This window comes from Rhipicephalus microplus, chromosome 7 (genome assembly GCF_043290135.1).
Source record: "Rhipicephalus microplus isolate Deutch F79 chromosome 7, USDA_Rmic, whole genome shotgun sequence".
NCBI classification, from domain to species: domain Eukaryota; kingdom Metazoa; phylum Arthropoda; class Arachnida; order Ixodida; family Ixodidae; genus Rhipicephalus; species Rhipicephalus microplus.
The window spans coordinates 64366558-64510736 of record NC_134706.1 but is presented as its reverse complement, the minus strand read 5'-3'; the positions used below and the strand labels follow the sequence as shown (position 1 = coordinate 64510736).

The 144179-nt window shown below is 47.7% G+C and overlaps 1 protein-coding gene across 1 annotated transcript; it reads right to left on the bottom strand.

The window, feature by feature from the left end:
* Positions 1–49620: 49620 nt before the first annotated feature.
* LOC119179204 (uncharacterized) lies at positions 49621–90345 on the bottom strand. Its single transcript, XM_037430275.2, has 6 exons — positions 89734–90345; positions 74648–74866; positions 65745–65992; positions 56250–56417; positions 52726–52921; positions 49621–50263 (listed from the first exon to the last, which is right to left on the bottom strand). Exons 1-6 carry the CDS (start codon positions 90216–90218, stop codon positions 49816–49818), a joined length of 1764 nt encoding a protein of 587 aa, XP_037286172.2. The 5' UTR covers positions 90219–90345; the 3' UTR covers positions 49621–49815.
* Between the last annotated feature and the right edge of the window lie 53834 nt (positions 90346–144179).

The following is a 144179-nucleotide window of genomic DNA, read 5'->3' as shown; positions in this document are numbered from 1 at the left end:
TCTTTCAGTAACTGCGGGAAGCTGCAACCGTCACATGCATTCCGAAGGAAGTGTTTGATGAGAAAACCAGCTACATAATATGCAGCGGAGTCATCGATAATATGGGAGTGAATGTTGGTCGCAAGTTCAGAGAGATCGTCTAGAGCGGGAAAGTCGTCAGGCGTTGGCTGTGCACACTCCTCATTATCCACAAGAGACGCACTGGTGAGGGAGAATGGCGAGAGCTGCTCCTGGAGGAGGTCACATTCATCATCCCCGACATTTCCGTATTCTGACAGCTTGAAGAGTTTTCTTATGCAGATGTGCTTCAGGCCACAAATAAATTGTGCTACATTGGAGTTGGTGTTGCAACCCTGTTTTTGCCTAATGTGGCCAAATATGTTCTCCAGAGGATCCTGTTGAAGCCTGCGTGTTAACAGGTATTCAAAATTGTAATTTTTGGAGAGGTCATCCCATAGTTGACAAATTGACTGAATTGTAATTTGCCAACCTACGATGGTTTGTGGTTGACGTCTGCCAACAAACTGCCATGATGCAATCCAGGGAAGCTGGCCTCGGAGGAAGTCAATCAGCTCTGAATCATTTTTCATGATTGCATGCCGCAGCTTTTGCGAAGTTCTTATTTTACTCGAGCTGTTCAAGGCATCGAAAATCCTGTCCACATGATCACAAAATTGAGCAGCAGCGATGGCCGAGGCAGGCAGCACCTTCGCATTCACCATTGCCTTGATAGCAATCGAAATTGATGCGCTGAGGACCTGAGTTGCTCTGCTGATCTTCATATTAGAAAAAGATTTCTGATGAACGTGCCGTTCAGTCAACTTTGGAGCCAATCGCAACCGCAACTCAAGTGAGAATTGTTAAAGGCTTACAATGTGCGACCAGTTAACGATGTCATCCCCAATGTATAACTTGTGTGCTTGGACATTATTGCGCGTTGTTTTAATTAAATGCGGAACATCAAAAATGGAGTACACCCACTCACCATTAACTTCAAAAAAAAGCTTTGCTACAGTCACTCTTAGTTGGTTAGCGAGACTTAAATTCGAACTGCCCTGGTCACAAATGACTGCTTTCACTGCGATATTAATGCTCCTAAGCTCCAAAATGAGTGACACCAGCAAGTTATGCATAACAGATGATGGTGTTGATGTGTGCCCTATAGTAAAAGCAACCGGTGGAACCCACTTTCTCGAAACGCCAACAAGAACAAAAACGAGTGCTCAATCAGCGATGGTTGAAGTGCGATGAGTGCCATCATCTGTAAAACCCTGGACAACGTCTCTTGCAGCATCATAGTACAAATTATTTTTGAGTGCTATTTCGTCGAAAACTAGAGCGCACACTCGGTCCCGTTCATTCCAAGCTTGATTATTTGTTGCAATGGAAGAAAGGATTCCTGGAATTACGCCTGGAGTCATATTTACATTAGCTAGCCACCTCCTTAATGAACGCCGCGAGGGCAAAGAAAAATATGGAGCCAGAAATCGGTATGCTCGCAGACCTCGGAAGTTTAAGTGAAGAGCGAATTTCTGGAACCACACGGGAAACCGCTTGCCCTTGCGTTTGGGCCTCAAGCGAACATGTGCAGAAAGAAGTTTAAAAACCTCCTTGGTGACGTGCGGTCGGATAACTCCAAGGGCCTTTGAAGTCGATGACGGTGCTTGGTGAGGCTGTCTCCGCAGTCTTTTGATAGTTTTCCGCTGTGCTGCTCCTTTGGATTGCAGATGTGTAATGATTTGCTTGTACTTCATTGATGGAGACATTGTCGCTGGCACACAGGAACGCACTGCAATCAACAAAAAAATGGATGTAAAAGCGAAGAACAACTAATCCCATACGAGCACTTTCCTCGCTCTTTCAGACCCAAGGTGCACAACTTTCTGCGGTGCAAAGTTTTCGATTCCACTACCTAAAAACAAACCATTCACAATGTTGACAATGCACAAAAAATGAAAATCACTGAGAGCCCACCCTTACATTTTGTAAGTGCACACGTAGTGTCCTTTTGAGGATAGTTTCCTCAGAATGTCCTAAACATAAAATAGCACATTAAAAACAGCTGCAAAAAAGCATAGTCACCATTTTCTCTAGGGCACTCAGGCGTAGAGCTGTTGGCGGAGACGTCTTCTGGAGGGTCTTGTGAAGCTTGTTCAGTGCCTCGGACAGGGCTGTCGGAACAATCTTGCGAGCCGCCTGTGGAAGTCTCTATAGCAATCCACTCTGGTGTTGAAGTGAACATACAACTTACCGGTCACACAAGTTCCTTTTGTGACAGCTGAACGACTGGTTAAGGTTTTCTCCGGCAGACGAAGCCAGCAGAAGTTCTTTCACCAGCTACAAGGGAGCTGCCACCTGCAGAGGTTTGGTCAACAGTCAATTTGGGTAAAAAAAAAGAAATCGCGACACTGAACGCACCCTGCTCATCGGGGCACCTCAATGTGTAGGAGCCGCTTTTTGAAGCCTCTACCGCAGGTCCTGAAGAAATGAAATTACGACAATGTGTCAGTAAGAGGCTTAAAATAACACAAACTGAAGCTCATTCGCACCTTGCAGTGCAGCTTCTGCAGCCATGTCACAGTCACTACTTGAAGCGATGCTCAGAGAACCTGCATATATGTGCAGTTGGTACAAGTTACAAAGCTTGTAGCATGGGGAAACTTAAACAGCTCTTTCAAACGCATAAATTGGTCGAACGTGGAAGAAAAGAGAAGGCACCAACTTAGGAAACAAGTAATTTGTGATTTTTGGAATTATCAACAGTGCCAGCTTTCACTGATGAAAGGTATACGTACATGTGCGCTCAGGCTAGAAGATAACGTGAAATAGCCCTTTAAAGTCTTTTAAAAGAAGTTGCGCAGGTCAAGAGCATCAAAAAACGACAGAAATGTAAAGCTGCTGTTAGGAAGCTAATAGCCCACAATTCACAAAATTTAAGACTTTTCAAGTGTTACTTCTATAGTGAGGTTTCTCCATCGGCTACAAAGATCTTCGCGGTTAACTGTCGCCACTGATTCAATACAAGTGGCGGCTATTGCACATATTTGAGTTTCAGTCAATCACTTACATGGTGCAGCTGGTTGCACACTGGGAACAGCCATTCTTGTAAGCCTTGTGTGCCCAGGGTCCATGAAACTTTGAGCAGTAAAATGGTCGCTACAAACCCTGTACGTTGCGTAGAATAGGCTGGCCAGCTTACTAAGGAGATCATCGCGTCCAGCATACTGCATCCATGCTTTCATCCTGCATTGGCAATGAACTATCAGCTGAAAGGGGAAGTGCTTGAATAGTGATTTTTTATTGTTACCCTCACTGAGCAAGTACGAACAATAAGCCTAAAGACATGCAAACCATACAAAAGCTTTAACACACCTGCCGTCCCGTGGTATGCAGAAGAAACTCGTCCCAGGCTTCTTGTGGGTTCTACCATTGTTGAAGCACCACGATACACACAGGGAGCAGTGTTATCACCACTCTTTTTCAACATTGCTATGATGCGCCTTCCAAGCGAATTGGCCAGGGTGGAAGGCACACAACACGCAGTATATGCCGACGATATTACAATCTGGACCACTGAAGGGAGCCTTGGTGAAATGCAGGAACGCCTTCAGCAGGCCGCATCCATAGTCGAGGCGTATGCCAACGATTGTGGACTCCAATGTGCTCCAAACAAATCAGAGCTTCTGCACGTTAGAGCGAAGCCAAGAGATAAATCAGCCATACACATCTCCCTGTCTGGGGTTCCCATCAGAGAGGTGGAGGAGCTCCGGATTCTGGGCCTGTTCATTCACCACAGACTCAGACGGGACTCCACTATAGCGAAACTCAAGGCAATAGGCGAACAGGTAGGGCGCAATATCCACCGCGTTTCCAACAAGCGGGGTGGTCTGCGGGGCAGGGACGCGCTTCGGCTCGCGCATGCCTTCGTGACTAGCCGGATCCTCTACGCCGTCCCATACCTTCGCACTAACAAGCAAGAAGACGAAAGAATAGATGCCATCATTCGTAAGGCTACTAAACGAGCTCTGAATCTCCCGGTGGCCACTTCCAACGCCAAACTGAGGGCGTTAGGTGTGCTCAACTCCTACCAGGAGTTGCGGGAGGCCCACCTTATGAATCGATATACGCGGCTCGTGCAGACGGCTCCCGGGCGCCGCCTGCTGAACCACTTACATATACAGCACACTTGCACTGCAGAGGAGGTGGAGCGTATTTCGGAATTGTGGCGGCATATGCTCTCGGTCGCTCCACTCCCCAGTAACATGGATAAGCACACGCATGAAAGCAGAAGACAGGCGCGGGCTCGGACGCTTGAGAGGCAACACGGCTCCCGACCTGGTGTACTCTACGTAGATATAGCAGGGCCTTCGCCCACGGAATTTTACACGGCCTCTGTAGTTCACCGAGAAAAGCATGTCAATGGGCTCTCGTTCCGAGCACAAAATCCAGAGCGCGCTGAGGAAGTCGCGATAGCGCTTGCTGCTGCGGACCCCAACTCGAAAGTTATCATCACGGACTCCAGGAAAGCATGCACTCATTACTTGGTAGGAGAGATATCCCCCCTAGCCAGCCAAATTCTAAAATGGGCTCTCGCTGATGCAAGCCCGAAACGCATCGTATGGGCTCCTGGCCATCAGGGCTTACGAGGTAATGAGGCCGCTGACGCGGCCGCCCGAGCGCTTACCCACCGGGCTCCTCACCTTGGCTCTTATGACTCGGAGGCCAATACACCGCTGCTGCGGTTCAAAGAAATTCTGACCTATTATCGTGACACTCACCGCCTTTACCCGGCTCCTGCAAAGGGGCTGAGTAAGGCGGAAGAGCGAACTCTAAGGCGCCTGCAGACAGGTACTCTACTCTGTCCTGCAATCCTAAAGCATTTCGATGCGAACACAGATGGGTGGTGCCCACACTGTGGGGAGACGTGTGATATCTTCCACATGGTGTGCGCATGTCCAAAAAATCCCCACCTACCCCCTTCCCCTACCCTTTCCCGAGAGGCATGGGAGACTGCCCTCCTCAACTGCTCACCACTAGAGTCTCAACGGGCTCTGGTGACACGGGCGCGAGTAGGGGCCTCGTCATGCGGTGTCCTGGACTAAGGACGCCGACCATGTAGCAGGGTCATGCTTTGGCCCCGTACCTCTCTCTTTTATAATAAATGTTTTTCATCATCATCATCATCACAGCAGTAGCTGCCATAGCTTGGACCGCCGGATGGCATGGCATCAGCGCGGTCTGAAAATGTTAGTAAGTGGATGCTTCACTGTCAAATTACGAAAAAGATATGTGCACGTCATAAGTGTACCAGCAAACCCCTTTGAATGATTAGTTAATCGATGCACAATACAAAACCAGTGGTACATCTCTGACCCATAAAACTCTCACTTACAAAGATAGACGTCAAGACTACGTACAAAGATCTTCAGAAGTTTCGAGGCCTTGTAATGCAATGGTATCGCGGCCTGGGAACTTTAGAACACCTTCGTACGTACGCAGTATCAGCAGTAAATTGGGAAGAAAAATCGTACTTGAAATTTGTGTGGTAAAATTATATTGGAAACGTCAAAAAAATTTGTGGGCATCTTGCACTAGTGGCACAAGGCTAGCGAAGAAACGAAGACGATGGCCACTTGGCTAGTCCAGATTTGCCTCCGGCACACCAAGAATTATTCGTGTTCCGAGCCTTCGGGAAACGCGTCGTCAAGCATGCGAGGCCCAGCGAATGCTTCTCAGTATTTTGCACCGAGCCTATGACCTAGCTGCCCAGCTATGCTCAGCGCACAGACGCTCGCGTCCGTGGCAGACGCAGCCCGCGTCGCCTCGGCTTGACGCCGTGACGCCTTTGCTATACTGCATACGTTGCACAATGTTCCCGTCTAGCCGCCGCATAGAGCCGCCAACGTTCTTTTTAGCGAACCTCCACGTCCTTACAAGCTTCAGAAAAAGGTTACAACTGCGTGAATGAGACAACACGTAAGAAACAAACTCGCACACTCGAAGCGCAACGTGTGTGTGTGCATCTTTCTATGATTGTTGCATGGTGTCTTATTCTCTTATTCGCGCAGGTGTAACCATTTTCTGAAAAAATGACCCAACAAGCCCAACAACATGTCATTCAACAAGCTTCACTTGAAAACGTACCTCACCTGTTATCTCACGCATGAAAACGCCGACGCAGCCGACGTTGACGAAAGCGACGAAAGCTTGCTGCTGTCAGTCATGCATGGGCTTGTCGCTGGGTGGATGGTGTTTATGACAGTACGGCTGAAGAAAAATAATCGCGTAAGGTGTGTTGAATAAATTCTTTTTATGTATAAAAACATACCAAATTTAGGCGTATAATTATTATTTTGTAAAAACAATTTTGTCGCCTTGATTATAACTTTTTTTTGCGCTTGCGGCCTCTGACGTTTGGTGAGAGCACTAGTTCGTTACGTAGTCGTGACGCACTTCCTGAGGCCAGGTTTCGCGGAGTGTCCTCTCTTGTCTTTTCCTTTCTCTATGCCTGTACTCTAAATCGTTACTCCCTTTTTCTAATCCCCCCCCCCCCCCCCCGTCCTCACTTACTAAACGGGACGGCTTTAAGCTCTCCCATAGTAGAGTACTTGTAGCAATCTAAATCGTTACCCGCTTTTAGGAGCGAAGCTCCTTATGGCGTGGCTTATGCGTCCATCGTAGTACGTAACCACCAGTGGTACATACCCGAAATAGCGGTCCTTACGATTTTGACCTCCAAGGTGGTTCCGGTGAGAGGTTTCTTCCGTGCGTTGTTGAACAATAAAAGATAGTGCTCAATGCACATGTTAATGGCTGCTAAGGGGGAATGAGAAACAGGAGCATTCGGCCTTTAGGTAACGCGCACGCTGCGATCCCCATTAGCAGCTATTGGCATGTACATTGAGCACGATCTGACAAGAAAGGGTTGCTACGTTATACTCGCTGGGTGTAACCTCCTTGGTTTTAGAAAGGTTTAGCGAGCGTTGGGCCGCATAGCCATAAATACAGTGAACTAGTATATACCATGAATTCGAGGTGGTTAAAGGTGGGAAGTAAACCCGAAGCGCAAGCCGTAGGAAAGTGTGCGTGTGCGTAAGAAGGTGTGCGTGTTTAGTCCTTGGAATGTCCGCTGGATGGCGGTGCTTCTATATGGGGAATATACGATGAAAAGATGCGAGATGGTGGTACTTGGAGTGCTGAATAGATGGACGAACGGACACACAGACAGATGCATGGATGGACGCATGAACGGACACAGGCGCGGATGCATGGACGAACGCAGGGACGGACGCACGAACAGACGCACGCACGGACGGTGGATGGACGCATGGACGGTTACACAGACGTACGCAGGAACGGACGGAAGCAAGAACGAATGGACGGACGAATGCTTCGCCCCACTCCCCATCATTCACTCCGTGGATATGCTGCCATTTTTTTTTCTAATCACTTACTAAGTGACGGGACGGCATTATGCTCTCCCATACCGTGTACTCTAAATCGTTAACCACTTTTTCTAAACACACATTCCTCACTTGTTTCCTTTTGTTGCTCATTAGGTGTGAGGCCCATGGAACTTTCTAGTGGTTTCCCCTAGTAGAGTACCAAGTACTCGAAGTCGTTCACCACTTTTTTCGAAGCGGCCTTGTCTGTTATATGGTGTCCCATAGTATACGAAGTATTCTGAATCGTTTAACACTTTCTAACCCCCCTTCTTTTTTATCTGTGTGAAGACCACGGGACGGCTTTGTGCACTCCCATGTAGTAGTACCTAGTACTCTACATCGTTACTCACGTTTTTAAAAAAGAACAAGGTTTTTCGAAAAATTTTACGGGGCTTAAACTTGCGTCTGAACCTTTTTGAGTCATACGACTCCGCCGTAAAGGGGCCCAGCCACACGTTTTCAAGTAGTTTTAAAATGGATTTAATAAAAGAGTTTATTTCCTCACAAATTCAATGAAAAAAAGAAAATTTTAGAATCCATCAAGTACGAGCGGAGTTACAAAAATTTGACGCAACGTTGCGAATGCATTCTCTTTAAAGGAAGCTGGCCAGCACGATCCTTATTCCTAAGCCAGGAAAGCCCCTAACTTGGACAACATGAGGCCAATATCCTTGACATCATGTATCGGCAAGGTCGCAGAACATGCCATACTGCACAGGATAAACAAGTACTTGGAAGATAACGACATATATACACACAATATGGTTGGATTCAGGGCAGGGCTATCCACACAAGATGCATTGAAGCTTATCAAACACCAGGTCATTGACAATGAAACCAGAGACGTGAGAGCCATTCTGTGCCTGGATCTAGAAAAAGCGTTTGACAACATCCACCACTCATTCATACTCGAAGCAATTTCCAAGCTTGGTCTAGGGAAAGCCTTCTATGACTACGTATGGTCCTTTCTTACAGATCGGAAAGACGTGATGAAGATTGCAGATATCGAGACCGCAGCAATCGAACTAGAAGCAAGGAGCACGCCACAAGGGGCAGTGATTTCACCAATGCTGTTCAACATTGCCATGATTGGACTGTAAAAAAAAATGTCGAGCATTGAAGGATTGAAGCACAGCATCTACGCAGATGACATTACCATCTGGTGCACAGGTGGAAGTGAGGGGCAGATTGAGAGCACTCTGCAAGAGGCGATTGATACCGTAGAAGACTACCTTCGCCCTTCCGGGCTCAAGTGCTCCTCGAGTAAGTCCGAACTTTTGCTTTATCGGACTGCACGCCGGGGACCGAAGCCCAGGGGGTGGAAGCCGTTAAACCAGACAGACATCCATATCCGTACAAATCAAGGGGATGCCATCCAGAGGGTCGACTCCATCAAAGTCTTGGGAATGCTGATAGAGTCTACCGGCGCCAACAGCAAATCTATAGCCAAGTTAACTCGGAAAACAGACAGTGTGGTGCACCTCATACGCAGCGTGGCCAACAAAAGAAATGGGATCAAGGAAAACAACCTCATCAGGTTGATGCATGCGTTTGTTCTAAGTCACTTCACATACGAGGCAGCAATGCACAACTGGTCAAGAGCAGAGTCCGAGACACTGAATGTGCTCCTCAGGAAAGTTATCAAGAAGGTCCTGGGCCTACCCATACATACCAGCACCGAGCGTCTGCTTGAGCTTGGCATACACATTACGCTCGAAGAAATAGCAGAAGCCCAAGAGAGAGCACAGTTTGCAAGGTTATCTACTACAAGGTCGGGGAGAATGATCCTGCAGGAGCTGGGCCAACACCCAATAGCAATCAGACGCAATTACAATGATATCCCTGACAAGATCAGGGAGACTATCACGGTATCTCCTATACCGAGAAACATGCATCCAGAACACAACGTCAGAAGAAGAGTAGTGAGGGCCAGGACTATACTTCGTCAAGTCTGAAACGAGGAACGAGGGGTCGTATTTGTTGACGCGGCTTCCTACGCCAATGGGAAAGCGTTTGTGGCAGTGGTAGTCGATGGGGCTGGCCATGTCGTCAACTCAGCGACGGTCAGGACGAAAGACCCAATCATTGCGGAACAAGTGGCCATCGCCTTACCACTCAAGATGGATAACATTGAAGTCGTCTACAGTGATTCCATGGCAGCACTACGGGCGTTCGCCAAGGGGACGGTCTGTGAACAAACGCTGAAAATACTGCAAGGCAAGAACATAACACATCATCTTCTGAGTTGGTTCCCAGCTCACCTTGGACAAATCAACGATTCCCCTCCCAATCTCAACGAAGCAGCACACGAGGCGGCGCGAGAACTCTCGAACCGCGCCTCCCCGGGGATGCGTTCTACCGGTGAAGGGGATAACCGGGAAATTCTTACAACATATAACGAGCTCACTAAACATTTCTACCTGTCTAGAAGGATTTTCCCTCCACCTCACAAAAATCTAACCCGGCACCAAGCACTTACATTAAGGCTTTTGCAAACGCGGATGTACCCTACTTTGAAAATGTTACACATCATGTACCCTGACCTATACCCAAGTAATCTTTGTCCACATTGTGGGAAAATAGCTTCATTAGAACACATGCTCGGGCAGTGCACCAAATTCGGTCATTTATCGCACATCACCTCTGCCAGATGGGAGGCGGCAATCCGCAGCTCGTCCTTGGCAGATCAGCTCTGGGCTGTCCACCAAGAGAGAATAAACTCTATTGGGTTCCAGCATGCGGGATTCCCTCCGGCCGCGCAGGGCGTGGGGTTCACCCTATCTCACGTTACACTAGAAGTCCTAATGTCACGCGGGCCTAGACCTCAAGGCCTTCGTGCCCCGCGAGGCGGCTGAGGAGCTTGGCATCTCAGTCTCCCCGTGGGAGCTGCCCGCAACACAGTGATCTGTGTTTTGGAGGACAAAATAAAAGTTTATCCCATCCAATTTCTCGTTCCGATGAAAACACTGGAAGCTAAGCAGAGATGGATGGCACGGGGAAAGAAAATACGTCACATGCTTCTCGTAACCAACGTTACTCCAATCTAGCAACGCTGCTCGTAACCTTGAGCAGTTTTTCTCTTTTTTTTGTTTTCTTCAAATACGCGGTTTTTCAGTGCTACCGCGCGCGTAGACAAGTCGCGACCTCTCGCGGCGGCGTGAGTAACTACCAATGGCTCACACAATGGCTCTGACGAGTGATTTTTGAGCGCGTGTCGTCATTTGTCGAAAGAAAGGAAAGAAATTTCGAGCGGACTTTCAAAATTGGTTTTGCTTTCCAGGACTCACGCTGTGCGAAAACATTTGGCTTGTGTTTTTTTGGGAGCCTTGACTACCGATCGGTCGCGTTTTCTGACCACTCTGAGAAGGTGCTGCAGGGCCTCTTTAAAAGAGTCTCGAATTTTGTTGCCTGCTTAAGCAAGGAGGAGAAGGAAAGAAATAAACAGAAGGACATGGAGGTTAGCCAGTTCTTGGACTGGCTGGCTAACTTGTGCTGGGAAAGGGGGTAAGGGGACTACAAAAAGAGAAAAGAGATCAATTACGAAAAAAAAAGCAAGATGAAAAAGAAAATGAGCAGAATAATGCGTTAGACGACACTGCCTAAAGCCGGTCTACGAGGCTAGTTGTCCGTAGGAAACGCAACAACGCCTCTCGGAGCTTTCATTGCCGAGGACGGCTTCAGCCAATGTCCAAAGATATTTTCCTCCGACAATGGAAGATTTTCACGTCTGCCGAATACTTTTCACAGTTTTCTGCTCGGTGCCCCGAAGTGAGGGCACCCACACAGAAATTGGACGATTGTATCCCCCTCGTACATACGGTTATTATATGATGTGCTACTGGCCATTACTATTCGAAACGAGAAAGCATTTGTGAAGACGACCCCGAGACACAAGTGACACAGAAGCGTCTGCTCAGTTCTAGACGTCTCGGAAGAAAGACGGAGCTGTAGATTCAGGCGCAACTTGTGAATATGTACGTTAGTGATTTCCATCGCAGAGTTCCACTCTGAAAATGACATTTAGAACCCGGCGAATGGTGAAAGTCGGGTTTATTGCATGCAGCAGCAAATACTGAAAGGCAGAACATATCATAGGTGGTCATTTTTGAAATGGTTTGGTCAGATGAAGAAAAAAAACTGCAGTCCTATACGCAACACACATCACAGTCGTGGCGTTAGGCTGGAAGAGCAGTGTTTTAAAACCCGATCAAAAGATTTTACGATACCTACTGAAAGTGCGTAGCAAGCATAAATTATGGTGTGCATCTTGACGCATATCGAAATACTGTTAGGTGTACGTTGTGATCAGTAAAGTACCTTGCAGTTTGATGGCATGAACACATGGTTTGTAAGCACAAGACCTAACATGACAACAGAAAAGGTACGACGTAGAGAGACGTGGACGATGGAAGAAGCCACAAGGTGTAGCTTGGAACTGATACAACTGGTGCTTTATTTTTGAAGCTGCAATCTTATGTGGGCCTAACAAACCAATGGTACCACTCTAATGCAAAGCACAACAAACCAAAAAATGATGTTACAATATACCACTCCTCATTTCACACTCTGCTTATGGCTTGTAGCGTTAAAAAGTTCTCTTCCTTTCCGCAGCGCCACAAAAGAAGAGCTTGCTCACGCAATTGCCTCTCGGATGATTATTTCGTGAGCTTCTATAACTTATTGGGTCAGGTTATCCTTCTCCTTCCTGATCGCCGCTCACTGCGGAAAACGCGGTACAAAGGCACAGCTTGTACAGTGTAGCGAGTTGTTTCTTCGTTTCGTCTATGTGAGCTGTAACCTTTCTTGATGCTATACCAACAAGTCTACCAGGCCATCTGCGTCAAAGCATAATCAAGGCCGTCGTAAGACCACTGAAAAATTACGTGGTGCAGTTTGCGACGTCACCTTGGTTTCAGGGCGAAATTCTTAGATGCTTAGCGAAACACGCAAACTGACCATTGGCGGCAGCACAAAATGATAGCAAACATCACGACGTGGTGACGTAATCGTATGAAGTCGCTGCGTAGTCCCAGTTCACCATCACTAAACATATGACGTCACTGCTATGTCATCACAAGACCTGGTCGCTCAGTCAAAAGGTGGCCGACCTCGGAGGCAGGGCAAGCCCTTGATGTGCAAAAACCTGCCCCGTTTCCAAATTTGGAGGTGGTGGAAAGCTTTTAGTTTTCTATGCGTTACCGAAAACAGTAACCAAACGATTTACTCGTTACGCAGAACAAAACATTTGGCAGACCCCATGTACCATGGGAGTCCATGTTTTTTGCGAAGCATGCGGAGAGAAGTTGACTGCCCAAACATCACGAAATGACGCTAAATATATGTAAAAATTGTTTTCGCACATCAACAGTCGTGTATGTTTTATATAAACAGGTGTTTAGTGCTACATAACGATGTCAACAACAACATGGCTGTAACCAACACCGCAAGCGGTGACCCGCTATGTACACCGCTTGTGCTTGCGATGATGGTGGCCCTCGCTAGTGCTTCCTAGACCAACTTCAGTGAATGGCGCTTAAGTGTACAATACACGTTAACCAGGTGTGATGCATGTATAAGAGGAGCACATATATAATGTTTATAAAGTTATGTAGCCAGCGCTGCAACCACAAGTGACGTTTCACCAACATCACGCCTGCATAGGGTCTTTTTCCAAAGACCTGGCGTAGCTCTGTGGTGGAATACTTGATGCCCACGCAGTATGCTTGGTTTAGATTTCTGCTGGGAACCTGATATTTATTATAAGCGGTCGTGGGGGCAACGCTACCGATGTCAGTTTTTCAGAACTCGTCGCATTTGAAATAGCAATATCTGTTATCAGTCTTTCTGGTTAGATATAAACTCCCAATCTCTTAAAACGCCCATTAAGAACGTCATCTCGCCTGTCCCATACGCACCCTCTGATGACCATAAAATGCCGGACGGTGGCAATGAGCAGTTCATTTTCCCCCCATGCCATAACACTCTGGAATGCACCCCCAGATATTGTTTCTTGCAGGGACCGCTCTACGTTTCGCAAAAAACTAAATCTTTTCGAAAATCCAAATACGATGTCCGAACAGCACACTTACTCTTGCGTTTATAGTTGTTTTACTGTACTCCCAGAATTTATTTATCGCCTATCATATCTTTTTATGTTTTGGTATGCGTGTTATTTCCGCTTGTGTTCTTTATTTGCTTATTCATTGTAATCAGTGTGTACTCTCATATTGTTACATTGTTCAGGAACTTACAACCTGGATGTATGACCCCGTCCCCTCTTATGTAATGCCTTTGGGCCCTTAAGGTTGAATAAATGATACATGATAAATCTACTGTAGCACATACTCGCATACCGTGGTCCATGGAATAAACGGCTGCTGCCACACGTGTTTGCAGGAAAAGGTTTGACTACCTACACGAACGGCTTCTCATGCTATTCATGTCATGACCAGCTAAACACATTTGTCAGCACCGCCGCGGTGGGCTAGTGGCTAAGGTACTCGGCTGCTGACCCGTAGGTCGCGAGATCGAATCCCGGCTGAAGCAGCTGCGTTTCCGATAGAGGCGGAAATGTTGTAGGCCCGTGTGCTCGGATTTGGGTGCACTTTAAAGAACCCCAGGTGGTCGAAATTTCCGGAGCCCTCCACTACGGCGTCTCTCATAATCATATGGTCGTTTTGGGACGTTAAACCCCACACATCAGTTAAGCATATTCCTCAACCTCTCTTATTCTTTCACACTAATATTTGTCCACCCCAAGTTAAGGAGGCGACCACGAGAAAATCCAGACGTAGGTGGCTAGATTGAAAAATTAGATATGATACGCGGATACAAACAATCAAACTGCATGCAGTCTGATAAGAAATACTTTGTACTTAAAAGGGGCACAGCTTACTACCCTACGTGACCAACATAAAGAAGTTACGGTTTACCATCACCGAAAACAAGAGTTGCATATGTCACTTCTGCCGCTACTCAAAGGTCAGAAATGCTGAACAGTGTGCTCTCGCCGTGGAAACCAGAACAACAATTCAATGAACATCACTTTACATTTCAGCCTCAACCAAAAGAACGATCTTAGCTCAGTAACTGATATAACAAGATCTGCCGAACTGTGCCGAAATTTACCATAGCTTAGCAGTGTTAGAGTGACTTAATGTTCACTGTATAGTTGCATATGTTGGCTTATAAATTTGGGAAACATGATAATGCCACTCCTCACAGTGACATTAAGCATGTAAATCAGACTTCATCATCAATACTCGGTGAAAAAGACAGATTTACGGCAATTTTACGTCGCGATTGTATATAGGCACATCGTGTAGGAATAAAGATATACTCAGGTTGCGCATTCCAGAATAAAAGTATTTTCAGCACAAATCGTTATTGCCCCATTAATCTATACGATATTCGCGGAAAGTGGGAGTGTTTTCGCGCAGTGTCACTCGCTCAGGAGTTGAACAGAAACGTATACCCGAGATTAGAAGCAGATAGAAAAAAAAACATATTTTGAGAAAACAAAAAAAAAGGAAAGCTTACAGAATGCTTAAGCTTCGCCTTCAAGATAAGATCGTGATAGCGTAATCACGCCTTGTGTGCATCGTCTTGTGAGCTGCTGTAGCCTGCTTCGCTACCTGCAGCATGCGTAAACCGTACAGTCAGCAAACGAACGACCATGGGCGTAACATTGGCCGTTTCGAGGTATCATTCGATGCCAACAAAGGCCAATTGTCGAGTGCCCGTTACGCTATAATTATTTCTTTCGCGATTCAGCGAGGGGCCCACGACGTGTCCGTAGGGCTACAGGCGAACCTAGCTGTTCGCTTTGTTGATGCTTCTGCTGCCGCTGATGAGTAAATCTGTCTTGGTGCTTTGTGAAGACCGATCCGTAGCGCGATTCTCGTGTTTTGACGCCTGGCGTGATTCTACGCTTTCGCCACGCAATAATAGATGCGTTAAGAAGACTCATTTTACTACATAAAATACATATAGTGTTTTCCCAAACTACTTTCGACCTATATTGCAGGTCTGTGGTAAAAAAAAAAATGCTTCCCACTCAGACGACTTGTTTTCGTTTTTCACTAGGAGCTGAAGTTTTTTTAATTTTTACTTCTTATTTGTTTTTTTTTCTGAATTCACAGACACGACGAGAATTTTTTTTGTTCACAACCAATGACGCCGACGCCAGCACCGGAATTTCAGTGAAGCGAGCTCTTTAACGCTATCGCGTTTAAATAACTGATAGACAGCGCTGTAGTATTGCAGGGACGAGAACTACAACATGAAGAATGTAGCAACAATTTTATTTCAAGGGTGTCGTGTGATAGTTTGCCTCGCTTCTTGTTGAATACATCCGTGCCAGTGGTAAATCAGAGGGAGGGCGCGGGGATTGGACGGACGCATTACGACGTACTCCTATTGTCAACACTTAGAAGACCGATAACAGTCCACGACTGTAGGTAAAGTGTATAGCTGTGGGAGTGTGGCACATACAAGACGGAGGTGTTGTGCGTCAGAATTTCTTGAAGTAACGAATAACGAGACACTTCACGTTACCAAGAACTTTAAGGTAACTACTCTACCCTTTCTATTTACGAAAGGTTAATGGGTACGTGCCTTACAATGTTACCGAAAGAAGAAGAATGTTACCGCCAACATCGATTACCAAGTTAAGTGCAGACAGCTTTCGAGGAAGGGGCCTCGGATCAGTGCAATATAACGAGAAGACGACGATGGCTTTCGCTTTCGAGTGATTCTACACGAAGGTGTTGGGTGACTTTTTTCTTTTCAAGCAGATAGTAAGAAATGCGTTGCTCGTTACACTAGCCGGAAATCCGTTAGCGCTCTACGTTACTGACATACAAAGGTAACGTGTTACCGTTAGCCCCCAGCGCCCATAAAAAGGAGTACAGACGTTTTCTTTTGACCGTGTGAGCGTCGTTTTCAGAGCTTGCAAACAGTTTCAAATGTTTGTGTGCAATAATTTGCCACTTGAAAAAGTCTAAGCCATGAAGCTTCTATTAGACATTGTCGCTTTTTCCAAAGACCATTATTTTCCGACTGCAAATAACTTTTCGGCAACAATACTTTCCGACGGCCTCACAGAAACAGCAACGAAAGCGGTGTTCACTTCCAATACGGGAAAAACAGTAGTTTTGCTATCAAGCGACATGAACGACAATGTAGGAGTTTTCCCAATTGATTTTGTTGAAACAGTGCTTTACTATATGAAGGACAATAAAAGGGGTGCAGAAGATATGCATTGAACTCACTTCTAAAGTTTACTTGAAAAAAAAAGTGTCACCTCAACAACAACAACAACAACAACAACAACAACAACAACAACAAAAAAAAAAAAACGCCAGGTCTGCGTGGAAGGCGCAGCAAAGTCACAGCGAAAGCTCAAAGAGCGGCCTTTCAGAGGCTTTTGAACACAGTCATTGCGTAACTACTGCAAGCAGACTTGCCTGATACCCACTAGGGCATTAATAATGAACTGACATGCGCTATGCTATTTTTTGTCATTCTTCTGAGAAGCGTAGTATCCGCTAAACACTTGCAAGGAATTTCGTGACAATTGTTCATGCAGTGGCTGACGACGATGAGGAATCATGGCTGAAGTTGGTATATGCTCCACAGTCAATAGAGGAACAAGAACAAGCTTTTGTGATGGGTAGGAGCATAGGATGGCCCACTCGTTACGCTATTCGCATTGTGCGACGACTGGTTGTTCTTTCGCTGTTTTAAAATACTTTATAAGTCGTATTAACGCGATTGCTTTCCCGACATCAGGCCTGTCTAAGGCAATTAAGGTTGCCAAAAAGTCGCAAGCAGCAGCGTAGCTCAGTGGTAGAATACTGGGATTGCACCTAGCCGACCCGGGTTTGAGCACCACTGTGTCTTTGATGCAAGGTTTTTTACAACAACAACAACAACAACAACAACAACAACAACAACAACAACAACAACAACAACAACAACAACAACAACAACAACAACAACAACAACAACAACAACAACAACAACAACAACAACAACAACAACAACAACAACAACGACAACGGCAACAACAAAATATTGCACGCTCGCAGTCTGCGTGGTGAGTGGCGCTGACTAACACTCCCAGAGGCGCACATTGGTATCCGACCGAATAAAATTGGTCGAGGGAGTATCCTCCACTGTAGCTTAAACGGTGTGGCATTGCATGCATAATTAAAAGTTTTCAGGATTTAATCCCACTGATGGAAGTGGTTATTATTCGTTTCCTTTTATCCCTGTCAACTTAAGCGAGAATCATTGCATTGGAGATTAGAAACCACGAATAGTGTCCCCTATTGTTTGCTTGGTTTAATTATCTACTGGTTTCATTCGTTTCATATTTCTATGACAGTGACAAGTGGTAGGTGATGCAGAGTCAAATGAAAGAACCTAAGTTGATCATAACAACAAGTTAGGCTTAGATAGCTCTTTGAAACATTCTCAAGGGAACGTTGAGTAACGCCATCTTTATTTCTCCTTACTCTATGCAAAGATTCTACCACCTTGCGTGTTGTCTCATTCTTTATTGAAAATAAATATTCGCTAATTGCCCATGTTTCTTGACCAAACCTCTCTTGACTGTGTTGCTATTTTAACAGCCATAATTCATGAACACATCGAGTGCATGAAAAATATTTGTACGGACCCTATCCGCAATGATGCGCGGCTACGTGACGTTTTCTGAATTCCGCCCACAAATATATTTTTTGTGAGCTAGCAATCCTGCTGTATCCTGCTTATGATTGTTTCTGTGTTTTCTTTCTTTGCTCGGTTGTTTTTCTATTCGACATCTATTTAATGATGTTGGTATATCCGACTCTCGCGAAACCTAGGTTGCCACGCTTATGTAGTTAAATAAAGGAACCAATACCAAGCCTGCGCGTCACACGCCACACAGTCCTAATGGAAGCCGGAGAAGTGGCCTTTCAAGAACCCTTCGTAAACTTTCTTGAGGCAAATGCTGCAAGTGCGACTGTAGCACACCCACTACACCTTAAATCATAACTTTGTGAAGAAGGATAATACCAAGAAAGAGAGAGGAAAATTGGTCCCGTATCTCCATGTTTCACTGCAAATGTCGTCGAAAGGCGATATTCTTGCGTGTGGAAAGAGTGAACAGAACGTTAATGTGATGTTCTGCGCGAGAAAACCGGTGAATTGTATTCTGCCGGCGCTTCGTTAGAGAGTTTCGATCTGTGCAGCGAAGGCAAACGAGCGCATCGAGGCGCGTTTGACACAAGCGCTATCTGGCAGTTATCTTCGGAAACGAAGGAAGGCGTGCACGCCTGTGACGGGCAGGTGCCACCACCATGTCGTCTTAGCAAAGCGTTGGAAACACTTGCCTTTTTGAGCATCGCATTTCATTCTTCTTTCTCTGTCTTCATGTCTTTCTCGATCTCTCTTCTTTTTCGCTCTCATTGCTTATCTTTATCTTTCTGCCATTGTTATCTCTATCTCTATTTCTCTCTGTGTGTGTTTACTAGTTTTCTCGCCTTCCAGAGTTATTGCATCTCAAGCCGGACATATTAGCACCTGTTGTGGGATTGAAGCAGTAGACGAAAAAAAATGGCAGCATGTCCACAGAGTGAATAATGGAGAGTGGGGTGAAGCGTCCGTCCGTCTATTCGTTCTTGCTTCCGTCCGTCCATGTGTGAGTCTGTGTGGCCACCAGTGCGTCCATCCGCCCGTCCGTGTGTGCGTCTGTTCGTGCGTCCGCACGTCCATCAGTGCGTCCGTCCCTGCGTTCATCCATGCATCCGCTCCTGCGTCCGTCCATGCGTCCATCCGTCCGTACAGCCATCCGTGCGTCCGTCCATGCATCTGTCTGTGTGTCCGTTTATCCACCTATTCAACACTCCAAGTACCACCATTTCGCACCTTTCATCATATATTCCTCATATAGAAGCACCACCATTTAGCGGACATTCCAAGGACTGAACGAGAGGAGGCACACGCACACTTTCTTACGGCTTGCGCTTCGTGTCTACTCCCCACCTTTAACCACCCCGAGTTCATGGTACATAGTAGTTCACTGTATTCATGGCACTGCGGCCCAACGCTCGCTAAACTTTTCTAAAACCAAGGAGGTTATACCCAGCGAGTATAACGTAGCAACCCTTTCTTGTCATATAGTGCTCAATGTACATGCCAATGGTTGCTAAGGGGTAATAAGAGACAGGAGAATTCGGCGTTTAGTTAACGCGCACGCTGTGATTTTTTTTATTGTTCTACAACGCACAGAAAAAATCTCCCACCGGCACCGCCTTTGAGGTCAAAATCTAAGACTGGTTACACACTACGACTACTACTACTACTACGAGGGACGAACGGGTGCGCTTTAAGGAGCTTCGCCCCTAAAAGAGGATGGAGAGCAAGAGGAGGATAAAGTAGAGCGCACGTGTTTTCACGATAACGACAGTTTGCCGTTGGTTCTGTCGGACTAAACAAGTTCACTGGCAAAAGTTAGGAAATTAATCGCACGTTTGAAGAAGTAAGAGCAGCGCCCACGATGCCACGTGCATTTTATGAAGATGCACACGTGGCGTCACCTGTGCTACACCGAATCACAGGTTTTAAGGATATCGCTGAACCGAGATTGATCATGCGGTGTGCCCCAACGCGGTGGTCTAGTGGGTAAGCTACCCGGCTGCTGACCCGCGTACCTTCCACTGCATTTTCGATGAAGGGGAAAATGCTGTAGGCCCATGTGTTCAGATCTGGGTGCACGTTAAAAAACCCCAGGTGGTCGAAACTTCCGAAGTTTTCCAATATACGGCGTCTTTCACAGTCATATGATGGTTTTCGCACGCTTAATGCCACATATCGATCAATCAATCGACACGCGGTGTATCCGCTCGCTCTGTGCAAAGATCAAAATAAGTGTGATCTATAACGTCGTGACGGTTGTGAGTGATGCATTTTCGATGCATTTTCAAGTGCACGAAAGTCTACCAGGAAACGTGCGGAACCTCGATGATTGCATTACAACAACTTTCATCAAGTTTTCTAAAATGTTTTTTTTAATCAGCACGAGAACATGTATCAGATTGCAGCTTATCAGTGTGACTGTACGTCACACTTATTCTGTCCTCCCTTTGTTCCCTCTTCCTCTTTCATATCGTTTGCTTCAAAAGGGCTCGAAATAAACCGCCAGGGTCTCTTTTTTTGGGTGGCGCAGCTCTAGCCAACATGACAGCCTGCTTCTTTTAGAGACACAATACATGGTGTGTCCCACTGCATTTTCGATGAAGGGGAAAATGCTGTAGGCCCATGTGTTCAGATTTGGGTGCACGTTAAAGAATCCCAGGCGGTCGAAACTTCCGAAGCCTTCCAATATACGGCGTCTTTCACAGTCATATGATGGTTTTGGCACGCTTAATCCCACATATCGATCAATCAATCGTCACTCGGTGTATCCACTCGCTCTGTGCAAAGATCAAAATAAGTGTGATCTATAACGTCGGGACGGTTGTGAGTGATGCAGCGAAACATTTATATTCTTACTTGATCCTGTTTTACTTATCTCCTTTTTCGTAATTCGTTAGTGTTTTCTTCTTTTTATAACTTTCTGTTCCTGTTTTCATTTCCTGATTCGGATAACCCCTACTGAAGAGTTGGTAGGCGTTCTGGCCCTTCTGTAAATAGCAGTCGTCAAAGTTGCCTATATCCTTTTTGCCCTGGTATATGCGCATATGTTTGCGTATGCAAAAAAAAAAAAACAATATATAGGGTTGTTATCTTACACCAGCGTTTTGCAGAGCTACTACTGTGGTCGCGCCGCAGGAAAGTTTTTTACTTAGCAAGCGCATGTTTACTGAAAATAATATTGCTTCGAAAAATACCTGCCTTGCTTCGTAAAACAATTGAATATGTTGCTATCGCATCCTTTTCTTCAGCCTTTCGGCGAAGCTATGACTTTTTTGCTTACTTATTGATCACAGGAGCATCGCTAAGATGAACGTGAGAGTTGTGTACAAATTTTCTTATCTATTGTTTCCTCCATAGCTGCAACTAGGAAGAAAGGGGGAAACATGTAGGAGATAGTTTCAAGTGAATGCACTGAAGCCCAGTCGCAAAGAAAATACAAAAGAAGCCTTGGCTACTTGATAGGCAAGCGCTACTCTTGGACGGTTGGCTTTGATTGAGTCATATTGCGGCTGCTTCGGGGCCTAATCTTGACCAAGAGGCACCATGCCCTGCCCAGAAGGGGGGAGGGGGGTGTCAGAGGCGGTTGGGTTGCCGAGGTTAGCGGAATCATGTGATGCCCACTGTTAGTATTATCCTTCCTTTGTGGTTAGAGGAGTGCAACTTGACGTGGACTTAACAAATCAGAACACATTTCTATTTGCTAATTGCACCTAGTGTGTCTCGACGCGGTACACATCATCGTCCACTATGAATCATTGTGAACCAGTCATTGCACCGACCTTACAAATTGCGATGCGCGCATGGTAGCTAGACCACTGTGAATCAGTCGTTGCCCCAATCTTACCCCTTGCAATGCCCGTCATGATCGGCAGAGCGTCGTCAATTAGTCGTTGAGGAAACATTACTGATTGCCATACCCGCCATGGCAGTTAGAGCATCGTCTATGAGTCATCGTGTCATGATTACCCATTGCAGCAGCCGTCATGTTAGCTTCACCATTGTCAATGAGTCATTGTACCAAAACTACCAATGTTGCCCACTTTAATACTCGCCATGGTTGCTGGACCATTGACAATCAGTAATTGCGCCGATATTACCCATTACAATACCCGCCATCTGAACAACATCCGTCATTGCGCCGATATCACTCATTACAATAGCCACCATGGTAGCTATATTGCTATGACGAGTGGCATAGTGATCAACTCAACGTAGAGGAGGACGACAGCGCACAGACCGGTGCAAGCTTATTCGTTTTGGCAGCTCAGCTCAATCAACCAGCTGTAAATACATATATTAACTCAAGTCTGTGCCTGCTGGGTCTGTCTTCTTCGTAACACACTCGGTTTCTCGTAACATATTTTTTAGGGGCGAAGCTCCTTAGGGCGTGGGCTGTGCTTCCCCTGTAGCCTGTATGTAGCCACCTCTCGTTTAGTTCTTGCAGTGTCCACTAGATGGCGGTACCGTGTCCTGTATGTCGCCTCTTCTCGTTTAGTTCTTGCAGTGTTCTCTAGATGGCGGCTCCGTCTCCTGCATGTAGCCACCTCTCGTTTAGTTCTTTCAGTGCTCACTAGATGGCGGGACTTGTAGCTGATGATGAAAAGATGCAAGATGTTATAAACTAGACGGCGGTACTTGTAGTTGATGATGAAAGATGCGAGATGTTATAAAATAGGAATGATGTCACATATGGCACGTGTCAATGGTGGAAGGCAATCGTTCGATTTAGTGCGGCGACGTACGCTAGGGGGAGCATTGTAATAAAATCGAGTAGGCAAAATGTACGGAAGATTCATGGTTTACCAGGTTTTCCTCCAGAGCTTCGCCCACTCATCATCATTCACTTCGTGGATATGGCGGCACTTTTTTTGAAACTCTATTTCAAGTGATTACCTGGCACACACGCCAGTAAAAGCAGTCATTGCAACGGATACTTTCTAACGTGAGGAAAGGTGTGGAATTGACACTTTTTCTCCTATACTGTAGATTAGTATTTTTCCCTTCGCCTTCCGAATGGTGTGCCCACCTTTGTAGCAGAACTACTAGTGATCATTCCAGTGCTCCGAAAATTAACATCATCAAGTTCTCCAGTAATTCTGACAGATTCCTTATCGTTGTGTTCTTCTCTCTCAGGAAATGAGGAATCACATGTTCTGAGCACACTGAAATCCGTAATTCCGCCTCATATATATTTGCTTAGTTTAATTTGACTTCCAGTTCAGAAAGGCCTATTAATGAATAAAATGACTATGCGCTAGCAAAAGCATCTTTGAAGGGTGCTGTTACTCCTGTGTTGCCATCGTCCAAATTTATAATAAGCGCCTGAATAAGAAGAAAAATGGTAGAATAATGCTTCGCTCCATTATTAACGGCCACATTAGAATTTCAGCACCTCAGACACCGGTAGAACAGTAAAGTTTGCCAAACAACAGAACTGGAAGTTGCGATCGCTGGGCTACGTTGTCAGACTCCATATCCTAAATATTATTTACACAGAGGTGGTGTGGTGGCTTCTACTAACTGTTCGTTTTGCGGAGTACATGAGACAACAGAACAATATCAATTGTGTGTTTAGAAAAAGTGTTTAACGATTTAGAGTACATTGTACTCTACTATGGGAGAGCATTATAGCAATATTAATTTTCCTGCAAGAGATAATCCACGTTGCGCAATAATACTTTAGGTACCGTTTGGTTGTTGGAAATTGTTTGAACCTCCCGCGCGAATAGCGCGCGCACCAAGAGACGGAGAACGACGAGGAAGAGGAAGAGACCAGCCGAAATAGAACACGCTCTTTTACCATGGATGCTGGCGTTTGCGTCTCCTTCATTTGGTGCCTTTAAACTCCGAAGCGTGGTTTTCCCACATCGATTTTGGTGCCGAAACCCGGGAATCAAGCCTACAACGACCCGAGCCTTTCATTCCTGGTGTGGGTGAGCTGCGCTGCGAGCTAGACCGACATGGAGCGAGCGAAGAGCAAGCGGGCCTCGCGGCGATCGATGAACACGAGAATCATCAACGAGGTCAACCAGGTGCTCCAGTCCAATGAGTTCGAGCTTTCTGGACTTCGAATGCTGCACGGCCGCCTACGCGCCAGCAACGTGGAACTTAAAGCCTTGAACAACGAGGTTGAAACCCTGATCACTGACGACCTGGCGGCAGACGACTATGAGGTGGTCATGCAATACGATGACGCCGCTAACAGTACTCTGGCGTTGCTCGAGCACCACATTGAAGTTCTGAAGACTTCTGCTACGCCGGCGTCGTCTACAACTCCAGCCATGGGCGCAAGGACCTGTGAGGGTGCACCGAGCGAGCATGAACGACTTCCACAACGTGAGTTCGGCGCACGACTTCCCAAGCTGGAGCTTCTTCGTTTCGATGGAAACGTGATCAAGTGGCAACCCTTTTGGGATATGTTCCTGCACTCCGTGCACGAGAACCCAAGGCTGTCCAACACAGACCGGTTTCACTACTTGGCCTCACTTCTAGATGGACCTGCAGCTCAGGCCGTCGCCGGTATTCAGGTGACAGATTCTTGTTACGATGACGCGCTGGAAATTTTGAAACGTCGGTTTGGAAACAAGAAAGTCATTGAGCAGAAGTACTTAGGAAATTTGCGCACGCTCAAACCAGTGAAATTAGCGAGTGATGTCACTGCTCTGCGCAAGCTTTTCGACACAGTTCAACTAAACAGGAGGGGACTGCGTAGTCTTGGAATCACGGAGTCATCCTACGCGGCTATGCTGAATGAAGTTCTGCTCAAAGTCATACCAGCTGACATTGTCGTAGAATACTTCAAAAAAGAAAGTATGGAGAACACGACGGAAACGAGCCAGGCTTCATCTGATCAGGAACTTGAGCAGCTGATGAAATTTCTCCGCATCGAAGTTGAATGTCGAGAAAAGAGTTCTTTAGTGAACAATTTGCCAACGACATCGAACAACAGCGTACCTGTATTAAATAGATCATTCAAGAAGCAGTCCGCGACTCCTACAGCATCCGTTCTTCAAAACAAGACACTATCTTCCCCCTCGTCCTGTTTTTTCTGCGCTGCTACCGATCACAAGACAGAGGACTGCACGAGTGACATGACTCTGGCCGAGAAGCGCAACAAACTTGTAACAGACGGTCGATGCTTCCGGTGCACGTCAAAAGGACATCTGGTCCGCAATTGCCGGCGGAGAGTGCACTGCCAAGCATGCAAGCGCAGACACGCCTCCTCGATGTGCAATGCTAGTAGTTCTGAAACACCATCAGTGACTAATGCTCAGAAGAAACCGAATGCTACGGTGCAAGTTTCCACCCAGAGAGCTTCAGTTCCCCGACTCATCAATGATGTTCTTCTCCAGACTTTTCGAGCTTGGGTAACGACTTCATCTCATTGTTGCTATATACGCGGTGTTCTCGACAACGGAAGCCAGCGAACGTTCGTCACTGAGAGCGTCGCTTCCAAGCTAAGTCTACCTGCTGTTGCCGAGACCGAACTCGCCATCAGTGCGTTTGGTAGAGCGAGCGACCCAACCCGACGATTCAAAATGGTCAAGATCACGCTCCGCAGTCAGCACGACGACCTAACCATTGACATTGAGGCCATAGTGGTGCCCTTTATTTGCGAGGAGATGATTGAAGCACCAAGGCAGAGTCGTCTTCTTCAAGCCATCGCAGCGGAGGGGAAACATCTGGCTGACGCAGTCGTTTACCCGAGTGTAGATTGTGAGCCAGGTGTGAGTGTCCTCATTGGATCGGACCAGCTTTGGAAGTTGATGCCCAACACGAGTGAAGTGAGGTGGGATGAAGAAAACCCTGCCTTACTCGCCATTAACACAAAGATGGGCTGGACTCTCCAAGGCCCCTTATCTGGTGGTGGAAGCACGAGTAACAAAGCAAGCACCCAAGTATGTGTTCTTCGAACAGGTTCCCACGAAGACGACCAGATCGCCTTCCCATTACAAAGATTTTGGGACCTCGATGCTATCGGAATTGCCGACACGCCGACGTCTCAGTGCAACGCAGATATTTTGGAAGAATTCAACAACACTACCAGGCTTCGGAAAGGACGCTATGAAGTTGCGTTGCCATGGAAATCACCTCTCGTCGACATGGCCGACAATCGCAAAGTAGCCCTTTCGAGGCTCCATGGACTCGTCAAGCGGCTGTCACCAAACGACGAAGCCATGAGAGCCTACGATAAGGCTATCAGGCAGTATGAGGTGGACGGTCATGCTGAAAAAGTTGAAGATGCCCCTTATTGTACACAGCACCTATACTACATGCCGCATCGAGAGGTAATCCGCGAAACATCTACGACGACGAGACTTCGCGTAGTCTTCGACGCATCATCGCATGCATCAGGAGCTTGTTCTCTCAACGAACAACTCGAAAAAGGTCCTAATCTGAATGCTGACCTTTTCAAGGTTTTGATCCGGTTTCGCCTTTTCGCCATCGGAATTACAGCAGACGTGCAGAAGGCGTTTCTACAAATCAGCATTCGAGAAGAAGACAGAGATGCTCTTCGTTTCTTGTGGTTTGAAGGGCTACCAATGTCAGGCAGACCACTGCCAAAAATACAAGAAATGCGAATGACCAGAGTTCCATTCGGCACCTCCGCAAGCCCTTTCCTATTATCTGCAACGTTGAAATACCATTTCGATCACGTTGAACAAATTTACCAAGTAACGGCCGCAAAACTGAAGGCAAGCTTCTACGTCGATGACCTAGTTTTCGGAGCTTCAACGACAAAAGAAGCGCTACAACTCTACGAAGAGACGAAGGCCATAATGGAGCTGGCCGGAATGAAAATGCAGAAGTGGTCAACAAACTGCGACCTGTTAAGAGAGAAGCTCAAGCAAGCAGGAGAGACGTCAGCTGAGCAGGTCACACAATCTAAGGTTCTTGGGCTATCCTGGAACTACACCGACGACACCATTTCGGTGAAAATTGACTCTGTGACGAAAGTCTTAAAAGCGGGACTTTGTACCAAGCGAACTGTGCTTCAGGCTTCATCACGAATTTTCGACCCCTTGGGACTGCTAGCACCGTTCACCATTCGAGTTAAAATACTTTTTCAGAAGATATGGATGCAAGGACTCGATTGGGAAAGCGTTCTCCCCGAGACATTGAAGATCGAGTGGGACAAGTGGACTGTCGAACTTCAAGACCTCAAAGACTTTAGAACCAAGAGGTATCAACTAGACAACAGCAGCCCTGATAAAAGCACTCACCAGCTGCATATATTCACGGACGCTAGCCCGTGTGCCTACGGAGTAGTGGCATACATACGAGTGGAAGACAGTACCGGAGCGGTTCGACTCCAGCAGCTGCTCGCTAAGTCTCGGGTCGCTCCAATCAAGGGTCTCACTTTACCACGCCTGGAACTCGTCGCTGCGGTTCTTGGAGCTCGACTTCTTAAGCTACTTGTGGATACTTTGCCACACACAAATATAGAATACTTCTGCTGGACCGACTCCCAAGTTTGCTTGAGTTGGATCAAGTCTACAGCCACCAAGTGGAAGCCCTTCGTTTGTAACAGGGTAATTGAGATCCAAGGGCTCACAGACCCGAGTCGCTGGAGACATTGCTCTGGAAAGACAAACCCAGCCGACTTAGTTACAAGAGGGATATCAGCGCATCACCTTTGTACTAGCGATTTATGGTGGCATGGGCCTGACTGGCTATCTGGTACCCAAGAAACGTGGCCGGCAAGTGAAGCTGGTCCTCATGAGTCAACGGATGAACTATGTAGATCAAACGACGAAGACACAACAGTTTTGGCTTGTCAATGCTCGCAAGCAGAGCCACTTTTCGAGCTCGACAAGTACAGCAGCTGGATACGAGTTGTTAGAATCACAGCTTGGATTCGAAGATTTATTCACAATTGTCGAGTGCACACCAGTCGTCGTCTGATGGGCCCACTCACTGCCCCTGAGATAAAAGAAGGCGAGTTTACATGGATGAAGAATGCACAAGCGGAAGCCTTTAGTATAGAACTCGCCTCATTGTTAAAAAACCAACCATTAGCTAAGGCATCCCGAATTCGTAATCTGCATCCATTCCTGGACAATGATGGGATTTTAAGAATCAAGACCCGGCTTGACAACGTAAAAACATCAGAATACGTGAGGTGCCCGATTCTACTACCAGCTGACCACCGCTGCACATACCTCATCATCGACCGCACGCACCGGCGCCTGCTGCACAGTGGTGTAAACGATACCCTTTCAGAGCTACGCGAGTGTTTTTGGGTGATTAAGGGCCGCCAGTGTGTGAAAAAAGTGCTCTCTAGGTGCAAAGTGTGTGCTAGATTCAAGCTCCAACCTGCAACAGCCCCTACCGCACCACTGCCGACCGACAGGGTTAAGAGATCACACCCTTTTCAAGTTGTGGGTGTTGACTTTGCTGGTCCCGTTTTTGTGAAAGGAACCAGTCCCGTGAAGGCCTATATCGTTATTTTTACGTGTGCCGTCGTTCGGGCGATCCATTTGGAGTTGTGCTCCGATATGACGGCGGGGTCATTTTTAATGGCTTTCTGTCGGTTTGTGTCGCGACGCGGCTTGCCTAGTGTTATTTATTCCGACAATGCTCTAGCTTTTCATGCTGCCAGTCGCGACTTAAAAGTGATGTACAGAGCTTTGAGAGACTTCCAAGTACAGGACTTTTGCTCTAATAACCACATTACCTGGAAATTCATTGCAGAACGTAGTCCTTGGTGGGGTGGATTTTGGGAGAGGATGATTCGCACTGTTAAAAGCTGCCTACGGAAAATTCTAGGGAAAGGTTGCTTTGATTTCGAGCAGCTTGTGACCATTCTTGCCGAAGTAGAAAATGTAGTGAATTCTAGGCCATTAACGTACCTCTCCGCTGACGCTACCGATCCAGCTGTACTTACACCTTCGCACTTTCTAACCGGTAGGAAGTCTACTACACTGCCTAGTGCTAATACTGCTGAAACGTCGGGAACTCGCTCCGATACTTTAAAGCATTGGAAGTACAGGCAGCAAATAGTGGCTGATTTTTGGAAGCGTTGGTATAAAGACTACCTCTTGTGCTTGAGGAGTGCACACATTAGGCGAGTACAGCCTTGCAACCAGCTTAAGGTTAACGATGTAGTCGTCATTAAGGAAGACAAGGTGCCCATAACTTTTTGGAAAGTTGGTAGAGTTACTGACGTGTACTTATCAAGTGATAATCACGTTAGAGCCTGCAAGATTGTCTTGGCAGGAGGTACGGAAGTTACGAGGCCAGTACAACTTTTATGCCCGTTGGAGCTGGGCGATTGAACTTTCGGGCGCGGAGGATGTTGGAAATTGTTTGAACCTCCCGCGCGAATAGCGCGCGCACCAAGAGACGGAGAACGACGAGGAAGAGGAAGAGACCAGCCGAAATAGAACACGCTCTTTTACCATGGATGCTGGCGTTTGCGTCTCCTTCATTTGGTGCCTTTAAACTCCGAAGCGTGGTTTTCCCACATCGATGGCTCCTTAGACTAGATGTAAATGTACCAACTGTGATTTCGTTCGGGCGCTGTCCCTGAGCCACAGTGATGGGAAGGTTGCCGATGTCTTGGCGGAGTTTATTGATTGTTCTGAGAGACTTAGATCGTAGAGCTAATTCACTCTCCTGTTTTATAAATTGCGTTTAAATTCCTGCCTATTATTTCGTCAATTACGCAGCTGAGAGTTAGAGTATGTTGTACTCATCCATTGGTAGTATTTGCAATTTTGTTACTATCCTACTACTCTCATCTTTAGCTGGACGACATTTAATCAATTTATAAAGTACTTCTTCGGAAAACTGCCTGGTTCTTGACCAATCCCCCAGCGTGGGTGTGTCACACTGTGCAAAGTTCTCTATTACTACTACTACTACTACTACTACTACTACTACTACTACTACTACTACATTGACGGAGATTTGCGATCCCCGTCCTCACCACAGAGCTCCGTAGCGAACCCTCACTCACGGTTTTCAACCTGGCCTCTCAGGACTCCACTTCTTCTCAGGTCGTGAAGCCTTGCACTGAGTCAGGTCGTGAAAACATGCATGGAGTCCTACATCAGTTACATTCAGGCTGCCCTCGCACTATGCCGTCAAGCTGACAAAAACATGTCTGAGCGTGAGAAAGTTGCGCATATTCTAAAGAGTATCGCCGACGATGCATTTAACTTGTTGGTATTCAATAATGTGTCATGTGTTGATGCCATAATTCAAGAATGCCGCCGGCTCGAACATGTTAAAAGCAAGCGCATCTCACATCAATTCTAGCGCCTTCCGAACACAGCAGCAACGTCATCGTGCCTTGACCCATATCGTTTGTCCGACACCTATGACGGCTTAACTCGACGCGTCAGGCATGAAATCTAAGCGGCCGCCCCTGCTACAGTGCCAGCAACGTCGCTTCCCTTCGATCCTTATTCAAGCCGTTGTACGACAGTAAACCGCCAGCATGGATCTATGCTTCATGTCGACACCTTCCCGTATCGACTGCCGGCAACAATTCACGTCTACACGTCCATCATAGCCTGGCTCTCGATCGACGTTCCGCAATTCTTCCGCATGGCGAACAACTGATTACAAGCCCATATGCTTCTCTTATGACCGTATTGGGCCCATTTCTCGTCATAGCAGAAGTCGGTTGGGTGCTACTGCACAACCGTTCTAGCGCTCCTACAATGCTCTACTTGCTTATTGTCAGGAGACCAGCCCCAAACCATTTCGCCCACCAGAAAACTGTGACTGATGGCCGCTGCTCCACGCCCTAACGTCAGAAGACTCGTTCTCCCCAACCCCGCCGCTCCCCTTCCCCCACCTACTCTCGACATTCCCCGATAGAAAACTAAATGTTGCGGGCCCTGGATGTGGTGCTGCATCGATTGAACTGAATGAAAATCCTCTACTTACCATACACACAAAAAGGAACCTTATCGACGTGGAAATTAACAGTGTGCCTGTGATTGCTTTGGTGGACACTGGGGCTCAACTTTCTGTATTCACCACTTGTTTCCGCTGCAAGCTCAAAAAAGGTCTCACGCCTGTGACGACTCAGTTCGTTCATATTGCCGACATGCGGAACTGCATCTGTCATTGAGTGCGCTCATGTAAGCATCACTGATCGCGCCACAGTTGATCCGATCGCCAACCTCGAAAAGTGCCCGCACGACGACTTCCTGTCGGCGCATTCTTCCCTTATTGACTGTTTGGCCTGTGTGGTCGCCTTTGAGCTGCTGGATATGCTCGTCTTCCACCTAAAACACTGACATACGTCCAGTTTTCGCCCCACCGTGGTGGTCTAGTGGCTAAATGTACTCGGCTGCTGACCCGCAGGTCGCGGAATCAAATACCGGCTGCGGCGGCTGCATTTCTGATGGAGGTGGAAATGCAGACCCGTGTGCTCAGATTTGGGTGCACGTTAAAGAACCCCAGGTAGTCAAAATTTACGGAGCCTTCCACTACGACGTCCACTACTACGACGTCGGTTTCGGGACGTTAAACCCCACATATAATCAACATACGTCCATTTCGTCAAACCTGACGGTGACTATGTACTGACTCCTGTCGCCGATGTCCTCATCAGCCGTGGTATTACCTTGGCGCACACCATCCTGTCTGTGGCAGAAAACTTCACATGCCTCCCAGTTGTGAATTTCAATTGGACACCTCAGATGCTGCCGCAAGGTTCTGCTTTCCTCCTCAGAAGAAAACAGAGTGGATTTTTTCACCATGGCCGCTCCTTCCAACCCCTCTGCCAAGCCCCACACCACTCATCACCCCGACAGTGCAATTAGGTAGATGATTGCTCCAAATATAACAGCGCAGCATACTGAAGAGCTCCACCGTGTTCTGCTGTCTTACATCAGCATTTTCGACATCGGCGGCCGTCCACTGGCGAAATCTACTGGAGTGACCCACCGCATACACACTGGGGATGAGCTGCCTATTTATAGGCGTGCGTATTGCGTGTCGTTAATGGATCGTTAGATTATCCAAACTTAGGTCGAGAAAATGCTTGCCAGGCATATCATGAAACCATCCTGCAATCCTTGGGCACCCCTGCCGTGCTAGTCCACAAGAAAGACGGCACATGGCGCTTATGTGTCGATTATCGCCATTTAAATAAAGTTGCAAAAAAGACATGCACCCTCTGCCACGAACAAATGATGCTCTCGATTGCCTCTATGATGCCCGCTATTTCTCCTCCATAGACCTACGTTCCGGATACTGGCAGATTGAGGTATATGCCATGGATCGGGAAAAGACGGCATTTACCACACCCGACGGCCTACATCAATTCAAAGTCACGCCCTTCGGTCTCTGTAACGCGCCCCGCCCCGGTGGTCTAGTGGCTGAGGTACTCGGCTGCTGACCCGCACGTTGCGGGATCGAATCCCGGCGGCGGCGACTGCATTTCCGATGGAGGCGGAAATGTTGTAGGCTCGTGTACCCAGATTTGGGTGCACGTTGAAGAACTCCAGGTGGTCAAAATTTCCCGAGCCCTCCACTACGGCGTCTCTCATAATCAATTAGTGGTTTTGGGACGTTAAACCCCAAAAAATCAATTAATGTCGCGGCAGTAGAAGAACAGTCCTCTGTAGGACAATACGCAGCTGGCTCGGAGGATTGCAGACACTGGCAAAACCTATACATTACGGAAATGCGTTTGCGTGATCACGTGGTGATCGTTCTGAGGCGGTCATTCCGGAAGCTTACGAACACTGGAAGAAATGTAACCACCCTATGCCGATGTTAAAGAGTTATAGTACACCGGGCTTACCGGGTTACCGGGTGTACCGTGATACCGGAATCTAAGTGCGCATGCAAAGATACGTACGTCACCCGTGCCGCTTCCCGCACGTGCGGTATTTTTCAGATTTCACGCTACCGTGGTAGCGTAGGTGCACGTAGTGGACGTAAACATGGCGGCGCTCTCGGACGCCCGCTTCGAAGTGTTTTTGGCGTAGTTGTTGAAAGATTGACCTTGACCGCCACAAACGACTCTTCAAAGTGGCTTCACTTGCCTTCAGTTAGCTTCGATGACCGAGTATTACGAATAAGTCGGCGTAGTTCTTGAGATAGCTTCCCATTTCGAACGCGCCTAGGCCTAACTATTATATCGATGTAAATGAATCGGCAACGTAGATGTTTTCGCGTTTGGTGCGTGGTTCATATTTATTTATTTAATTGTCACAAAAATAAACTTCTAACAATGCTTCGCGCGGTGGCGTAGGCAAACATTCTCGTTTTCTTTTCATTTTCACTGCTTAGCTTATTACCTAACCATCAGATAGGTGGCGCCACCATCCAAGCTGGGGAACGTAAACCACCTAAACGCTATCCCGCTATACTAAAAGACGCTGCCCACAACGATCGTTTGCTGCACGGTAACGCCATTCCCTTAACCTACGCTATCACGCTAACGCTAAACTATAACTGTCTGTTATCTCGAAAACAGCTTCCTATACCCGACGACAGCTTTTCTCGGCATTGTAGCGAAGGCTACGGAGCCAATATGCGTGAATCATACCACCAGTGAATGTGGTTCCACAATAGCGCTTGTAATATCAGCGTGAAAAGTATGAATTCTTTCTTTATTTTCTACGTGGAGCTATTCGAGACAGGACGCACAGCTCACAGCATTAGGATATTCGTATTTAATTTAGTTGATTCTTAGTGACTTCGCGTTTGTTGAACGCGTGAGAAAATCTCGCATTTTCACGTGTACCTCAAATGCTAAGCGGCGTCTGCGTCTACATGAAACGCCGATAATACGTCCCCGTCACTTTTCACAGGCATTGCGCCGTGCTCCCTACCAGGCTGCAGAAATTAGGTGCTTTTTTTCTCTTCTAACCACTACCACCACCGCCACTTCCCACAGCGTTATATATACGAGGCGCGCGCCGAAACGGACTACTTCGCGTAGTGCTACATGTGCAGTAGCTCCGCCTCCGTAGCTTTTCCTTCAGGGCCAAGAAAAGTTGTCGCCGAGTATAGGGACTATTGCATCGTACAGTGCAATTCCACCCGCAGACCAATTCGCAAGTTTCATCGCCTATAGGGGGCGCATAGGGGGGTTCAATATGGCGCCCCCTGAGAGTATCGGTTAAGGTTGGAGTCGCTGAGCACATATGTGACCTGCACAGTTTTTTTCCCCTTTGCGATGGCTTTACCCTTTTTGCAGTCGCATATTATGCGCGACTTAGACGCTTCAGAAACTCAGATACGATGCCTCGAAGAGGTCTTAAGTTCTAAACACATCACTTGTTGTGGCGTGAAGGTCTGCAGCCGATATTTTTACGCAGTTTTGAAAAACTTCACAGCTTTGCTGCAAAGGCGGAGCCATGAACGCGATAGCAACAAATTGGAAGGTCAGTGCCGAATGGCAAGCAGATCAAAAAAATTGCCCGCAGCTTCCCTCGGGGGAACACTGAGGAGGATGCGGAGCGTAACTCACGCTAGCCGAGGGAACTCGACCGGCAATCAACGACTGCTTGCACGTAGCACACACGACGTAGTCGGCATAGTCGGTGCCCTTTCCAAACGTATCGCAAAGAACCGACAACGCTTTGGAGTTGTTCTGAATCCATAGTGGGCAGCGCACAAAAGGAAACACACAAGAGAAGGAAACAGGACAAGCGCTGGACCTGTTTCCTTCTCTTGTGTGTTTCCTTTTGTGCGCTGCCCACTATGGATAAGTTCCAACTCGCCCGCCTTTCGGTGTTCTGAATGTTGCCGATCCGAGTTAAGTTGTTATCGAATCAAAGACGATCACACACCTTGCAGGTGTGGCCGAAGCTTCGGTCGAGGAAGTCGCGCTTGAAGCGAGCGTTGGGCAGGGCATACTGCTTGGCGCGCCACGCCGCTACCTCGGCGCGCTTGCGCTCGCGGACAGCATCGGGATCGGCCTCTCGTCGCCGACGCTTGCACTCGGCTTCCCGTTTTCGAAAGCCCGGGTCCTCTTGTCGACGCTTACGTTTCAAAGCGGCCGAATCCGGTGCTGCTGCTCGACGCTGACGTCTCTCAGCGGCTTCACGTTCTCTAAGTTGAGCATCTTCCGCTCGACGCCGACGTTTACGTTCGGCGTCGCGATCTCTTTTCCGCGCTGCCTTGTCTTCGGACGACGACTTGGTTGCGGTTCCGCCAACACTTTGGCCGGCGCTGGTCGAAGGGACGTCGATCATTGCGACCTCGGACGTCGACGCGCCGTACAAACCAACCGACGAGCGGCAACTGAGCGAGCGAGCACCGACCTTGAGTATATATACAGCGCGACGGCGCATGCAATGTCAGCTGTCGAATGTTCGAGAAGGGGGAGAAGCGCAACGGCGCATGCGCGCGCGTCAGCTGCCGATGTTCTCGAAGCGCGACGGCGCATGCGCGCGCGTCAGCTGCCGGCACGCGGTGTGTAGAGGAGGAAGGTTTGCACAGATGGTGGAGGAGTGAAGCGCGCGCGGTGTGTAGAGGAGGAAGGGATGCACAGATGGTGGAAGAAGGAGGAGGAAGCTTGCGGACGGCGCCGCACTACAAGCCTCGAGTATTAGATGCTCCGCATCTAAAAGTGCCCCGCGTTTTTCACGCAAAATGAGGCAACAAACGTACTTACAGGTACAGATGAACGCGAATAAGCGTCTCAGTTGTTACTTCGCTGTGTCTAAAAAAAAACGCACCTTTTTCGCAAACGAAGACTGTGCAACGACTGCAGTGACCTTTTTGTGTCAAGTAAATACAACAGAAACGCTCTAGTGAAAGCCCAACGCCAGCCAAGACGTACATGCACATTCAATGAACGCCGCTGCACCACCGCTACTCCAGTACTCTTCGAAAAAAATTACGCTGGTGGCCGCGGAGCGGCGTGACAGTCTACAAAACTTGCGAATACGGGGATTGCATGGAGTAGGAGGTAAGAGAGCGACCACTCCTCCTCCTCAGCAAAAAAAAAAGTAGGGGGTGGCGGCGCAAGGTCTGCCCTATGCAATGACGTAGTGAAAAGGAGAGGACGCTGCGAAGCTTTGCCCTTCCTCTTCCCCTAAATAGAAATCGTAGATGTGCCAAGGAGGCTTTAAAAAATGTTAAACCTCCTTGAGCTTATCTTGAAGACAATGATTTTTTTTCACACACCATGATTGGTTTCTGCAGACATCTTTCAACGCAAGATCCCATGTTGCAGCTCAAGCATCACATCATAGACAATACAGGACGCTCCACTGAGGACATACCTGGTCAACATTTTAAGAAGGCTTTTGATACTGTCACACATAGCACTATTCAAAATCTGATCAACACTCTAAACTTGGGGCTTCGAACCTATACAACTATATAAGAGCACTTCTTACTAAAAGAACGCCCAAAGCCCCCGCGGGACCACTCAGATCGTCAGAAATAACCATGAGAAGCGCGGGCACCCCCCCTTCCCCAGGATTCCGTGATCTCTCTTTTGTTGTTTAACCTCGCTTTCATTGGCCTTTCGTCTAAAATACAAACCAATCAAGGGCTCTATCACACCATTTATGCCAACGACATCACCCTCTGCGTGTGTGATGGCAATGATGGTTCCATTGAGGAGGGCAATGACACAGTAGAATAGTATTTACAAGGAACTGGACTATCTTGCTCAGCGGAGAAGTCTGAGCTAGTGTTATATCGCCTTACACTCAGAAGTCGACCACCAAAACAACTTCTCCAAGCGCAGACACACACCAATATAAAGCTTCCTACAAGCGACGGTCACTTAATACCAACTGTGGATAAAATCCGAGTGCTAGGCCTCATCATAGAAAGTAGGGTACCAACGGAGAGACAGTCGCAACATTAATGCCTGAGTGTCGAACATGACGCGCATCATTAGGCGCATTACCAATCAACACAAAGGCGTGCAAGAGGCTAGCATCATACATCTGATCCAATCGTTCGTGCTAAGTCACGTCACCTCTACGGCCACGTACCACCCATGGTTGATTGCAGAAAAGTCAAAACTCAACAGGATAATCAGGAGAATAAACAAACAAGCGCTAGGTTTGTCTCAAAACACCAGCACCGAACTACTCCTACAACTGAGTTTACAGAACACGCTTGAGGAGCTTATCGAGACGCAACAAATCCCCCAATTTGAGCGATTAGCGAAAACTAAGCCAGGCCGCCAGATTCTTCATAATCTTGGAAATAACTTAAAACATCAACACAGAGACAAGCACGACATGCCACGCGCTATTCGTGCTAAGTTCACAGTACCACCCATACCAAGAAACATGCACCCTGAACACAACTAGTCCAGAAGTGTCAGTAAAGCCAGAACCCTGTCAAAGATTTTTGGGCGCAACGATGAGGCGGTCTTTGTCGACGCAGCACGCTACAAGGAACGTCACCGCTTCGTGGCTGTTGTCATAGACTACACACAAAATGCAAAATCAGCGCGTCAATCATCACACGAACCGTAGAAACGGCAGAGGAAGTGGCTATTGCGATGGTCATTGGCCACATTAACGCCTCATATGTAATCAGCGACTCGCAGATAGCATTCGAAACTACGCGAGTGGCAGAATCTCCGCCGAGACATTGCGGATCCTAATTAATACAGGCAAAATTCACGAGGTGGACAAACACGTGCACATCCTTTGGTCACCTGCCCCCACACCACTAGGTAACCCGGAGGACAGTCCGAATGAACTGGCGCACAACATGACTCGAGGTCGTATGTTCCGAGTCGCGTCAGGCAAAGTGGCCACCCAAATAGACTTTTCTGCCCCGGTGTGGGGATGGGAAGATCTGCTCGTTAAATTTGGTGACATAATTCAATACTATTGACTGCAAAGGCGGGTGTAACCTCCGCCTTACGTCATGCTAAATTGGGTCCAGTTCGTTCAATGGCGGCAACAAGAAACACGCACATACACGATCCCCGTCATCATGCATCACATATGTCCCGACATTTATAGCTTCAATCTCTGCCAGTACTGTTCCACCAGAGGCACTCTTGACGATATCCTATGGAAATGTTCAGCATTATTCAGAAATGCTCGGGTCGCGCCCTCCAGTGAAGACCTTCGGGCACGTTGGCGGACAGTACTGCTCTGTTCGGGCCTGGACAAGCAACTCGGGCTGATCCAGCAGGCCAAGGAAGCTGCCCGGAGACACGGTCTCTTCGTCAGCTCCTAGGCAGGAGCCCAGCCCAGCAATATACCGGGAATCAATAAAGTTTACCTCTCTCTCTCTCACACCTCCTGAGCTGTGAACGCTTATGCGTACATTTTTCAAACTGCCGCGGCTCTATAGCGGTTACGGTGCTCAGTGTCCAACACAAACGTGACGGGATCACATCGCCACCACAGCGGCCGCATTTACATGGAGGCTGAAATGCTCGGCACTCGTGCACCAAATTAAGGTGCACATTGAAGAAGACCAATTGGTCGAAATTTCCAGAATCCTGCATTATGAAATCTCTCATGAAACATAATGTGGTTTTGGTACGTCAAAACTCGCCAGGTATTACGTTTACCTGTCACTTATATTACGATCCATAAGTAGCAGTTCAGCTGGTAGGGGCGATCGAAGCTTCTTGCAGTAGTTCTGACTGCACCTGAAAATGGTTTATTCACATTTTGCAACCACAATAGGATTAGTTCGAACGTCAATTACCAGAATAACAGATAGCTGCGCCAGATGGTAAGTATACATTCTTAAAGACTCAGCGTGCAAAGATGCTCACGAGAAAGATGTGAAGACACGACACACACTGAATATTGTTTGTGGGTTACATGGGGTTAGAGTAAAATAACTTTGTTGTGCGCCCATGAATGTGTCGCATCTTCTCTCTTAACGATTCACGGTTGCTGCCATAGGGCGGTCGTCGAAGCACTCGTCCAGGTGAATCATAGAGAGACGGCTTTATGTTCTCCCATAGTAGAGTATTAAGTACTCAAAATCGTTAACCACATTTTTCTAAACACATATGGCTGTTCATGGTGAATCTAGCTTAGCGTTTTTCTAGAGTAGGTGACGAGCTAAGCAGCATGATTCAGGACGTCCTTGAGCTGGTGGGTGCCCATCATGGCAAGCCAGCCACCGAAGGAGGCTTTAGCTTTCAACGTTGTCGTCCCTGAGGGGACTGGTCCCGAAGACGTCATTGACGCGACGTCTTCAATTGTGGGATTCGGTGAAGTTTACTGCGTGCAGCACTTTGGAGGCTGGAACTACCAAGTTACCGTCAACAATGAGGCCTCTTTGGCCCAAATCGTCGACGCGTCGCACCTCATCATCCGAGGAGAGCACGTCGCCATTGTACCTCTGGAATCCCCAAGTGACCGTCCTGTTCCTGCCATGCTGCGTACCCAGTGCGAAGTCCTCGAACAAGCGCTATACCCTCACGGGAAGCTGCTGCACATCAGCAGAGGACTTATGGGGTCGCGTCCGATCGTGACCACTGAAACGCGATACGTCCTTGTGGAAATGAAGATCTTGTCATTGGTGCCTAACTACCTCAAAGTCACAGACCATCATGTTACTTCTGACTACAAAGGAATACAACAGGTGTGCCGCTGATGTGGTGACAGTGGGCACTTTTGTTTAAACTGCTCAGCCCCCTTTCATGGACGGTCCGGCGTCTATGGTAATGATACGATGTTCGCTGCTGTGCTGCCGCTGCAGCGACCCACATGCAACCGTCGCCTGCACCATTCGAGAGTAGTACTCTGAGGTGGCATCCAAAAACTTCTCACCAATTCAGCCAGGAACGTTGTCCAAGAACAAGGGTGACGGTTCGGCATTACAAGCCCCGTTCAACGGCCAAAAAGACCAAGAGGCGGGAATCACAACGCTGCACCAGACGGCTACTGTGTCCTCGGCCAACCCGGACCTGGCAGTTCTTCCAGGTTTGATAGATTCGTCCAGTGCCCCACGTTCAGTGATCATGGCCGCAGAACAGGCTGAGCCTTCGCCAGACAATGTGCCTCTTGGGGAATTGCCGCAGGAGGATATTCCGCATCTGCCGCTCATCCTACAGCCGCAGCATCAAGTTGAAGTCAACATGTCATCAAGGAGACTCCATCCCAAGGCGACGAGGTCTCCATCATCGAGGAGTCGAGCAGCACTGCGAGTGAGAAGCCCCTACAGATCAATGAAGACGCCAGCCCCAGCGACGTCAGCCAGGACAGTTTAGATTTCTTTGTTCCATCTTCACTCAAGAGCTCTGGCATCAAATGCCAGAGAGTATCTAGCAGTGATTCGGAAGCCCCCTGCAAAGACAGAAGTCCCCTGCGGACTTCATCGCGGCTCCGGAAGCCCCATGTCTCCGGTGGGTTGCCTAGCCGTAAAAAATGACTGAGCTGCTCGCGGGGCACCTACTCCCGCGTCTGTTAAAAGTACGTCTGCTTTTCTGTATATTCATATTGAATTGTACTTCTCGCCATGGCTCTAACTTTAAAAGTTCCAACCCCTAATGGTCAGGGTTTCCGCAACTCACAAAAACAAGTTGAAGTATTGCATTTTGACGTTCAGTGTCGTGTGACTTACTGTTCGTACAAGAAACTAATTTTCTAAAGCTCTCTCATGCACTCGCTTTCAAACGCGCGTTCGGTGTCCATTGCTTTTTTTTTAGTGCGCCAGCACACGTTCACCTGACGTCGGAGTTATTATATTTAACTGAAGTCCTTTGCGGTGACCATCATGTTTCTTTCAATGCCTTCGGTCACGTGCCGGCATTCGACTGCACCTTCTTTGCGTTGCGTATAAGATATGTTGGTGTGTATGCCCCAGCGGCGTCTGTGAAGTCTAGCACTTTTTTCCGCTCTCTTGAAGCATTCCTTTTAAATTCATGGCATATGGTACTCTTAGGGGACTTTATTTGCGTCTTAAACTCGCACGCAGACGTTCGAGGTCCGGGTCGCGGCCAGCCAAACTGGAACGCCAGAGAACTTGAGCGTCTAATGCAGCAATTGAAATTGACTGACATACATGAAAGTTTACGTGGTAGCAATTATGCTTACACTTGGCAGCAAGCAGCGTCGAGACGCGGGATTGATCGCGTATACACAACCCCTGGTCTCACTGCCTACGTTCATGACACTGGAGTTAAGTCATTGCCACCGACACCAGTGTACATTAATGACCACCGTCCCGTTATGCTTTCTCTCCGCCTGCCAGCGTACACGCCGACGATTCACAGACCGTGGCATCTTGATTTCCGCGTCCTCCAGGACTCACGGTCTACGGAAAAACTGTCCAGAGCGTTACGCGCATCGCTCATTGGTGCGGATATAGCTGATTAGGACCGCCTCAAAAAACAGTGGCGCCACCATTGCAGTGCGTTAGGCAGGGGACTTCGTGTCCGTGCGTCCAAAGATGCTTCATTGTTAATCCAGAAAATACGCATTGCCTACCACGATCCCAGCCCTTCCCTCGTTATGCGTGCATGGCAAGAGGAGCTCGTGGAACGATATCAACGTACTTTGCGCGCTTCTTCACTCTCCGCTGCAGCTTGGCGCTGTAGACGTGCACTGTGTGCGCACCCTGAGGTGCTGAGGTATACAGGCAGAGCTCTGCTTCGTCCACCAGGCTCGCCTGCCCACTCGCTAAACCCTACCACATTAGCTACTGTGGGTACACGTGAATTTCAGGCGTTCACTCAACACTTTCAGACAATGGCTCGTCCTGTTGCTAGTGTCAGTTACCCAGGATCCTTTTCGTCGCATCCTCTGTTGAAAGACTTACCACATGATTCGAACATGTCATATCACATCCTGCTATTACTACTATCCGACGACGAAATAAAGGGTGCATTGGATGCAATAAAGAAGGGTTGGGCCCCCGAGCCTGAAGGTCTCCATGCAGAGTTTTATGTACATTTTCTGGCCCGTCATTTGTTCATTTATGTCATGGGTCATTCGCAAGTGTTTCCGAGAAATTTACCCTTCCAACCTCTTTCCACCAATGTCGTATAGCACTAGTCCCAAAGAAAGACCAAATGTCCACGCGACCAGAAGATTGGCGCCCTATTACCCTACTTAATGTAGATTACGAGCTCTTGGTCAACATGCTGTTGCGCCGAATCAGACCATCTCTTGCACCATTAATCGCTCCCCACCAAGTATGTTCCCTTCGGGGCCGAGAAATACACACTCATACGTGGTTAACGCGAGACATCATTCAGTGCACCACTAGCCGATGTGCACAAGGACTGTTGGTTTTCTCAGATCAGGAGAAAGATTTTGATTTCATAAAACGTGGCTACTTACTAAATGTTTTACATGAATTCAGATTCCCAGATAAGTTCAATGACCTAATTTAAGCGATGTACACTAATTCAGAAAGTACCCTTTACATAGATACCCGTGAGAGTCGCCCCTTTCAAGCAACGCGTGGGGTTTGTCGAGGGTATACCCTATCTCCTGTTCTGTTCATCCTGGCAATATAGCCCTTCTTAAAGGCCGTTGAACGTGACCCACAGATTCGAGGCTTACCCGTAACACACAAGTAAAGATCACTGCATATGCAGATGGTATTACTCAATAGGTTCATAATGACAGTCGCTGCAGCATGCGCTTGATAATTTCCATCATTTCGGCATTATCTCCGGTGCAAGGTTAAACTTTTCTAAAAGACAGTATTTTTTCATTGGCAACCCCAGTGGTCGTATGAGCATCACGTCGCTTTTACAGTGATCTCCTAACATTCAATCCTTGGAGTTACTTTCACTGCATTTGGTGTACAGGATAGCATCTGGTCATCCGTTGTACAAACTCATCCAGGTGCTTTGAACTCCCCCTCTTGGAACGCCGATACTTAATTCAGACAGGGTACCTAGGAAAATTTTGGTACCTTTGCCATTCTGTTAAACCACACCACCACTCCACGTCTGCAGGAAAGTGCAAAGCTGCATCAGTTAATTTTTTTGCTCTGGTGGCATGGAATTGTTATCTTGTCCAGCGTTAGCTCAACCGCGAGATCTAGGCGGTTTTGCATTCTCCGACGTTTCTGTCGCGGCTTCTACATTGTGCCTCCGCACTCTCTTGCGAATACTAAGCAATGATGGCACGCCCGCTCAGACACTGGCTCGCTACCATCTGGGGCCATCACTATGTGTCTTCCTGCCGGCTAGCCAAATTAAGCAAGGTCCCCAATAATTTGAATCAGTGTATTTCTATCGAGCCCTTCTGGCATTTCACTGACGTTTGTAGGCTACGTGCCCAGAGATAGAGTTGGCCGAATATGAAGTGGTGGACACAATGGCCACCCTGCTACGGCCCTTGGTGCCCCAGCATCACCAATCTATCATGAACCGCCCTTGGAAACCGATAACTGCAGCAGTGTTACCAGGGCATCTCTGGGGCTTTGTCTGCTGGTTGGATTGGGGCTTGCTCCCTACGTGAGATTGGTTGCAGTGATGGCAGGTGGTTCGCACTTCCACTTGCCCCAACTGCGTGATGGTGGCCCCCAATCGACATACGACCGACATACGACATACGACATACGACCGATTGAAATAGTGGGGTGGGACGTACAACAGTTATCTAAAAACTCTTGAACGACTTCAAAAGCGTACACTGAAAATCATAAGCCAAGATAAATCAGTATGTAATATTTTCCAATCACAACGCATTCTCTCGGTTGCGATGTTGCACGACTACAAAATCGCTGTTTCAGTAAATAACATAATTAATAGATAATTCACCTTTGCCTGCTCATCTTTTGTCAATTCTTAAACGCAATACGCGACATGCTTCGAATGGTAGTTTCAATCTGCCCAAATGTTTGAATGTTTGCAGAGAAAGACTGATACAATTTATTGGAACGAAAATATGAAACACAGTCCCCCTAGAGATTAAAACGGCACGTGATTTCCTCATGTCATGTAAATCATTGTTTTTGTGGAGTCAAGACGTGTAAGCATGTGTTTGTTTGATTCGATTTTCATTGTATTTTTTTAATAAGTGCCTATGTATAGAAAGCTAGCTGCAAGCTAGTAAGTATGCTCTGCCGGAAAAAATGTATTACTGTGTTATCTGTATTTATATGATTGCTTTTGTTTGTTACCTCAAAGCTGGTTTGTACACTTTTTTATGTTGCACATTGTATTGGACCGTCCACCAGCCACTGTAGGCTATATGTCCGAATAATGCCTGTTTCGCACATATCTATTCATGAAAATAAAACTTCATTGTATAATTGATTGCTTGAATGTGTGGTCTCATGCCTTTTTTGGCGTGCGGTCTGTGCTGGTTTTTGGGCAGAGAGGTGCGAACATTCGTGTTGAGTGGCCGATTCCCGCGCGGGCACTTCTCGGCTCTTTTAATAGTTGCGGGGCTGTTCAGCCTTTGGCGAAACCGATGTAAGGCCGTAGCTGCGAATTGCCGCCGGCGTGATTTGTGGCCAACACTGGGGCGAATGAGAAGAGAGATCCTCGCGTTCTACTCTGAGGAGCTTCTCTTCCTCGGGGCGCACGAGTTTGGGCGGCATTGGTCGTGCTTTTTCGTCAAGGCTGAATACGAAAGGGTGCAACTCATTTATCGGCCGACGTGGTGCTAGGCAGCGCCCGGTGAGCCGTCATTCATATTCGAATCGCGTTTCATTGCATCTATTGTATCGTTATACCATTGTATCTTGATATCGCATTGAGTTGTTGTGCACATGTATGCGAACATTGTCATGTATATTAGAACAATGATGTCTTCACTGCAACGTAGTAATGTTTGTTGTGGTGCATAGGTGTGTGTGTGCCACTATTACTGAAATGTTATGAAGCCTTTGTCTTCTGTACATAGTGTAAATAAATTTTTTTCTAAACAGAGTACCAGGTACTGTAAATTGCTAGGAACTTTTTCGAAACACACGTTGCGGCCTCATCTAGTGTGAGGCCGAAGGGACGGCTTTCAGATCTTCTATAGTGGACTACAGAGTCATTACCCATTAATCATTAACCACTTTTCCAAGTGGCTTTATTAAGGTCAGAACAGGTTATGGCTTTTAAATAGGAGAGTTCGTGTGGTGCTCTAAAGCGTTCACAGTTTCTAAACACAAAAGCGACGCCTTGATGAGTGTATTGTTGCTCCGCTTGCAGGAGCACTTGTATTATTGAAACGCTGCTATAAGACGCGACGAGTGATAAATTTTGCGAGCTGAACTCTTTTCGTAGCTAGTGGTGACTACTTACAAAAGAAATTCTGTGCGCACTTGGTACGCTGGTTAACATGCCACACAAATCCTGAAGCACGAAATCTGTTCACAGGATATCAATTGTGGCTGGAAGTATTCCACGCATTCCAATTTAACACCATTTTTTTCTCTGTTAACACCTGTCGTTTTCCTGGTTATTTAAACTAGTTTTGAGATTTTCTCTTCTCGAAAGCGTCAAGCAAAAGAATGCAAAAGTTGCTAAATGCAGAAATTTTTAAATAAAAAAAGGACACTTCACTCGAGAATAAAGCGAGAATAAAGGGAGACGGTAAAGCAGGAACCAGTGTTTTATGAGCGCTATTGCGCATGCGAGAGCGTTGGATAATGCATCCAGTCATCTGGTAATCTTTTTTCATGTTGGTTAAAGTACGCATGACACTTTTCTTTTTCAAGCTTATCTACTTTAGAACTTTCTGTTATTGAATATTTAAAAAATGCTACTAAAATAAAATTGGTTCAAGATTAATGATTTTGAATCAAGCTGAGGGCTATTTTCGATACATGAGATGTGGGAGAAAAAGTTTGCTAATGACAAAAGCTGATTAAGTTTTAAAGTTATTACGAAAATCAATAGCGCAGGTGGTTTCCTTGTGAGCAGCTGCGAACGTCATGACACCTGGAGGAGCAGACCTTAACTATGCGCTTGTTTCTGCATTTACTCCGAGATCTGCTTCGGCTTCGTCAGGGTTGGCGAAACACAGGGTTAAACAAATGAATACACCGGGGCACACGAATGCTGACGCACCACCACTAGAAGCTAATGTGAACCACTGGGATCACCTGCATTTTTTTATCTTGCAATTAACTGTAGTCACGCCTAAAAGACTAGTCAATTCCTCTTACCTGCAATTAAATCAGATTCTTTTCTCTTTCGTCGCTTTGAAATAGCCATTTATACCTGAGTATGAATCTTCGCTAAGTGCGTTACGCGCTGCATTTAATAATGCGAAAGCTTGTAACCGGTATTGCTTAGAAAACAAACAAGCGTACCAGTCTACGGGATAAGCCCAACCTAATGAGTTCAACAAGTTAAGCCCATAAAATCACAGGGAATAATGTTCGTTATTTTTAACTATCATGTCTTTATGAGATAAATTGGATTCAATTTATGCAGACACAAAAACGCTGTCGGTGTTGGCGAAGCTCAAACCCACCACATTCAGATTACGAAATAATGTTCGCCATGGTTTTCTTAGCTTAATTGTCAATTGAATTCGTTAAGTTGATTGATTGATTAATATGTTGGTTTTATCGTGCGAAAAGCACCATATAATTATCATAGACGGCTTGTAGAGGGCTTCCGAAATTTCGACCACCTTGGGTTTTTTAACGCACACCCAAATCAGAACACGCAGGCGTACAGAATTTTCGCCTCCATCGAGAATGCAGCCGCCACAGCCGGGATTTGATCCCGCGACCTGCGGGTTAGAATTCATGAGGTTGCGCCTTGAGAAGAAGTACCTGAAATAATTCTCTTTTTTTTTCGTTCAGCCTACGTAAGGCCCGTTCTGGACGTCCTCCTCTCAAGCAGCAAATAGTCACGAAAACAAACTTATTTTCTACCAGAGCTTTATTGAACCATGGCATCCTCACGTGGGGAACTTTATTTGCGGGATAGGGGGAGAGATCGCGCCCTGCACAGTGAACAGCACCCCGGTAGTACAATCCACAATGTAGTCCAGGAGCGGAGGCTGTCACACAAAAAACAGAAAAGACGAACCAGAAACAGAACAACACTCCAAGGTGAATCTTTGGTTTCAGCAGGTAGGCTGGCGAGAACGCAGTCGGTAAGGCACAACACCCAAAAAAGTTTGGCGCACATCTCACAACACGGATTCCTTCAGTGTCTAAATCAGGAGGGATCTTCGGCTGGCAGCTTCGTGCGTTCCAAGTTAGGGTCTTAGTTTATTCGCGTCGAGAACTGCGAGAGCTCGCCGACGGAACCAGGCCCTGTCACGTGAGTTGCCAGAGACGATGCCCATTTCGGCTGACCTGCTTCGCACTGAATTTTGAGACACAGCCGTGGCCGTAGTGCAGCTGTCCCCTGCCCTCTGTATTTAACGATGTAGTCATGGGACCATGTACAAGCTGGCAGAGATGGCGTGCACAAAGTGCAAGCACGAAAGATAGATAGGTGCTGCCAGCATCGCGAGAAACTGTTTGCAGTTCATCGCAAGTGTAAGCCCATGCTCACAATCCGAGAGTCTAGAATTTGGGGCACCCTTCACGAGCATCAACACTGACAGTCTCTTTTTGCGTGAGTCTCAGTACCTTAGTATCGCACGTAATAACGCATGAAGTATTCCATCAAATCTGTTCGCACAAAAGCTTAAGTACGATGCTTGAACTGTGCATAGTTCTGTCATAAAGATTTATAGGACACAAATTTATAGACAAGTGCACTGAGGACTGTGTATGTGTTGAATTGTGCAAGGCATCCTATGTACACCTTTTTTTCTGCAATGGTACATCGGGGACAGATGTAAAAAGACCACACGTTGTACCACAGTCATACTAAGATAATCTCTAAATGCACCTTCCTTCTCGCGGCAACGCAATTTCAAGATGGGTTTTGGTTATCCTCTCATTCCCAGCACTTCTTGTCCCTGAACGGACTTGACGAACACGCTGTAACCAGTTGTTCAACACTCGGCAAAAAGCAGAGACAGTTCACTATGACTTGTGGACACCACGCGGCGCCTCGCTTTAGGAAACACTCACGTCACCGGCGTTGGTTGCTACGCCACGTGCGATACTGCAGCGAAGAGTCAGCGGTGGCGAATTGTGTTTCCAGGTGTATCCATCCCTGTCACATTTCTCGAATGTCCGTCGTCACGTCACACCACAACGTTTTGAGTCCTCCGTCACTTTCGACAGCGAGAAGCCAGGATAAGTACCACCGCGTCGTCCGCGCATGGCTTCGACATACAAGAATGCAGCGAAGAGTATTAACAGGATACGTCACAGAGCAGTGCATGAAGTCTCCAACTGTACAAGCGAACGAGGTTCCTAGATTACACAAGCTTGCCGTTGATGTCGCAAGTGTAGCACGGTCTTACTTCAAACAGAAATTCGGATTCCTTCTCACTTTCACCTACATTTTCTCCAACCACAGTTCAGGGAAGCGTGTAGAACATATTACTTTTGGGGGGAACCTTCCTCCCTTCCTCTTCTCTCTCTGTGTAAGCCATTTATTTGGCAAAAAGAAACGCAAATAACTGCCACATACATTTTCTCTGGGATATCAATCTTCATGCAGGGTGGCACACGTGAAAGTGCGATGACATTCCTTGCGTTGCTCATAAAGGTAAGCAGATGTTCTCACTTCTTCTCAGCTTCTCATACTAAGGGCAGTAGAGTAGTTGCGATGTTCGTGGCGTACGAGATAAGTTTACCTGATATAAAGAACAGCTGTCCTTTGCCTTGTAGTAACACGCATGTAATTACCACACGGTAATTTCATGGCTTGCGGGTACAAATTGGCAGCAGCAAGCACAGGACCGAGTTGACTGGCGGAACATGGGAGAGGTCTTTGTCCTGCAGTGAACGTAGTCAGGCTGATGATGATGATTTTATGGTGCTATCGTACAGTCAGTCCGAACAATCGTAAATGGTTACAAAACAGGTGGCGTTATTGACTGCCCACATGTCCATGCAAGCGCTATAGACGGCTCGCGCCCCTGTTCGAAAATCACAATACACAACAAAGCTATGCAGCGGGGCTGAGTTTCGCGTGATGCACAGGATCAAGGCGATGGCCCTCGAATGGCGTGTGCGTGGAGTTATGACGTGCGCATGCATTTGGAGCTGATTGCTGAATCTCTGAAGTGCTGAAGCCTTGCATTTCAGGTTATGTTGCACATCGTCTCAGGAGTATATCTAGGAATTGCCGACAGCCAAGCCTCACTATCAGTCAACTGGCCACGTAGATGAGGGTCGTAACAGCACTTTCGCGCACCGGTTCTCACTGTAACAAACTTTCACCCAATACTTTCATACGCTAGAGTGAAAAGTACAGCTACAAATCCACGGCAAAGGTCTGTACAGTGATTTTATCAAACAGACACAGCGCAACACTGTTAAGGTGGTATCCATTTTTTGGTGTCAATGTTGCACTGCGGGTACACGTCCCATGAAACAATGGCACAGCAAGGCAAAGCTTCCAGCGGTGTTATTGAAGTGTGCCCGAACTAGCCCAATTTGTCACCACATACTCAGCGAACAATCGAGTCTTCTGCAATGCTTTATCTATGAGCCGCAGAAGATGGTCCACCATCCAGTTGTGTAGAACCCACTGCCGATATGTTGTACAGGCCTGCAGGGACACCGGCACATTATAGATTCCACGTCGTTGTAAGCGCCATAAGTGCTTCTCAGGGACTCATTTATTTGCGCACCGATCTGAGGATACCGATCGTACACGTCACCAATGGCGCACGTTCTTAGTCAGACACCGATGATCACACATTATTCATGCGCAGTGTCGCACCATCTGCAGAGCACATCTGCCACACTTTTTTTCACGATGCTATCGGGGGGACAGGAAGTGTCCAGCCAGAGCCTGCGCCGTCCCGTATGCGCATGCACCGGAAGAAGCGTCCATCATCTGCGTCCTACCGTCCGCACCGAACAGACCCTGGTCCTGGGCCGTGGTCTGCACGACGTGCGTGAAGACTGGGCAGTTCTGGACGCCCAGTACGCCGCGTGTGGAACAGTAGCCGTCAGCGTCGACGAAGCCGGCTGGAGCAGACCGCCGGAAGTCGGCGGCTGCCGCCGCAGTGCCATAGTTGTGGTTGCGGTACAGGTGGTGGTGGTCCACGACTCCCGCGTTGGTCGACATAGCACCTGAGTTGGCTGGGTGAGACCGGTCTACGGCGGCGGCAGCCATGGAACCAGCCGAGCCATCTAGCGGGTGGTCTTCGCGGCCGAAGCAGGAGCCCATACGGAACCGGTCTTGGCCGAACTGGTCGGCAAACCTGCACGAAGGGTAAGGTTGCAATTCATTGTGAAATCACTGAGAGAATGGGCCAAACAGATGACAGCCACTGTAGTAAAAGAGATTTCAGTTGCTCAGACATCGCACTGACTGTTAAAAAACGCGCGTAGTAAGTACAACGAAATTTTCACTAAGTTTGCAATCACTCTAAGCAACAGCGGTAAAACCAGGTGCGATGTTTAGGACGGTTCGAGCACTTCCACTGCTGTGCACATGCCCACGTCTCGCCCGGCAAAACGTCTCGCTCGTCCGAGCTCGGAATCGCACGCCTTGGCCCGAACACTGCGAACGCGCCTCGTGCTAACCGTGCCACCGCGCTCTTCTTTGTCCCTCAGTGCTGCGTGGTCCACGTCGACGTTTTTGAGATATTTACACGTGACACCAGGGCAGGGTCTTAGCCAGAATCTTTCTTTTTTTTGATAGATGGGGTTGAAGATTTTCAGAAAGCGGCTGAACCCCTCCACCAACCTCTCTTCCTCCTGTTTTCTCGTTTACGCCAGCGGGTAAAATTGTACGTAATCGCTTGCGTTTTTAAACGGTTGACATTCAGCGCAGTCACGAGAAAACGAAGCGAGTGGGTGCTTGTTATCACGTTATAGACGGTGCGTTTAACTGCACAATGAGCTGTGACGTAGCGCATCGCTTCTAATAGGTGACCGGTAAAATGGAAAATCGCAGGGAACTGTGGGATACGACGGCTTCCAGTTCGACGCACCATGCGGGTCAGCAGCGGCATGCACGCATTTCTGTAGCGCTCCGTTGGAAAAATGCACCTGGCCGTGCAATGTCAGTGCTTTAGATGTTTTTTTGTTTGACAACCGTGACTGTGACGATGACAAGCTACGAAAGCCATGAACGGTCCGGAAACTTTTTTGACGCACTAAAACGATCTGCAATGCTTTTATGCTGCTCGGGGGTATTGTCAGCTTGGCTAGCAGATCAGTCGATACATCAAACAGTTTTCTTTGTATGATATGTTACTGCAGATAAAAAGTCGCCATTTTAAAGATCTCAGGGGATGGAAATTACCGTAGCAGTGTGCTAAGAGTTCATTTCGGGATCGCTGCTTCGGCCGACATCGTCAATCGATCGGCATGAAGCGCAACATTTATTGAGTGCGTTGAGATATTCTTTTTTTCTAGCCTTCAGCGCGCTATAACATGCATTTCTTAGGCGAAGCCAGATGCTCATTTGAACGCTGATGTTGGTCAAGCTCCATGGCACGGCGGCACTGAAACAATACAGTCAGACATAGACGGTGCCGAATAATTGAAACCATGCGCTTGTTTAACGCACTTCTTCCTTTGAGTGCCGTCCTGGCGCACAGTTTGACCAAGATAATCGCAAATGAACTCGTCCAGTTTTTTGTGTAAACTTACTCTTGAGCGAAGCTTTCGCGTTTTTTGTCATGTATATGGGTGAAATGGCCGGCGCTAATCTCGTATGGCAGGTGGACTTTGCCCACTCGTTCCCATATTATCTTTGCTATAGGCACGCCTGCGCGACAGTTTGTTTCTCAATATAATATTCGCAGCAAAGTCATGCGAAAGCTTTTTTCAGTGTGGAATACACACGTACTTGTGATAAAATGGTTTTCGCACACTCTGGCTTCAAAGTTCCGTACTCAAAGGCTACCTGTCGCTGTGGCTCTCTTCACAGTCGCGGCCCACCTCGTTTTTGTCTTCATTACAAGAGAATTGATACCTGCGTTTGCCTTGCACGCTCGAGTTGGAGCAATTAATGGCTGAACAACTGACCATGGTTTATCAGGACAAAGATAAACGGGTGACCAAACGCGCGAATCCCGGATAATCTGAGGCTAGCGGCGAAGCGGTTTGCCGTTGTCTACTTTTCTCTAACTGGAAGCCGGTAGCAGACGGTGTATCCCACAATTCCTCGCTCTTTTGCTGGTCACCTATTCTCCCAGAGTATCTCGTGCATCCGTTTAGAATGACTAAAGGTGAAAGTCATCCTTTCCCTCTCAGTCAAAGTTTTTCATCAATCTCCTCCCCCCCCCCCCCTGTTATTGAAAGCTGTCGACACTAGCAAGGTGTTGCCCTGCATCCCAGGTAAGAGGCATTGCAATATCTCTGCGCCTGACGTCCATCCGTAATCTGGCCCACTGTGAGCAAGCAGCGATGTCATGAGATGATGCCATCAGCAGACGTCGGTGACGCTAGAATAACGTAAAATTTTTCGGTGCTTTGTGATGTCACGTTGTTGTCACATGGTGAAATGATCGCATTATGACGTTTTTTTTTCTTCACTCGTGTTGACGCCGACGCTGACCTCGCAAAGTATCTTCAGGTCTCGTCAAACATCGAACACGCAGACGGTCGATTTTTGTGTTTAGTGACATACATGAGGCGTGCACCTTAATAGAATAAAATACAGGAAGTGAAGAAAAATTCGTACATTGGCAGAAATACTGGCATGTCTGACCTGTGTGCGTTCCAGGGTCCGGGACATGGTCCGTACTGCCCTCCGCCGGCTGGGTTGAGCCCTAGGTGTACGTATGAGTCGACCGTTGTCATAGCAACAGCGTGTGCGGATGCTTGTGCGGCCGTGCCCGTGGGATCTACTCCACCGCCGTATTTGCACGTGGCCAGAGACCGACTGGTTGCGCCACCTTCATGGCCTGAAAATATTTTTTTGTGAGTGCGAGATGGAGGGAAAACAATTAGGTGGAATGTTAAAATTCAACAATGCTATATTAAGTACACTGCCTGTACAATGAACGTCACAGGAAGGTGAATCTACTTGCCACTACAGCAGTGCGTCAGACTGAAATCTGGTTTGCACGCCAGCAGATTTATCATTGAGGATCTCTCTTTAGTTTACTTAGCTGTATGCAAGCCTGTGGTGATGTGCTAAACACACCCACGCACACACACAAAAAAGAAGAAAAGAATGTCCGGAATTCAGTACTTCGAATATTTTAAGCTTAAAAATTTGATCGGAGTATCGTGGCGCAAAATTGCAAATGGTGCCGATGTCTTTTCTTTTGCGTTGTGCGAAAGCAGCCGAGGCACCTCTGCTGTCTTCCCTAGCCATTGGAGGGCTACGAAATTTGGGGTGGAAGAGTAGTTACTCGTGTTTACAACAGAATCCAAGTAATAGCATTCAACCACCAATCGCTTGCTACGTAATTAATTTTAATACCCTTAAAATGCGCGACTTCGAAAATTCTTCTAAGAGGTAAGTCCAAGTCCACTACGGAAGAGGTGTGATTTACCTAGACTGTAGGATGCTTTATTTATAGCTTATGCCAACAGGTGGTAGAGCTTGGTAGCTTAGCTCATTACATATTGTACGCTAACAAGCTTGCGTAGGATATTGTGCTGTGTACAGTATGCGATACATACGCATTACATCCTGTGTACGCAAATCATTTATTATTAGTAACAACAAAGACAACTTAGTTGGTGGATCTGCTTAATGTTATGACAGTGACAACGATAGGAGTGCTCAGGGTTGGCCTTCATTGGGAGTGGAGGCTCATCGCCGTACCCCCCTCCCCCCCCGATCAAGTCAAAATGCGGAACGAACTTCACGCCCCCCCCCCCCCGCCCCCCTTTTCTTCAGGTGATTAGGGGGGGGTGCCGCCTTTTCCCGCCTCCCTGAGCACGCCTATCGTGATAAAAGTACAAACGAGTTATACCTCATCGCCCTCCATGCTTGAAATTTTTCGGGAGATGAACAATGGTGTGTGGATTCGTGAAATCACCACTATAAGTTGGTTAGAAGTGGATCTGTCATCGATACGATCTCAGCAGGGCTACGTAAATTCTTGATAACATCCGCATATGACATGTTTTTGTTAGAGGTACAACTTCCTTCAATACAACTTCTATCACATTTATTCCCAAACTGCACGAAAGCAGCACGTTTTTAAAACGAAGAACTTTGCACCGCGATTGCTGACAGCGCGTATACAGGACCGACCAAGGAATTTTTTTATAATGGGAATGCATTTCTTAGTCGGGGTTGTCGTGCGTCCCCGGTCGGCGTGCGCACAGATCTCTCAGCGCGCGCTCCTCCTCGCACCAAGCAACAGCTGCGCCGCGCCTTGCAACAGCAGCAGGTGGTGAGCGGTGGTGGGTAACGGAAAGGAGGAGCGCGCGGGTGTGTGATGGTGCTCGCATCGCGGAGCAGCTAAGGTCCCTAGATGAAACTTGTTTGATCTAGGGGCATTAGAAGTAGCGGTACTGTGCCTAAGACACTGTAGCAGTGGAGGGTAAGGGAACGGAGGAGCGTACCCGATGAGAGCGCTCGCATTGCGGAGCTCGCTCGGCGGAGAGCTCGGGCGCTCTTCCCCTCCACGCTTGGACCTATATATATATCATGCACAGAGCACGCGCTTTGATGTCCTGATAGCGATGGAAGTTGGTGTAGTCGAATCACTCGCTGCAACAATATACTAGGACGAAGTGTAACACAATGCAACTCGAGCATTGCGCTTCTCCTTGGTGCTGGCGTCACCGCAGTTGCTTCAACGTCATCATCGGTTGGAGAAGAAGACACTGCTGCGAAGCGAAAAGCGTGAAGTGCCGAATGCATGCGCTTGAAGTGAGTCACCGATTTGGAACTCCGTGCTCGGGAAACCACCGTGAAACGGCAACGTCGAGTCGAAGATCCTCACATGTGTACATTCGCATTTCTCCACGATCGGGGAGGTGCGGTATTTTTTGTTTTGAAAAAAAAAAAAACGGCTATCTCACGTCACTGATTGCATATTACTGTTTTAAGCATGTGTAGCGCTAATATTTTTCATTCCTTTTAGCCCCCGTTAAGTTGTTGCCTAGATGTAGGATAAGAATGCGGAGTCTCAATGCCTTGATATAAAAATTTTATTCTGATTGCTTTTTTTTCCTGCTTGGTAGAAGTGATACGGAAGTACTACAAACGTTCTAACAACTTTCTTTGAAGCTTTCAAGCTGTTCGAGCCGGGCTATAGGAATATCATTTCTACTTTTATACACACACAAATTGTAATATATTATCCGTATTACTGCAAGGCCACCATATTGTTCACTGCTTTCAACAAAACTGGCAATTATGCATTTTTTTCAGAAAGAAAGTTTCCTAAAAAATAACTTATTCATTTAGTCTTTATTTTTCTGACGCGCAAAATAAGTCATCTTTCTAAACGTTAAACAGAGTGACTGTACATGTAATCAAGTGGGCTTTCCCAAAATCATGTGATTAACACAAACGGGATCATCTAAGTGACGTCAAAGTGTAACTCCACTGCTAACGCGATGTTTGCAGCGGTCTTAGTTGAAGGAAGGGCGAAGCTTCTTTCGGGGAGACAAATACAAAATCCTTTAGTTTTGTTAGATTCTTTAGCACTTCATTCTGCTGCTATGAGGAGGATGAAGTAGATAACGCTTTGGCTACTCCACTTATCCATGTGATGAGGAAACAGAAATTTCATTTTACTACCACAGAAAACAAGCGATCAAACATCTTAATTTCTTAAACAGCCTCCTGATATTGTAAATATATGATCGCAAGAGCTTCATGACATGTCTTCTTATGAATACACTGCAACGTTATCCGGTTTCACCGGGCGTTTCTCGAGTTCTATATAAGGCCTCATTTTTACCGTTGTGTCCTTCTTTTTTTACATTTCTTTCATCGCTCTAAAACTGATTAACACACGGGCTCGTTATTTAAACCACCGTTAAAGAATTAACGACTTACATGTAACTTTTTTATATTGTGTTCTTCATTTTTTTCTGTTTTTTTTGTTATGTACGTCCTACGCACTATTCGTGGCTGTCATTTAATAAAGGGGCATCCACCTAGTCAAGCGAATACGGCGAGTAGGTTCTTGCGACAGCTCCTTTTCTTTAGCGTTGAATGAAAGATAAATAAGACGTTCAAGTTATTTTAATTTAATCTTCATCGCTTGTGCCTTCATCAGATAACGATATGCCAACTCAGTGGCCGTTGGCGCTCACCTCGTAGCTGTGGTGCGCAGTCAATGCCGCCGGTTTGCGCCACGGAGCTGAGGGCGTCGTGCGCCAAGGTGGCAGCAGCCGAGGCGCCCAGGAAGCGACCCGTGGCAGCCGCAGCAACGGCCACGTGCTGCGGGGTCGTCGGAGGCGTCGGTGGCGAGGCGCACTGACCTGCATGACACGATGTGAGAGATTGAGAGAGAGAGAAATAATATAGAAAAGAGGAAGGCAGGGAGCTTGACCAGTCGCTAGGATCCGGTATGCTACCCTGCACTGGAGATAAAAAGTAAGGGGTTGAAAGAGAGATATAAAAAATAAGTAAGAACAGGAGGTGGACCCAGGCAAGCATACACAAAAAACTTATGGACCATCTTCCCGAAGAGAACCTATATGGAATGCGAAGCAGCAGTGGTGCGCACGGCGTAGGCCCGGTTGAGACGGGCGTCGACGCTGGTGCTGGAAGAACGATTTGAACGGAAACTCGTTGTAGCGTTTAGTTGTGTAAACGTTTGTTTGAAACGCAAAGACACGGAGGTCCATTGGATTTCATGTAAGTTTCATCGCAGATAAACGAGATATAGTCACACATCTGCAGCAGCCATACAGATGCTGCCTGCTAGCCATTTGCAGTGGCAGGCCGCGTCAGTATACGGCTGTTGCGGACGCACAACTAGATTGGTCTAGTGTTCCCACTCGACGTGTGGTCGAGCATTGCTGGCAGAGGAGTGGGCCAAGCGAAGTATGTTGTGGGCGGGCAGAGAAGGTGGCAGCTGCTGTTGATGAGGGAGAGAGTGACGTCAACGCGCAGCTGCAACTTGCCCTACTTGGCACCGCTCCAACACCTGCGGCGAGGGGGTTGTGCGGACCCACGGGAAAGCGTTACAAAGGCTAGTGAAAGAGCTGCTTTGCATTTAAAACAATCCACTCATGGTAAATCGCAATAACGAAGTCGGAGCAGCCGACGGGCTCTGCGAGCGAGCACTCGGCTTTGGCGTAAAGCAACGCCTCCAAATCCACGATTGGAACACAATCAGCGCTGCTGGAGCAAGTATGGGGAAGTAGAAGCTGAAGTGCTTGAGTTGCCCAGGATGCCTTGCGTGTAGTATTCCATTCCGCTTATTCCGCTGTCTAATTCCGTTGAGTTACTGTTCGTATGCGGTTGTCCACTGTCACTTTGCAACGAAGTGATTTGCCCTGTCGGCCATGTCGTCTACCATCACTGCTAAAACACGCGACAGCTTCGACAACCCCGAAGCCAGCGTCACTCACAGAGCGGTCAAACAACCCGTCCCGTCACCGTCACCGGAGTACGGCACGCCAAGTACCAGCCCACTCCACCGATTTTGGTGGAGCAACTTTTCCTGCTCCTTGGAGTTACTCCCGCTGTGAATCCACTCCGACTTTCTCATTGGAACACTTGATTCCCGCGCTCACTCAGCCATCGAAACACACTTGCTGCAAAAGCAGCAGGCGAGAGACAGCGCTTTCACGGCCGTATTCTGCGACGTTGAGTCTGGACGATGACGTAGTATTCTTTCCTCTGATAGACGCTGGCCATCTAACTTGTTGAGTGTATAGTGAGAGATTCAATGAACGAAAGCGCTTTGCTCCTGGAGCGTGTAAGTTACCATCATCACCACCATCACCCTCTTGAATACATTCACTGGAGGGCAAAGGTTTCTCCGATGTTCCGCCAACCAATCCGATCATCTGCCCTCTACTATACCACGTTATCCCCGCAGGCTTCAACCTCGTCTGCCAACCGAATTTTCTGCCTACTCTTCGTGATCTTGCCTTCTTTTGGAATCAAGTCACTTCAAGTGACTAGCGGTTATACTGCCGACGCGCTATACATGCCCTGCTCATGCCCATCGCTTTGTCTTGATTTCGAGTGAACTGTATTTAACAGTTCTTTTTTCCCTGAACACTCCGCTCTATTCCTGGCTTTTAAAAAGACACCTATAATCTTCCTTTGCTTCGTTCGCTACGTCGGCCTCAAATTAAAGTTTCACATGTTTTGTAAGCACTGAGGTTTCTGTTGCGTAGACAAGTACCGTTAAGATGCAACTGTTTTACAACTTCCTTCTGATGAATGGCCTGATGAGCCCAAAACAATACTCGACCACATCTGCCTGTCCAGACTCCGCTTCAAGTCGAGGAGGTGCCCCTCGCCTCGAAAGAAGATTCTGCCCACGCCCGTGGTTGACCAAGCTGCGTCGTCATGAGGTGACGTAATCACGTGACGTCAAGGTACCGTCATAATTGCGCCAAAAATTTGTGATCTGTAACGGCATCATTACGCCACGTGGTTAAGTCATCACGTGATGCTAAGTTTTCGCGTCACTCGGATTGACGCCGACATGGGACGCCGGTCGGCTTTCGCATTTGATGAGACATAAAAAGCTTTCCCATAAAAAAGAAAATATGTCGTTGTACGTGTTGCGGTTTGCTGATGACGCTTGTCGTGACTGGGGACATTCGGGTTAATTTTCAGCAAAAGCGGTTCTTTAGGACAAATACTGTTTTCTCAAACAGTCTATAGTGTCAAGACTACCTTGGCTATAGTTCGAAAACTTTTTGAGTGCACCAGTAACGAGTGACGTGCTTTGCTATCATCCATGCTGCCTTGTGAGGTATCGGTGTGAGTCATCCAAATACCTTCATTAAAAATAAATATAAAATGTATTGTTTTATCTAAGGGTTGCATATGATGGGGTGCACATTAAGGTATGTAACAACTTATTTGGTGTCGTATACTTGGTAGGAGTTGGTATAAGAAGCCATATTTATAAACTGTTCAGTAATACGGATGCAGAAATTATGATTGTGGTTTAAGTTGAACGATACATTTTCAGGCCACAGCCTTAGACGCATCGCCACATAAAAAAAAATGTGGCTGACTGCGTCAACAAACACCGCAAAAAGTCACGTGATCAAAAGTACGACTCGACCACATTATGCGACCGCACCTGCATGTTTGCTGGAGCATGGGGCGACCATGGTTGTGCACCCTCGAGTTTGCACATTTACAGCTTCATAGTGACTTATGCTTCTTCGCATGTGCTAAAAACAATCCCTTTAAGACACACCAGGATATGTGTTTAGAAAAAGTGTATAATGGTTTAAAGTACATGCACATGGTTCCCTACTATAGAAGAACGTTAAGCCGTTCTAACATGTTCAGGTGAAGCTAAGAACTTCTCTATGTTTAGAAAAAGTGGGTAAAGATTTAGAATACTGGGTATTCTACGACGGCAGAGTGTGAAGCTGCCCCGGAACCGAATACTGTAGCGCTGCCGATGGAACCAGTTAGGCAAGGCCACAGTTCGCTTAAGTCATCATGAAAAGCACTCATGCTTGATCTCGTTATACTTCTGAGTCAGCTGCCTATAAAAATACATTTACTTATTGCATACACAATAAAAAATACGAAAAAAAAAGAAATTAAGTTTCCATTCTTTTCTTTAAACAAAATGTGCTTGGCGCATGACAGTCCCTAAATGCTTATCCGTTATTAAACCAATCAAACAAGTGGGAATTCGGCTGCCTGCTAATGTTTATAATTACGTATCTTGTATCACTGGTGTTGTCTTCTCCATACTGTTGTCATGCAATTGTGTATACGTGGGTCAGACAGGTCACTGTCTAAATGTTAGGCTTCGGGAACATCTTAATTCTCTGAAAGGCCAGTCCGGCCTTCATTTAGCAGCCCACTGCAGGGAATGCGGCTGCGTGCCACTCTTTGATGGGACTTCTGTGCTGTTTCGGCATAAAAACCAAAAAGTGTGCGAGCTTATTGAGGCTGTGCATATTCGCGAGATGTCCGAGTCGTGTGCCAGTGTTCCCTCTGTGACCATACATGATAAGGAGTTGTTCTATCTAGGTTTTGCATGACGTGCGTGCTTTCCTGATGTTGCCCAGGTTTTAAATGCGAAGCATTTCTTGGCGAACTTTGGCGACTTTGAGCGTATCTATCTATCTATCTATCTATCTATCTATCTATCTATCTATCTATCTATCTATCTATCTATCTATCTATCTATCTATCTATCTATCTATCTATCTATCTATCTATCTATCTATCTATCTATCTATCTATCTATCTATCTATCTATCTATCTATCTATCTATCTATCTATCTATCTATCTATCTATCTATCTATCTGTCTGTCTGTCTGTCTGTCTGTCTGTCTGTCTGTCTGTCTGTCTGTCTGTCTGTCTATCTGTCTATCTATCTATCTATCTATCTATCTATCTATCTATCTATCTATCTATCTATCTATCTATCTATCTATCTATCCAGCCATCTATCCAGCCACCCACGACTTTTAGCTATCCTGGTCGTTTCGATAATGGTATCGATACCAAACTTGGCATGACATAACATGAGTGTATGAAGAACATATTCGACTAGTCATAACATGAAAATCATGGCATCAATGTCATGAATGTCATGATTAACATTTCACGGTCCTGCAGCTCTTGCAGTGGTTTCGATCACATGGCGTATTGCAAAACAGGTATGTTATGACATGATTGCATGGCGAACACAAGCGACAGACCCTAAAATGAAGATCATGACATGCGTGTCATGTAACAACACGACTACATGCCACGCTCTTGAAGCGCTGGTGGCCGTTTCGCTCGCATCACTTATACCAAATTCGGTATTACGCGACGTGAATGGATGACGGAGGTATGATACTGGTGCAAATATAATAAACATGAGATGCGTGTCATGTAACAACATGACTATGATGCACTCGTGGCCGTTTCCCTAGCTTGGCATGTACCAAAGTCGGTATTACGCGACACGAATTGACGACATAGGTAAATGACACATCCAAACATGATAATCACGACATGCGTGCCATGACACAACATGACTACATGCCATACTGATGATACACTCGCGGCCGTTTCACTAGCTCCACATATGCTAAATGCGGTATTACGTGATTCCAATGGATGACGAAGGTATGTGACTGATGCAAACATGATAATCATGAAATGCGTGTCATGTGAGAACATGACTACATACCACAGTCAAGGCGCCAATACACGAATCGCGATACATGAAATAGAAATCGTGGTGTGGCCGTGCGACGCACTTGTTCGTGTTTCGAAGTAGTGAAGCCCCATTTGATTTTTATTATGCAGCAGCCTTGGCTGTAGAAGCGAGCAAATTATTGACAAATACAAGCAGAATATCCTTTGGGTTGTGTCCAAGGGATGCACAAGCATAGTGTTATTAAGGTGAACGGTTAAGCGGCATCGCCAAATGAGAAAAGCGACCGTTGTCGTCGGTGACAGAGAACAAATTGCGATGTAACTCTATACTGAAGTGTTCGTGACGTGACGACAACTTCACAAAAGATGAAGTGACGTGAATACATCAACACCAAATTGTGTCACGGTCAAAGGTGTGATAATAAGGGGTGCCATGTAGAACACCAGATGAGTTGTTGAAAGCTTAGGAGGCTCTTGATTCTGGGAGCCGTACAGAACCACGTCAGACTAAGAGTCGTTGTACGCAATGCAAAGGAAGACGCTAACTTTAACGCTGGAAGGCATCGCATGAACATCACTTAGTAAAAGCAGCGTTTCGCCAGTAATGAGCGTCTAAATGGCATCAAAAACTGCTAGAAGAGCTGTTCTTTATTGTATCAAAAGCACTGGACTGGATACTAAGCTGTGTACTGTGCTGGCTACTGTACATACGAAACACCTTTTTCTATCCCCATCACCACCACTCTTAATCCCCTTTTTCTTCCCTTTCCCTTATTCCCTGTGTTGAGTGTCAGGCTAGAAAGCGCACTAGTTCCAGCCGACTTTTCAGCTTTGCAATAAATTCTCACTGTCTCTTTCTCAAAAGTCATTCAGAAAGGTTGGGCGTCACAAACGAGAGCTCAAGAAAGCGCACGCCGAATTCAAGCGACGGCGACAATGCCAGGCGCCGTTCGGACGTGCCAGAAGCCAGCATTCAAGAAGAGAACAAGCATCGAAAAGACTCCTCAAGCGTGCGCTGTCGCCCTAATGCACGAATGTCACACGCGTGTCCAGCGCTCTTCATGCTAGCGACCTGTGGTCCTCCGCGGACGGCTCTCTTCATCCGACAATATATATATATATATATATATATATATATATATATATATATATATATATATATATATATATATATATATGCTAGCGACCTGTGGTCCTCCGCGGACGGCTCTCTTCATCCGACAATATATATATATATATATATATATATATATATATATATATATATATATATATATATATATATATATATATATATATATATATATATATATATATATATATATATATAGAGAGAGAGAGAGAGAGAGAGAGAGAGAGAGAGAGAGAGCATCGAACGCGTAATTCGAAGGTCGTAGGTTCGATTCCTGCTCACGGCTGGCTATTTTTTCACCCACTTTTCTTTCTTTTTATTTACATTTCATTGGTTCTAATAACTTCCCCTATACATTCCTTGGCATTACTGTCTGTTAGATCTCATTATATTGTGTCAAAACACGGAAAAGCGAGCCCTTAGGTATACACTTCTTCCCTTTATATATATATATATATATATATATATATATATATCGAGAATAGTGCAGTTTAGGAAACAAAACAATAAAATATTTATTTAATCCTAACAGCTTCCGCTGGTGTACCAGCCTTCCTCGGAGGATCTAAGCGGAATGATACAAGTTCCCGTAGCAGAGGGCCACCCGCACAGCTTGGAGACGCCCAAAACGAAAAAAAAAGAAAGAAAAAAAAACGAGACAAACGGGCGAACGAGGCATGTAACAGACAACAAGAAGAATAACAAGTAGAAGAAGAAGAAAGGAGCGACGGAGAGCCGCCGGAAGCGGGCGTCTAATCCATGCATTGGTACTAGGGATAGATAAGACGCGCTGTCAGCTGAGGCGACCATGGAAAAGGGAAAAAGTGAAATATATTGCCGCTTATTCGCATCCCACACATGGATCGAGTTAAATTTCACGTGGTTCGGCGGCTGGCCCGCGGCGTCGGGCCACACACACACACACAAGAAACATGCGACCAGCTCCGGCTTTAGGAAAACATTGGCCACGATGCAAAGCTAATGTGCCCCCTCCCCCATGTGCCCTGTGCTGCAGAAAAGTGTATAACGAGTCATACTCAAAATAAATGAATGGATATTCTTTTAAAGGATGACCAAACAAAACATAAACAAATAAATAAAATTACCAAAAAATAAAAATAAAATCTAATGATACTAACACGGGCCGGTTGATGCACACAGCATCGAATTCGTTTATTTTCACGCGCTATAACGACCATCCTATGTGTGCGACTTCACGTATGTATAAATAGATTAATTGAGTATTTCACTTTCTCTATTTTCCGACGGAGGCGGAAATGTTGTAGGTCCGTATGCTCAGATTTGGGTGCACGTTAAAGAACCCCAGGTGGTCTAAATTTCCGGAGCCCTCCACTACGGCGTCTCTCATAATCATGTGGTGGCTTTGGGACGTTAAACCCCACATATCAATCAATCACTTTCTGTGTTTCACGAAACTTCGCGGAGGCACGTCAGTCGCCCAGGTCTCTTGTTGATTCTGTGAGTAAGTGATCTGAATTTCTTTATGAAGTATGACTTCCGCTGTTCGCGCTCCCGTGTGTTCTGGAAGCCGGATTGTAGGAGTATGACACTTACGCGTTCGAAAGAGTGACCAGGAAGGTTGATATGTTTGGAGAAGGGCAAATCGGGGAGGCCCTTTACTTGTGTCCTGTGGTTGTTGAAGCCCAAATGGAACGCGGTTTCTGTGTGTCCAACATATTCCTGCTTGCGCACCTCAAAGGGAATTTTGTATACCACGTTGGCTGAGTGACAGTTAAGGTCGCCTTTAATTTTGTACTCAAAGTCTGAACAGGAGGCTTCGGCCGTATCTGTGGTCACCATGTGTGTGCGCACCCTGCAGCGAGGTTAGGGTGTGCAAACCCTGCTGCAACAGCCCCTACAACACGACTCGAAACTACGCAGAGGCGGCCGGTGACAGTGCTTCTCCCCCACGCAGGGACTGACCCAACAACCCGTCAGGTACGGCCCGCTGAAGCACATGTTGGTCTCGTGATTTCATGGCCTTAAGAAAGAATGTTGATAAGCGCGCGAGGTTCGAAATACATGCTTCAAACCTGGAAACATATATTTCACCGGGATTCACACCAAAAGGTCTCACTGTTCAGCTGCAACCTGCAATGGAACACGTCTGGACGGCTTCTAGGCGACGAAGCGCCACCTCGCTTTGAGGAAAAAGGCTAAGATAAACAAGCGTACCTGTTATTTTGTTTGCCCCGCCGCGGTGGTCTAGTGGCTAAGGTACTCGGCTGCTGACCCGCAGGGCGCGGGTTCGAATCCCGGCTGCGGCGGCTGCATTTCCGATTCCGATGGAGGCGGAAATGTTGTAGGCCCGTGTGCTCAGATTTGGGTGCACGTTAAAGAACCCCAGGTGGTCTAAATTTCCGGAGCCCTCCACTACGGCGTCTCTCATAATCATATAGTGGTTTTGGGACGTTAAACCCCACATATCAATGTTATTTTGTTTAGCTCATAGTGTGTTAAAATCTAAAAATAACTTAATGTTACTAACATTGAGTGTTTGAAAAAGTGTATTCTTCAGGGCAGACGACAACGCGGGTGATATATGAACTATCGAGCAGTTTGCTGAGCCGCCATCTTCTTTAGACAGCAAAGTGGCCTGCATCGCATTTGTCTATGATGCCGTATTCTCGAAGCGGTCTGTTCGCCGGCTACGTGAGCACTGGAATCGGACTTCAGATAGCCGCCGTCAACTTAGCTGTCTATTTAGCCGTCTACAGTGAGTATTGAAACATACTCATAGCCATGATTGCTCTTTAGCATGTTTTTAATAAGGTACCCCTATGGCCACAGTGTGTAGATTGGTTATCGTGGTATAGAACTCAAAATACGTCTAGAATTCAGTCACATTGAAGGTTGAAATCGGCCATATTCATATATCTTTGGATTTCTGGCGATAATCTTCTCCACAGAATTGAATTTCTCTCTATAATACACGGAAGGGCCCTGCAAATATATATAGTAACCCTTTCTGACATTTTGTACAAACTGCACCCACCCCCTTTCCTATATTGTTTGCTGATTGACTCTTGAAGGAATAAATTTTTTGGCTACACCCGCCAGCTGACTTTCCTCAGGATGATCTCAATAAAGTTCTTTGTGCCGTGCCCAGTGGCGTAAGCAGAAATTCATTTCGAGGAGGGGAAAAAGGGGTCGCAATCTGAATTTTAGGGGGGGGGGGGGGGGGGCTAGGCAAGCCTCGTTCAGTGTCATTCCGTGCTCTGTCTTCCATCGCAGAAAGAGCTTTCTCAAAGGGCCCGTACCCAGCATGCCACCCCCCGGATGAAGTCACTGGTCGTACCATACATAGCCAACGTGATCCGAGAAAGTACACCTACCTCGGTTGTAGGGTGAGGTGGCAGGAGGGCAATGTCCCGTGTTGAGCATGACCGGCTGCAGACTACCGGTCGTCCCGCAGATCATGTCCACCTGATGCTGCTGCTGTGTGTGATGCTGCTGTGGCTGTTCGGCCAATGAGGAAGGAACGCACAATTCTGCGGACGCCGCGGATCCGTCAGGGGCAGAAGCCGTGCGCTGGGATTGTTGCTGCTGTTGTTGCTGGCTTTGCTGCGATTGGCTGCTGGCCCTGCGCAGTAGTGAGTGTACGCCGGCAGCACTTCAATCAAGGAAATCATTCAGGAGCCATAAAATAAAAGCATGCAAATGCAGATAACAACAAGGTTGAAAGTTACGCTTGTCCCTGTCTCGTCTATCTATCTATCTATCTATCTATCTATCTATCTATCTATCTATCTATCTATCTATCTATCTATCTATCTATCTATCTATCTATCTATCTATCTATCTATCTATCTATCTATCTATCTATCTATCTATCTATCTATCTATCTATCTATCTATCTATCTATCTATCTATCTATCTATCTATCTATCTATCTATCTATCTATCTATCTATCTATCTGTCTGTCTGTCTGTCTGTCTGTCTGTCTGTCTGTCTGTCTGTCTGTCTGTCTGTCTGTCTGTCTGTCTGTCTGTCTATCTGTCTATCTATCTATCTATCTATCTATCTATCTATCTATCTATCTATCTATCTATCTATCTATCTATCTATCTATCTATCTATCTATCTATCTATCTATCTATCTATCTATCTATTCTAGATCTCCTGGCCGTTTCGATATCGCATCGATACCAAAATTGGTATGGTATGACATAACTATATGACGAACAATAGTAACGAGTCATAACATGGAAACAATGACGTGTATGCCATGAATGTCATGATATACATTTCATGGTCTTGTTGCTCTTGCGGAGGTTTCGTTCACATGACAAGTTGCTAAACGTGTATGGTATGACATCACTGCATGACGAACACTAGCGACGAACCCTCACATGAAAATCATGACACACATGACATGTAACAACATGACTACATAATACACTCATGACGTGGTCATGGCCGTTGCAGTAGCTTCGCATGCCAAAATTGGTATTACGGGACGTGAATAGATGACAAAAGTATGTGACTGGTGCAAACATGATAATCATGAGATGCGTGTCATGTAAGAACATAGCTACATGCCACAGTCAAGGCGCCAATACACTTCGACGTGGCCCGGCTGACGTGCGCGCCGACGTTCGTTTCGTCGCGTCATTCCGGCGATGCCACGCCAGGCGCCGATCTGTCTGCTACATACTCGTTGGCTCGCACCACGCTGCGTTGTTATGCCGCATGCGCGTTTAAGCGCGCCCGGCGTCCCTCCGTCACGAAGAAAGGCGACGCGGTGCTGTCTGGTAATGTCGTCGGCGTGAAATACAGCATGTCGCATATCGCGCTGGTGGCCGCCGGGCTGCGCCGACGGACGCTGGCCACGTCGGTCGCGCCTGGCGTCCGACTATAGAGTGCTCGCGTTCTGCTAGCGTTGCGTCGCTGCGCCAAGCTTGTGCGCGCGTCCACGTTACGTCGGAGTGATTGGACTCTTCATGATGCGCTCGCCGCCGTTTCGCTGGCTTCACATATACCAAGTTTGGTATTACAGGACGTGAATGAACGACGAAGGAATGCAACTGACGAAAACATGGCAATCATGAAACGCGTGTCATGTAACGAGATGACTACATACCACAGTCATGATGTGCTCGTGGCCGTTACACTGGCTTTACATATACCAAATTCGGTATTTCAGGACGCGAACAGACGATGAAGGTAAATGACACGACCAAACATGATAATCATGGCATGCGTGTCATGTAAAACTGGACCACATGCTACTCTCATAGCACGCTCGCAGCCGTTTCTCTAGTTTCACATCGAAGTTTGGTATCAGATGACTTCAATAGAAAACAAAGGAAAATTTCACGTCCAAACATGATAATGATGACATGGAAGTCATGCACCGCATAATATATGTCCAGTGGTGTACCAACTCTTTCGCGAGTGGGGGAGGGTGGCAGACCTACCTCACTTGTCAGCCAATATATATATATATATATATATATATATATATATATATATATATATATATATATATATATATATATATATTGTAGCGAAGCCTCCGAACTATGAAATGTGTCGAACTCTTGAGTACCTTCTAGTGGGGCTACCCAACAAGGACGCCGCTCGAGCTGGGCCCCCGTGCTTGGCCATTACTGTCGCCATTGTGCTTGCTCGCTGTGGACCGGCTAATAAACGCCTTAACATTTTGGTGGAGAGTGCTGTGCCCTTCAAACATCTTCGGTTCACATTCGATGCCCTTGGAGCTTAGATCCCGTACCGTGCCTTCAACCATGCAACAAGACGCCGCTCAGCAAACGCTTCCTCCTGCGCCGACGCCATGTTCCGGTGTCCCCCGCATCCGCGACCCACCTGTCTTCACCGGCGCGGATGGCACCGACGTCGAGGACTGGCTCGTCATGTACGAACGCGTCAGCGTCCCCAATCATTGGGACGAGGCAGGTAAACTCGGCAACCTGGTTTTCTACCTCGCGGGTGTGGCCGGCATGTGGTATAACAACCACGCGTCTGATTTCGCAACCTGGTCCGATTTTAAGACCGCTATCACCAACGTTTTTGGCCGCCCTGCCGTTCGTAAGCTGCAAGCCGAGCAGCGCTTACGCGAACGCGCTCAGCAGGCCAGTGAATCATTCACCAGCTACATTGAAGACGTCCTTGACCTATGCAAGAAATCCAACGACAGCATGTCCGAATCAGACAAGATCCGGAACGTCATGAAGGGCATTGCCGATGATGCCTTCACGATGCTGCTGGCCAAAAACCCAGGCACAGTAGCTGAGGTCATCACGCTGTGCCAGAGCTACGAGGAGCTCCGCCGGCAGCGTTCGATGACCCGTCGCTCCACACCACGAGATGCAGGGCTTGCAGGCTTGGAGGCGAGCTGTGACCAGGTGGCACTGCTGGCAGACCTCAAGTCCTTCATACGTGAGGAAATCGCACGGCAGTTCTCTCTCCTGCCCTTCGCCCACCCACCGGCTGCTCAACAATCGGCCACTACCAATTTCCCCCCCATCCGCCGAGCGATTGAGCAGGAAATAGCGGAGGTTATGCCTGCGTACCACCCACAACAGCTTCCGGCTCCTGTACCCTCAAGTTACGCCCAAGTGGTCGCCAGGCCGCCTCCAGTCGTTCAAGCGCCCGCCCCACTGACTTACGCCGAAGCTGCCGCACGACCTCCATCCTTTGCAGCGGGTATGCCGGCTACGTATGTTGACGTGACCTCTCAGACTCAGCTCCAGCACCCCCTGCAGCCTTTCCAGCCACCGTTCCGTCCATCGGCTCTTGCGTCATGGACAAGACCTACCCCGGCGAACCGATGGCGCACATCCGACAACCGGCCCATTTGCTTTGCCTGCGGTTACGCCGGCCACGTAGCACGTTATTGCACTCGCGTACAGACGCCCCATATCTCGTCGCCTGTTGCTGGCCAGATTAGGCGTACCTATCACGAGGAAACGCCGTCTATGCCACCGCCAACTCGCCTAGCTTCATCTTCTCGTAGGTCACCGTCTCCACGACGTCGTTCCCCGTCCCCCATGCGGCCAAGTTCAGCTGCTCACGAGCGGGAAAACTAGTCGTCGCAGTACCCGAGGCAAGGACTGCGATGCTATCGCATTGTGAAAGCCCTCAGAGCCGCCCATCTAATGTCATTGACGTGCTTGTGGACGGTGTTCACGCATCTGCTCTTATTGACACAGGAGCTGCAGTATCCGTTATGGACGAAAAATTTTGCCGCTTGCTTCGTAAAGTGACGACGCCAATTTCTGGATTGTCCCTTCGTACCGCTGGTTTGCATCGTATCCATCCTACAGCAGGGTGCACAGCTCGCGTTGTCGTTCAGGACGTTCTGTATGTCGCCCAATTCATCATCATTCCCGCATTCTCTCATGACGTCATCCTGGGGTGGGACTTTCTCTCCCGCAACGACGCCGTCATCCATTGTGCCGCCGCCGAAATTGAACTCTCCCCCTTCTCGCATTTGACGCCGGAAGACAGTTCTTCGAAAGTGAGCAAGATTCTCGTGAAAGACGATACCATAGTGCCTCCAAGCTCCACGATGGGTGTATCTGTCTACTGCGCTGGACTCTCCGACACAATTGCACTCGTTTCGCCATCCGACCGTGCTTGCAGAAGGAAAGGGTTGCTAGTACCTTTCGCGACCGTGCAAATCACCCAGGACAACGCCTCTATTTTCGTGACCAACCCATCCCCGTACACTGTTACCTTGGTTCGAGGGGAATGTCTCGGCAGAGTGGAACCAGTGGATAACGCACAAGTCCTGGACGTACCTGATGACTCGCGTCGTCCCAATTTGCGTACCATCAGTGCTGTTTCCACTTCTGATTCGTCATCTCTTGATGTATTTGGCCCTTGCATTGATGACAACCTCACGTCGGTACAGCGTTCCCAGCTTCTGAACCTGTTGCGAGAATATCGTTCTTCTTTCGATGTCGGGCGAAGTTCTCTCGGTCGTGCGTCCGCTGTTACGCATCGTATCGACACTGGTGCCCATCCACCATTACGGCAACGTCCCTACCGCGTGTCGCCTGCTGAACGTCGGGAAATTAACGAGCAGGTTGATGATATGCTCAGACGCGACGTTATTCGGCCCTCGGATAGTCCATGGGCGTCTCCTGTTGTTCTTGTTGCGAAGAAAGATGGTTCTGCGCGGTTTTGTGTAGACTACAGACGGCTCAATAAGATCACTCGCAAGGATGTTTACCCACTGCCGCGCATCGATGACGCAATTGACAGCCTTCACGGAGCCGAATTTGTTTCTTCTCTCGATCTGCGCTCGGGGTACTGGCAAGTACCCATGGCTGATGACGCTCGACCGAAGACTGCGTTCATCACACCCGACGGCTTGTACGAATTCAACGTCATGCCGTTTGGTTTATGTAATGCACCTGCGACCTTCGAGCGCATGATGGACACCGTTCTGCGCAACTTGAAATGGCACACGTGCTTGTGTTACCTCGATGACGTTGTTGTGTTCGCTCCAGATTTCTCTACGCACCTCCAACGTCTGAAAGAAGTTTTTGCACGTGTCAGCAATGCCGGCTTGCAACTAAATCTGAAGAAGTGCCACTTTGCAGCACGGCAACTCACCATCCTTGGGTACGTCGTGTCCAAGGATGGCATTCTTCCTGACCCAGCCAAGCTTCGGGCCGTGGCCGAATTCCCCAAACCTGCATCCGTCAAAGAACTGCGTAGTTTCGTGGGCCTGTGCTCGTACTTCCGACGCTTCATACGAAACTTCGCCACGATCATATCACCGCTGACGAAGCTCCTTGGAAGTAACGGGTCCCTCAATTCGTGGTCGTCTGAGTGCGACGACGCGTTTGCGAAGCTCCGCCATGTGTTGACATCTCCTCCCATTCTACGCCACTACGACCCTACGGCCCCGACGGAGGTGCACACAGACGCCAGCGGTGTAGGCCTCGGCGCTGTCCTGGCGCAGCGCAAACCCGGATTCCCTGAATATGTCGTAGCATATGCAAGCCGTACGCTCACGAGAGCTGAGACAAACTACACCGTCACGGAGAAAGAGTGCCTGGCGATCGTCTGGGCTCTTACAAAGTTTCGACCGTATTTGTATGGTCGCCCATTCGATGTCGTCACCGACCATCATGCACTATGCTGGCTTTCATCATTGAAGGATCCCTCAGGCCGTCTCGCCCGTTGGGCTCTTCGTTTACAAGACTACGACATCCGCGTGCTGTACCGCAACGGAAACCAGCATGCTGATGCCGACGCCCTCTCGCGCTCCCCTCTGCCTGAAGGTGATGTGCTCTGCTCAGTATCCTCGGCTGCTGTTTCTGCCATTGACGTTGGCATAATCGCTACCGAACAGCGAAAGGATAATTGGATCGGCCCGCTGATCGACTTGCTCTCTGATCCATCCGCAACGCCATCCACGCGTGCATTGCGTCGTCAAGCTCGCCATTTCGCCATTCGTGACGGCCTTCTACACCGACGCAATTACGACGCCGACGGCCGGCAGTGGTTACTCGTGATACCCCGCAGTCTGCGGTCAGAGATATGTGAATCCTTCCATTCTGATCCGCAATGCGCGCACTCTGGGGTATTCAAAACCTACCATCGCATTCGACAACGCTACTTCTGGCGCGGGATGTACCGCTATGTGCAGCAGTTCGTTCGCTCTTGCCTCACTTGCCAACGCCGTAAACCATCAGCTCACATGTCGCACGCCAGTCTACAACCATTACCTTGCCCTGACCGTCCCTTTGGGCGCGTAGGTATCGATTTGTATGGACCACTTCCTCTGACGTCGGCTGGTAACCGCTGGGCCATCGTTGCCGTTGACCATTTAACGCGATACGCCGAAACCGCCGCTTTCCCTGCGGCTGCTGCGCGCGATGTTGCGTCCTTCCTGTTGCATCGATTTATACTGCGCCACGGACCACCCCAAGAGCTTCTCAGCGATCGAGGCCGTGTCTTCTTGTCGGAAGTCATCGAAGCCATTCTGACGGAGTGCCATTCTGTCCACCGCAAAACTACTGCTTACCACCCACAGACGAATGGCCTCACCGAACGCTTTAACCGCACCATCGGCGACATGCTTTCTATGTACGTCGCTGCCAACCGCACCAATTGGGATAATATACTGCCCTTCGTCACCTACGCCTACAACACCGCCCCTCAGAGCACGACTGGTTTTTCACCTTTCTACTTGCTGTACGGAAGGCACCCGTCGCACACCATGGACACGATACTCCCGTACACGCCGGATCCATCTGAGTGTACACCTATTTCCGAGACAGCCAGGCTTGCTGAAGAGTGTCGCGAGCTTGCCAAGACTTTTACGACGCAAGAGCAAGAGCGGCAGAAGAGTATCCGTGATGCCAGCACCACTTCTGAGCCCACGTTCCTTCCTGGTGCGCTTGTATGGCTCTCGATCCCGACCTCTGCCGCTGGCCTCTCTTCCAAACTACGTCCCAAATACGAAGGCCCCTACCGTGTCATCGAGCGCACCTCACCCGTCAACTATCTGATCGAACCCGTTGAACAATCTTCGGACATGCGCCGCCGTGGGCGAGACATCGTCAACGTGGAGCGCCTGAAGGCTTATTATGACCCGCTCATAATAACAAGCTGTTAAGTCGCCAGGCGGCTCCCTCTTCGACCCCGGGGTAATTGTAACGAAGCCTCCGAACTATGAAATGGGTCGAACTCTTGAGTACCTTCTAGTGGGGCTACCCAACAAGGACGCCGCTCGCGCTGGGACCCCGTGCTTGGCCGTTACTGTCGCCATTGTGCTTGCTCGCTGTGGACCGGCTAATAAACGCCTTAACAATATATATATATATATATATATATATATATATATATATATATATATATATATATATATATATATATATATATATATATATATATATAGTAAGATTGAGATCTTCATTGACGCGCTCGCACTTTGATGTGAATTCTTATGTACAGAGGTGGCACGACGCGCTTTCTTAGGTACCATGAAGTTCAATCGCAGTTTAGCGGGCCGAAGCCGAGGAATGGTGCCATTATCCGAATTTCCGGGTCTAATATAGTTTCTTTATTAGTTTGTTTAATAAGTATATTATGGATGTTAGTCGTCGGGATGGAGATGTACCAAGCGTCAACGAGGATACATTTATACGCGTTAAACGGCGCTATAGCGGTCAAACACCGAAGCATACATTCGGCAAACCCTTATTTATCAAGGTAGAGTATATATGCAATTACTTCTGTAAAGGCACGTTTTACTTTCGCGTTTTACTGCCGCTATAGCTCCAACTTCCAAGTTGCCCTAAGCTAGGCTGATCAGGTTTATCACAGACGAAAAAAAAAAACAATTTTTGGCGTTTAATATCAGAAAAACCTAATTAAAAATCAAAAACGATTCGTCACACTCATGGGCTCGCATTAGCTTCAACAGAGCAGGGGTGATGGTATACCTTTTTCGAAGAAAACTGTTTTCTGAAAGCCGCAAACGATTTGACCGATCCATAAAACGTTTGCTTGTTCCAATCCGTAACTGCATGAACAAGTCCAAGCAGAATAAAAGCATGAACAAGTGATGTACTATAAAGGGCCCCTCTTCAGCGCATGCCTGCTAAGCAATACTATATACAGCACGAGACGTTAAAACGTCCCATAGGCAACCCGCACCGCAAAAAACCTACAAAGAAAATAGTCACAGCGAAGATGTTGGCGAAATTTCACTATGTTTTAACATCGCCTCGCAACATTTCCATTCTCCCATAAGAACATAATTGAGTTATTACTGTTGTGATAGAAAACTTTGCTTTACTCGTTGGTTTCCCCAGCGTGCAGCCGAGATTGACTACTGTCGAAAGTGGGGGCATCTGGTAACTCAGCCCCCCAACGATTCTTCGGGGGCAGAGAACTCACGTTCCGCCCCACCCCCCACGGCTGATACGCCTATGTATACCACTGCCTCGTAACGTTGTGCTGATTTTAAAGTGACATACCAACTTTCCTCATTCATGCTTCGCATATGATCGATTTTCACTGTACGTGGCATCTGGCAATATTTCTGGTTACTTGCTTTGTCTTAACCTTTGTTGTTGTTCACAGATGTTCTGCTTTCTACATCTGCTGTAGATGCCGGGCGGTTGTTTATGGGGGGAGGGAGGGGGGGGCTTTGTGCGGTGCTAAGGTGCTTCGCCCGTAAAGTGGATTCTGGTAGGCAACATTGTTTCTGTAATCGTGCGTTAACCGAACGAGGTCGGTCATCTTACCTTGATGACGATGCCTGAGAAGCTGATGAGGATCGCCCCTTGGACCTCGTCTGTCCCTGCTGCTGTTGCTGTGGTGGTTGCGGGGTAGGCGGTTCGAATCCTTTCAGCGGTTTCCTGCGGCGAGGCTGGTACTTGTAGTCCGGGTGGTCCTTCTTGTGCTTGCAACGCAAACGCTCCGCTTCCTCCATGAAGGGTCGCTTCTCGTCATCGCCAAGGACCCTGTTCGGGAGGTTTCGAGATAGTCAGCATTCGTAACTATAGTAACGCAGAGACGTCTAGCCCGTGCATGTTACATGATGGTTAGATGTTTTGTAATCATCATCATCCTGACTACACCACTGGAGGGCGAAGGGCCACTCCTATTATCTGCCAATCGACCCGGTCTTGTGCTTTCTGCCTGACCTCATCAGCCCACATAACTTCCTCTCTCCCCCTTGCGCTGTTCGCCCATGTCACGTTTCTGTGCCCTGAGTGGCATGCGAGTCTGAGTTTACGTAAATTATCCTTATTTCAAGCACGTCTCGTGTATTAGACAACGCCGGCATTGAATAGACGAGGCGTTTCAAGAAGAAAGATAATTTACCTAAACTCAAGACATACATGTCGCACAGGCCACACAAACGCCACGTCCAAAGTATCAAGGTAATGTTCATTGTCAATTTACATGCTGTACTACCTGATGGCGCGCATTACATTTTGAACGCAGCGTACTAAAAGCAAAACGATTATTCCGTATCCAATTCTAAAACTATCGACAAGACAGAAAGAAACAATACTACACAAGGCTATGCTATGCCCTGCTGCGATGTCTGAGCAGCTGTGTGGTTACGCCACTTGCCTTTGGGATGGTGGGCGTGCGTGATCAAATCCCGCTTTGCCGGGAAATGTTTTCGCCAATATTTTCTACCTTGCCTTCCTTTCTATCTATTTCTTTGTCTTTCTGTCTTCGCTCTTACCCATTTTACCATCCATCAAAATTATCGCAACTCCTCCCGACTAATAGGTGCATTGTCCAAAGAGCGAAGCAGAAGATGATAACAGCGCGATGAGAACGCGAACCTGCTGAGTCGTACATTCACGACCAGCTGGGACTCCGAGAGCTGAAACAGCTCCGTTGTTAAAATTACTTCTTTAAACATCGTTGGCCATACAGATGGCGCCCTCGAAATGTCATTTTAAAGAAAGCCACTACGTATCCATACGCTCAAGTATTGCTTAGCCTACTCTGAAAGGAGATTTCGTATGTTTTCCTAACGCGGATTATGTCTGCGACAACCGTTCACGTTTCAAGGCGATGGAGCTTTTTAATGCGAAAGCCTTAGATACCGTAAAAAGTGTCAATGTTGACCGCTCTCTGCGTTTCGGCGCTTTCCCGCGTGATGCAAAAGATCATTGTCACGTGATGAGCACATTACATGCCGTCATCACAACGTCACAGATCCCCGAAACTTTTTTTGTCACCATGACGTGACAGTGAAGCTAAATACGGTGACTTCGCGCGATGGTGTGGTCTCATGACTTTCGGTGCTTGGCCGAAGGTGTGCCACTCAAGGAACCACTGAGGCAGCTCCAAACTATAGGTGAGGTGCGAAACGTTTGCGATGCCTCTGATCTAGGAGGGAGGCAATGCGAAACTGCCTTACCTGCAGAAAACTTTCGGGGTCGGGCGGAGGAGAAGCAGTACAACTACACAGAGGGAAGAGCGTGATTTTCACTTACGAGTCACCTTTGGCGATTCAATGAGGTTGTGAGCTTAACGAAAAAAAAAAATAGGGAAAAAATTGGCTGCGCATACGCGTGCCTCGGTGCAAATGGCTAAAGACGATAATTATGTGACAGACTTTTTTTTGTGTGTGCACAGCATATTATTTTCAGCGCTGCCTACGAAACACTAGGGTTGTTAAATATATGTGTCTTCTAGTAAAGGAACACACCACATAATACTTACTCATTGATGGTGTGCCTCAGATACGCATTATAGTTACTTTTTGATCGGCAATGTTTAAAAGTATGAACGCAGCCACCGCATCAAGATGGCTGGGCGTTTAGCACGGGAAAAAACATTGGCTGGGTGGCTGAATCGTGTGACAAACAGACAATGTTTCTGCGTAGAATTATCCCAAGAAATATCATCTAAAAATAATGCGGAAAACGTGGGTTTGGAAAAAAATAGTGTTTCACAACTTCAAGTACTTTCGTACTAAACTGTGAGTTAGCAGTAAGCCGTTCCTATAACTTGTGCATTGAGTGGTTTACTTCCCAGACCCTACATGGAAGGGGAAGAACTACACTCGTTCCTTTAGAAAAAATTGCCCGCAGCTTCCCTCGGGGGAACACTGAGGAGGATGCGGAGCGTAACTCACGCTATCCGAGGGAACTCGACCGGCAATCAACGACTGCTTGCACGTAGCACACACGACGTAGTCGGCATAGTCGGTGCCCTTTCCAAACGTATCGCAAAGAACCGACAACGCTTTGAAGTTGTTCTGAATGTTGCCGATCCGAGTTAAGTTGTTATCGAACCAAAGACGATCACACACCTTGCAGGTGTGGCCGAAGCTTCGGTCGAGGAAGTCGCGCTTGAAGCGAGCGTTGGGCGTGGCATACTGCTTGGCGCGCCACGCCGCTACCTCGGCGCGCTTGCGCTCGCGGGCAGCATCGGGATCGGCCTCTCGTCGCCGACGCTTGCACTCGGCTTCCCGTTTTCGAAAGTCCGGGTCCTCTTGTCGACGCTTACGTTTCAAAGCGGCCGAACCCGGTGCTGCTGCTCGACGCTGACGTCTCTCAGCGGCTTCACGTTCTCTAAGTTGAGCATCTTCCGCTTGACGCCGACGTTTACGTTCGGCGTCGCGAGCTCTTCTCCGCGCTGCCTTGTCTTCGGACGACGACTTGGTTGCGGTTCCGCCAACACTTTGGCCGGCGCTGGTCGAAGGGACGTCGATAATTGCGACCTCGGACGTCGACGCGCCGTACAAACCAACCGACGAGCGGCAACTGAGCGAGCGAGCACCGACCTTGAGTATATATACAGCGCGACGGCGCATGCACTGTCAGCTGTCGAATGTTCGAGAAGGGGGAGAAGCGCAACGGCGCATGCGCGCGCGTCAGCTGCCGATGTTCTCGAAGCGCGACGGCGCATGCGCGCGCGTCAGCTGCCGATGTTCTCGAAGCGTGACGGCGCATGCGCGCTACATTATACATCTAGCGAATGTTCGTGAAGAGGAGAAGCGCACGCGGTGTGTAGAGGAGGAAGGGTGCACAGATGGTGGAGGAGTGAAGCGTGCGCGGTGTGTAGAGGAGGAAGGGATGCACAGATGGTGGAAGAAGGAGGAGGAAGCTTGCGGACGGCGCCGCACTACAAGCCTCGAGTATTAGATGCTCCACATCTAAAGGCTGGTGCACACCGGCGACTAGCAGTGGTCGCGCGACCATTTGCGACTGGTCGCAACCAGTCGCGAACGGTCGCAAACGGTCGCAAAGCGACTGCGTTGGCCAGTCGCTTCTTGACCGATTTTTCAGTCGCGCGACTGCAGTCGCAAAGCTGCTTAACCAATCAGCGATGCTCAATTTTTTTTTTCATTGCGCTGGCTTCCTGCCGCCAGATACAAACGAGTGCGTTCCTCTGGGTTTGTGGCACCATGGCCACCACGGAATACTTGGCTTGGAGATGGCGGGCCGCAGCAACTCGAGCAAAGTGTCGAATTTACGTGGTGGCATTCGCAAGAAGCTAAACACCGTCAAAGTAAAGAGAAAATAAATTGTGCACTGTCTTTTCCCCGTATTCGGAAACTTTTTTTTGTCTTGAACTTGACTTGTCAGCGCATTCAACGCAGCGTGTTTGGAACGCGTTTGTACTTCATGCCTTGGCAACGACTTAAGACTCCACGTTCGAGACGCATTTGTGCTGCATTGTAGGCTGTGGCAAGTCAAGGGAAATTCAAGGATGGTTTCTGAATACGTACGACTCTCGGAAATACTCCTCGTCGTGTCAGCGCAGCTCTGAAGGCAGGCGGCTTGCATGGCCGGTCAACTCCCGCGATCGAAAGGATGGTCACATCCACTACCGGCTTTTTTTTTCTTTGGAGGCATCTGTGATGCCAGCGCTGACACCATGACACAGTGCATCAGCACCTTGACATTGTCTTGTTTTTCGCTTGAATCGAACTTGACGCTGTTGGGAACGCTGTGCGAGAACGGACTCAGCTGGCGGCGATCAGCTGATCGCGCCGGTCTCAGGAGTTCTCGCTCATAACGAGATCCGGACGTGACTCTCCGGTTTTGCGACTTCCGGTCGCTCGCATGCAGCCTCTGTCGGTGTGAACATCAGTCGCTTTTTGGTCGCCAGTCGCGAATGGTCGCGCGACCGCTGCTAGTCGCCGGTGTGCACCAACCTTAAAAGCCGTGGACGAGTTTGAGTGCTATACTCGGGGACGACTTTCTGTGGCAATGAAGGCAAGGCTACGTGGGTGCAGCTACTGCTCGTGTACTTCTCCGCGAAATAGTCCGGTTTGGCTCGCCTTTCGAACGACTGCCGCGTTCATGCAATCCCACAGCACACAATTTGATACGCCTGCTTACACAGACGTTTGTGAGAGAAATTCGACGCAAGCTCCTTCGGTGAGTCGTCGGAATAGCTGGAGGGAGACGCGCACTCAACTAAAGACGAAGACGCCATTTTGACTGTGAGGTGCACGTAAAAAGTGCGACGTTTTCAGACGCGCGAAAACGCGAACGACTCTTCAGAAAGCAACAACAAATAATGGCATCTCCTCGTGCGGCGTCTTTTTATGAACAGCAACTAGTACAAAATAATGTCGTTCTTTTTTACGACTTTCACGCCGAAAACACCGACGCATCCGCGGCACTATATTCTACGGCGGTTGCACATGCCCACTTTGACGCTGTAGCATCCCTTCATTGCCACAGAAAGTTGTCCCCGAGTATAGGTACTCTCTACCATGGGAGAGCAAAAAGCCATCCCGTGGGCCTAACATAAGCGGAGGCAATCAGCAAACGGCTGTATGCAGCATCAAGCGTTCTGGGCCCTGTGGGTGTCATGGAACAAAATCTGGCGCTCACGTGCTCAAATTCAGCCATCGAAGGCTCGTCGGTCCTGTGCGCAGTTTCGTGCGCCGTGTTTAATAAACGATGCTCTAACGATTGTTGCTTTGCCGGCAATCACCGGCTTTTCATACAAGAATCTTATCTTTCATCGAGGTCATCGAAGCTTCACGTCATTGCACGTCGTCACGATTAATTGTTACCTGCACGCACGACCGTCGTATTTGCCTCAAGCTGCGAAGGTGTACGGATGATTGCCCCGTTTCCGGCATGGAGGCGGAGAACCAGTTACGTAGCCAGAACTTTTTTCGGGAACGATGTGGGCCTCGGTCATACTGCATGTATACATGTCCGTGCATCTGTTTGTATGTACACGGGTATGTATATACATGCGAACGGAAAAAATGGAGGTGGTTGAACCACTCTCCCTTAGAGTTTCATACAATATTACCTATAGAGGAATCTGGCGCTGCAATTGTGTGTACCCCATGGAAATTATGGGAAATACAGGCTTCGGATTGGATACGGTTAGCTAGCAAACTGTCTACAAACCTTTTTCTACGGTTTCAGTATCGTTCTTCACACAGCGCGGGTAGTGTGTGGTGAAAGACGCTGAAGAAGTGCCTGTGTTGTTCCAAATAAGTGCTAATACAACTAGGTCTGTTGATTTGCTGCCACGTTGAAGCTTTACGAGTCGTATTTGACAGTTTAAACAAAGTGTCGTCCACTCTCCGCTGCGCATAGATGTAGCGTCTCATGCCAGGGCAGGATATTCCATCGTGTTCATGTTTTTTTTCCGGGGCTCGTCTTGTCTAGACTCATTCGAAATGACTGCAAAACGAAGGTGAAACAAAGTAGACGCACCGTCACGCTCCTTTGACTTTACTACAGAACGAAACAAGAAGTAAGTTTGGGGCAGAGTCCCGGACGACCACTTGGACAGATGCACCTGGCATCGTAGCAGACGAAATCTTAAGTGTGTGTCACTTTTTACTGTATTGTTAATTTCATAAATAGATAATGCATACTTTCGAGGACAAAACAAACATGTTTGTTTTTAAGTATTGTAAAAAATGATTCATTATATCTTGACGTAAATCTGGAACGCAATGGCAGAACAATGCATACCCTGGTGAATGAATCTGTCCAGGTTTCACTTCTGCCTCGTGGTCACAAAAACATTTGGCAACAAGATTTATATACAAAAGAATGAAGCAATTTTCAAATAAATGAAACTTCATATTACTTTTTTTTTTACATTTGGCAAACAAGCCTCGCGAATCTCAAGAACGTAATCCATCCAAAGCAGATCCGAAGCCTGTACTTCCCATCATTCTCACGGGGGTACACGCGCCGCTGAAGAAGCCCACGTAGACACTAGCGCCAGATTCCGCTCTACGTATATTTGTATGAAACTCTATGCCCTCCTCCAACCCACGGGGACGCCTGCATCGCAGAACGTGCTACAGTCAAAGAGGTTTTAAAAATTTGGCCCCATATCTGCATGGTAATCTGAAAATGTCGTCAAAAGATGATTGTCGTGCGTTTGAAGAGAGTGAACAAAACATTTATTTGATGTTCTGCGCAAGAAAATCGGTGAATGGTATTCTGGAGGCGCGGCGTTGGAGTGCCTCTAGCGTGCAGCGGAGGCGAAAGAGCGCATCAAATCACGTCACACGTGAGACATGAGCGCCGTCTGAAAGTTTTCTTGGAAAACAAAGCGCGTGGCTGTGAGACGGGTGTGCGCGCCCGTCTCAGAGGTGATAAGGCGTATATAGAGCGCAAGGCGACGGGTAGGTGCCACTACCGTCTCGTTTCAGCAAAGCGTTCGAAACACTCTCTTGTTCGTGCGAGCATTACATGGTTAGCGCGGCGTGATAAGCGCTACGGTCCTTAAAATTACCGATGTATGCCTTTTCTAGTAAAAGACGCACATGCAGACTATGTACAGATTTCTGGTTAACAATTCTATACCAATGATTCACAGCACGCACTCCAGAACATTGAGCTCTTTTTGAGATTGTTAATCTTAAATCAGATCACAACCAGGTTTCCTTGATAGTGTGCTATGCCACACGCGTACGGTTTTGTCATGGGTGTGGCGTCACGTGGAATGAACCATATAATGTGTTGTAAGGGTACGCAATACACAAAAGTTGGAAGTTAGCGCTCACACTGTCGTCTGTTTATTCCCTTTCTTGACTGCATAGTATCTTTCCATCACGCTCAAACTGAGCTGCGCGAAAGCAATATCATTTTAAGACTACATGATGCGCTCATAGCATGCTCGCGGTCGTTTCGCTAGTTCCACATATAACAAATTTAGTATTACGTGACGCGAATGAACGACGAAGGTGAATGACGCGCCCGAACATAAAAATCGTGATATGCATGTGATGAAAAAGATGACTACATGCTACGCTCATAGCGTTGATTGATTGATATGTGTGGTTTAACGTCCCAAAACCACTTCATGAACGCTCATAGCGTGTGCGTGGCTGTTTCGCTATCTCAGCATATAACAAATTTAGTATCACGTGACGTGAATAGACGACAAAGGTAAATAGTATGTCCGAACATAATAATCATAACATAGAAGTCAGGTACGGCATAATTTACGTCCGCCTCGTAAAGTTATGCTGAATTTAAAATGACATATGAACCTTCCTCATTCGTTCTTCGCATATCATTGATTCCCACGGCACGTGGGATCTGACAATTTTTTTTTTCCAATGCCGAGCCTTCGACCATCCGTCTCATGACGTCAGAACGGAGTGCGCACTCATTGTATCAGGTTTGTGTGGTTCCGCCTCTCACGAGGAAACGCTGTGGACTTTTAAGTTTTATTCGACTATAGATGCCTCGTGCAACCCGAAAATTGGTTAGCGTCCTGCATCGGCGCACAAAATCATCATCACGCGATGACGAAATCATGTCACCTCATTGTGGCGTCATGAATTAAAAAAAAGTGAGACGTTACTATGGCGTAGTAGTGACGTCACATGACCACACGATCGCATGCAAGATGGCAAGATGGCCAGTTGGTTGAGATTCATCTTGAGCGTGGTATACAGCACAACCATAGAGTTAATATACAGCCATTACCTCTATGAGCGCAACACTGGACACTGAAGAACACAGCGCCGTGTTATTCGCTTCCGTTGTGGCTTGTCTAGTGTTGCGCTGTAACCACATTCAACATCAATCCCAACCAACTTAACCAACTTGCCATCTTGAATGCGACCATGGCATCTCTTGACGTCACTACGACTCTATAGTAACAAGCGTCTTGCATGAACAACACAGCGCCGCGTTCTTCGCTTCCTATGTGTACTTGCCTACTTACGCTGTAACCAAGTTCAATATGAATCCCAACCAACTGACCCAACTTGCCGCCTTCAATGCGACCATGTCATCACGTGACGTCACTATGACGCCATAGTGACGTCTTGCACGAACAAGACAGCACCACGTTTTTCGCTTCCTTATGTAGTTGCCTAGTGTTGCGCTGTAACCAAATCCGAGACGAATCCCTACCAACTGGCCCAACTTGCCGTCTGCAATGCGACGATATCATCACGTGACGTCACTATGACGCCATAGTGACGTCTTGCATTCGCAACACAGCGCCGCGTTGTTCGCTTTCATGTTGTACTTAGTGTTGCGTTGTAACTAAGTTCAAAATGAATGCCGACCAACTGGCCCAACTTGCCGTATTGAATGCGACCATGTCATCCCGTGACGTCACTATGACGCCATAGTGACGTCTTGCACGAACAAGACAGCGGCGGGTTGTTTGATTCCTTTTGTGTACTTTCCTATAGTGCTGCGCTGTAACCAAGTTCAAGATGAATCCCAATCAACTCGCCCAACTTGCCGTCTTGAATGTGACCATGTCATCACGTGACGTCACTATGATGCCACAGTGATGTTTTGCATGAGCAGCACAGCACCATGTCGTTCGTTCCCTCTTTCTTTCGTATCATGTTGCGCGGTAACAAAGTTTAAGATCATCGCATGCATCTTAGCTTGGTCAGCGATGGTCAGTGATCAGAAGTAATCTGCTGGTTTTCAAGGTTGCGTTGAACAAAGAAGCGAGACCACTAAAATTCTTTTCCTCTATTGAACGAAAGAAGAGGTCTTTATAGGCTCATCTCTTTGTTAATGCAATTGTACTAAAAACCAATGTCGAATGAAGACAGATAAGGTATATAGCTTTAACTATATTGCTCTAAATACGTTGCCATTGTGAAGAAAGTCAAGTAGATGGTAAGACACCTTGCCGCCGACAAGGACCGATGCTGCCACCTTTGGATGACTTCAGAACATGTGACCAAGGTGTCTTTCCGTCTACTTGACTTTCTTCACATTGGTAGCGTAATTAGTGCAATTGAGTTAAAGTCGTACAGTTAACGCCGCGCATATCTTCACTGATTTCATTGCCTGTTTCTTTTAACTTAGCAAGTAATACAGGAAAAAAGCAAGCACGGGCATTTCTTGCTTACTACCAATGATTGCTCAGTGTTTCGTATTTATTTATAATATTTCAAAATAAAGACCCAAGGCTATTCAGATTATTGACATAGTGCAGAACTCATGTACTGCGCGCAGTCATGACGCAGGAAGGAGTGTCTGCAGGCGCTTTTGATAGATGGCACCCGAGTGTTCCCTGGCTTTTGAGCACGCGGCCGTTTGTGCTTCTAAACGCGATTAAAACTGAATACTGCCTTGAAGTCAATGGCAAGCGTCTCAGTGGCTAGTAAAGTTCGCGATGTAGCGTCCATGTGCTAATAACGGCTAATGCAGAGCCCTTGCAGCCGAACATTCTATAATACGATTAGAATTTTGCTGTAAGGCCGTGCTGACCCTTTGTCATCCCCGGCGGAGCTATTTTTAACGGGACTTCCTTCTAACTGTCGCCTTATCATGGCAACTGCAAAATGCAGAGAAAATGCGCTGCTCGGCAGCTACATTTTTCATCTGTTTCATTGAGCCCCAGCATGAACATCTACTGGCACCTAGGGGAAGTCGAGGAGAAAAACAAAAAAACTGTATTCACTGAATTGTCCGTAGAAGCGTCAACCGTTACCTGCTGCAGTATTTATGAGAGGATGAACGAAAAATTGTCGACAAAGAACTGCGCCGATGAAAGATTAGTGACAACAAACAATCAGACAATAAGTGTATTCATATTTATAGTTACTTACATTTTAAACTAAAGGACAAGCTTCCATAGGCAGACACCAAACCTGCAACCTACAAATACGCATCCAATGCTGTGCTAATCGAGATACGTCGGCGAAGGTTGATCCCTGCCAATGGCAAGGGCGTTTTGGTTGATTTTATTTTTTTTATATTGCACACGCATATGCGCTTCGTCGTCGAATTCTACCATCATCACCTGCTCTTGCTGACAGTCATCATCGTCTTTTAAGTGCACTTCGCCTTCAAAATCCCCCTTGGGTCTGTGGCACGTGTTCGCTTCCGAGTTCACGGTCAATAAACCCTGTTAAAACCGTGTCGTCATATTATTTATATCTTACTTATGCGTATCTTATGCTTTCGTTTGCCTTTTGGTTGTAATGAAATTGTGTCGAACAAACGGAAATCGCCCTGAAGTTCTGCTTCTTTCGAACATTGACAAAGGTGGCACGTGAATGACCGGAAATACACTGAACTTGTGACTTTATTATAGGACAATTAGTTTGGTTAAGGGAGAGATATTGCCCCGCCGCAGTGGTCTAGTGGCTAAGGTACTCAGCTGCTGACCCGCAGGTTGCGGGATCAAATCCCGGCTGCGGCAGCTGCATTTCCGATGGAGGCGGAAATGTTGTAGGCCCGGGTGCTCAGATTTGGGTGCACGTTAAAGAACTCCAAGTGGTCAAAATTTCCGGAGCCCTCCACTACGGCGTCTCTCATAATCATATGGTGGTTTTTGGGACGTTAAATCCCACATATCAATCAAGGGAGGGATATTTGTCAGACAATATTCCTTGCAGCTACCTCCTAAGAAAACTAGCTACGAGATGCCACATATGAGATAGTGGGAACCCAAATTCAAGACAGCTTCTCTGTCAAATGTTACACGTGGTTGTTAATTATGATACCTTGTGGTAGCCTGATGGCCGCTTTTCGAACCATGCACTTAATTATACACGCATTCGCTGTGCTCAAAAATGCAGCAGGCGTCAAAGGTTCATGTTCCCTGGAACGCCAATTGCGCCTTGTAAGGTATCAGATGCTGTTTTGAGCGAGGTACAATTAATTACACACATCGGACACATAAGATTGTGTTCTATATACATACCATTTCGATCTTTTAACTAAAGGTTCTTGCGTATAACTACCGCTTTATTATATTATTGAAACTGAGTGACAAGAAACTATTAGTATATCCATTTTTTTCATAAAAATCACTATTGAAACTGTGTCACTTACTAGGTCTGCGGAATGTTTTCTCCACCTGAAACGTTGCGAACGGAGTCAGCGTTGGAACACCTCAAGTAATTTCGTAGGATGTACTACGACAGCGTCACAATAGCGCTGGGTAATTGGGACGGCTTTGTGCTCTCCCATAGTAGAGTACGATGTACTCTAAATCGTTAAACACTTTTTCTAGACACACATGTAGAGTACATTAAATACCCTAAATCGTTACCCCCCTTTTTATAAACGCATGTGTTAGGGATACCCTACTGGCGTTTCTCTCTGAGGAACTCTTCTCGGGAGAGCGCGAGTTGGTGCGTCATTGGTCGTGCCCTTTTATCAACGTTGAGCACAAACGGGTACAACTTACTTTAAGGCTGACATGGTGCTACGCCGCACCGTCAGGTTAGAGCTGATGCCCTTGTCGCCGTGCCCTTTTGAACTGTGTTCGCCGCCTCGGTATTTCACGCCCTGATCAATACACCACCAAGTCGATGTACACGATGCAAGGGTATATGAACATACGCGTATGCCTATTTACCCATTCTGTGTTGCGTCATTTAAAAGTTATGCGCATTTGTATTTATGTTCATACGTCTTCTGCTGTTCGCTTTGTGTTAAAATGTTACTTTTTGTGTTGTGGTAATGTCATGTGAAACTGTGAGAATGTGAATGTATTCCTGAACACTGATTCATCACGCATAATTCAAGCTCTGTACATAGCGTAAGTAATTTGTTTCTACAGGATCTCTAATGCCCCTCTGTCAGTCGCCTCCAATGCTAGATCCATCCTCTACATTTCTTTTTAATCTCAGTCGATGTACGCCCACTCAATCGTTACGCCTCTGAAAGGCTTCCGCAAGTAACACATTTTTGCAGGGCCACCAAAATATGAGGTTGTGCGCGCTTTCGGCATCAAATCTCATTTTTCACTGGCTCCCGGATCGGTCCACTTCTGCCCGAGAAATGTCATCTTGATCAAACGTTGCCCCACCGCGGTGGTCTTGTGGCTATATAAGGTACTCGACTATACATGACCCGCACGTTGGGGGATCAAATCGCGGCTGTTGCGGCTGCATTTTCGATATAGCGGGAATGCTGTAGGCCCGTGTGCTCAGATTAGGGCGCATGTTAAAGAACACCGGGTGGTCGAAATTTCTGGAGCCCTCCGCTACGGCGTCTCTCATAATCATATGGTGGTTTCGGGACGTTAAACCCCACATATCCAATCATAAAATGATTAGACGTCAGCAAGTCACGTCACAGTAATGACTCATGATGATGTCAGCATTTTATAATTATTCTGCAACAATCGTGTTGACGCCGAGCCGACGCGAGATGCCGCTTAATTTTCATGCTCGACGAGGCATTTAAGTTCTTAGTAATTCAGCGACGCCCTTACAAGATGAATTACAAGAGGTGGGGCCAAAAGCGTGTACAGCGTTTGAGAAGAAAACTTCTGAACTTGTATGCTTCTCAGCGCCTCGATTCTCACAGTCTTTCATTAGAAATTTCCGCCGCTTACGACCACAATGGACGTGTTATGGTAGGTCATTTATGCTCATTAAAAGGGCATTCAACCACTCTACGGAGCTGTTCAACGTTCCTCGAATAGGACAATGGTCTGTCATACGAACGGACAATCAGCATGGTCTGTCATACTGAGGTGTAAACGAATATAAGACTGAGAAGTTCGTGCGACACTTCACGTGTGGCAGCTAACTACCACATCGCCAACATTACACGTGCAAGAAACCTCGAGTCATGAGCACACCTCGTTGAAAAAAAAAAGCTGACATGTGCTGTGAGTTACCACGAATATTCCAGAAGCAATAAATATAAAAATGATAACAATAACTACTGGGGCTGAACGGCCCCAAAACCACTGCATGTTACAAGAGAAGCCGTAGTTGAGGGCTCCAGAAGTTTTTGATGACGTGAGGTTATTGAATGTGCACCTAAATCCAAGTACCTGGACCTTAAGCATTTCGCTGAAATGTAAAGTGTGGCTGCCGCTACTGTGATTCGATCCCGCGATTGGCGGTTCAGCAGTCAAGCACAATAACCGCGAAACACCGCGGATATTTCAAGCATGATATTTCAAACCACGGATACTTCAAGCATGATGGTGTTCAGTGACATAAACTAACTTGGTTATTCGGAAAGTCTTAACTGATGAGGTTCAACAAGCCAGGACCTCAACACTTTGGTAATTCATTGCACAATATATCTTAAGAAATATGACGCTTATGCGCCAATTTTCGCTTTCTATATAGCTGTGCAAGAACAGCATCGCGCTTTCACATCGTTGTCATAAGAGATACAAATAGATACAAAAACAATTGTGAAGGCAGCTTAGGTGGCTAAGGCGTCGTCGTCCATCTGTATTCGAACCTCACTCCCATCAAGCCAGCACCGACTCAGAACTGGGAGAAATTACTGTGTCCATTCCGGAAACGATTGGTTTGCGCGATTGCCTTCGTCGGCACGGTGCGTGCATAAGTCACAGATGTCCTCTCCCTATTCTGTCTGTTTTCTTTTCACTTTATGCCAGCGTAGCATAGCCTACCAGGTGCTTCTGATTCTATCCGTGCTTTCCCCCTCACCCATAAGAAGTTGCTCGGGGGATTTCAAGCTGAACGGTTGTGTCGGCCGCGATCTCCAACTCCAGCGTAGCTCTCGCCGACTGGTTCATCCTGCGTGACCCTCTGACACCGTGCAGCTCTCGCCGTATGGTGCCCCGTCCTCAGAATCCTTCGACCAGCTCCTAACTTTCCTACCTCCTCCTCTTTTTTTTTCACTTGCCTTGTCCTAGTTATTCCTCCATCTCTTTCCACAATTCTTTTCATCCCACCTCCCCCCTTCCCCTTCAAGGCACTTTGCCGTGTCGCCCATGAGCCAGACAGAAATTAGGCGCCTTTTTTTTTCTCTTTTCTAGAGTCGCCCATTCCCTTTGAACTCTGGTTAATAAGTTTACCGCTAGCCCCGGACGATCGAGAATCGTTCATGAAAAAAGGATGAAACCTTTCAAGCGTTTAGATCCCGAAGCTAGAAAGAAAATTCCTGATCTCGAGGGCCTCCCTTCATTGCAAAAAATAAGGAATGCTCTATTGGTAATCGGCATGTACAATTTCTTTGTACTCTTACAAAAGTTCCGCTGTGCGGATGTCGCAGTTACGTTGCTAGCCTGCTGATGCGAAGGCTGCGAAATGAATCCATCCGCGGCAGTCGCATTTGATGCTGACGAAACGGTAGAGAGGGCCCTGTACTGTGCGTTGCTAGTGCACGTTGAAAAACATTGGATAGCTGAAATTCCTGCAGGAGCCCTCCTTACGGTGTCGCTAGCAATTCTTTGGTGGTCTTTGGATGACAAAGCCCAGTCACTCTTATTAATAATATTACTCCTCCTTCTCCTACTACTACTACTTTACTACATTAGTATGGGTCACTGCGTCCAGGTGCACTGCAGTGTTCTTGTTCCCTTTCACTATTTCGAAATCTAAGAAGCATGAGACGCCTTTGTCGCAGTCCACGTGTGCAAAAACATGTCTATTCGGCTATAAGAGACACAGTAGAAGACAAAAAGCAACAACACTCACCTCCACAGTTTACCGAGGGTCTTGCTCAGCTCAGCGTTGTGAAGGTGCGGGTACTGGTCGGCCAGCTTCCTCCTGGCAGCCTGAGCCCACACCATAAAGGCGTTCATGGGTCGCTTGACATGCATCCGCTTCTTCTCCGATGTTGTCTGACGAGTCGTCTTGGCCACGAGCGACCAGTCGTAGCTCTGCAGCACCTTACTGACGGCCGCCTGGATGCCCGGGTTGTCGTCCAGAGGGTCGATGGACAGCCCCTCGGAGCTGTCCCCCGAACAGCTGTCGTCTTCGTCGTCGTACTGTCGACCCGAAGACGGGGCCATGGAAGACGACGACGAAGCCGGGTGATGATGAACGTGGTGACTGTTGTGGCGGTTCCGGCGGCTCGAGCTCGGTTCCATGGTGACCAGCTCGATGACTTTCTTGGGAAAGAAGGTCTCTTCCGAAAAGCCTCCCCCTCCGCCACCACTTCGTCTCGGTGTCGACGGCATTGTTAATTGTGTTCGTTGACGTGGCAAGCGTGATGTACCTTAGGCGTTATTGTTAGCGTTTCGAGAAGTTCAATGCTGATGCCGGAGAAAAAAAAGGGAGCCGTGGCTTTCGAGGTCTGAAGGTATATACCTTCTGAATATACCTTAGGTATATTCAGAGTATCCCTTACTTGACTTTAGTGTGTCTTTCTAAAACAGCCGCAGTGTTTTCAGATAAGTACTGGATCAATGAGAGCTGGAGAGCTCACACTTCATTAAGTCTTTTAGCACAAGATACGTTGAAGTATCAAAGAACTGAGCTCTTATCCTTTCCTTGCACACAACTTAAATGAATAATAAATTGGCCATATATTCATCCGTCACGGCTTGAAAGGTGATTTATAACTCCACGAAGACACCTAAGCGTCTATTTGCTCCCAAAACAATCTCTCAACGAAGCTTCAACGAACGCAATCCTTAATTCTTCTTCGGGATTCCTGAAGAACTTCCGAGGAACAAGGATTTCTCTCATCTTGCCCCACCAGCGTAAGAAGTGAGATGCTAACAAAACAAGAGGAACTCCCGGTGCGAGACTACAGCGCTGAAAAGCGTCGTGCGTTTCCGAGATTGCTCGACAACCTTGACAATCACATGGAACACGCTGTGACACTCAGGCGTCCAGGAGTAGAATGAGACAGCGCGAAAACAGTCACAGTTCTTTGTGTGCGGCGTGGCCACGACCACTGTTGGATGCTCGAGGGGAAGGGGGGTTGCCTTCTTCAGTGCCAACTCAAGTGAACAAAAGGGGTCGCTGTTTCATCTCGCGAGTTGATTGATCACCCTTTATATATGCCTCCTTCGTTCCCTGCAGTCACACGTGTTTAAGCCTTCGTTGCACGATCAGGCAGGTACAACGCCTGGCTACAGGTGTCCTTTTGTTCCTCGCAGTGAACGGGAACCTTTTGGACGGGGCGACAGCAGTCTTACTGTGCACACGAACGCTGATAAGGATCGAGATGCGCCTACTTAGCACTAATTTAACACCTGCGAAGAAGGACTGCCGTCTGTGCTTTGGTTAGCACTGCTTGAAAGGATGAAACGGTCTCTTTGAGACTGAGTGCTGTCATGAATGCTTTGAAGAGGCTCAATCATGCACTTTTCCAGGCTTTCCCGTATTCTTTAATATCGCTGTTTACTTGAGTACTCAAACATCTGCCGTGTGGTGGTGCGCTGCTCAAAGAGTGAAAACGAACCGATACAATGGAGCCTGTTTTTTCTAACCGAGATATAAGGGCCCCGCAGTATGTTGACGCCTTGGTCATGCACGATGTTACCAATGTGGATTAAATTTGAGAACCCGTAGTGCGTCGTAAAACAGAGACAGTCCAATGGCCTTCTGAATTCTATCAATGGAACCTATGCAATTATGCCAACCCTGTATTTCTAATTGTTGCATTGGCCAACGCTGAAGTTGTCCATTATTGTGTCTTTGTATCTGGCACTTCTATGAGTAGGCTAAAGAACCGTTTAGCGCGTGCAGCTCACTGTGACACTGCAGATTTTCTATGCAGGGTTTAGCTCATCTCCATAGCAGAACGCTTATGAATTGTGCGGTTTGTGGACGTTCTTTTTCGGAGGCTGCGAAGAAAACTATATTCGTGTGTATACCTTGTTAACCATCGACTACCTTTAATGGCTACTTAGCTGGCGCTGCGCAGGTGAGTGGTCCAGAACTCACTAAAATAGACATCAAAGTTTCGAACTTGAATCTTTTGTTTTGCAGTGGCGTTCACTCAAGGAACGTTCTTATTACTTAACGCCACACTACCGGCCACTGTGCTCTTTGTTCTCCTGCAGCTCAGTTTTGTGAAGAGCCGATACGTTGAACGGTCACGAGACACACACAAAGAGATCCCACCTGTCCAAGCGTCGTCCACAAGGAGCCTTCTGGATGCGCGTTCCGCGGTACCTCGTTGCAGCTGTGCTGAACGCTTCCGTCACACGCACGCACCGCACAACGCCATACCAGTTATGTAATCCAGGCTTCGATAATACACTGTGCAAGAGTGACGAGAAACACTCACATAACACTCGTCGTCTTCTCGAAGCAGAAATGCTGCGAAGTAAAAGTAGTGTCCACTGGTGAGCTACGCAGCTCGAGCTGGTAGAGCTTGAAGCCTTTGGCACTGACAAGTCCTGGCCTTGGCACTGAGTTTCACCTTCGCTGTCGCCGTAATCCACAGAAGTTGGGTCGCGAGATAATTCGTCCGTTACATTATACCACAAGGGTCAATACTTCAGGTGCGTCGTAAACAGAACCGGTTCGACAAGCAACCCGCCAAAGGTACAGGTGCCTTTTCGGATCGGTGCGAGCTGGGAGACTCGTCCCCGCTCAAATCTTCGCACTCGTCGTACACGGACTACTGCCGGGATGTCTCCTCGAGTATGAAATAGGAAAGTGGCTCCGTGTCTTCGGAGACAGGGCGGAGAGGGTGTCAGTGGAAGCGTGAGACGGTCCAGAGGGTGGCAGCCTGGTACGTCCAGCGTAGACTGCAGCCTTCCAGACGTTACTGCAGCTGGCTGTCAGTCAGCGAGGACTAAGCTGCCGATCGAGCGCGGGTCCCAAACGGCGGCTGCCGAAAATCTCGCACCAGCCAAAGGCGGAGAGGATGTCCTAAGAAGTGAGTGAGAGTGCCGTATCCCACTAAGGCGAGATGCGATGGTTTCGCTCCTTGGGACGCGTCAGCGCCTCCTCACCCTTTCGATATGGACAAAGCGAGGCAGCGCGCGTTCTCTCCCCTTGGCGATCGGCCGTAGAAGCCTCCTTCACAGCCGATGGTAAGGCTCGAGGCGACGGCACGTCGCCGCAGTCGTTGCCTGGTCGTAGGAGCGTGCGGGAGGCAGTTGGCGCATACCCGAGTCCTTCGTCCTCGCGTCTATTCTGGTCGCGTGCGCGTTCGCTTGCGTAGCGTTGCGACGGTTGCGAGGGAAAAAGAAGGCGGGGTTGTTCTCGCTTAGTCGTTTGCGCGCCTTGGGCGAGGTGCTTACCGCAAACGCGGGGTGGCTTCCCGCGTAGCCGCCCCTCGGCGAGAGCGCAAGACCCGTTTCGCCGACGAAGGCCGGGCTCCCTTCGTAGTGAAGGAGGGTGGCTTCGCTCCGCCTTCGGGACGTCCCATGCTGGAAACATACGTGCTGGACGTGTCACGTAGAAATTAAGGGGGGGGGGGGGAGTAGGTGTTGTCCGACTCAGCCCCAACCCGCACTTTTACAAGCATTACACCCGAGTTGCTTTTGCTTTCTTTTTTGGAACCACACATGAGTCCCCCAACCCCCCTTTTCTTTTCTGTAAAACTCCCATCTGCATCCCCTCCTACCCACGCCTTCTTCGTATGCACTGCCGTGAGCCCCCTCGTTCCCCCACACCCCTTTCTACAGTCATTTTTTGCAGCTCCCCTGTTCTTGTTGACGCCATGCAGCTCTTGGGCAAGTTCAGGGGAAGACACATGGACGACAAAACCAGTTAAACGACATTTTATTATGTTCTGCTACGCGGCTGGAAAGCGGCCGATGCCTAGGCGCCCTTTTCCGTGGTTTATTTTATTACTCTGGGATGGGAGTTTTCTTTCTCGTGCAGAGGCGACTCCGGTGATGAACCTCCCTCTGAAGAATCGAATGAGCTTATTACAGTAGCGATGGCTTCGAGCTGTGGACTAAAAAGAAGATGACATTCTGAATTTTCCGAGCCTATTTGCGTTGATGTGTCGAAGCTGTTTTTACGTTAGTGGTGAGAGCTCGTTCCTTGACTCTATGTAGTGGGCCTATTAAATAAAATCAAGTCGTGAGGATCCAATAGACGCAGACGTGGGTCAGACAGGTGTCAGGAAACCAGACACAGGCGCAACGTTGGCTAAGAAAAGGATTTCATTTATTTTATCTGTGCGGGCACTAAAACGTGATGATTTACGTGTCGGTGTAATTACGCTGTCGTGAACTCGACCTGTGACTGTTTCCGGATCAAGGGACAGTTAAACATAGTCATTATAAATATGATGCCAAAGTGCCATGGCTGGTGGCAAAGTTAAAAAAGTTATTAATCAGTTGTGCCAAATATGTGTGAAAAAGCGAGGCATGTATAAAAAGGCATGTACGTGCTGTCTCACTCAATAAAAACAACACACAATGTCTCCCATTGCACAGTCCTAAGCAAGTTACGACACAGAGAAATGTTATGTTGGTTTAGATTACACCAGGAACAAAAAAACTGCGTTTCACTTCGCCAATGTGTCCTGGTGGCGTCACTTCGACCATGGGCATCATGTTCAATCTCCCATGAATACGGTTAGCACATGCGCAATAATTAGTGACCCAAGACGAGAAAAATGTAACGAAACTGTGTAGTAATTAGGGCATTTAGGTAGGACAAAGAAGCACACAATATACCTCTATATTGAGCGCCAAAATACATGTCTTGTTTCCTTGTCCCGACTGCAAAGTTAAACGGGAAGACGGGCTGCATTAAAGCTGACTAGAAAAGCCAATAGGTGACCAGTAGAAAATGCGAGAAATTGTGGGATGCACCGTCTGCTACCGACTTCCGGTTCGAGAGGAGTAGACGACGGCAAACCGCTTCGCCGCAAGCCCCAGATTATTCGGAATTCACACGTTCGGTCACCCGTTTATCTTCGTCCTGATAAACCATGGTCGATTGTTCAGCCGTTCGCTGCTCCAACTCAAGCGTGAAAGGCAAAAGCATGTATCGATTCCCATAGAACGAAGAAAGAAAAATGAGGTGGGCCGCGGCTGTGAAGAGAGCCACAGCGACAGCTAGCCTTTGGGTACCGAACGCCAGAGCCAGAGTGCGCGGACACCACTTTATCACAACTACGTGAGTATTCCGCACTAATAAATAGATTACGCATGAATTAGTTGCGAATATTATATCGAGAAATAAACTGTCCCACAGGTACTCTTATAGCAAGTATATTGTGGGAATTCGCAGGCGAAATCGACCAGCCATATGACATGAGAGCCGGTCATTTCACCCATATATATGACAAAGAACGTGAAAGCTTCACTCAACATTAAGTTTACACCAAGCGCTGGACGAATTCGTTAGCGTTTATCATAGTCAAACTGTGCACCGGGACGGCACAAAAAGGAAGAAGTGCGTTAAACAAGCACAAGGTTTTGATTCTTCAGCGCCATCTATGTCTGACTGTATGTTTATATGCCACCGTGCCATGCAGTTTGACCAAGATCTGCGTTCAAATAAGCATCTGGCTTCGATTAAAAAATGCATCCTATAGCGCGCCTAAGGATAGAAAAAAAAAGTTATCTCAACGCGCTCAATAATTGGTGCGCTTCATGCCAATCGACCGACGATGTCGGCCGAAGCAGCGATACCGAAATGAACTCATAGCACACTGCATGCTATACAGTCATCCCCATCCCCTGACATCTTTAAAAGGGTGATATTTTATCTGCAGTACCGTATCATACATTGAAAACTGTCTTCGACTGATTTGCTAGCAAAACTGACAGTATACCGCCGAACAGCATAAAAGTATTGCAGATCATTTTGGTGTGATGAAAAAGTTTCCTTGCCCCTCATGCCTTTCCTAGCTTGTCATCGATGAAGTCACGGTTAGCAGAAACAAAAAAAAAAAAACAACTTGTAAAGCACTGACACTGCACGGAAAAGTGGTTTTTTCAACGGAGCAGCACAGAAATGCACACGTGCCGCTGCTAACCTACGTGGTGCGTCGAACCTGAAGCCATTGTATTCCACAGTTCCTTGCGATTGCCTATTTTACCGGTCACCTATTCCCGTTGGAGACCACTGCGTTTTGATAGAAATATAATGCAAGAAAAGCTTTGTCATTAAATATGAGTGCATGCCACTTAACTACACAGGTTCCAAGTTCATTGCAGAAGTGGCACTATAGGTGCGTGTCTTGTATTATATTATGCGCTAGCGCGTACGAACCCCGAATCTATTTTATTTACCAATAAAACCCAAGCACGCTACTTCTGAAACGCGGTCATATGCTACATGTTATATACCTATGGTAGGATCTATACAAATATAAGCCAAGTTAAATAGAATAGGAGTGAGTATACAAAATTATGCAACGATCGAGATGTGTGTTACCTCTGGCTTGGATTATATACGGCAGACTTGTACTCACAGAAGGCACTCTTCGGCTCGTAGCACATGCGCCAGCCCTCTCCTGTGTTCTTATACGATCAGTAGTCGTCACGCGCACTAAATGACTTGTCAAGAAGCACACTTTGATTGTATGTCACAGGTCCAACCCATCACCTTCTAACTGCCCTCGCGTTGCCACATGTGAGTGTTACAAGACATGTAAACAGAGACGAGTGATTGATTGATTTGTGGGGTTTAACGTCCCAAAACCACCATTTGATTATGAGAGACGCCGTAGTGGAGGGCTCCGGAAATTTTGACCACCTGGGGTTCTTTAACGTGTACCCAAATCTGAGTACACGGGCCTACAACATTTCCGCCTCCATTGGAAATGCAGCCGCCACAGCCGGGATTTGATCCCGCGACCTGCGGGTCAGCAGCCGAGTACCTTAGCCACTAGACCACCGTGGCGGAGCAACAGAGACGAGTGACTCGGCAAATTGATTTGTACTATTCATTACATCCTTTCAATGTACTCAGTGGGATAAGATCGAAACTGACAGAGCGATTGTTTGATCCTTTCTTCACGTTCTTTTTTTTTCACTTGTTGTCTATAGCATTTCTTTCACGTCTACTTACATCTTCAAAAGCGTCTTCTTCATAAAGACCACAGACAAGCGTTGTTCCACGACCTGACAATGTGGCCACCCTTACTGGGCCCCTTCGTATTCATCTATCTCAACTGCATAGGCGCGCCTCAAGCGGCATCATAACAGCCGCGCAACACCTTTCCGAAACCTTATCGCTTGCCAAAACACCTCGTCGAGAAGAGAGTCGAACTTCTCGGGCGGCCGCATACTATGTACACAACGTGGCGAGCAGTAGCTGCGATCATCACAAGCGCGCCACATCCGAAGCTTCTGTTTCGCCGGGTGGGAACAGTGATGTGCCTTGCGGTGCGCACAGAGAAAGCGAGGCCATTTTTCTGGGCGCCGGGAAACAAGGCGGCACTATCTGAGTCATGCATTATACGTATACTATATAATACCCTTCGTTTGAGCTCCGTGCCGCGAATGCTTCGAAGGCCCCGTCACACAGAGGAATGGCGTTCAATCTGCGTCCCCCTCCTCCGCGCCAGGCCGCCTATTTCAACACCACCGCCCCGACACAACTATATGTCTTAGTTTCTTCTTTGAATCCGTCGGGATTGTATATAAACCACTCGTTGGGTGCAGTAGCGGCGCGCAGACAAGACATTGGAGCGCTCGTTGTCATCGGTATCTTCAAGATCGCCACGCGTCCGCGGGATGCGTGGAAGGAAGGAGGCGGTCCCCTTGTTTTGTGGCCCGCCGCTGCCGGCGTCGCAGGACAGGCTGGCTCGGTGTCTTTCCCGCAGGAACCCAGCGGAGACACGTGCCGAAAAGTGTAACACTGTAAGGTGTATATAGACACAACGTATCACGCGTTGTTGGCGCTCCTTTGTGTTGACACCTCATTGACAAGTAGGATGGCCGCTTGTAGTAAAGAACCTCGTTAACCTTTGTGTATAGCGTCGCGCGTGGGCTTGTGCTCGTGCACGTCTTCAGATTGGAGGGCATGCTCATTCGAGCCATGGCACTCTTCGGAATATGTGTTTATCCGAGCCGCAACAGTAAGCCGAGCCCCGTTGATGATGCGTGCTCGCTGTGGTGACTATGTCAACGTCATGGCAGTTAGATATATTAGAAGAATGATTCATCGCATGGTAAGTTTCAGGACCCGAATTCACAAAGTTAGAAATTTTAAACCGTATTTGTCAAAGGCCGATTGCTGTCGCTAGTAATATGCATGCACAGTGCAATGAGACTTGCTGTTGGGCGAGTTGGCGGTGAATCTTATATTTACAAATTTTAGCAGAACAGTCATATAAAGAGATCATATTATATTGAAAATCTGTAAACGATATTAAAGAAATGTTATGAATACTTGCAGACGTATGTGAAATTTTCGTACCAACACACGGTATAGCACGTGAACTTCTTGAAAATATTTAGCGTTTGTCCCCGGGTACATAATACGCCGAGGGGAGAGTACCACATCGAAACACCATCGGATGGGAGCACATTGAGCCTCAAAGCCACATTGAGCTGTTTAGCCTCAAACTCGCGTTAAGCTTCATGCACTTTTTCAATCGAACCTATTTGGATGAGGTCGTTGTCATGACCCGGACCTTTAAAGAAACACATTCGGTGACGTGCAGTACATGTGATCAAGTGATCTTTGCTGATGTCTTGGAAACCAATGTGCGAATCCGTAAACCCGTTGCTGCAAAGTTCCAACATAGGAGACGCCATCAGCATGGTCTTGACCCCGCTTCGACCTAGAGAAGGCAGCCTCCATTTGCTGAGTTCAAGTAACTGTCAGAATACGCCACTTTCTCGGATTGTGTGCTATATATTACAGGCGTTTTGTTGTCGCGCACCGCAGAGCATCGAAGTGACCCCACTAATTCAAGTGTTCAATTCATGGGGTAAATGTCAAGTGCAAGCTGGAGAGTTTCAAGAAATGAAGCCGCCATCCACGCAATTTGATGAAGATGCCAGTAGTTAAATCCTAGTGCAAGCAGGACACGAATGATTCAGAGGAACGCAATATGAATACCAATGCATCGGATAACGTCGTAGCTGAAAAGTACACAGAAATATCGGGCATAATGAAACAGAAACGATCGCAGATGTAAAATGGAACCGACTCTCACTGGAAAAGGTGAAGCGTGGATCACTGGATGATCGTGTCCTACAATGGGCACATGTTAGGCTGATGACGTAAAAACACGTAGCACAGCCCGCAGTGCACAAGCTGGAGCAGCATTCACCCTTGCATATGTCCGTCTTACATTAACTATTTAAATATGGGCATCAGTGCATTATTCGCCATCTGTGGTCATTTAATAAAGGTCCAGCCAACTTTTCTTTTACCCCTCAAGGAAGGTCGGCTGTTCGTAGAGTATAGTCCGCAACCATCACGTTTTTCAAATGAAACAGCGCTGCGCACCACGCATGCATAGCCTCCCGTGCTCCTTTCCTCACGCCTGACCAATCCTCATTTCACGCGCAGTGACGCAAAGTAGCCGATCGCCGACTTGACGTATCACGCAGCACGTCGATTGGTCTAAATCAGTCACGACAAAGGGTACGCTTTCCCCCTCCCTGTGAGGGCGAAAAGTGGTGAGGTCGCGAAATTTTGAAACCAGCTGAAACCGATGTTCTAACCGATGTTATAACCGATGCCAATACTGCTGCTGCAAGTTCTTTCATGAAACGTTCTTGAAAAGAATATTTTATGTGAGTATCGTACCTCATAAGAACGCCCTTGCTGAATTGAAATCACTGATAACCCGTATTCCAAGGAGCGATATTAAAAGGCAGGTCGCCGAGCACCAATTATGTGAGATATTGTCTTTAAAGAGCAATGAAACTGTTACCAAAAGAGATAATTTTACCATAATGGACTCATGAGTTGACTCACTGAGGCTTGCTCAGACTCACGTCAAGGACTGAGTCTGGCTCTCATTGAGTTTGGCTTTGTATATTTTGATGAGTCTGTGTCGGAATGAGCCCAACTGAGAAAAAATTTGGTGAGTCTAAGTTCGAGTGAGCCCTTAGTGCAGTTGAGTGAGTCTTAAATAGTGAGCTTCGATTTGTTTTTGCCAACTCGTGGGTATTTCTTCTTTGTTCGTAGCTGTTTATTGTTACACTGTCCTCTTCATCTTCGCTGGTGGGAGCTCGTCTTATTTGTATGCGCCTCTTAGGCGTGCATGGTCGGTTCGCCGGCCTCCAATTCGCGTTGAGTGAACAGTTCCGTTCCGTGGAACAATTTTACTTAGCTCAGAATTCTGATGGGAAACCGGCGGAGCCGGATTACACCGCCACAAAAAAAAGTCAGCTGTTACAATAGTTACGAAACTTTATCGCAGGAAACTGGAACCTCTACACACCTTCCAATAACGTTTGAAATTGCTTTGGCTAGGGCTAGTCGACTTGGCGTGCTGAGGGGTAATGACGCGATGCGCCAGTACACACGGAATGGTGACCACATGGTATTTGTCCGTTTAGTGTTTCTGTCGCAATTCGTCTGTAGCGCATCACTACTATTCTGTATCACACCCTCTACATTACGTGCCATATAGGCTGTAGATATACCACTGCGCTTTTGAGAAGGCTATATTGAATGCGTGCATCTATAGGTGATCGCATGATTAGAGCGTACGTGCCGCACCCCCACCCCCACCCCAAACACCTTAAAAAAGGTTAAGGGCAGTCTGCCTCATACGTTTATCAGTTATGGCTACGTCGCATTTTGACAATAATAACACCTGAAAACCTGTGATGTTGCATTTTAAGCGTTCTTACTATCTTCACCTCAGAAGTGCCGGGGGCTTAAGACAGGCCAGTGTAAGACGCAGGTCGTAGGCTCGATTTTGTTTCGTTTTCTTTCTCATTCATTATAAAGCATGTTGTCCATTTTGTATTGCACTCGACCAACTGTGAGAGGTATAGGGGAAAGGGAGGCTGCGATGAAGTTTTAATTAGTAGTGCTTTTGACTGGGGCTATATGGTCATAATAAAGCAGGAGACTTGTAGACACTTAAACCACCACAAGAAGACCGAAGGAGCACAAGAAAAAAAGAGTCTTCTTGTGCTTATTTGTGCTCTTTGTGGTGTCTGAAGCGTCTAAAAATGTATCTCATTATGAATATTCGCTCCCCCTCTTCATATTGGGAAACCCTATGTACGCCTATCGATGCAGCCACTTCAATAATAATTATAATAATTTCTCTAAAGCAGGATAAGTTTATGACGAACGCCTTAGTGGTGGGCTCCGGATGTTTCGACTATCTGGTGTTGTTGAATGTGAACTGACATCGTACAAAGTGGCTTTGCAATTTCGCTTTCAACAAAATTAGACCGCCGCAGCCGGGATCAAAACCGTGACCTTCCGTACACTCTCCGGGATAATTATGTATACGTTGTAGCAATGACAAAGCGGTGATCGGGCTCAAGCGCATACTTGGTGAGAGAGAGAAGACAACGAGCCAGATGATAGAGCAGCCTGCGGAATTTCCTTGCTTAATAGTATGTGCACTATCTTTTTTTTTTCAAATTCGCAATTGGCATTTCAAACTATAATGAGCTAATTAGCGTTCCTAGAAATAAAGGAATGCCGAAAGTGTGGGGTAGTTTACCTTGCAATCGGCTAATCCCCTCTATTGGGTACCAGCAATGTTCAGAGCAAAACAACAACAAAAACGGATGCTGTAACTATGTCTCGTTCTTCTACAACGTGTTCATGTACAGCCTGGTGCACGAGCATTTAGCGTGAGCCACTGAGGTGCCTTCGCTGCGCTGGGTGAAAATGCTCGCGGTATGGCGAGAAATAAAAACACGGCATTGTTAGTGTCTGCATACTTCTCCCGTTAGTTACTCAGCACCGCGTATATATATAGACCATCTTGGTGCGTTGCAAGCTTCAGAGATTCCAGCCAGGAACACCGCATATCGTTGCACTTCCTCCTTGCGGACGAGCGGATCCCTGGCGCCGCGTCAGACGTTTGGAAGATTTGAGACCACGCTTGCGAAAGAAGATATTTACTTTTTACAACCGGGCTATTTCATTCGCTTGGCATGGTGGCGATGACACGAAAGATAAATGAGATTTGTGAACATGATCCAATTTTTGTGTGTGTGTGGGTGCGTGTGAAGACGGATTGCTTTTGTTTATTCGTTATTTCTGTGGTGCAAGCCCTTTCTACACGTGGGCGCAAGACTAGCTAAGTTTCGTAAGGTTAGATGAATAATAGCAAAAAAAACCACTCGAAATCTCACTTATGCTTCCGGAGTATTCAGATAGATCTATTTACAGCTGCAGCCTTTTCCATGGGTTTCGTGGCTGCAACAGAAACACGACGAATACGCGTATACTGAGCATTCACCGTCAATTGGAATGACCAATGACAAGAAGCACATTTAAACTATTTCAGCACACTTCCGTGTATTTCCTTACTTAAAATGGGGATAGTTGAGAGCATATCTGGCGGCACCACTTCTTCCGAATGTGGGCGCTCCATCAAAAAGGAAAGAATGCTTGCGCTGAAATTTGCACGAGGCTGCATGTCCTGGAAACACGTGTAATGGCGCAAAACAATCTGTTCTCGTAATTTTTATTAAATCCGTTGTGGTCTCTGATATGAATCAAAGAGCGGAAAAACAGAAAAAAACAAAACCAGATAGAATACGAATTTTGGGGGTCCTACTTTTGAAAGCGATTATATGACTTTGAGGGACGCCATAATGAAGCGCTCGCAAATATCGGTCACCTGTTTTTTTGTTTTTGTTTTTGTTCAACGTGCACCTACTCAAGCATTTTCGCCTCCACCAGAATGCGGCTGCCACGACTGGGGTTCGATCGCACGGCCGTCAGAAGTCGAGAAACAAATACATAGGCGACCCTGTTAGACAATACTTCTTCGTTGTCCTCGTTCAACTGTTTTATCATTCTTCTTGCTTCACTTCGGCTTTACTCCAACTGCGCTGTGTTTGTGCAGTGGCTATTCGTTGTTCTCGATGTTATGGCACACTTTACATACTCTATTGAACGGGAACGACCGGAGCTCCGCGGTTGTGAAAAATTCACAGCTTTGCCGCAATGGCCAAGCGATGAACGCGACAGCAACAAATTGGAAGGTCACGTGCAGAATGGCCAGCAGATCGAAACGTTCCACACGTTTCTCATGCACAAATGCCGCCCGAAATGTACTTTCCGGTAGAGATAAACGTGAATAAGCGTCTTATTTGTTACTTCGCAGTGTCTGAAAAGCGCGCTCTTTTCGTAAACGTTAACTGTGCAGCAATTGCATTGACATTTGTGCGCCTGGTAACTAAAACAGAATCGTTCCGGTAAAAGCTTAATGCCAGCCAAAGTGTACGATCCTCCCTACAGCGATATAAGGGCGCGCAAGGAGTGGCGTCAACCCAGTGCTTTTGCGGGGCAAAGTGCGCGTAAGAGATCAGAGCGCGGCTGCCGCGTCGTAATGATGTTGGTACGCGCGCTCATTGTGCCATCTTGCTAGTAATGCTGAAAACAATATAGTCCCCTTCCCCCCCGAGATGCCCGTCAGTAGCGGTAAGTGGTAGATATAGATAGCTTGCCGTTTAAACGTTGAAGTAAATGCTCCTCGGTGGCTCAGTGGTCAACGCCTCGCACTCGTGATTCAGAGGACCCAGGTTCGATTACGAGCGCCAGAGTCTCACATTTTTTTTTCTTTCTTGATTTTCCTATTTGCAGATACATGTACGATGAGTGACGGCGACGCCGATACCGACGCCAACACTGGCGGCCAAATCCAGCCGAGAATGCCAATATAATGCTATCGCGATAAAATGCAGCCGAAATTCGGTGGCTATGTTTGTTGCTGCGTTCGCGGTCGCCAGTACCCAGACCTGCCTTACCCAGGGCCTTCCAGGAAGCAACGTGTAAACTTCGGCGAAGTACAAAACGTCCATTTTAAGGGCTGGAAGTGAGGTGTATTGAGTTGCAGTACTTCTCGCACTTAATTCCAATTTAATACCAACGTACACCCCACGTCTGATTCCTCTTGTGGTGTCAATTACACTAACATTATTTTGTAGTATTTATATCTTTCCACTTCATCTTTCAGCCTGGCCATCTACACTGATGTAGTGGTTACTGTGCTCCGCAGCTGACCGCACGTTCGATTGCTGCTGCGGTGGTCCCGTTTAGATAAAGGAGAAATGCTAAAGGACCGAGTTTTGTGGGATGTCAGTACACATTGAAGAGCACGAGATGGTCAAAGATTCTGGAGCTCTCCACATCGGAATGCCTCGCAATCACCTCGTAGCTTTTGCAACAACACTGCGTTTTATTACATTTAAGCCTGTTTCTTCGGAAAGACCATCTTCGATAGCTTTTTGTGATGTTCTTTGTTCGTCTCGCTGCTTGCTTGGGCTGTCTTGAAGTCATCGCAGTAAGTGACCAGCCATTAGATATTGTCACGGCTAAAGGCCGGGCAAGAAGACAGAGGATGAAGAAGTCATGAGCGTGGACAGCACCCACGGTTCCTCCGAGGAAGACGACGTCGAAGTGGCTGCTCTTTTGTTCTGTCAATACAGACCTCGTTTTTCTTGGTCGCACCGTCGTCCCGTATCCTGTTATTTTCACCTAGCGACATTGGTGGATGTGCTGGACTTCTCCAACTGATGCTTAAGACACCTCCGCACCCTGGCACATCGAGTTCGCCACCTCGACCCGTTCCTGCAGTGGATGCCCCCGTCCACCGCTAGAGTCGCCGACAGCGAGGCCTTAGTAACGAGGTAATCCCGCTTGAACTTCTCCAGCAACACACCGGGCCTGGAGAAATGGCTACCGGAGGGCCTTCACAGCTTACTGTTGAGCAGCCTCCAATTCCCGAGACCTTTCATGGGGAGGTCTATGAAGACGTTGAGGACTGGTTAGCCCAGTATGAGCGAGTCGCCAAGGCCAACCACTGGCCCACTGAACACAAGGTTTTCGCGCGTCTACTTTGCTTTGGCAGAGAGCGCTCGTACGTGGTACGAGAACCACGAGTCAACGCTGTCTTCGTGAGAAGAATTATGGCAGCAAATTCTCGGGACATTCGCAAACACTGATCACCGTGATTCGGCTCTGCTGCTTATCGAGGCACGCATACAGAAACCAAACGAGAGCGTCGCCATGTTTGCAGAAGACATGGCCCGCCTATTTTAGCAGGCGGACCCTAAGATGCCTGAAGGTAAAAAACTCCGACATGTAATGAGGGGCGTCAAGGAAGAGCTGTTTGCCGGTCTCCTACGCAACCCGCCAACAAGCGTAGCGGAATTTGTCAAAGAAGCTACGACAATCTAGCGAGCACTGCAGCAACGGCGCCGAAACCATGACCAACCAAACAAGACATCTCCCAGCCTCTCTGCTTTGACTGCCGGTAGTGAGTGTTCTCTGCGTGAGCTCATTCGTGAGGTCGTTCGGGAGGAGATGGGAAACCTCCTTGTGACTCCGCAAGAAAATATAATGGCTTGCGTTGCAGAAGTTGTGCGGCAAGAACTCCGCCAGGCATTTTCATTGCCCGAATCGCCCTCAGACCAGCGGTCTGTAAGTTACGCATCAGCCGTCCGTCAACCGACTCCAGTGTCACACAACTCGTCACCACTGGCTTATTGTTACGTCAGCCAAGGGCCTTACAACGAACCGCGGGCCCCAGCTCCCAATCCGCCGCAGCCTTATCCACAGTCTGACGTGCCTATGCAGACGTCGCCGATGTACACTCCGCCGACATCTGCATCTTGGTCGCAAAGGGTGCCCACCAGTCGACCATTCATCCGTAAAACGGACTTGTGGCCCACCGTCGACCGTCGACCACTTTGCTTTCATTGCGGAGAAGCCAGCCATATTTTCCGCAATTGCCCGTACCGTGACCTTAGACATCAGAACTTTCTACAAACCTCCCCTCGTGCTTATTTCGATAACCTCCGTGACAGCAGTAAAGGCTCGCAAGCACAGCAACCCGATGTACCGTATCGTCGACCCCGCTGTTCTTACACCTGCACCTTACTCGCCGCAGCAGTGCAGTTACTTTCGAGGTGGCCAGGGGCAGATCTCTTAGCCCTCGTCGGAGAAACTTACAGAAGCGACCTTTGGGGGGAAGGTTGCCGCCCGTCGAGATGCTATGACACCTTCAACATCTTCTCTACGACAAGATACGACGAATGATACCACGGATCGTATGACGGACGGTACCAAGGACGATACGACGTCACCGATATCAACGGAAATCGTAAGCGCCAATCTAGACATTTGTATAGACAAACGCCCAGTAACAGCGCTGGTAGATACTGGTGTGGACCTCTCTATTATCAGCCGTAAACTCACCGACTGCCTAAAGAAATAATGACGGGCCCAAGCACTGCCTAAAGAAATATGGACGATATGGACGGGCCCAAACACAAGAACAGCAGGGGGTCAATTCGTGACGCCGACGGGCAAATGTACCACTCAAATTAATATTGGCAGTTCAGATTTTGTCGCTACTTTCGTAATTTTACCGGAGTGCTGCAAAGAGCTGATTTTGGGCATGGAATTCCTGCGTGAATACGGCGCCGTTATCAACATTCCTGAGAGATCGGTTAGGTTTTGGATGGCCCCAGATCAAGTTTCGGATGAGCCCTGTACAGACCAGCGACGTAAACCTTTGCACGTCTTCGACGACGACGTGACCATCTCACCGCGGTCGACTGCACTCGTGGCTGTGACATGTAACACGTCGAGCAATTCTGAAAACATCACCGAGCAAATACCAACACTGCTATTCAGCCATGGTTTATCTATCGCAAGAGTACTCGGCTGCTGACCCGCAGGTCGCGGGTTCGATTTCCGGCTGCGGCGGCTGCATTTCCGATGGAGGCGGAAATGTTGTAGCCCCGTGTGCTCAGATTTGGGTGCACGTTAAAGAACCCCAGGTGGTCGAAATTTCCGGAGCCCTCCACTACGGCGTCTCTCATAATCATATGGTGGTTTTGGGACGTTAAACCCCACAAATCAATCAATCAATTATCTATCGGAAGAGGCGTCGTGAGCATAAAAGGCGGACACACGCACGTCCTTGTTACGAACTTCAGCTCCGAACGACGACATCTAACGAGGGGCATGGCAATCGCGTACATGGAAGAGCTCGCCGAGATGACAGACTGCCTCACTCTTGAAAAAGATTAGTCAACTGATCTGCCACCCGCACCTCTATCTGTTGATATTGGCCCAAGTTCGCTGCTGGCACAGAAGCAAAGTATCATGCAGCTTATTAACAAGTTTGAAGATTGTTCCTCTTCGACGTCCAGGGTCCGTCAAACGCCACTGACGAAACATCGAATTATAACGGACGACATGACCAGACCCATCAGGCAAAACCCGTACCGGGTAGCTCCGCGAGAACGTGAAGCCATCGAAAACCAGGTGCGACAGATGCTTGAAGACGACGATATTCAGCTGTGGAAAAGCCATTGGGCTTCGCTGGTTGAATTAGTGAAGAAAAAAGACGGCACCTTACGTTTCTGCGCGGATTACCACAAGCTGAATCAGGTGACAAAAAAAAGACGTCTACCCACTTCCACGTAATAATGATTCACTCGATCGACTACGGCATGCGCGTTATTTCTCGTCGATGGATCTAAGGAGTGGGTATTGGCAGATAGAAGTCGATGAAAGAGACCGGGAAAGAAGAGCCCTCGTGACACCTGATGACCTTTTTGAATTTAAGGTACTCCCATTTGGCTTGTGCTCAGTACCGGCAACGTTTCAGCGGCTAATGGACACCGTACTATCAGGCCTCAAGTGGCAGACGTGCTTAGTGTGTTCAGATGACGTCATCCTATTTTCTGCCACATTCGACGAACACGTCAGGCGACTGCACTCAGTGTTTCAAGCTATCCGTTCCGCCGGACTAACACTTAAGCCGGAAAAATGCCACTTCGGCTTCGAAATGCTTCTGTTCCTGGGGAATCTTGTCATTAATGAAGATGTGCGGCCTGACCATGAAAAAATAGCTGGCGTTACGAATTTTCCAGCGCCAACTGACAAAAAGGCGGTCAGATGGTTTTTAGGACTGTGTGCGTACTACCGACGCTTCATGGAGAACTTCTGGCGCACTGCCTCGCCGTACCAGCCTTACCAGAGAAGGCGTCGCATTCGTATGAAATGAACAGCAAAAATCATTCGACGAGCTGCGGTAACGCCTTCAGAAGCCACCAGTCCTCGCACACTTTGATGACGCCCCGACAACAAAGCACACCGACGCTAGCAATGTCGGCTTAGGAGCTGTACTCGTGCAGTGGCAGGATGGCGCCGAACGAGTAATTGCTTACGCGAGCGGAACTCTTTCACGTATGGAAAAAAATTATTCCACCACGGAAAACGAGTGTGTTGCGGTGGTGTGGGCGGTTATAAGATTCAGCCCATATCTGTATGGTCGTCCTTTTAGTGGTATCAACGACCATCACTCCATCTGCTGGCTGACGAATTTAAAAGACCCTTTAGGACGGTTGGTGCACTGGAGCCTGAAGCTTCAAGAATTTGACATGACGGTGGTCTACAGATCGGGAAAGCGACATGCTGACGCTGATTGCCTTTCTTGTGCGCCATATGAACCTGCGATTGCAGAAGATGACGATACAGCCTTTGTCGGAGTTGTAAACACGGCAACTGTCGCACAGCTGCAACGAGACGACCCCGAACTAGAACCTATATTACGTTTTTCAGAGGGTCGCACTTCAGCTGTGCCTAGACTGTTTGCGAGAGGGCTTTCGTCATTTGGCTTGCGCAACGACGTCCTGTATAAGATGAACTTCACGCCACATGCAAACGACTACTTACTCGTCGTCCCAACATCCCCAAGGAGCGTAGTATAACATGCATGCCATGATGAACCAACATCCGGCCACTTGGGTTACGCGCGTACGTTGTGCAGAGTGAGGCAGAAATACTACTGGCCAAGACTGACGGCGACCGTTCAACACTATGTTCGGACGTGCCTTAATTGCCAGTGCAGAAAAGTTCCACCCGTCAAACCAGCAGGCCTCCTCCATCCTATCGACGTGCCTGTTACTCCATTCGCTGAAGTCGGAATGGATCTTTTGGGCCCATTTCCAACCTCATTGGCAGGTCGCAGATGGATTATAGTAGCCACCGACTACCTCACTCGTTACGCCAAAACCAAGGCTCATGGAGAGGGGCACGGCAAGTGAAGCAGCCCGATTTTTCCTGGAGAATGTGGTGCTGAGGCATGGCGCTCCGTCAGTGGTAATAACTGACAGGAGAACTGTATTCACAGCCGAACTATTACAGGCAGTTTTAAGACTTAGTGGCACATCCTTCCGGCGAAGAACGGCGTATCATCCGCAAGCGAATGGTCTTACGGAGCGTCTCAACAAGACACTCGCGGATATGCTCTGCATGTACGTCGATGTGGAGCATAAAAACTGGGATGAGATCTTGCCGTATGTCACGTTCGCCTATAACAAGGTTCATCAATAAACAACAAGAACGACGCCATTCCGCCTTCTTCATGGTCGTGAAGTCACCACAATGCTCGATGTTATGCTGCCGCACGAGTGCGAATACGCCGAAACGGATGCCGATTTTATCACTCAGCTTGCCTAAGAAGCCCGACAACTTGCACGCCTACGTATTAGTCGCTAGCAGGACTACGATTCAAGACGATACAACCTTCGTCACCGACCAGTCTCCTACGAGCCAGGAGAGAAAGTTTGGATATGGACTCTTATTCGGCACCGTGGCCTCTCAGAAAAACTGTTAAGATGGTACTTCGATCCCTATAAAGTTCTACGACGCCTCAGTGACATTAATTATGAGTTTGTCCCTGATACTGCGCACTCCTTAAGGTGTCGAAGGTATGCTCCAGAAGTTGTGCACGTGGTATACGCATGAAGCCTTATTTCTCCGAATGAACTCGTGCATTTTCAATGAGTACAAACCACTCTGATTATAAAGCATCGAAATGATGCTTTCTTGAATGGGAGGCTAATGTCATGGCTAAAGGCCGGGCAAGAAGACAGAGGACGACGAGGTGATGAGCGTGGACAGCACCCACGGTTCCTCCGAGGAAGACGACGTCGAAGCGGCTGCTCTTTTGTTCTGTTAATAAAGACCTCGTCCTTCCTGGTCGCACCATCGTCCCGTATCCTGTTATTTTCACCTAGCGACAATATGAGCCCCACTATTCTTGGTGCACCTTTGTAAATGTATTAAACCAATGATCGCGGCTTTCAAAGTAGTACGTATATCGAATGTTTACCTATAACGACTATTCGGTAAATATAAGTTAGAAGCCAAATGTTTCGAGAAGGCTGCTCACGTTACTAAAACAACTAAAAAAACATGCTTGATTCCTCCGTCATAGGAATCTGTAAAACACGAAGGCAAAAACTGTCCTCATAGAAGTAGTTGAAATGTTTGTTGTACGTTCATGTACGGTGGTGCGCACAACGTATCTTGCTGTCTAGCAGACGTGACACTGCTTGACATGATGTGACGCTCGTCGTGTCTCCCCTTTAGCGGGGCCTCGATCCCTCCCAAGGTGAGTGAGGAACGCGGTGCGATAGCCAGGCCAGCATCGGATAGCTATGTTTAATAAGGATGGGTGCTGTGAGGGAGACTCACTCTAATGCTGCCCTCTTGTATTGTGTTAAGACATATAAAAAATGCGATACTTCTTTTGAAAACACCAAATGTTGCAGTGTAGCAACAGTGCGTTGCCAGAACTAACTGTGAAGAGCGCGTATTACTTCACTCCAACGCTTGCAGACGGCCAACCACCACGAAAACCTAGGTAATCGTGAGCAACAACGCTCAATACGTGGTTAATGCTTACACACTATAGACCTAAAAGCTGCCAGTGCATGCATGAGTACCGACATAGGTTACCCTATCGCTCAGGAGTGCACGTCATGCCGCTTCTTTCATTAATTTACGACGCCAGAAAGACGTGCTTATCAAGCACCAGTGATTGCATCCTCCTTGCGTGAGGTTCGTGAGGCTCTTACCACGAGACAACTCTTGGTCAGTAAAAAAAAAAACGCTCAAAAAGCAAATGTAGGTGGCGACACCACTTCGAACTTGCCGCACCAATCGCTGTGACGTTTTAAATATTCATTGCCTCTACTAGGACCTACGTAGCTTTTAATGGGCAAAAATGAAATACGGAGTTCTCTGGGGGAGCCATAGAGCTAACGCGAAAAGTTTTATAAAATTTTGAGTGGCCAAAGACACTAGAATGCGGAAAGCGAACCTTGAAAACAGTGTCGTCACACCTGGATACTTCGGCGTGAAGTGTAAACACGAACTTTATTCTTAACTTTCTCCTCTTAATAAGGTATGACGGGGAAATGAATGAACAACATTAGATGTTTCTCAGTAAAATGTATGAACCTAACCAATTTAGTATCTCACTTTCATGTGCTTTCAAACCCACGAAAACCAACTGAAGAGAACCATTATTTTATGACGTCATCTCATGTGCATAGAGGATATATTTTCAGCAGGATAACCATGCGCAACGAACGCCGTTTTATCTGGCAGTACCAACAAAGCAAGGACGCCACTTACATGATCCATCGGCCTGTTACAGACGCTCCATTGTCGCGAATCGTGGAGCCACAAACTCTTCCCACGAAATAAAGCGTAAAAGTCAAGGGGAATATTTCAAATGCAAGCCAGAGAGTTTCAAGAAAAGAAGCCATCATCTTCGCAATTTGACGAAGATGCCGCTAATTAAATCCTGAAGCAAGCAGCAAACAAGTAATTCAGAGCAACGCTATATGAATACCAATGCAACAGCAACGTAGCTGAAAATTACACAGAAAAGACGGGCATAATGAAACAGAAAAGATCGCAGGTAAAAAATGGAATCGGCTCGCAGTGGAGAAGGAGAAGCGGTAATCGCTGCTTGAGCCCTTCGTGATGCACACCCCAGCGGCGCAAAGTGTCGCACCGATGGGGTGTGCATTTACCCTGTATACTGTGACATTCAACCTCCTCTGTTCCCTCACGTCATTACCGTTACCCACCCCGCTACTTCCATTACTTATCTGTTTGTGTTGCTTCTCGTCACACAGGGGAGAGACGCGGTGTGCTTTAGGGGATGTATATCGGTGTCATCTGAAGAAGGCATGGTGCTTCCTCCTGTCTTCAAGGTCGATGGTGGAGGCGACACGAAGGGGCACGTTCCCAAAGGCGACCGCGACAAGGCGGCCGCTTCTCTTTGATCTCTGTCGCGCAACCGTAGACCCAAACACCACGCTGGGTCTTGAGTATGCACCCTACTTCCCTCTCTCACTCCCTTCCTCAGCACCATCGCTGTTTTGTGACTGTTTGCTTTGGTTGGTTTGGTATACTTGGCGAGCAGCTGTGAACCCCGGACTTGTCATTTTCTGCGCTCAGCTGGCACAGGACATCGGAGTAGAGAATCACGCCTCGATGCGTGGCTCTCTCAGAACCATACCTCTTCTCCGCCCAGCTTTACCCCTCCGCGCACATGCGTACCAAACATAAACACGAATATCAACACAGATGATCATATTGCAAGCATGCGCAAACCACAAACGACAATTGTACAGGCCTATATACAGACTCAATAATGTGCGTGACGCACACACACAGACAGGCTTTATTTTATACTCTCCCAGCAAGTAGAAGTGTAATCCGTTTAAAATTCGGGGCATAGAGAGGATATTTCATCTGCTTGTCCGTCGCAAGAACATGGACCACTTGTCCACAGGTTATCGAAAACAGCTTGACACACGAATCTCTTTGCCCATTCTAAATGGCACTTGACGAAAACAAAGAAGAATGAGAAGTATGGCTAGAATTATTACTAGAAAAGGTTTTCCGTAGTTGACTACAAATAAAATCGGCATTTGCGAAATTGTATGGTTCTGATTCTACATATGCTTAATTCACTTTTTTGCCATTCCTTAAAGCTTTCCGGACAAGGCGTTACTCTCTTAACAAGAGGTGTTAAATCACGTAAGAATGACCCAACAAGTTAAAGCTTTAGATGTCTCATCAAGTTGGAAAGAGAGAGAGAGGAAAAAAATGTAAAAGAAAGGTAGGGAGGTTAACTAGACTAAGTCCAGTTTACTACCCTACACAGGGGAGAGTGGTATTAGGGTGAAAAAGAGAGAGGAGGAAGACATACACGTTGCACATAACACACACAGTACACCCACAGTTCAAGTTTCACAAGCGGTCACACAGTGATGTTGCCTTCAAGAATTGTAGGAGGGCTCGTGTGGCTTTCCGGGCTGAAGTACGTGAAGGCCATGCTCCCAAGATCTTCTCCAGAGTAAAGGGTCGGTCATCCAGCCTCCTTAAGGCACACTGGAGAGTCCGGTGATCTCCTTCAAATTCTGGACAATGGCACAGGACATGGTGGAGAGTTTCTATACAATGGCGGTTATCACAGTTGGGGGAGTCAGTCATACCAATTCGATAAACTGACCGTCAACGTTGGCGGCATGAACACGAGTATTGCGCAAAAATGTCACCACTGATGGCGTCCTCATATGACGTCATAATGACGTCGCACATCGCAGAAAATATGGGACGACATGATGAGGCTTATTAGAATACGTCACATGATTACGTCAATGCATGTCATCGTCACTTGGTCAATGGTGGGCCGAACCCGGAGGCCATGCAGAACCAGATGAGGTTCAGAAAGCTTGCAATGCAATGAGAGCATAATGCTTCAGGATGGGGTCCGGGAGGTTCAGCACAGTCGACGGATTAGAAAAACAATAAAATGTCTTTCGCTTTCGTGTCGTTTTAAGAGAACGCGTGTTAATAGAGCCCTATGAGTTTCTATACACGTTGGCATGGCAGCGTGAACAAGCGGGGACTCAAATTGTGCGTCTCTTTTTGTTGTGCCCTTGTTTTTTCGGGCTGCCCACAGCAACATGTATGATGTCGAATTCACTCAGAAGTCAAGCAACGCCTGCTTTTATTTTTATTCGCGCAGTGCGTCATAATCAACGCAAAAAGAAAACCTAAGGGCCCTCAAGGGCAATGATGTCCCGTCGTGAAGTCTCACCGTGTCCGCGCTCATCGCAACGGCGTTGTAAATAGTTCGTGCGTTGAGTGCCAAAGGCCTTCCACGCTGCGAGAATCCCGATCCTTCATCGTTCAGACCCTGCTCCTTCTTCCGAAATCCAATTTTTCTCCCTCGTTCAGTGTCCAGGATTCCGGGCATTTGCCATCAGCTGTCAGACCAAAGATTTATTGTGTGCCAGCCGTAATCGAGTGGTAATTTTAACCGCCACTGAGCTCCCGTGAACTTGCCTTCGCCTGCAACGACTATAGGTGGCCGACTTGTTTACCGTGCTGCTCTCCAGTTATTTAGAGAACTCGATTTAAACCAGCAGAGGGTAAACAACGACGCACGTCGTTATTGCTTCACGTGTTTTTCACAAAGCAAGATCAAATGAAAAACGCACAACCTTATCGTGCCACGTTGTTCACACGTGCTATGAATAGGGTGCTCCGGATATCTCTACCCATACTTAAAAAGATGCCAACGCCCTCTAGGAGGACGCAACCAGATGTATGTTGGTTACTTTTATATGCAGCAGGCCACACTGATTTCTGCGTATTGCTTAAGTTATCCATTTAACAAAATTAATCAACCAAACTCTGAAGCATGTCAGCTGAACAATAACTTGCCGTTAGACTTGTACATCGATTTGCTAAACGTTATATTGCATAGATTCTAACTTCATGTTTAATGAGATTGCGGTGTCACACTCCGTGCCTAGATTGCCGCAGTCTTCTTAATCCTCTAGCACGGCTTTCGTCTTCAAGGAAAGAGCAACGAGCTCGCACGCTTTCCTCCGGGACGACATCGTCCGCAGGCCTTTCCAGCCACCCTACTGCGGTCCCTGCCTGGTCATTCATCGCGACGACAAAATCTTCATCCTGCGCGTGAATGGGAATGACGTTCGCGTTTCGATTGACCGGCCGAAGGCAGCTCACATCGCTTCCAACAAACCGGGAAGTTTCATTTGATCCACAGACGTCTGTTTACAGTATAGTTCACAACCATGAACCAGTGATGTCGTCGCCCGCTCCTGTCAAGACATGCCATGGACGTCTGATACGCTTCCCAGATTTCTACAAGCCTCAAGGGCTCTTCATTACGCGGAGGGGGGGGGGATGATGGGGCGACCCACTATGCGCATAGATCGGCACAGTCTTCGCCTCGTAATCTTCCAGCCCGGCGTGACAGTGCTGCTCATTTCACAAAGACTGCGATAAGTAACACCGCCACCGCAGCGTCACTGGAGGATTACGTCACCGGCGATGGCTACAAAACCAAATAGCCAAGCTTAGAAGATTGTCATTATCACTCCACTACCCCAGATGAACGTAGCATAAGCATGCTCACCCGATGTTGCGGCTTGTCAAAAAAAAAAAACATTTACGTTTTCATGTTGGGATTCGTCCCCGAATTGACGCGGCCTCCCACGATATTAATTGTTTTCTCTGCACCGACGGCGAAGGACACCGCACACATTGGGTGAGCCAAATACATCGCTGGTTTCCCACTACTTATCTAAGCACAATCAAATCCTCTTTGCGGCACTTGGTTTCCTATGAATACTCTATACATACTCTTGAATTAGCTGGATACTCTTATACAGCCAGAGCAACACCGAGGAGGCTGAATACTTTTAATCCAACTACCCTAATTATTTTGCGATCATTGTGGCTCACCTACAAAACTCTTCTCACGTTGAAGTAAGAAATGCCGTGAATACCCATTTCAGTGCCTAAACGCAAATTTCGCGTCTGCAATAGACACTCAGGCCTGCAGTGTCCGCTTGTACAACTGCCCATTTCTTTCTGACCTGATTCCCGCGAGCATCGGCTGTCGAGTGGATAAACGCCGATTCTCGGCGTCTCGGTGTCCGGGTCCCGCAACAGTCTGGCAGAAGGCAGTTGCACATGGCCGTTCATCAGGCACGTGGGCGTATTCTTGTTCATTTCAACGCCGTGCTTCGTTGTAGGGCGCTTATCGACTCGGCGGTAGACGCTCGCACGCACAGGCTAAAAAACATGCTTGATAGCCTCCGTTATAGGAATTGCTAAAACACGAAAGTGAAACATGTTCGTTCAGAAGTAGTTTAATGTTTACTGTGCATTGGTATCACAGATCTTGTTAATGTCTATTGGTGTTTGACAGCTATAACACCTGATTGATTGATGATTGATATGTGGGGTTTAACGTCCCAAAACCACCATATGATTATGAGAGACGCCGTAGTGGAGGGCTCCGGAAATTTCGACCACCTGAGGTTCTTTAACGTGCACCCAAATCTGAGCACATGGGCCTACAACATGTATAACACCTCTTAACATAGATGCATCTACGTTAACGGTTAGTCACGCGTCTCCATCCTGACGACTGATCGGGGGGTGTTTTTCGGGGATGACAAAATTGCCCATACTGGTATTGGAAACACGCCGAATAAGACGAACGCTTAGAAACGGTGCGTTGAAGGAACTGTATACTGGCGGATGGTACAGTCATGATGAATTACTGCACTTTGCCAAAATGCTGACAAGAGTGTGGTAGATATAGAATGCGTTTTGAATCGTTCAAAGCACGTTACGGTGGCGTGTTCAAAGCATGTGATCGTGGCGCTGTGTAAAGTATTTAGAAAACAAAGTGGCGCAGTGAATAGCGTGCCCATCATCTGTTGCCGCGAAGCCGCCGGAGGGCCCGCGGCAACAGTGCCCAGACACGCTATCCAAGGACGGAATTTTTTTTTTGCTTTCTGTTCTGATCGTGCGTGTTTTTTGACGTCACTTCCGTGACGGAAATACGTCGTTTCAATTTTGGTGGGCCCCGTCATAAAACACTTTCGCGTTAAAAAATGGATGGTTATACACCTGCTCGCGTGCAGTTCTATCCTTCTCTATCTTTCCTGTTCCCCATTCCCTCAGCCCCAGTTTAGAATAGCATACCATGTACTCTCGTCTGGATACGTTCACGTCTTCATTCTTAACTTCTTTCTATGTCTCTCTCTGTCTCCCGGTCAATTTTTGTTCTGTTCTGTTAGTATGCGCACACAGCTCTGGATGGAGGTAAATTGTACCTTGACTAGTCTGCTTTTTTGCATGATGCATAAAAAAGTAAAGGAAAAAATAAAGTGTGATCATTAAAAATAGATAGAAAACTGCAAGCTGAATCTCCCTTGGCCGCCCATTGATGGTTAGAACAGAGTTTAATTGGTAAAAAGTATGCCATTGTGGCCGTTCCAGGTGGACGTTCGCAGACAGCGTCAGCAAGACGTCTTTCATCTTCTTCATTTTTTGAAGCGGCTTTAAGAAAGGCACACTCAGCGATAACTGAAATCTTTGTTTGGCATTTGCTTTTTGGAAAGTACGAATTCTCCTGGTGCGGACAACACTTCACAGAAGAAGACGCGCGTTCATACAAGGAAACAAGAGTGCTTCGTGTTCGCACCATACATCGTGTCATCACTCTTCACTCGGCAAGTATTGGTACATCAGCACTTATTAGTACCATGCACGGAAAGCTGATGCATTCCATTAGTTGAATTGAGCGCTCGTGCCTAGGGGTATATGAAGAACCGTCTGGGGCAAGCGATTATCACACCTAAGCGCCACATGTCCTGCCCATGAATATTTCTTCTAGATTTGGACGGGAATATCCTCAGCATCGGTTCGTTACCTGACCAACGCTACTATAGTTTTATCCTTCCAAGCAGCACTTATCATTTTTACTTCCATTTATTACTGCACCGTTCTCAGTTTAAGTTGGACCCTCTTAGTAAACCTCGATTTTCATGCTGCGTAAGTTCCGGCGAGATGCAACTGTCATATACCTTTATATTGAGGGATAGTGGTTAATTACGATTCATGATTTGAGAATGCTTGCCGAATGTGATCCACCCCATGTTTATTCTTCCAGTTATTTCACTCTCATAGTTCGAGTCCACGATTACTATCGGTCCTAAGTAAACCTGTTCCTCCACCACTTCCCGTGCCACGCTACCTGTATACCCCAAAGCGCTGTTTCCTTCCAAGACTTCCACAGTACTTCAGTTTTCTGCATATTATTTTCGGACCTACCGCTTTTCTTTCCTTGTCCATTTGAGTATCATTTGAGTATCAATGAGTAGCAATTTATCCTGAGTTGATAATAATTGTTACCTCATCAGCGAATCGGAGGTTAGTAAGGTTCTCTTCACTAAATTTCATTCCTAACTCTACCCATTATAGGAACCTGAAGAAGTCGTGTAAGTACTCGGTGAACAGCGCTAGGGAGAGCGTGTTTTCATGCCTTAAATCCTTCTTCATTGGAATTTCATGGCTTTTTTATGGAGATCTATGGTGGCTGTGAATGAATGTATATTTATTCAAGTATTTTTAATCATGGTTTGCCAACTGCCTAATTCCACAGTGCCCTGCATGACTACTGATATCTCGACCCCTTAAAATGCCTTCTTGTAATCTATGAAGGGTCTATGTAGGGGTTAGTTATATTCTGCGCTTTTTTCTATCCCCTGCTTTATAGTGCGAAAATGATCTATTAATTGACCAGTCGTACGAAATCTTGCTTGGTTTGTCGGTTAACTGAATGAAAAGGTGGTATTAATTCTATTAGCTACTATACTTAGCAAATAGCTTGCAAAGTAGTCAGCTGATCAGACTCTAAATTTTCAAATCCTTGACTCTCATTCCTTATCAATTATGATGGCATTAGCATTCTTCCGAATTGCTTGTAACTTCATTGCGATTCGGTATACAGGGTGGCCAGTTTTTCCAATATAATATGCCCACCGTCTTTCAGCGGATGTAATTGTTACCTGATCTTCACCAGCGCCTTTGAGTCTTTGCATTCCACCCAAGGCTTTCCTTACTTCACCTATTAGTACCGATGGGACGTCCGAACCCTCCACGCTAATACTACTTCTGACACCATCGTCCCGGTTGTTCCGGCTACTTTTTACAGCTCTCTGTAGCACTTCTAAGCTGCTTTAACCATCCTATACACAATTGAGTGTGACGTTGCCATTATTGTCTATCGTCCACCGAGGTTGTCTAACAATATAGTGATCAGCTGCTGGCCCGAAGATCTTGGTTTCAATACCGGTCACGGCGATTGCATTTTGGCGGATGCGAAATGATGCAGGCCCGTGAACTGTGTGATGTCGGTGCACGCTGAGTAACACCAGATGGTCGAAATTTCCGGAGCCTTCCACTACGGGGTGTCTGATAGCCATATTGTTATTTTGGCACGTAAAATCCCGCATATTGATATTATCTCTTGTCTCGTAGCGGACACATACGGTTTTCGCCTATGCCAGTTTTAAATGCGAAGCATTGCTTAACGAACTTCGGCGACTTTGAATCTATCTATCTATCTATCTATCTATCTATCTATCTATCTATCTATCTATCTATCTATCTATCTATCTATCTATCTATCTATCTATCTATCTATCTATCTATCTATCTATCTATCTATCTATCCGCCTACGACTTTTAGCTCTCCTGGCTGTTTGGATAATGGTATCGATACCAAACTTAGTATGGCATAACATGACTGTATGGCGAGCATATTTCACTAGTCATAGCATGAAAATCATGATATGTATGTCATGAATGTCATGATTTACATTTCATGGTCTTGCCGCTCTTGCGGTGGTTTCGTTCACATGACATGTTGCAAAACTGGTATGGTATGACATGATTGCATGGCGAACACAAGCGACAGACCCTAACATAAAAATCACGTCATGCGTGTCATGTAACAACATGACTGCATGCCGCGCTCATGATGAGCTCGCTGCCGTTTCGCTAGCGTCACATATACCAAATTTGGTATTACAGTACGTGAATGGATGACGAAGGTATGTGACAGGTGCAAATATGATAATCATGAGATGCGTGTAATGTAACAACATGGCTACATGCCACTCTCATGATGCGCTGGCGGCTGTTTCGCTAGCTTCACTTATACCAAATTTAATATAACGGGACGTCAATGAATGACGAAGGTATATGACTGGTGCAAACATGATAATCATGACACGCATGTCACGTAACAACATGACAACATACCACGTTCATAGAGTGCTCACGGCCGTTTCGCTAGGTTCACATATATTTGGCATCACGTGATGTAGTCCAAGGTAAACGACACATCCAAACATGATAGCCATGACATGGAAGTCGTGTACGGCATAATTTACCTCCATCTCGTAACGTTGTGGTGACATTAAAGTGACATATCAACCTTCATTATTCGTGCTTCGCATATCGTCGATTCCCACTGTACGTGGGATCTGTCATTTCTTTTTCTTCAGCAATGTGAAGCTTTTTCCGTTATTTATAGCAAGTTCAACTATGTCCATATTGTGCCTTACTATGTCGACTACTTTACGCGCATTGATTGAAAGGTCTGGCAGTTATATTTGGTCAGTTTTGTTTGAGGGTTTCATGCTTTGGCGTTTTTTAATGAGGTTTCACATATCCTCGGAGATCTTGCCGGTGTCCTATTTACTGGCTGTAACTACGAATTCTACTGCATACTTGGTAATCATACACTCGTCAGAATATTGCTCTCTGCGCCAAGAGTAAAGCCAGTTTTCTCTGCAGAGCCGAACTTCTGGTAAGCTCCTTAATTTGCGTACTTCGACCTCCCTGCTTTTCCTCTCTATCTGTTTCTCTCTGTCCTTTTTGTCATTAACTGATTATTTGTCTCCTTGCGCATTGCTTTCTCCCGTTCCCCCTTCAAGTGTTCCTCGTCATTTTTTTTCTAATTTCAATTGGGTAGGCGTGTTGAACGAACTTTTTGGAAAAATACCCTGCATCTGGTGTTTGCAATTGACGTGGTTGTTGTTAATAATGTGGCGGTTTTTTTAGGAAACTCGCGGGAGTCGCATTTCAGAAGGGAAAATCGAAAATGGATTAAGGTGAAATATGAACCACGACAGAGGTAGATTTTTTTACCCTGCGCTGAGAAAACAAAACAAAGAAGGCGAACATTGAGCTTGGAACGAACAGTTCTCTGTTAATCTCGCTGATGACGCAGTAACAACTCTCTGCCACAGAATGGCAGTCAGTCTGGCTTCTTTAAGTGGCCACCTCATTGCCTTTGTGACCTTCTCCGAGGCGCGGGATTATGCATACTCATGCCGATCCGTTTGAGGAGAAGGGTTCTTCATATTTCTGATCTATCATGCATATGACAGAGGCCAAGTCTATAGTTTTGACAGGACAGGCCGTGCACAGCGCACGCAAGGTGCTCGATAGTTGATTGATATGTGGGGTTTAACGTCCCAAAACCACCATATGATTATGAGAGACGCCGTAGTGGAGGGCTCCGGAAATTTCGACCACCTGGGGTTCTTTAACGTGCACCCAAATCTGAGCACACGGGCCTACACCATTTCCGCCTTCATCGGAAATGCAGCCGCCGCAGCCGGGATTCGAACCCGCGACCTGCGGGTCAGCAGAAGGTGCTCGATAGCCCCCTGGAATCGGAAGACGTGCGATTGTAGCATGCATGCTTGCCGAGTTCAAACTTACTCCAGTAGACTTTAGACGCCATCATTGTTTTCCTCGCAATGGGAATGTAGCACCAGCTAAGTGGCGTTGCGCTGAACTGTACATTTTTATATACCGTTGTCACTGTTTTTTGTCGAATTAGGTTTCTCAATATGGTTAAACTAGCGTTACATACGGTGAATCTTGCAGCCGCCACGTTAACCGTATAAGCTGCATTTCTCGTATATCTTACATTATTCCCGTATCCAGGCGGTTTCTGTTATTCGCACAAAGCATTGTGAAATTTTGTAGATTTTACTGCATCTACGTTTTAATTTGGCCCGAGAAGGTTTGCATATGTCTGCCATTTATATTGTATATGCGTGTGCTCTGTTGAAGAACACCAGTTGGTCGAGATATTTCCCGAGCTCTTTCCTGCGGCGACCTTCATATTCTTGTCAAGGCTTTGGCTAGGAGAAGTCGATGTAAATAATGATTTATTATTATTCCGTGTGTACTACACGTTAACGCAATCACCAGTTATTCAACACAAACATCACGTACCACTATGCGAAAATTTCACCAGAGCGATTGCAACAGCCCAAATAAATAATTTTCCTGTTTAAATATCCGTGACGTCGTCCTCTGCGGGATATCTTTAACTCTTGGCGCGTGCGCTGAGAATGCATCACGACTGCGTGCAGAACAGCAATCAGTCTGCTCTCAGCAGAAGTGATATGGACGCGCAGAAACGAAAACGGGACCCGTCATATGCGCCTTCCGTCAAGCAGGCTTTCCTGTCCCAACTTCTCATGCGCGAGAACCCTGCTCACGTATCTTCTCGTCATCTGGACGCGCGCAGCCCCGCTCGTTTTATCTGAAGCCGAGATCTAGAAGAGGCAAAAAGAGAGATTGGGAAGCCCGTTGCACCGTATGGTGTGGTTGGGCGGACTCGGAACCGTGAGAGGAGGGGCCCTGCCGTCGGCGGTGTCCTTTGCCGTCACGGCTCGACAAACATTCGCCTATCGCCGCAGCGCAGGTTATAGTCGCGGTCGCCGGCGTCCAGCGACGCCGATTCGCGTTTCCTCGAACGCGCAACGTGGCATGCGTGCTACGGCCATCAGTTCCTTCTGGTCCACGGTTCCTGGGTGCATGCGCACACATAATGAAGACCATTTCAATTTCAGTTTCACCATTGGGACTTCGCCACATCCACTTACGGTTAGCTCGTTTTCTGAAGAAGTTGTTCAGGATCCGTAAGTTATTACGTTCTGCGAACTCGACTAAACATTCCCGTCTAGCATTTCTACAGCCTATGCCATATTCCCCCGTCGCCGGCGTCCAGCGACGCCGATTTGTGTTTCCTCGAACGCGGAACGTGGCATGCGTGCTGTGGCCGGCAGTTCCTCAATTGTTGTCCATGGTTTCACTTTCAATTTACAATTTTGAGTCTATGAGAAAATAGCACGGTTTTAGCAGAAACATTGGAGGACGCTTGAGCTTCGCTTTCATGAGCATACTGAGACAGGCTAATTAAGGCTTGTGCGCATTGACTGAACTGATAGCCTGCTTTTGTTCTCAGTGCGTGCATCAACCGTGCCAAGGAAACGAACGCCTGTGCGCGCGTAAAAGTGGCCCTTTCAACGTACAATCGAATGCCTATTGCAAGGACATTTGAGTGCCCGCTACGCCATAATTCTTACTTTTACAAATCGCCGAATGATAATAAACGATGCTACTAGGCGTTCGTAGGGCCCTAAATAAAGCTACAAAGCTGTTCACCGGCTCTTCTGATGATCATTAAATATGTTGGAGCGCTTTGTGGTTGGTGTTCTTTAAAAATCCACCCGACGCTCAATTCACACTTACTGACGGTTGGCGTGATTCTGCGCTTCTACCGTGCAACATATAATGTGTTAAGGAGGCTCGTTGCACTACTTGAAATTCGTATTGTTTTTTTTTTTTTTTTGCAAAGCAGTTTCAACAAATTTCGTAGTTCTGCGGGAGAACACCTGCTTGCCACGCAGATGGTCTGGATTTAACGCTCACTCAAGCCTGGAACTTTTTACTGTTTATTTCATTTGCAAATTTTGATTTTTCCGAAATGGGTAAGATAAAAAATTTTCACTCGCAACCAACGATGCCCACGCTGACGTTGACACTGACGACGACACCGAAATTTCCGAGGAACAAGCTCTTTAATGCTATCGCGTAAAAAAGAACTGCCCCTGTACAAGACATGCAGCAAGGCGATAAATTATACACACATGTACCTTGACCACATTGAATACCTCCGATATATAAATACTAAACTCTCTGCATGGTAGCTGTGCAATACAATTATGACTCGAAATAACGTAGCGTCAGTTTACGAAGTTTCCCTCTAACGAATAAATTTTCATTTTCTTGCAAGTCATTAGGATTCAGTGTTTTAATCGATCCGAACACACGTACCAGTAGTAGTAGTAGTAGTAGCAGTTGTAGTAGTAGTAGTAGTAGTCGTGGTGCTCTTGCGACTGGTACTACTACTGCAACTGCAGCTTCTGCTACCCCTACTACTACTGCTACCACTACATTAGTTACACAAAGCAGAATATAGCTTACACAGAGCAGAATAAATAGCTCAAAGCTGGAGTAAGAGCTCAAGACAGATAAGCCTGACAAAGACCCCTATCTCTCCGCCGTTCGTGACAGTACATAAGCCTTGAGATGGACACGGTAAAAAAATGCGACCGCCAAACATAATTCGACGATGTCTTTCTTGAAATAAACGAGCAAAAAGGCGGTGATTTTATTTAAATTTTGACACAGACTGACCTTTTTTAGTGCATGCTGTCTAACGCAATCGCGCTACGTGCTAAAACATTTTCAAGCTCTATTTACTGAACTTTAGTTTGACCAGATGAGACGCTGTACCCACCAACGTTTCTAGAACTTGGTAACGTTGGTACCCACGCGCATAACAGACTAGGCAGTCCATTGTAGTCCTCAAGCACCAAATAGGGCCGTTGGCGGTGGTGGTCACTTTTATTATTTCTTGGTTTATGCTACAAATATCACTGAAGATCTCCTCCAAATTTTCTTCGCCGCTCGTCCTGCTCTCACTAGCGCCCTACTCAAAAATACACATGAAAAAAAGCTAGCGTACACTGTGGACTGGCAGCGAAAATTTGGGCGAAACACGTGCTATCGTGGAAAGGGTTCGAGCTTTAGATTGTTAGTAGAGACTGACTTCCAGAAACGGGTATAACATCCAGGACAATGAATGCATACGAGTCTTTCGTAGACTGGGGATATAGACTAGCTCGGACTCGCGCGAATGGCTTCTTTTAACGCTCCTGTCACCATGCAGCAGAATAAGTGCACATAGACACAACTCCCAACGCTCAGCATCAGCACCTTCATTCTCGCTACGAAGTAAATCGGACCTTTACCTCTTCAAAGGCTTCACGAATTTCGCTCGTCATACCGAAACCAAGCAAACGCTATAGGCGATGGCCTGCTACACATTGCCAACATAAGCAAGATACTGCTGCTGACAGTGATTGCGATGGTGTTACGCTGTGGCACAGGCAAACGTGCAGGAGAGGTTATAAATCGTTGAACAGGGAGCGTGGTCCTGTCGCTTTCAAGGTGGAAACTGTAAACAAAAAACCAACGACGAATACGTCGCTGCGTAATGCGAATTCTGAACGCAGCTTCGTTATGTTGCAAAGCCAACAGTGTTTGAAGTTGTGGCTTTCAGCGAAATATCAACTACGCCATTAAGCATAATCTTTGTGAAGTGGTACAATACCCGCTACGCCACTATTCGTTTTTCTATACGAAAAAGCGAGGTACTAGGTGCACATCTCCTAAGTATTACGCGCATTTTGTGGTTGCTGCATGCCACTGACGACGACGACAATTTATGGACGAGCACATATCGCAGTGCGTGGGAAGCATTTGACCATAAAGTGGAAATATATGAGCGGACAAGGTGGAAGGAAAAACACTTGACCGGAAAGACGCCCTTTCCTCTCAAGTGGTTTTCCTTCTACGTTGTGCGCTCATATATATTTCCACATTATGCTTTACCAACTGGTTCAGCATTTCACTTTAATGAAGCATTTAACCAAACAGACAATATGCAATTAACATTGTGTAATGACTCGTTGTTGTTCTTTTACTTTTCTGCCACGCTATTACACGGGTTAAAGCGATTTCTCGCCGGACATAGCGCCTGTATAGGGCCGCTTTGAAGAGGAGTTTCAAGCACCAGCGCAGCTCTGTGATATAATTTTCGATTACCTAGTTTGGGGCCCCGGTTCGAAGCTCATTTAATCCTATCCATGTTTATCCTATTTTACTTTTCATGTTTTTCAGTAACTGTTTCATGTCTGTCGGTTACACCACCGATGATGACAGCAACGGCGACGTTGCTCTGAAGTCCTTGAATGCATGGTTTTCGCTGGGCAGAATGTTTCGACAGTGGTGCAAGGAGTTGGTGCCTTGAAGGACATAAAGGTACCTTTCAAAACGGTGCTTTTGCTGAACCCTCATGTCGAAACACTTTTCACCTTGTCGCATAGCTCATGCATAGAATAGTACTCGTATAAAGAATTGACTCATATGCGTAACTCCGTCCGCATTTTAACGAGGCGATGGAAGCGTGGGCCTTTCCGATGGAAGCGGAAATGTTGTAGGCCAGTGTGCTCGGACTTAGGTGCACGTTAAAGAACCCCAGGTGGTCGAAATTTCCGGAGCCCTTAACTATGGCGTCTCTCATAATCATATGGTGGCTTTGGGACGTTAAACCCCATATATCAATCAATGGAAGCGTGGGAAGCTGAGCTAGTTGGTAATGGTTCATTGCGGAGCAGCGCATGTTCACAAACAGTCACTGTTGTGCGTCATTGTTGCCATCCTTGTTGTGCATGCGTTGTGTCTCTTCTTCTTCAACCGGCCGTCTTAGCGCTTGTAATGTATGAATGAAAGTCACCGTATCCGTGAAAAATAGGTACCGTGACATTGTACTTGTTGTTGAATGGTTTGTAACGAGTGGTGTGTCGATGATGGTTCATACTCGAATTCCCTCATCTTCATTCTATCCCTGTCTTAAGCATGTCTTGCCCAGTCTCTATATTTAATGGCTCGTTTTCGGGAATGAGGCTCGAATTATAAGACAGCGCATGTGTATGTCTCCCACATATGTGTCGTCCTTTTCACGTTGTTCCACATTGAGGCGGACAAAAAGTGCTCATGGTGCCGAACATTTTGTTGGTCATGAGAAACTGACCGCATATGAAACAACTGACTTCTTTCCGTGGACGTCCACAAAATGGTATGACTTTTGTTGTTTTCGAACGGTTGTGCATAGTGGATTCAGCATATTGTTAACTTCAGACGCCAATTTGTCCCTTATAGCTACAACTGTGCCACTGATCGATCCCAGTTTGTGTGTAACTAAGTGATACAAACGCTAACAAGTAATCTATTTCGAGCAAAAGCTTTGAAAAAGACTCCTTATCAAGAGTGTGTTGTCTATGCCTTCTTTTCTTTAAATTCGGCGGTGTTTGAATAAATTATCATGCGTGGCATATGATTTTGTTTTGTTTTAGTAAATGTAACTATGAAAGCGTAAGTGAACAATGAAGCTCATTGTGAAGGGGGTGTGTTCCGTGATTACGGAATGCAAATTAGTCTTCCACTTAGTCATTGCGCAATTTACGCTTTCGACTTGCGTCATAACAAGGTTGACGATGTTTCCGGCACAAGTGGAACGCGCTCCCACCGAGGTATTCCCGTCGCGGTGGCGCTTTTACTTACCGTATAAAAAAGGGAAAGCCAGCAGCGGAGCCCCGGCAACAAGTGCGGACAATTGGATCCCATTATATGTCGCGCTCGTACATCTCGAATGGAAAGCTCGCGTGTAAACAGAGAAACACACGTACAGCTTTAGGAACGGAGTGCTAAAGGTACACAGTGAGACGATGAAAGGCCCTTCCCTGACAGCGGTGACACGGCGCGCTGTGTGAGAAAGAGCCCATCTCGCGATGCCACGAAAAGACCACAGATGTCATCACCCCTTGGAGGCGTCCTGCGTAAAAAGGGGTGAACACCGCGACGGTAAGGAGACGGGAGCTACAAAGCCAGAGCCCTCATGAGTTCCGTGCCGCCCGGAAGCCTCCCAGTGAAAACTTCGAGTGTGGGCTCGGGGTTGCAACCGAGCTCCAGTCGTCGGTCTAGCGCGCCGAGGTCCCGAGACCAAGACCGGGACAAAGGAAGTCCTCACGGTCGGAATACTGAGGGAATTCCCCTTCTTTTTTTGGGAGACCAGAGATTTTTGCGAAGGGGGCGGTAGTGAAAGGGAATGCGAATGGAGACGACTGGAACACCCATGTCGAGTTGTGGGAGGTGCCCTAGCAGCTTGCTTGTTCGGTCGACAGACAACAGGGGGTCCTTGTTTATGACTCTGCGGGATCTTTGCGGATCGCTCCCCACCAATCTCAAACGACTTTGTAAGGAAAACACATGGACTCACGACTTCTTTTTTTTTACAGGGAGGCTTAACCCCCTTAACGAGCATCGCTTAGGGGTGCATTTCACACGTGTTAGATCTGCTGTGTAATCCTTTGGTGTTTGATGTGACAGATTATTCATTATATAACTGAGGCGGAGTTCCCATCGAGTGCAGCAACGCCGGCAGACTATGGGAGAAGTGTGTCTTGACAAACGCACAGTCAGGACTTGTAGTTGTACCATGACAAAACTCATGTAGCTAGTATACGTTTACAAACACATCACAAGTAACCAACTGCCGGGCATCTACTATTGCGAGTAGGGAACTCCAGTTGGCGATGGACAACGTCGCACTATAGTAACTACCTTGTTGATGCTGAGCGCCACGACTATCAGCTCAACTGGTGGGAGCAAAATTTCGCCGCAGCTGCCCACTGCTGTTTCAACACAAAAACAAATAAGCTTGGCAGTCCATGAAAAATGAAAACTAAGTGGCTCATGCTTCTAACCACTGCCCACCTTCGGCACCCGGCTGGTAGCGGTGGTACAAGGGAGAAATGAATAGACATTCGTTTGCAGCCTCAAGCGTTCATGGCCGGCAACAGGTTTAACTACAACCTCTACACGTACGCCTGAAGTTGTACGTGTCTTCGAAAGTCTTCAAAAGCTCCTTTTGAAGACTTCCCCGCCTCCCTCTCAGCGTGCGCATGAGAGGACGGAACATCGGCATATGGTGTCTTCTTGATATTAGTTGAAGTGTTGATCTAAGAAAGCGATGCTTATTTAGGGATAAAATGACAACAGCTGTGCTCGGTATGACGTGATCAATGTGACTGGCAAGAGTACACTTTTCGGTATCCATGGTCCCGTGGCAAGGCTAATTCTGTGGACGATCTTGCATACATTATGCGATGATAGATTTGGCTACGCGTGCACTGGCTTACTTTCATGACATTGCCACTGTACGATAACCAAAGGGCCTTTTTGTACAGCTTGATGTGAATGTCAGTGCTAAATGGTCGCGTTAGCTGACCGCCAAAGGAAAAGATGAATATTAGTGATAAGCGGCTACTCCTAAATATATGGTAAAAAAAACAAAGATTAGTGCGTAGCAGCCGTACTATACGAAAGGTCCGCGTAGTGGGTGGTCAAGCTGCATATGTTTCAAGATGATGCTTGTGTATGCCGTCTTTACTGTGTGCCAAGCCCAGACGTTGGTTGTTAGGATCGGAGCTCAAGAGAAGGGTCTCGAAATGGGTTACCGATGGTTGATGCAACATATCTGGAGGACAAGACACCCTGCTGCGTCACAGGAGATGAAAGGTTTCATTACATGCAGTGAGGTATAGGAGCTCCGCAAACAGTAACCTATGAAAAGCCAATGTCAACTAGCAGACTACACACACGAACGGGAGGGCTGCTGAGGACATGCGTCAGGCGTCTTCAAAGAAACGCAATCTAGGGTAATGGTTCTGGGTGGAATTACGGCAAAAGTATGCTGCCATAGTCTTAGCGACAGCTCTCGTCTATACGAGAACCACGTCCTGTGTACTGCAAATAGCCAACCCAACTTCTCTCGAGCCCGCAGAAGTAGCAGCCGTAGCACAAGCTCTCTATAAAAGTGTCCTAATGTGTTTGTTCTAGCATCTTTCGAATCAGGGAGCTGCTACCGTTAAATCCCGCGTACGGAAATACACACGGTGAACATAAATCTTGCGCTGGCCTTGTGCAAAGCAAGTTTACGCATGGAGCTTCCTTCCAGAGGAGGCGGGAAGCTCTTAAATCGCTGTCAAGTCTGGGGAGCTACCGCTCGTTTTCCAGGAATACATATACACCGCAGTCGCCCATGCTCGCGCCAGTCCCGGAGCAACCGACGCGCGTTCCTGACTGAGACCACGTCTGGCCGCACGGTTCCAAGACCACGGCTCAAACGCTAGGCATAACCTCGAGAGAGAGAGAGAGAGCGTGAGAGCGAAAGGCAACGCAGAGCATTGCGGTTCCAGCAGCCGGAGCTCAGACACTGCGCAGCAGTAGTGAGGGAAATACAGGGGCCCTTTGTTCACGATCGGTCGGCGTGCCAAGGCAACCGCCCGTGGCTGTGACACTGATGAATGATCTCGGGCGCATGCCTGCGTGCCCGGGGCCCGAAATCCACCGCAGGAACCGCCGTCGGAAGACAGCGGCCCGCGGTCTGGACCATTCCTAGGACGTGCGCACCCCACTCTGCCCTTTTCTTACCGACGCCCTCCTCCCGGAGTAACTATGTATACAAGACCTCCGCCTTGTCCACCTTGAGTCGTTGGCAAGACGCGACGGGAAGGCGGATGATCGTCTCACGCGCTTCAGCCGCGAGATATGGTTCACTCCTGCGTTCATCAAACGTCTCACTTCAGAGAGCATAAGCGGTGATCATATAAACAGGCGCTGTAAGCAGTATACGCTCGTACAGGCACATTTAAGACGTGTGCCTTCCGCGACTCTCAGAGACCTGAGGGAAGAAGGATGGGTCCGATAGTCTTCGAAGTTTCGTGGTTTTTCTTTGTGTGTCAAGTGCGCCCAGTCACAGAAAAAAGAGAGCACATTACGCGGTATGGCGCGCACAGCGGGTGGGAGAGTGGCACATCCGTGGGTACCACAGCGCCGGAGACTCTTCCTTTCAGCAGTTAGAGGCAAGCGTATGGGCCCACAGGCCGTTAGGCTTAGCTGCACGATCCAAACCTGCGCAGCCTTTACTGATAATAGACAGCGCCGCGATCACATTCATCGGTGACGATGTGCCATGCGGTGGTTCTTTTCTTGTGGTTCGCTTTTCGAGTGTGTGTTCTTGAAAATGACGGAAATGCTCCCCTCACTCCCTCTCTGTGTGCAGCTGCTTTTCTCGGGGCCCACACGTCTCCTACTCACGGCGACGACGACACCGTCTTGAAAGGGGACAGGAAATGGAAGTGCGTCGGTGTATGCAGTTTAGAAAAGCAAAAAAAAAGGTGTAGAGGCGTGTATTAGGATGCGTGGCATGCCGGGCAGAGCAGGACCGTCTTCGGCTTGTTCTTCTCATGTCTTACAGTGAACCACAAAGGAAGCCGCTGATGATCTTCGCGCGAGCTTTTGAGAAAGGCCTCGCGCACAGTCTCGGTTAGCATTCCTAGAGTGACGTCGAGATTTGAGTGTACGATTCGCGCGCGCGCCTAAGCAGCGGGTCATGAGCGGGTCGACCTGTGTGCCCCCTGGACAGGCGTCGCAGGAAATGACGGTGCGCGTACTTTTTCGCACGCTCCCCCGTTTCACTATGGGCGAACAACTGTCCTGTTTGTGTGCGTGCGGAAGACGCTGAGTGTTTGAGGAGGCATCGTTTGGGTGTCGTTATGGCAGCACGACGCGGCCGTACAAACCGTTCACGACCGTAGCCTATTCGCGGTTCTCTCCGGTCCTTGCGGCTCCCCTAATCGGTTTCGCTCCTGGAAACAAGCGGCTTGTTAAGGCACGATTGTGTACAGAGCGTATTTATACCTTATTTGCGGGCGCTGCTACAATTTTCGCGTGCCAACGAGAGCTCACCTTTGTTCGACGTTATTTCTCGTGACGAACAAGTGTGAGTTCTTCAAACGATAGTTAGTCAAATCTAAACTCGACCTCAATAAAGCTTGTAATTGCCCGAAATAATTATCTGAGCTGCATATGCTTTTATAATGCTTCCGGTATTATATACAACCCACTCTAATTTTCGTAGAAAATATTTTAAAAGTACACTTTTTACTTAAGCTTATCGATAACGCGTCATTCTGATGTGCAGTTGGCGGGAGAGCTACCAGAACAAAGATTTTACGTGTTAACACTACGGTATTCACTGGGTAATACATGAAATTTTGGTTTCACATGCTCTTTAAGACGTGAAATCACTGAAAGGAGCGTTTCTGTGCTCAGTGATTGGCACGGTGCGCCTTTGTAAATGGGCAAAGTAATTTATTCCTGGTAAAATCACAGTTATCGATGTAGTGAAAGCGCTTGGAACATAACGGGACACTTTTAGAATGTAAGCAGGAAGTTTAAATTTAAGGCGGCCTGTTCGAGATGACTTCCGTTACTGCACTGGATTCTATTAAGTGAACGTCATTATACCGAAGTTTTTTGCCATTGCCCACTATCTACAGGGTACCTTGGTGGTTAACGTGTCATCCTGTAGAGTTGAAGGTAGCGAGAGGGCCTACACTTCCAGGACCAATGCATCGCGTGAGGTCGTCCACGCATAATGTGTTAGTGTCCCTGCCTTGAAGGCTAGAGGCGGGTTAGGTCCTCCCAGCTATTAGGACAGATTTATTTTCCAGTTCGATATTAATTTGTTCTTTTGAGATCTACAACATTATAACTATCGCAACATTGGGTCAACGTCATCATTGCTCAGTGAATCATGTGCTCAGTGAGATATATCACTGTGTTCCCACAGTTTCCCATATTCTCTCAATCCTATATATACTTCTGAAACACTATATTCAAATTCAAAACATTAGGTTTGTGTTTGAGAAATTTAGAAACAATGTCTCCGAGGGCCTTTCATAAAATTTGGTCTGAACACGATGGTCGGCGTACTTATGACCAGAGGTCTAATTCAAACGTAAATGCCGCGGACAATAGACAGAAGTATCGCGCCGACGCAACCGTAATCGACAGTTCTCGATTACGGGATTCGCCACTTCTATTTCATTCAAGCGACGTTGCGAATGAACTCGTAGAATAACTGTGGGGCTGGCGATGTACCCTACAAGCGACGGACCTTCAGTTCTTTCACAGCTTTCTCTTGCAGCGAACAGCTGCGAGCTCCATTATAACCGAAGCTCGCAAGAACCCCTGCGCAAAAAATAAAAGAGGAAGTCCCTAAACGGGGCTTCAGTGTTTACGCTCGTCTCTTCGCGGTCACTGATCACCGAGGGCACGTTTTATCTACGAGAAGGAACTGACCTTTCTGTAAGCCTTTCTTGCTGCCCTCGCTGATCGCAAACCACTACATCCTGCGTGCAAAGGGAGGCCAGGGGGAGCGTTAGGTGCCGACAAGCTTGCTGAAGGCTCTGCAAAATAAGGAGCACCTCCCCCGCCTCCACTTCCGCCGGAAGTTGTTGTTCTGTTCTGGAATCGAGGGCCTATTGGCTCTTGACTCGGCTGTTGTCTTTCGCTGCTCTGTGGAACGGCTCGTGAAGGTTTTTATATTTTTTGCACCTACGGCTTCAATCCCTCCTTGCCAGCCCCCCCCCCCCCCACTTTTTTTTTCTTTTAGAAAACACTGACCGAGGGGAGCTACGCAACGAACGAGAAACTACGGGACTCGAGGCGAAGCCTAAGCGGCTCGGCGATGCCGTTAGGCCTCGCGGGCATCAAAGAGGTAGCCTTGTTTCCTGCGCCGGCTCGCCGCGGGCGGAACGCGGCGTAGACAAAGGCGACTCGTTGATTTCAGAGGCTCGGCCGGTCGCGGAGCGTCGGGCCCTCCTTCTCTCGGGGTATAACGCTAAACACACGAGCGCGCGCGTGTGCACGCGAGAAGCTCGCGCCTGCGCACTCACTCGGCGCGGTATCGTATCGCCCGAAGACGAGGACCACACCACAACGCCCGAGCGCGCTTTGAAAGCCGGTCGGCCACGTCGTATAGCGCCCTTACAGTAGATCGCCATTGTCGGGGTCGGGGCTGGTTTCTTCAGCGGCGCTATGGCGAACGAAGTGGTGGAGTATAGAATAAGGCGGGGGAGGGGGAGGGGGAGCAACCGACAAAAGCGTGTTAGCCGTAAAGTCGACGTTAAGCAGACGTCGTCCACCCTCGTATACTTCCCACCCCAAGAACATTCTCACCCCGCACTGCTTGGTGGTATCGCTGATCTTTTTCTACAGAACTAGAGCTTTCTAGCCTGCGATGAGCTGTCGACGCCCTCCAATGGGCGAGAAATAGGAGCCCCATTAACGAGTTCCTTTTTTTTACGTCTCCGTGGCGAGACAGTTTGGTCGCCTGGCTTTGCCCGAGAAGCGAGCCGATCGAGGGTCTGAAGTTGTTTGTATCCACTTGATGAGAGAGCGGGTGGAAACCTTGAGAGTGGTGGGTGCTTTGAGAGTGGTGCTTTGATAAGCAACGATGGTTGCGTTTTTTTTTTTCTCGCTCTTGTTATTTTGGCGCTTCGCTTAACGAACGCAGTTAGGATGCTGGCAGAGGTTTGGACATTGTAAACCAAAGCCAGTCAAAAGTATTTCTTAATTTAACAGTTATTCAACAAAGTTGTTGTTTTGTGTCATACTCATCGTTCACGGGGTAGCAGCTGTCGTTTTACTCGCATATCTAAAGTCAGTTGATCTTACGATTATAGTGTTTCATAAAGTTTCATGGCTATGCTATCGCCTACACGAAAGACCAGCGAAGCTTTTATACTTTTAAAACTGGTATTTGGTAAAAAGACGTTTGGCACTCCCACACGACCACTTGTGGGCTCACCAATCCAAATCAGCTCACGGGGCCTACAACGAGCCATTCTCCTATTCGAAACAAAAACCATAACGCTATAAGCGAAACCACAAATGCGTTCAAAGCGACACGCCCGACGACAAAACCAACCCCGGTGCTACCGATCATTGTCACGGTGGCTAAACGATCGCAGCGGCCAATTTACCTAGAGTAAGTATTGTAGGAAACCTTGCTTGTGGACAGTCTGTGAACTGTTTTTGTCTTGGTGCCCGTAATACCACACGTGCACTTGAGCAAGGAAGCTACTGGTGGAGGGGAAGGACTTTCTTTTCCCCTCCCGCCAACTACGATGAGTGATGCTCTCGTTGGATGCAGAACCATGCATCGTTTGTATCTTCAAACCACAATTTCTACGGCCGTCTCACCAAGGGCAACTGTGGGCGTATGAAGAGGTACACATTTTGTTTGAGATCATTGTAAGAAATATTATGCTGCGCAATAAACGAACTAAAAAGTCTGGAACCACTCAAACTATTCATGCTTTATATAAACCTTTTTGATGCTACCATACACCGGGCTTCACTAAACATGGAGCTCGCGAGGGCTGGTCTAACCTAACCCGCGCGTGGCCACAATGTAGGGGTCCCTTGTGTGATGGGGTTATTAGTAGACGTCGGAGCCCTTTTATATAGGCCTATGTTGCTATCTTTCTTGCATTCTACGACGCAGAATTTATTTTCATTTCGTGCTCGAAAGTACCTTGTCCACCGGTTATTTAAACAAGGGCTTCGGTTCTTGAGAAAACGAACGCTTTGTTTTCTCGCTCGGTGCGCGAACATCGTCATTGCAGTCCAGGGGTCAACGATCTGACAGAGAAAGGTCACGCGCCAGCGTATGAAGTCAGCGACCGGCTTTTTGTTTTTTTTTTTCATTTAAAGGACGTTCTTTTTTAAAATAAAGCTTGTAAATAATTGGCCCTGTATCTGTATGTTCCACTGCAAATGTCGTCAAATGACGATAGTCTTCCACCTGGACAGAGTGAATGAAAGATTGATTTGATGTCCTGCGCGAGAAAATTGGTGAGTTGGATTCTGGAGCAGCTGCGTTAAAGTGCCTCGATGCACGCAGCGGGTAGGTGCCACCACCGTATCTACTTAGCAAAGCGCGGAAAACACCCACCTTTTCGTGCATAGCCTTGCATTGTCGGCCTATAGCGTAATAAACGCTACACTCCTTATGTGATTCCTAAGGAGAAAAGAAGAGAAAAGTGTGTTCCGTAACTGTCTGCATCACAGTGCGACACCTCAACAGAAGCTCACGAGAGATGGGGGTAAGGAGGGATCAAAAGGATAGGATTAAAAGGTAAATAGATGGTGACAGGAAGGAGAGAGCGAGGCGCAGGGACAGTGAACGACGGGAAACGACGAAAGTAAAGAGGAGATATGAAAGATGAACGTGGTCGCAGGAGTCCAAGGATGGGGCACCACTCGGCGAGAGCTCTTGTCGGCGATCAAATGCAAATGCGCGGTTAGCAAATCAACATTGCATCAATATATATATTTACATATTTATTTATTTACATGTACGTTGCAGGCACATCGAAATTTTGTGTGTAGTAGGTATTCTTTGATAGCTCAAAATGGTCAATGTTACATTTGCATGCGTTCTTTTCATCGAGGAGAAGGTTCAGATGTCCCTCGAGAAGTGAATTAGGCTCAAGATTGAAGACTGTATTACTAAATGTTTCTTTGGTATGTGTAAAAAGTGCATGTATAAGTGTCTTGAAATTTACTATCTCTTCTCCCTCTGCACTCTCTTTATTTTCGCTGTATCTTTTTTTTCTTCTATTTTTTCGCTGTATTGAATTTGTGTTCATGCTCTGAAGATATACTGAGTGTAGTGCATTATTTTGGTGTGGGCGGGGATTGGCGCATTGTCAGGCATTTAGTTGCCTATTCGCCCCTCCCTTCCCATTAAAACATTGGATAAAGGTGTATGCTTCAATGATGAATAAACTTCAACTTCAACTCTAAAAAAATAGGCAATGCGAAGAGCGCTTGATTACGCTATCACGTGCAACTGCTGAATACGAAGCTGAAACATAACCCAAGATTTTGGTTTAAGGGCTGTTCCGTTCCAACGCACGTGCCAGCCCACCTGCCGCACCCAAGCGGAGGGTGAAAGAGCTTCGCCAATTGGCTTATTTGTCCCCCTCTTGCGTGCGGAAGGGGTGCCGGCACGTGCGATGCGGCTGTGCGGGTAGCGCGTAGAACGGCCCTAACTTAGCCTTACCCAGCTTTGCTGCAGAAAAGTGATGATCCAGTCATGCTGGAAAAAAGAAAGCCACAGCTTCACCGCAAAGGCGAAGCAATGAACGCGACAGCAACAAATTCAAAGGTCACGCACAGAATGGAAAGCTGATCGAAACGTTCTCCACGTTTCTCACGCACAAATGGCGCATGAAACGTACACACAGAGACGGATGCACGCGGATAAGCGTCTCAGTTGTTATTTCGCTGTGTCTGAAAAGCGCACGCTTTTCGGAAACGAAGACTGCAATGATTGCGTTGATCTTCGTGCTCTCGGTAACTACAGCAGAATCGTTCCAGGTAAAGCCCGAGGTCAGCCAAGATGTAGGATTTTCCCCTTCTTCCCACCGCGAGATGAGGGCGCGTGAGGGAGCGTCCCTATCTTTGATACAGTAACAGGTTTGATACATTAACAAAAATGTTGAAAAGCGCGTTAGATGATGTTCCGTGTTGCGCCACCAGCGCTCGGTAGACCCTGCGATCCTCATCTAGTTCAGCGTGACAGGCATTAGGGTTGCTCTTTGGCTAAGCTTACTTTTTAATGGTAAAGTAAGCAGCTTTGACGACATTGTTTTTTTTTCAGCTAACGGGGCAGAATTGAAAGGCTCTTATAGGAGCTGTGAAGATACGTAAAAGCAGAGTTTTGTCGGAGCCGCGCGAGTTGTGCAGCGTGTGCTGCTCATATTGTCCGCAGTCTCCACCATAGGGTGTGTTAAGCGGCCTAGAAACGTCAAGGCTATGAAATATTGCTTAACATTCAGACCGACTATGCGGTAGAGCGCATTCGCATAAGTTGACCCTCGCAAGCGCATGAAGTTATGCACACACTTCGGTAGCGACGAATTTTAGTCGGAACCGACTTTCTTCGCTGGTTCATCTGCACAAGTTGAGAGCTTTAAAGAAAGTGTGCAGTTTGTTCTCTGGGTTGATACTTCACAGAAGCGCGTGGCTTAATGGTTATGCTTGGCTGCCGACTCGCGCGTCGTGCGATTGAATCACGACCGTATTTTCGATGGTTCCGAAATTGCTTGAGGCTAGTGTGCTTTGATTTAGGTACACTTGAGAACCCCAGGTGGTCAAACTCTCCGAGCCCTTCACAATGGCCTATTTCATAATCACGTTAGGGTTTTGGGACTTAAACATAAACAATTATCAATCACAGAAGCTGCTTCCTCTTACATATAGTAGCCCCCTCCCCCCCCCCCCTGCCCCGTGCATACTTTCGCAGCGTGGACGCCATGGGCATAGTCAAGGCGCGTTCAAACCCCACCCGGAAATTTTCCGTTCTGCTTGCATATATTGTAACGAATAACGAGACAGACACGGCACCCTTGCTGCGGGCCGGCTGTTCTATTCCGTCCCCCTTCTTTCTCTACCTCGCACAAGTTCCCCGTGCGCCCGAACCCTGGTCTTGTTCTCCTTCATCACTCTCGGCCATGACTGTGAGTGCGCGGACTGTGGAGAATGTCTGTGGTGGGTGGCACTGGCTGTTCCAGAGTGGCTGGTCTCGACCATGGGTGAACTTCATCGTGAAGTTTTTCAAAGATGATTGCGGTGGGTGGCACTGGCTGTTTTGCCGCGGACGGACGTGACCACGCTGCTGTGACTTGGCACGCTGTGACTGTAATTGTTGCCTTGATCGGTTGCAGTGTCGCTGTAGACGTTGGGCATTGTTGCGACGCTCACCTCCGACGACGTTACGAAGGGCGCTACGAATCTCAGTGCTGCAACCACTGTTTCGAAAGACGGCGACGCCAACACGGTCCCGAAGGCGCCACTGCCTCGAATTCCACCGGGAAGGTCACCAGCCATTTGGTAGCGTAGGTTTTTCAGCTCGCGACTGCTTCTGCGCAGAGCTGATAGACGAGCGGACGAGACGACGGTGAGCTAAACAAGGTTTATGTACAGCATATATACAGAGGCGTTACGAATTCGGCACTGGGGCCGACAGGGACGCGAAGAGCCGAGCTCTTCTCTCTAACACATAGCTCTACTCTCAAATGGGTCTGCTAACACATAGCTCAACTGCGACACACATGTCTGCTCTCACATAGGACTGCTAACACATAGCAACTGCGACACACATGTCTGCTCTCCAACACGTCTCCTGCTCGCGACGCGCCGCAGGGCTTCTTTTATATTCACCGGGTCCAACCCAAATGTCCAACCAGAAGCGCCGCTGGTCGTCAGGTCAGACTCCTCCAATGGGGGTCGCCGCTGGGCCGCGTCATTCTTTCTCATCGAATCCGGAGAGGCTGCGCTGCAGGTGGCTGTACCCAAGGACGAGTGGCGTCGGCGCGCATTGCGTCAGACCCCCAGACAGGAAGACGCCGGTTGTTTACTCGACGGGCTCGCTTGCTAAGGTCACTCACTGCACGTGCACGCCAGAGAGGCGCCGTCGCCTGTTGACGCCGTTGAGTTGTTCGCGTCAGGCGGACTTGCGGGCCGGCCTTGACACAGATTGCCTTTTTCAGAGGCACGGACGTTCGCTGTCGACTCGCAGGCATAACAGCACCCCCGCCGCCAGACAATGCGCCGAAAAGACGAGCTGCTTCCACGGGGCTCGTATGTCAGGCGCGCTCGTTCGCCAGGTCCCTCCAGGTTCGCCTCCAGGGCCATGAGGAGAATACAGCTCGACCAGACTCTGTTCCGGGAACACATCCCATTCTTGAGGACGGATCCCAGCTCCACTGGCTTGTCGCCACAACTTGCCGGCCAGCTTCGCTCGTCTCTGACGATTCTTGGTTTCAGCACTTGTCGATGGTTCTGCAACGTGTCAAGAATGGATCGTCAACAGACAACACACGACACAAGCAAGTGCCCTCGGTCACCCGACAGAACACCGGACAAAGTATAGTACAACATATACCTATCTACGTGTCTATCGGAATTTCGTTCCCTCTACATCAAGAGGCACATGTGGGACACAAGACTCTTAAAATGACAACTCAAATTTTCACACGCAAAATAACTTAACGAATTAGAATAGAACATAAAGTTGGCTCCTTGAGCTCACTCTGGACGAGAGCGCTCAGCTCAGGTCGTGATGAGGTCAAAATTTTGCCCGGAATCACCAGCGAGAAACCGAAAGGTGGAGAAGGTACTAGTTAGAAATAACGCACGGCTCAATGCACCTGCATTAGCATTTAGTTTCTCTTTTTTTAGCGAACGTCAAAGTTGTGCGATTGGAGTACCATGATCCATCTAAGTAACCGGCCACTTTTAGGCGACGATACCTATGCGGTACCAAGAGCGGCTCACACTTGCGACGTTGCACAGGGGAACAACAATACGGCTTGCTACGGATTGACTCCTCACCGCTTACCTCGATATCGTGTTCGATCACCCTCGTGTTTCCGGGGCGGTCCGAAAACACGTCTCCAAACTCGGAAACAACCCTTTTCAGGTCCTCCTTCTGGACTTCGCTTAACCTAAGCTCTAGGTTCAACTGCTCCAAGACTACCTCGGATTCCCTTTCGATTACATCACTATTGATCAAAATTTCTGCTCCTTCTTTCTCTGAAGCATTCAACAGCTGATTTACGACCGCTTGACGTTGAACGTATGGTTTCATCAAGTTGTAAATTTTGTCCGGCCGCCTTCCTAATTTAACTTCAGAATTTCTATCGCAAAGCTTCGATATTACTTTGGCGGGCCCTTCCCAATGAACCTCAAGCTTGTTTCTTTTGGACGGCTGCAGCAGCATTACCTGACTTCCTACTTCAAAAGCGCGCTTCTTCACCGATTTGTCGTTGCACTCCTTCCACAACACTTGTGCAGCTTTCATGTGGCTTACCATTGGCGCTTCACTCGAGAAGTCCTCACGCTGCTCTCGAATGAGTGTCTCTCGATCAACCCTCAGCCGCTCTCTCCAACTTTCCGCCACAGGCGAGAGCGTTGCAACCCTCTAGCTCTGACTCAATGGCGCCATGTCGTCTCCCCTTACGCATACCGCGCCGGTCGCTTCGGCGACGGGCCACTCGCGTGACTGCTCACATGACTCACGCGGAAAATTTCCTTTCTGGGGTTCCGTCGACCCGCCGACACGGTCACTTGAGAGTTCACCGCATTGAACAAGATCAAGCTTCTGCGAAAGCTTCCGGGCTTGCGATCGCGTGAGGGCCATGTACGCTAAGTTGGGGAAGAACGATTTACCCTGCTCTTTGAGAAGCTGCTCTGAGTTGTTGGAGAAAAGATAAGGAAAACGATCGTTTAGCGCGGCAGACACAGCCGCTTCGGTGCGAAGCTTACCGAACGGGTCTTCAATGACAACCGTGGCGATTGGTAAGCAAACACTCTGCTCCTCGGCGACTTGCCTGATCCACGCGCATTCTCCTGTAAAGCCATCCGGAGACACCAATGAAGGATGGACAACATCCATGGTTGCCGCGGAGTCTCTAAGTGCTCGACACGCTTTCCCATTCACACTAATTTCTTGGATATACGGCTCTAACAACCGCATGTTCTTTTCCGATTCTCGGATTGTTGCAAAAGCAAACTTTTGCTTACAGTTTATCGCGATGTGCCTTCCTTTTTGCAGTTGTAGCAGATTAGCGGCTTCCGTGATTCAAACGCCCGTGTAGTATCAGTGCGTTGTTTAGGAACCTCACTCGATTTCTCCGCTTCTTTTTGCCCTTCCCCTACACTGTCCTTCGTAAGAGACGGGTCCTTCTTGAAATTACGGTTCGGAGCGGGTTTCCGTTGATCAGGTTTCTTTGAAAAGCCCTCTTTTCTTTCCTCCTTTTCAACGCGCACTGCTCTGCTGTGCAACTTTCGGCGACTATAATACTCCTCAGCTAACTCTGCTGCCTTGTTTAGCTCTACTTCACCAAGTTTGTCCTGCAGCCAAAGTTTGACATCTTCCTCGATGCAGCGGTAGAATTGCTCCAATGCAACGCATTCCACCACTTTATCGCGGTCGTCATAAAAACCTTCGCCCTTGAGCCATTCAATTAAATCGGCTTTAAGACGAAACGCGAAGTCTACGTGTGACTCATTCCCTTTTTTAGCATACCGGAACCTTTGCCTGAAAGCCTCGGATGACAAATTATAACGTCTCAAGAGCACTTCCTTAACCTCGTCATAGCTCTCAAACGCTTCCCTCGACAAGCAAGTTATCGCGTCGGACACTTCGCCGGGAAGAAGAGCTAACAGGTTCCGCGCCCAAGGAGACCGCTCCAAAGCGTTTCGCTCACAGACGTGTTCAAACTTGACGAGATACTTCGCCATGTCCTCACCTACTACGAACGGTGGCAGTTGGTCCCGAATTCTAAAACCGCTGACCTGAATCGTCGGAGAAGCTACGCTAGGCGCCCGTGAACACTGTAGGATTGCCAATCTTATTCGTTTCAACTCGAGGCGCTCCTGTCTCTCGGCCTCCTCGCGCTCGCGACGTTCGCGCCTTTCAGCTTCTTCACGTTCGTGAACTTCTCGCCTCTCAGCTTCTTCACGTTCGCGAGCTTCTACTTCTCGCCTTTCAGCCTCCTCACGGCGTGCTTTGATATCCACCCAGGCCTCATCGACTTCCTCAGCCGACACTCCCTCATCCTTCATGATCTCAAGTATCGCTTGCTTTCGTTTCGCACGGCCCAAAGTAATGCCGAGTTCCTCACAAATTTCGATGAGTTCCTTCACTTTAAGGTTCTCCATCGTTCACACTAGCCTCTTGCTGTTTGCCCTTGTTAAGAATTTACTTGCCGTACCCACTATAAGCCTACTAGCAAGACGCGCAAGCAATTTTTAACACTCCCATGTTTACACCCTCCGCATTAACTTTGGTTTCAAAGCGATTCGACTTGGCTTGAAACGATCAAAGCTCACTCTAATGCTTCACACAGCCCTTCTCTAAACTACTATAACCTGAGCTAGAGTAGTCTGGTGAACTTAGGGGAAAACATCAGGCACTCACCGCATCGATGTCGCTGACGCCGGCCGATCCCGCAGCTGCCAACCACTGTTGCGAACGCTGCCACCGACGACGTTACGAAGGGCGCTACGAATCCCACCGCAGCCACCACTGTTGCGAAAGACGGCGACGCCAACACGGTCCCGAAGGCGCCACTGCTTCGAATTCCACCGGGAAGGTCACCAGCCGTTTGGTAGCGTAGGTTTCTCAGCTCGCGACTGCTTCTGCGCAGAGCTGATACACGAGCGGACGAGATGATGGTGAGTTAAACAAGGTTTATGTACAGCATATATACAGAGGCATTACAAATTCGGCACTGGGGCCGACAGAGACGCGAAGAGCCGAGCTCTTCTCTCTAACACATAGCTCTATTCTCAAATGGGTCTGCTAACACATAGCTCAACTGCGACACACATGTCTGCTCTCACATAGGACTGCTAACACATAGCAACTGCGACACACATGTCTGTTCTCACATAGGACTGCTAACACATAGCAACTGCGACACACATGTCTGTTCTCACATAGGACTGCTAACACATAGCAACTGCGACACACATGTCTGCTCTCCAACACGTCTCCTGCTCGCGACGCGCCGCAGGGCTTCTTTTATATTCACCGGGTCCAACCCAAATGTCCAACCAGAAGCGCCGCTGGTCGTCAGGTCAGACTCCTCCAATGGGGGTCGCCGCTGGGCCGCGTCATTCTTTCTCATCGAATCCGGAGAGGCTGCGCTGCAGGTGGCTGTACCCAAGGACGAGTGGCGTCGGCGCGCATTGCGTCAGACCCCCAGACAGGAAGACGCCGGTTGTTTACTCGACGGGCTCGCTTGCTAAGGTCACTCACTGCACGTGCACGCCAGAGAGGCGCCGTCACCTGTTGACGCCGTTGAGTTGTTCGCGTCAGGCGGACTTGCGGGCTGGCCTTGACACAGATTGCCTTTTTCAGAGGCACGGACGTTCGCTGTCGACTCGCAGGCATAACAGCATTGGCATTTGCTCACACCTTGGTCAATGAGGACTCGGGGGAACGAAACTGGTTGTGCCTGGGTGGTCTGTCCTTACGACGCTGCAACTCCATGGTGCGGAGATATGGTGGGCGACAGCGGGTGTGATGGAGTAATTGTTGCTTGCCTACCGGACACTTATGGGTCTGAGTATGGTGGTGCGGTTTTTCTACGCATTTGTATGCCGAGCCGGAAAATGCTTTCGCAACACGGGGTGAGTGTGAGTGTGCGCCGGCTACTGGACAAAATCATGATGCGACGCGCTTGCAGCTTCCTTGCTGTTATCGCTCTTGTTTTGACGGAGCAGGTCACGGCCCGAACAATCAGGGGTGATTTCCATGGTGACAGAAATGGCTTCGTGGTGGTTTACGTGGAATTCCGGTGCTACGTTGGGAGTCAGAATGGCGTATTTGTTATCTTGCCGGAAAGGCCGATGCTGGCTCCCTCTTCCTGGAACGCTTCGATGTAGCTCACACACTCGGCCAATGGCTACAGATGTGGACTGGCTGGTACTGGCTGGTCTAA

What these genes read in the sequence shown, in the direction of transcription:
- LOC119179204 (XM_037430275.2), bottom strand. Translation starts at nt 90,218, where the DNA reads ATGCCGTCGACACCGAGACGAAGTGGTGGCGGAGGGGGAGGCTTTTCG. An exon ending in TCTCAGGCATCGTCATCAAG is followed by an intron (nt 65,993 to 74,647) that starts GTAAGATGACCG and finishes ACTACTGCGCAG; the next exon opens with GGCCAGCAGCCAATCGCAGC. An exon ending in CTGCGCACCACAGCTACGAG is followed by an intron (nt 52,922 to 56,249) that starts GTGAGCGCCAAC and finishes AAATATTTTCAG; the next exon opens with GCCATGAAGGTGGCGCAACC.